This window comes from Sparus aurata, chromosome 2 (genome assembly GCF_900880675.1).
Source record: "Sparus aurata chromosome 2, fSpaAur1.1, whole genome shotgun sequence".
NCBI lineage: Eukaryota > Metazoa > Chordata > Actinopteri > Spariformes > Sparidae > Sparus > Sparus aurata.
In genome coordinates, this window is record NC_044188.1 from 11,098,393 (window position 1) to 11,242,571 (window position 144,179).

General features: G+C 41.9%; 3 protein-coding genes across 8 annotated transcripts; 1 reads left to right on the forward strand and 2 right to left on the reverse strand.

Annotated features, from left to right (window-relative positions):
• Positions 1–5,019: 5,019 nt before the first annotated feature.
• arhgap32a (Rho GTPase activating protein 32a) lies at positions 5,020–35,219 on the reverse strand. Of its 3 annotated transcripts, none has more exons than XM_030395242.1 (22): positions 35,200–35,219; positions 25,491–25,604; positions 24,539–24,644; positions 23,036–23,127; positions 22,698–22,782; positions 17,665–17,751; positions 17,434–17,571; positions 17,186–17,278; positions 16,382–16,504; positions 16,193–16,270; positions 14,523–14,604; positions 14,222–14,371; positions 13,043–13,145; positions 11,808–11,952; positions 11,335–11,417; positions 10,848–10,955; positions 10,529–10,674; positions 10,229–10,442; positions 9,492–9,643; positions 9,246–9,320; positions 8,475–9,140; positions 5,020–8,294 (listed from the first exon to the last, which is right to left on the reverse strand). In XM_030395242.1, exons 2-22 carry the CDS (start codon positions 25,577–25,579, stop codon positions 6,052–6,054), a joined length of 5,058 nt encoding a protein of 1,685 aa, XP_030251102.1. In that variant the 5' UTR covers positions 25,580–25,604; positions 35,200–35,219; the 3' UTR covers positions 5,020–6,051. The 3 variants fall into 3 exon arrangements, with proteins under 3 accessions (XP_030251102.1, XP_030251083.1, XP_030251094.1); XM_030395223.1 differs by lacking the exon at positions 35,200–35,219 and adding an exon at positions 34,321–35,138; XM_030395234.1 differs by lacking the exon at positions 35,200–35,219 and adding an exon at positions 30,034–30,272.
• Positions 35,220–41,098: 5,879 nt separating this feature from the next.
• igsf9ba (immunoglobulin superfamily, member 9Ba) lies at positions 41,099–114,398 on the reverse strand. Of its 4 annotated transcripts, none has more exons than XM_030392437.1 (21): positions 113,896–114,398; positions 95,176–95,373; positions 85,884–86,030; positions 77,380–77,531; positions 71,076–71,193; positions 66,925–67,066; positions 64,311–64,456; positions 61,866–62,008; positions 61,040–61,180; positions 60,823–60,942; positions 60,587–60,737; positions 57,649–57,772; positions 55,645–55,820; positions 52,331–52,557; positions 51,867–51,951; positions 51,600–51,761; positions 50,987–51,032; positions 50,003–50,089; positions 47,706–49,319; positions 43,540–43,670; positions 41,099–42,658 (listed from the first exon to the last, which is right to left on the reverse strand). In XM_030392437.1, the coding sequence occupies exons 1-21, from the start codon at positions 113,957–113,959 to the stop codon at positions 42,450–42,452; spliced, it is 4,383 nt and encodes a 1,460-aa protein (XP_030248297.1). In that variant the 5' UTR covers positions 113,960–114,398; the 3' UTR covers positions 41,099–42,449. The 4 variants fall into 4 exon arrangements, with proteins under 4 accessions (XP_030248297.1, XP_030248298.1, XP_030248299.1 ...); XM_030392439.1 differs by lacking the exon at positions 41,099–42,658 and adding an exon at positions 45,641–45,683 and having other exon boundaries at positions 43,538–43,670; XM_030392438.1 differs by lacking the exon at positions 50,003–50,089 and having other exon boundaries at positions 113,896–114,397.
• Positions 114,399–131,429: 17,031 nt separating this feature from the next.
• jam3a (junctional adhesion molecule 3a) lies at positions 131,430–142,489 on the forward strand. Its single transcript, XM_030407100.1, has 9 exons — positions 131,430–131,615; positions 137,591–137,662; positions 137,781–137,894; positions 138,101–138,253; positions 139,313–139,515; positions 140,080–140,179; positions 140,980–141,109; positions 141,206–141,257; positions 141,350–142,489. The coding sequence occupies exons 1-9, from the start codon at positions 131,567–131,569 to the stop codon at positions 141,383–141,385; spliced, it is 909 nt and encodes a 302-aa protein (XP_030262960.1). The 5' UTR covers positions 131,430–131,566; the 3' UTR covers positions 141,386–142,489.
• Positions 142,490–144,179: the final 1,690 nt, after the last annotated feature.

Below are 144,179 nucleotides of genomic sequence, written 5' to 3' on the forward strand. Positions count from 1 at the left end.
GCTGATTTTTTATTTTCAAAAAGCATGATGCACAAAAAAAAAAATATATTACTGCCCATAGCAACCTACCTAATTGGTACTAACAAGGTTCTTTCGGTTGCTATAATTAAATTAGAATCCATTGTCATGTTAACTAGGTAATTAAGTGAGCCGGAGATGATCTTTCTTTCTCTTATCGTTGGCAACACAAGCAGGCATTGGGAAAGGAAACAAAATCCGGAAAATACGCCGGTAACCACGGCGCAGAAGGCAGCAGCGACTTCTCCTAACTCCATAATCAGCGAGATGTCGAAAAAGATAACAGGAACGTGCCTAAAAGTAGAAACTGCCATCTACTTGTTTAGCTCTTGTGAAGCTCATCTCCTAACCGTCAACAGTGAGGACAAAGTGGCGCCGAGCCAGGAAGGCAGAGTGCGGATCAGACTTCTCCTCTGTCACAGCGACGAGGAGAAGCGACCAAAAAAAGGATGCTTTAGCTCATTATAAGCTGTGCTTCATGTGCTCGCCAAAGCCCTCTATTTTAAAGGCACAATTTCAGGCCATCACACAGTGTCATCTATATACAGTGGCAGCAGTTTAAAAGGCAATATTTATGAATACATATTCAAAAGAGGGGGGGGGGGGAATCAGCCCGTACGTAGAACGATATGAACTCCAAAATAAGCCTCGGCAGGATCTTATTAATGCTCCTGCTGCACCATATTACTATTCAAATACGCTCTGCACTTCACAGTCAAGATGCATCAAAGAAGCAACGAGGAAGTGTACATTCATAAAGTTCCAATAATGTTTTGTAATGGAACATTACACTGTAATGAACAACCAAAAATGGTTCTTTATGGAGCCTCTAAAGTGCCGTGAACCAGAGAAACACAGCTCCCGCCATAATAGATCTGCAGACTGCAGTCGAAGTCAGAGCCATTAAGGATTAAATTGTTCCCCCAGAATGTAAAGAGTCTATGATGCACAATTTTGTTCAATTCTCAAGAGTCATCTCCTCAAGTGTGCGGGGCGACTATTATCGCGCAGATCACCTGCCCCTGGAGAGGTGACGGCCCTTCACCTTGCAGCTGCTGGTGTTTGGCACCGCAAGCCTCGCACATCCCGTCTCTGCATCTGGACGCCAGCAGATGTTCTTGAATAATTTCTCACACAGGTGAAAGTTCCTTCCCTTTGCAGCTGAACCTCGACTCACGCTACATTTTCTGCCAATTCAGACACGTCGAGACATGTGCGCGCAATTTTTCTTCTCAGATTGTCTTACTTGAAAAACCGCATCAAGGGGGGGAGGCGAAAACCACACCACCAACACACACACACTCACACTTTTCTTCCCCCCCACTCATTTCATTTGCCCCCAGCTGAAAAATAAGACTTTAACCTGATCCTGAAAGGTAGCGTGTCTCGAATGCATCGCAATGTCCAAAAAGCAGATGGCTGTCTAGCAGGGCAACAATTCTCTCTCTCTGAAATGCTGAATAATACATGCATATCTTGCTGTGATCCGGCGAATTCAATAGCCTATAGAAAAGGATTGCTCTCAACGTAAACCATTTTGCTACAGGCCGGTCTCTTTCCTCAGGTCCGTTCTCCCATAAATAATTTGCCTTCAACCTTCACATGCATAAAAATTGCAACTTGTTGGTTATGAGAGAGAACAGTGAGGATGCACTTTGAATGCCAATGCGGCGATGAATAAACAATGGCTCGCTGCTCCAGGAGCAATGCAGAGCTGCCAGGAGACAGTCCGCGGGCTCTCTTAATGGTTTTTGCCACAGACCAGGCCTTTGACTGAGCCGTGAATGGGCGGCTGTTTTGATCTGAGGGGGAACACTTTAATAATTTCTAACAAAGCAACAATTCCCGAGGCATTTGGGACAACCTTGGCCCATTATCCCTCCAGCCACTCAGCTCGCTTTAAAACCGTGATTGAATGTGCTTTCTATAGCAACAAGCTTATGTTGTGTCGGGGAATAGCCTCACCCTCGTTTTTTTTTTTCAGAGCGTGTCATCTTCAGACGAGGTCACTGCCAAAGCCAACTGCAGGGATCTCAACGAGTGTTTCTCCCTTAAAAAATTCGAGGCACCTCTTCCCAAAAACACCTCCACACAGAAAACTTCAAAAGTAACACAAATAGTAATACAGGCAAAAAATCCTCTGCAACGTTTTTTTTTTTTTCTGAGCAGATATGAGGTGTCTGAGAAGCAAATCAAAGTCTGTGATCTCCCCCCAGAATGCAATCTGAAGCCTTCCCATGTCTGCAGTGTTACAGTGCCACCTGGTGGTGATGAGCAGAAGCCCCTCCAACCCTGGGGGTCAAGTCACAAGATGATTGATGAATAAATAACTATAAAATGATTTAACTGGTTATTTCCATTGACTCTTTCCCTGATTTTAGTTTTTTTTTCTATACCAGATACCGGTTTTGTCTCTCAGTGCCTCCAAATAATATTCAGATCAAACAATCTGATAAGGAGAAAAGCACTCCATTCATGAGCGCCCCTTTAGCATTCATCTGAGGTACTCAGTTTCTCCAGAAGATAATTTACTGGCAATGATTTAAGCCAGAAGGTAATTTAAAAAAAAAAAAACCTTACAATTGTTCTGAAGGTATGTCCAGACTCCCAAAAGATTCTTCAAACCATCTGGGTGAAAAATATTCCGAATGAAAAAAACAAAACAAAAACATTTTTAATAACCGCTTTTCAAAGTTGCATCTGTTTCCGAATCAAAACAAAGATGGCAACCTGCTGGAATTGTAACTTGGGGACTGGTTTAAAAATCTTTGGTACCGTGTAACAGATGGAATATTTTTCCGTCGGCAGAGTCAAAGGACATTTTGAAGGGATTCTGAAGATGCTGTGACAACTTGTTTGCTTCAGCTCATCATTCTGAAGTTAGTAGAAATTGCAAAGTGTAATGCCGGAAAATGACACCAGCAGCATTTAGATTGGTTCCCTATGAACTCTCAATATGCTATTTGGCCGTGCCCACCTTGATGGATTTTCCCACGCAACATATGAAGGCAGCATAATGGCACAAAGGCAGCGTGTCTGCCATTTTGCAACCAAAACAGGAAGAGGCATTGTCTTCCCCGGTCATTATCCCATTGATCGAAACTCATCGATGTCGTAGGCAAAGAAGGAGGAAAAGGGAGAGTTTTGATACCAAGGTAAAACAAGAGTGAACAGATGGGCATTAGCTTAATAGAGCGCGCTGGGGTGTTGTGTCAAAGTCTGTTCCCTCGCTGGTATGTGTTTCTTCTTTTTACCAAGGGGACTCAAGACGGTTCAAAACCGGCATCCTTTCAGCTGATCAGTACGTAACAAAACCTGCCTACTTAATATCATTAAAGTACTGAGTTCAGTGTTTCTAGGTAAAAAATTGTGAATGTTGTTGTATTTTCGTGCGACAGTAACCAGGCTGCTAAGTAGCCTTGATGCTAGCACTGTGTTTAAAGCAGCAACGCTAACAGTGATATCACTGGGAAAGGCTCAGAGGGGGGATACGTTGAAAAGTTCTCTAGTTCTGCTTTAAACAACCAAACACTGCCTATTAATCATCATTTACAGAAATTGATGTTTACGTCTGTGTTTTGCAAACAGGCTAGATTAATATTACTGCTAAGTGATAAAGGTTCAATGAGGCATGTTGTGGCCCCACAGGGAGATTTGTGAAGTGTAGTTTCATAAATTGTCTGACGCATGGGGGGAAAAAAAGAGGGGAATTTTCTGACCACTTGTTGTGGTTATTCTGATTTTTGGGCAATGTAGTTGCAAGGTGATAGAAAACATTCCCAAATTATCAACAGAATGGACTGTGAAGAAATAACTTTAACGCTCTAACATCTATGTATTGTGTTGCAGAGGTATCTACTGAGGTTAGCATGCTACCCTGCTGAAAAAAACAGCATAGACCAGCACGATTTCCATGCTGGCATATGCTGGTTAGTGCTGGTTTGGTGCTGGTTTAGCTGGTGGACCAGCAAGGTCCCATTAATTATGATGGCCTACCAGCATAGTCTTGCTGGTGATGTTGCTGATGAAGCTGGTCACCAGCATCCCATGCTGGTGCCGGTATGCTGCCCATGCTGGCAGGGAACACCTGTGCCTGAGTCCTGTTCAATCAGCATCTTGATTTGCCACACCTGTCAGGTGGATGGCATATCTTATTGGATTTTAACAAATGCGTGCTCAACATCTGAAAGAAGTAATTATTTGTGTACATACAAAAGAAAAACTTATACAAGATTGTTAACTTAAACTTGTGAGAGAAACGGGAGCAACAAAAGTGTTGCATTTATATTTTTTTATATTTAGTTCAGCATTTACAGTTTGTTTCGGGTGCCCTCAGATGAGCCCAAAATCTTGCAGGTTTGAAGCTTGTATTCAATAAACTTGGTGTTCTGTGACAACCTCACTGACTCTGTGTCCTGTATTGGATTTTCACAGCCAAAGTCACTCCTCCTCATACTCTGCAATATGAAATAAGTTGTTGACACATCCCATGCTGGTGACCACCAGCATACCAGCACCAAAACACAACATATGCTGGTCTATGCTGGTTTTTCCAGCAGGGTACCCAGCTAGCCACAGCCTGTGTCAGTCGAAAGCTCCTGTGCTAGCGGTGTAAAAACCCGTGCTGGAGAAAACAGCATAGACCAGCACCAAAACAAAACATATGCTGGTCTTGCTAGTGACTGGCCACCACCAAGACAGCATATGCTGTGTTTTTGCTGCTGGTTTTTCCAGCAGGGACCAACACTCTCAAAGTGCTTATAGCTCCCAGTCTGGACAGCTAGCTGCATGGCTAACTGATATAACCACCTAACAGCAGCTACAGTTAGCAGCAGTTAGCCGTTTCTTTTATTGTGCTGCCGCCTATTTGTTTTGAGGGTGAATTTAACAGGTGGCTCATTCTTACATACTGCACCTTTTAAAGCTGATTTATTACAAAACGTTTTATGTACATTTCTCTCCTCTAAAATACAGCAATGACAAATGAGTTCATCAGCTATATTCACTGATATAATATATCTTTATTTTTTTTAAGACTCTCACTAAAATAACATGTCTTAACAGAATATCCTCATCTACATGTTCGGATTTGAAATAGCATCTTTAATGAGTAAAACAACATCATAATTTATGTAAAACACCACATTGTTAAAAGTTCCCTAAAAGAGGAGAGAAATTTTCATTGTTGTGACAAAAACACAATGCAATACAAAATACACCTTTTTTTCACCTAACTGAATGCGCTGATTTGCATTGACTGTATGTCTAGCGTATTTCTCCACAGTAGCTTTGACCTTAACAGAAATCATTGTTGTTATTTTAAGATTGCGGTATACAATGTGTGATAAAGAAAACAAGCGAAAAATATTAGAAACCTTGAGGTTACAGTATCTTCCATTTTACCCCCCGAAAAGTGCCATTTTAGTATTTACGATGATTCAAAGCAAGCTGTTTTCTTACAGAAAAAAAATATATATACTGTATATCAAGAGGCTTCATGTACACCACGTTAAGACAATGTGTTTCATACACAGTTATCCTCAAAAGTGCTTGTTGAAGTCTGAGCAGACTAGAATAGAAAACAAAATGTACAGTACGTTGGCCACATGTTAGCGGTGTGTTATTTATACAAATATAATACATTTAAAACGAATGTTATTTTATACACATTCCTATACTGAAATCATATATTAAAACCAGTTACTTTAGCTTTTTCATCTCTTGCTGTTTTAGACATTAAATAAAATATATAAGCCGTCATTTTCTCAAACATGCCTCCAGAAATCTTTTAAGACAATATCTGCATATGATTCACTTGTTCCCTTTGAGCTCTCTCAAAAAAGCAAAATATGAAACTACCAGCGGTGGCGACACTATGATGCCCAGCAGCAGCCTCACTTCACACTTTTTTTAGCAGCTCCTGAAGGTTAAAACAAACACACTTTCAACACAACAGTCTGTTGGTCTGGCAGAGGATAAAGTGCTGTTCTCCTTTGGCCCCGATGTGGAATCAGATAAAACCAGTGGTCAGAATCAGTCGTAGACCCCGGCCTCTGATCTCAGTGCAGCATGATAAAATGCCTCGTGACCCAGAGCCTTGGACAGCAGTCTGTGCCCGCGGGGGGACATGCAGCCCTGGCCAGGCACATATCCGGCCCCGGCTTTACTGGATCTTGTGGGTTTAGGTCTGGGTGCTGCGTAATACCCCTCCATGTGGTCGTATTGTGTGGGCCTGATTTTAGTGCTCTGAGTCCTTCTGTTGGGCTGAGTGGAAAAGGATCCCAGATGTTCAGGATCCTGAGGGGATTTGGCTTGGTGATAATAGTGGTGGCGATTTTCTCTGGTGCTCTGCGACCTCCCCGGTCTCCTGAGGATGCCGGGCTTCACAATAGCGGAGTAGCTGTTGACAGCGTTGGTCATCATCAGTCGATCCTGGTCGTGACCACGTGTATGGCTTCTGTTATTGTGCTCCATGTTCTTGAGGTTGGGACAGCCCCGCTCTGGAAGCGAGGGGACTTTGCGAAGCGGTGGCTGCTGCTTGATCTGAATCCGCCTGGACGGTCCTGGCTCGGCACCTGACCGGTGACCGTACTGCTGTTGCTGCCTGACCTCAAGGTCGGCCTGTTGGGACTGCAGGGAAGGTGGGGATGTAGCTACCACAGCACTTTGATATTCTGTCCTGTTGCTAGAGAGGAGGCAGCCGTTTCCAGGATCTGACTTGCTTCTCGTGTGCATTATGTCCCTGCCTCTCATATCAGTTGGCGAGACAGGGCTCTCGGCAGGAGACACAGCTGGACTGGCGATGTTGCGTCTGGATTTACTCTCCTGCTTGACTGGTTGATAAACGACTCGTTCAAAAACTTCTGCGTCTCTAGCCTCGTAAACAACAGTGTCCCTGCTTTCTATGTAAAGCTCCCTGTTCACAGGTGGGACACGGCGCGGAGAGTAGTTGTAGTAATCTGACTGTCCACTTTCCCTCGTGGATCTCACGGTGTAAGACTGACTGTGGCGGATACCACTTTGCCGGGAGGGCTCTACATAATAGCGGGGGCCATCTGTTGGATTCATTTCAGAGTAGGGGCTGTAACGATAGTCGGCACATGTGTTGTCAAACTGCGGCCGAACAGGGTGGATGCCTGTCTGAATCAGCCTCTGGTAGGGCACATCCTGGCTGTCCTCGACATAAAACATGGTGTCAGGGGGCAGGACTTCTGCCTCTGCCAGCTCGTAGTGACTAATCTGAGGGGCATGGAAGGAGCGAGCCCTCCGGATGGCCGGGTGCCCAACGATTCTATCTTCTGACCTCTGCCACGGGCCTTGCTGCCTGTGGCAGCCACTGATAAGGTGCTCGTCTCTGTGATAACGTCTGTACTGAGGTGACAAAGGGTGCCTTAACCCTAAAGTGCTGTAGCGGCTTTCAGATGACTGCCTGTGCAAGCCCTTTGGCCCCACGAGGTGAGGTGGCAGAGCATCAGGCCGTGGGATTCGTCCAGTTTGAACTGGCCGATGGTGATGATGATGGTGATGATGATTACTGTAGACATCCTCAGCCAAGCCTCGAGATCTGTCCTCCTCCGGACTGTAGTAATGAGTTGAGGAAGACTGTAACTGACGTGGAAGGACCTCTTCGATAGAGGCAGGCATGGAGGCCTCTGCCAGAACAGCTCGGAAATTAAACACATTGATAGAGTCGGTGTTCACGTACACGGGAGAAGTTGATGGGCTCTGAGCAGAGCACACAGGTTGGGTAGGTGTTGAAACACCAACGCTCTGATAGGTGGGTTCAGCTTGTGCGACATCTATGAGCTCTTTTTCCTCCCTGCGCTCCCTCCTCTCAGCGCTGCCTTCGTCCAAGCTCCCTGAACCGAGCGGGCTGACATTAGGTGTAAAATTGCAAGTGCTATCCTGTCCGTCAGTGACCTGCGACGGCTCCGAGTCGAGGTGCGCAGGAAGGAAATGAACAGGATGAGGGCAGCAGTGGCTCTCCACAGGACTGTGCGCTGATGTTTGCCACTGTGAAGCAGAGCAGACATGAGGGCCGCAGTAGTCCTGTGGGTACACTTTAAGGTCAAGAACAGAAGGCCGGGGCGGTCTGTCCTGGGCGTGAGGAGCTTCCTGTCTCTGGAGAGGGTACGATGGGACGTTGTGTCTTCTCTGGGAGCCACTGCTGGCCTTCTGGGCGGATTCAGCCAGAGCCAACGCCAACTTGCGGGCAGCACTCGTCAAGGGAGGGTGAGGAGGGAGAACAGATACTGAACTCATAAGTCTATCTGTTCCTGGGGAGGGATAAGACAAACAACGCTACAGTATGACAGGACAAACAAAGCTATGGTAAGACATGATGGGACAAGACACAAAAGCTTTCATAAGAAACTACAGAATGCATTATTATTTAAATAGATACTAACTATTTACATTAAATCCTATGTGTAATGTTAGAGATGCGTGGTACTGACCTGGATCAGGCAGATTCTGCGCAGACTGGCTGAGGTCAGTCAGGGCGGACGCCTGGCTCGCTGTGCTGAGTGGGCTGCAGTGTGGGTAGGGCGCTTTTGCCACCTTTCCATCTGCCAGTTTTGCTTCACACTTCTCCACCGGGGGAGACGAAGAAGGAAGAGGAGGAGGAGTGGCGGACGCATTCTGAACATCTGCTTGCGTTTTAAAAGATTTCTTCCTGAGTTTAGGAGAGATCGGCTTAGAGGTGACCTTCTTCCCACCTTTACCGAGAACGGGACTAATATCTGGAGAGCAGCTAATGTTGTTGTTCGGAGAGATGGGCTCTGATTCACTCGAACACCCCGCGCTCTTCCTCCATTTATTTCCGTCTTTGTTGTGTTGCAGCCCAGGTGTCCCTGAGGGTGGGCTGAACTGAAAAGACATGGGGTCAAAGTCCAAACTGGAGATACCTGCAGCCGGCGGACAAAGGTCAAGTTCGTCCTCCTGGTGTGGAGGTGAGATACACGCTGCGGTGCGGACGCGCTCGGAACCATTATGAGTCTCATTCAGAGGGTGGTTTCTGTGGCCGTCTTTACTTCTGGTGTGGCGTAAGTCGTCTCTACAGGCAGCAGAAATGGCCTCACTTGTGGAACGAGGTCTCCGGGGGACGTAACTCGGAGGTTCCCCTGGGATGGAAACACACACATGCATATTTAGACTCGCGAGTTGTCAATAACCCAGATAATACAGTCTCATTTTATTCATTGATTATATAATTAATTAATAATTACCTTCCACATTGTGCAAAGAGGTGAGAGATTCCTCACTCTTGGTAGAGCGCAATGTGCCACTGTCTCCTCTTCCACCTGCCAATGTATTCAGAGCAAATTAATTTTTCACAATTAATATTTAAACAGCGAATTATGTAGATTAGCGGAAGAAATCAACACGTTCATTAAAAAAGTACAGAGATAGAATCTGGGAGGGTCACAGAGGCTTTATGTATTCCGGCTGTGTAACGGCAGCAGCTATCTGACCTGGCAGTGCGATGCTCTTTATCTCGTTAGGCTCGCTGGGGTGTCGCTTCAGTTTACGTTTGGACACAGACTGGGACTTGCCCAGGTGGAAGAAAGAGAGCCAGTTTCCCACAGGAGACTTCTTAGCTTTAGAAGGGGGCCGCTTGCTGCTGCTACAACACAGAGACAAATCATCCTCAACACTCCCTGTTCCAACAGAAGTGCCAGTTACCTCAAACACGGGGAGACAACTTAAAAACATCAGGGCTGTAACTAACAATCATTTTCATTAGTGATTAATCTATTTCCCCAATTAAATCAATTAATTACCCAGTCAATAAAATGTTAAAATGTGAAAAACTCTAAAAGTGATGTTTCCAAATTGCTTAATTTGTCCAACCAACAGTCCAAAACCCAAATGATTCTTAATCTGCTGTCATATATAACAATGAAAATTCTTTCAATCCAGTAATCGTCTGATCGACTAATCATTTCAGCTCTACCTCACTTCAGAATATTTTCTTATATTTTAGTCATTTTAATAACTATAACCAGAAAATATTTGTTTTTATGTATCCATTTTTCTCAACAAATGATTAATGATCTACCAAAACTGTTGAACTAATTTACAAACTGATTGATCGACTATTTGTTTCAGCACTACAAACGTTTAAAGCAACTCAGAAGACAAATGAAAACACGTGTGCTGATGCTCACGAAGCAGATGAATTCACACATTAAATGAAAACAAGGACTACCTCTCCATCGGGAGCTCGATGACGGTGTGGAACTTGCCGAGCAGAGCTCCGGGTCCCTCTCCGACCTCGATGTAGTCACTGTGTGTGAGGCAGGGGGTGGTGGCCGGGGAGCCCAGCTGTGCCTGAGTGCGAGCCTGGGCCTCCTCCAGTGACAGTAACTTTGTCGAAGGGGAGCAGACCAGCAGGGATTTCGGTCTGGATAAAGTGTTGTTGCCTAAAAGTGGATGTTTAGAGTGTGTTAGAGAGTGATACCACCTCGGAACAGACACCACATGTCATTTTGTTTATATCTTGATCTACCTGTGCTTTCCCGTATGATGGCATTAAGTTTAGGGCTGAAGAGGGCCTCCGTGTTGTTGAGGATGAACTCCACCACCACCGACTGGATGCGCACCTCCATGAACGCCGCTGTGCCGCTAAAACAGGCCGACTCGATCTGTCTGGACCTGAAACACAGTTACAGTACATCACAACCTATTTCACAGCCCTGGACTACAGAGACGTGCCCCAGTTCACTGTCACAGAAACACCAGATGGAAACAGGGTTTTTTGTCGCTAATGGTGCCACTTTAACAGTTTGCATGGAGCCGCACATGAAGAGCGATAGTTCAAGAGTCACCTGAGGAGGTTAGGCGCCCAGACGATAGCCAGGTTCTTAGTGTGCATGTTCGTGATGGAGCTGAAGGTGGCCAGGTGGGAGAGGTGTTTCATGAGGTACTCCAGAGTCCTGAAGAATAAAAAGGCAAATATTTAGACTGTGATAAATGTCAATCCGGGGTCAGATTATCCTCCCTATTATTCACAGTCACAGGACCGGTCCACTAACAAGCAGGATTAATGTCACTTTGCATAGACGTTATTAAAAAATGCCCATGCACAGCGAGGATATTGCGCTTCATTCGTCAGTGATGAGGCCGACATTTTTGGCACTTATTTAAAGCAGAGTTTCACATCTGAGAGCAGGATTTTCTCTGTAGTTGAGATGCAAGTAAAAAGAAAAAGGTTTTTTTATCTTCACACATCAAAATTAGCATCACAGCCTTTGACAGAAATCAAACACTTCCCCTTCAGGCCACCAGAGTGCAACATTGAGCTTTAAAGCTGACCTGTAATGTGGCGGAGGCAGCTGCTGGATGACATTGTGGATTTTGACCAGCCTCTCCTCATCTGTGGCTGCAGACACGGCCTCCTGTGTAGACAGAGGATAAGCGTCACATCACTGAGTGGGCTGATAATCACAACAGACGGAGTTGCCTTAACTTCCCTTCTCTCTTTCCCCCTTTTATATTCGGAGCAGCGTCTGTTTCAGCTCCCTTAATCTGCTGTTCGGTTTTAGCGTTCGCGATCCCCCCTGCTGTTCCTAGATAGCTCAGTGCAATACAGTGACCCCGTTTTGAGCAGCACTCAGAAATGAGCCGAAAATTTTACATTGTCTCACCAGTTCTTTGATTATCACTGAGTAACATTTGTCCTCTGCCGCCCTTTCCTCCTCACGATGCTTAAAAGCTTTGCCAGTTTCTATTCCCATATTCATTCCCAGCATAAATCCCTGCCCCAGTTCCACTGCTCGGGTCCTTACTGAAAATCTGTCGTAGAGCTGGTAGGTGAGCAGAGGGTTGGGCAGCTCTCTGAAGTACAGCTTGCAGAGGGAGCCCACTGAGTGGATGTCCTGCCTGAAGGAGTCTCTGGTCAGGTCTGGGATCTGCTCAGAGTCAAACTCGTGCCTAGACGACAGAGAGAAGAAGATATAGAAGAGCGTGGGAGTCATCCTACTGCCCATCTGTCAGTGTGAAACCACAAAAACAAGGAGGACACGAATACTTACATCTAAAATATACATATATTATATCTTCAGTTATCCTTATTTTCACATTGTTTAACTATTGGACAATCAGACATCAACAGAAAATAAGGTGCAGTGTCGAGCAAGCATATTGCGAGGTTATTTTGCAATATTATGTTATGTAATATGACGATTACACAACAGTTCCCAACAAAGTAAAGCATAGAATTTGCTCTCAAAATAAGGATTTACATGAGGTCTGTCTAACTGGAAAACAGTCAGTCATGTCAATAGACTCCTTTGTGATTAAAAACCTGGTTTACTACTCCAGCAAGTAGGCTGACCCTCAGTAACAACCGAGCACCAAGGGCGATTCCTAGGCCCTCTTGAACCATCCATCCAACTTGATCTAACATTAATGATTCCTAGAGTCCACGTAAAGAAGGAGGTCATTCAGCACCCTTAATGAGATGAAACTGAGAACCATCAACAAATGACCAGATTTGTACCATTTCCTGAAATACTGAATGTGATGTGGCAACGGTTATCAAGAAAATCCTTTCTGATTGGCTGCCAACAGTCCATCAGATTATGTGCCTCCCAGTTTATCTACTAATGGTGGTTTGTCTCATGGATTCCTCCTGGCAAGCATGAAATAGACAAGAAAATCATTACAGCCATTCAGAGCGGCACAGCTTGAATCAGATTGGATTTGATGGATTTCAGAAGCAGCTCAAAGAAACAACACTTAGAGAGCAGCATCTACGAAGCTGAAGCTCTACAGCTGATGCAATTGTATCAATGATGATTGTATCAATAACTGATTCCTAATCAGCATTGGCTCATGTGTCATGTCAGTCCATAATACCACACGGAAACAGAATTGAGTTACTTTCCAAGTAGCCTGCCATGCTAACACACATTTGCAGTCCCGAACTTGTCAGGCTCTTGTTAAACACCAAACCATCCTGTAGAAGGCATTATTTGGTGTTAAATTCATCATCAGCATGATGAATAAAATCAACACAAACCTCAGTTTCTGGATGTTGGAGGAGATCCCAGACAGTCTGTAGATTCCATCCACGACTCCATGTTTCTCTATGAAGTCTGCACAGCTCTTAACAACCTGTGGGACTGCAGGAGAGAGAAGAGAGCCATGAGAGGCTGAAACAAAAGAAACTGAAACAACCTATACGTCCTCTCTGGTATTAACTATTCTACTTAAATTACATTGTGGAAATCAATTCAGTCTACATCAGTGGTTCCAGACACCCTCAAGAGGTTGCAAGATGAATCTTAACAGCTCAATAAAACAACCTTGGCCAGGATTTTACAAAAGCGGAGGAAACCAGAAGTTATTATCTAGTACACATAAGTTAAAAACATATCATCTGGGACTGTAGGAGCGCTGTAGAAACCTATTATTTTGTGACGGCTTAAAGGTGAAGGAAAAAAAAAGGACAGATGATTGCTGAGTGTTACTGTGTGGTCATATGCTGTAGGAAACATGGCAAACGAAAGCAAATATTTGATTGACGGCAAGGAACTTTTACTGAAGTAACTGTATTGTCAAGTGATTGCATTGTTGTACTTTTGTGCTTCCTTGTTACTCATATGTTAATGTTGCCCCCATACTCCGACATGAGGCACATGAACACATCAAAGTCTGACGGAACCAGCTCGGGAGATGGTCCCATTTGAGAAGCACGTGGATCCAGCATTATTCCCAGATCATCAAATATGCACAAATACGGACCCAAAGCAAAACTACCTTTTCTGCAGAATCGCCGAGCCCTCCTTTAAAGCGGTATGAGTTAGACATAAATTAATAAATCTAAAAACGACTGGAATACGAAATATAATAGCCACATTCCAAGTTTTTTCTGTGTCCTTAATGTTAGCCAGAACTCTGCATAGACATATACAACCTCAGAAACAGCTTTTGGAAAACCTACAAGAACCTACGCAGACGAACATCCTGCCGGCAAACATAAAAACAGCCATTTACACCATTACTTCACATCAGAACCACAGCAGTGCAGCACAAATCCTCTACACAGGCAGCAGATCCACTGTGAAATCCCTTCTTGGGCAATTTACAATTTGAAAATGTGAAACATTGCAGTGTGACCTGCCGGCAGGTGAGAATTACACGTTGAAAAATGAGAGAGGAAATTAAATAAAAAGGAGCCATTGTAAGAATAATTTACCCTCATGTCCTGAGTTGTGGAGATGCTCCCCCAGGTCACAGCCGAACACTCGCTCTCTGAGGATACCACGCTGCCGCAGCTTCTGAGGTGGCGGGCGAGACTTCATAAAAGTCCTCAGGAACGTCACCAGCTTCCCATGCTTCTTACACACTTATTAAGACCATACACACACACACACACACACACACACACACACACACACACACACACAGCTATTGCAAATCAATCCGTCTCACATCACAGGCGCAAGTCCTAAATAAATCTTCGAGCAATGGGACGGACACACACTGAAAAGAAGTACCTGGCTTTGGCACCGAGCTTTGAACACTGGGGGGGATCTTGTCATTTATCAGCTCAACACAGTCGCAGGGGAAGAAACCGACCTGCAGGTGGAGACGAGAGGATGAGCGAGGCGAAGAGGGGATACAAAGATAGTGATAACACTTGTAAGTTCAAAGGAGCAGTGGGGGTGTTCAGTGATGGGTGAGGGTACAGAAATAGGTCAGCGAGCATGAGGGTGCAAGCTGCTTCAGGCTGAAAATAGCTAACCCTTATTGGCGTCTTAGGGTCTCACTTAGGGCTGGTTGATGTGGCCTAATACTGCAGTATTTTCAGGCTATTTCACATCTCACACCTCCTCAAAAGAATGCTTAAATGTCACTATCTTTTTACCAAATACCCTGATATCGATCATGTTGGGAAATGAATTCTAAATGTCCAAAAAATAACTTAATCACAGTAATTTGAATATCTGTATATACTTATTTCCATCCCTGGTCAGAAAACATGTTTTTAATACTTTTATAACAAATAGCAAATCTTTCCGCTTCATGATACATAAATGTATCCAATCAAATGTGATTTTGGCTGCTAGCTAACACTATGCATCATATCAACAACACTTGACTGTTAGCTAGTGTGGAGTAATGTCTTAGTAGGAGGTGTTTGTTCAGATTTCAGATGGCCAAAACTTTATTTACACTTCCAAAGAATGTGCCTGGGGTCTAATCAATCAACCTTTATTTATACCAGAGAAATAACTGAGGGATGACACTGAATCAAACAAAACCACAGCAGGCCAGTCATTATAAAAAAAGAGACACTGATTAACTAAAATAGTGTAAAATAACATTCAGTTACTTTTCAGCATCATCCTCCTCCTCCTGGTCTAAAAACACTGGATGATGGAAGCAAACATTCCTCCTACACGTTGTTTCTCTTTATACTGCCGCTCCACATTTATTTATTTGCCCACTTTTGAGCATTCTAAATTAAAATCTATAGGATCTAACGCACAACTGAAGCTAAATAAGCTCTGACTTCTGTTTCACTGCCACTTTAAACACCGTTACCATGGGCAGAGGAGAAAGAGTTGTTCTGTCTTTGTTCTCTTATAAACATAATACATGTTATTGACAGATCAGAGATTCCCCAAAGTCATGATGTGAACAGGGATTTCTCAGGATCTAGGTCACAGGTAATCAGTAGCTATTGGGTGCACCTGTGATGTTCTCCCTCAGCTGGCTGCAATCAGTAAGTTGGGAGACTTTATAAGGGGGCTGCAGTTCTCCTGCTCAGATGGTGCGTCTTCAGGGAGTCAACACCATCAGTTGGCTCTCTGCGTTTTCCGTTTGGGTGAAAATCTGGGACGAATGTGTTTGAGATTCATTTCTTTTGGCCAGTTTCTATACAGTCTGTTTCGCCCCTGATCTGACCTTTGGTTTTTGGGTCGTATGTTTTTTAATCATCTATCATTTTGATAGAATCAGTGGGAGGCTGTTGGTTTTATTCCCACAACCACCTTTTTAGACACGAAGGCACCAGTTTGCTTTGACCCTTTTGTGATTTGTGCAGAGCTGTGTTAGTTTCCCAACCCGCGACCCCTGTCCTTCAGGTGTTGTTTTCTGGGGAAACAGAACAAAGATTAAACATCAAGCTTGCCGTCCACCTGATACAATCACAATGACTGACCTGAAAGCCGTGTTTCCCTCTCCACCAGCCCGTGTCCTCTTTAGGCGGCATGTCTATGACTGACACAATGTCCCCCACCTGGATCACAGAGAGAGTAATGATGACAATAAAGTCTGATCTCAGATGAGCACATTAAAAAGACATTATGATGGGATCGGAAGTATGACTAATGCTTCTCTTCAGTCCTACCTCAAAGGTGAGCTCGTCTGTGGCCTGGGCTGTGTAACGCTTGGTGACGTGTGCTGCAGCGATCGCAGGGACGTTGATTGAAGCTTCCTCAGACACCAGCAGGTGGTTCCCCTTGTTGTCGATCTGGAAAAGAAAAATACTGACATTAAGGACGTGCTGACATTTGGAGAAACGGATCAACTCAGCGGAGATTCGAAGCAGCTCAATTTAACATGATAGAGGGAGACACACAATATACAATGTTACTGTAGTGTGGGTTCATTAATGCGATCAATTAGTATTTTTAGTGGTATTTACAGTAGGCTCGTCTAGCCAGTGCTGCAGCCAATCACATAATTATTGGATTTTGGATTTAGAAAATCTGTTGAAAGCAGTAATCTCGTCAAAGAGACACAAACATGTATTTAGGCCTCCTCCCACATGAGTATTTAAAAAATAAACACTAAAGCCCCTCAACGTTTAATCTTCATAATTCAAAGAGTTTGTACACCCACGCAAAGCCACCTCTGCACAGCATCTCCAGCTGCAGAGTAGGACTACAGTACATGTGCCGCAGATGCCCTGCAGTTGTTTTAAACCTCACCACTATCTCTAATTCAGAAAGTCTTGTTTTCACATTTTCACTTCTACGTGCGTTGGCGTGAGACATTTCCGACAAAAAAAAATTTGTGACTGTTCCTTTTAACTGAACTGCTCAAACATTAATGGTGAAGATTAAATATTGAATCAACATAATGGGGTCAGTTTTTGAAGAGTGAATAACTGACGGCAAGCGTGAAAAAGAAGCGGCTGACGAGAAGATACCTCCATCCATGTCAGCACCGGTCCGCAGTTGATCTTGTTGTCAGCGATGGTGGAGAAGCGGGACAGGTAGGTGGCCAACATCTTTGTTACTGTCTGAAGGGACACAAAAGATTGTCAAGATCTAGTAAAGTTTGACAAATACAGTATTGCAACATATTAAATCTTAGGTGTCACCGAAGCTTGATTTCTAATCTGTGAGTAATGTATATCACAGATCAGAGACAATGGGGTTGTGAGCTCTTTGATACCTCAACACTGTCCTTTAATATGTCGTTTCTTGGTAGCTCGGTGAGCTCTGAGTATCGGCGGTCATAAATACACAAGTGCAAGTGTTTGTCCAGCACCCGGAAGTCTTCATATGATCTCTTTACCAGCCAGTTTCGACCCTAATAAAGAGAATACAATTACAAGCAATTTTTTTTAGAGTGAGGATGTAATGATAACATATTTGAGTTATTTTAACATCTATTTTCTGTTACCTGGCACGTGATCTGGACCAGGAAGACCAGCTCTTTGGAGTCCAGACCGACCTTCGGTCCTTCGCTCTGCCCCTCCGCGAAGGCCAACTATGAGGGGGGATAAAAAACCCCGAAAAAAGAAGAGACAGAGGAGCAAATATTGAGCGGGCACGCATTGTAAATAATGGATGCGTGTGTAATACAACAACCTCTCTGTATGTGACCTGGAAGGCAAGAAGAACATCGTGTCCAACTCAATTTTTGCATTAAATAGTAAAACCACTTTAATGCTCAGCAGTGGGTCTGAGTGTAGAAACCCAACACTTGAGTGGAAAAGAGCGACGGAAAGAAATGCCTGAAAACAGATGTAGGTTGAACATTTTTAAAGAGCTTCTTTAGAAAATCTTGCTGTACAAATGTTCATCGAAAGTGATCATCTTTATGATGGAGGTCATTTGGCAAATACGTCTTGCATTTCCAGCCATTTAAAGGAATCGTGTGCACGTTTAAAAGCGGGCTGCTGTTGCTGATGGTTTGCTCTAACGCATCCCAAAGTTTTCATCCCATGGTGAAAATAAAAATTAGACGGTGTGTGTCTTGTCTTTTTCTCACTTTAATTTTATATCACAGGTTTTTTTTTTTTTTTATACCTTTGGATAAGATTACCCTCATGCAGATGGAGAGTCAAATTCCTTAATCAACAAATCATTCCTGGAGCTTCACAGCAAAACAGCATTCTCCTAAACATCTGAGGTGGATGGGATCTTAAAAAAAAACAGAAACAACTGAAACAAAACGTAAAATGGCTTCATACAGCTTATTCTGCATAATCCCAGTCTCCAGAAGCCCCAAGATCCCAAATTGATTTTAAAAAAACAGGTTGTTTACACACTTGATATGTAGTGGAGCTTCAGCTTTAGCCTAGCAGCAACAGCAAAGATTTTCGCTTTAAAAAATGTTTTAAATAACGTCTTTTCAAATCAATTTTAAATCTCGGGGCTTCGGGAGACTTGGAATACACCAGACAAACTATACTGAGCCATTTTATGTTTTCTGGGGCTATTTTTTGTTTGGTATTTGTTTAAGTCCCCACCTAGTTCCGTTGTTAAGCAGAATGCTGCAATGCTGTTTTTGCTTCGACGCTCCAGAAATGTTTTGTGGACTATGAAACTTCACCCGACTCTCCACCGGCATGAGGGTAAGCAGATAATGACTGAATTATCATTTTTTAGGTGAACATTCCAATCCATATTGCATACCAATCACTTATAAAGCAGCACAGACCTTTTTGTTTTTCTAAATGCACACAGATGCATCAATATGCAGCTGAATGAACACATACGTGATAACTTCTGATGCTGCATGGGGGTTTTATAGCACACTATGAGTCAGTCACTACAGTAGTCAAGAGCATTTGTAAGTCACTTGAACATATAAGTCATTGTAGGTCACATCTTGTTGTTCTAATGCATCAGAGAAAGTTGGGTGTTTACCAGTGGAGTCATAATTCACTATCAATGCCCCCATAACACGCTATAGATTTCCTCTGCATAGAAAGTGTTACTTCCTCCGCCACCAGCAAAGAAGTGATTCATATTCTCGCTTCACCATAAATCCTGCAGTATGAAATGTATAATACATAAGTTGATAAGACATCGGCGCTTGAAGGCGGCTTAGATGTAGCACAGATTTCTTCTTCCTCTCCTTCATCGTTCTCCTTTTTAAGACTATTACATATTCCCCAAAACTGAGAAGATCAAAGCCTCGCAGGAGTTTGGGAATACATTGACAAGACATTATTGTAGAAGAGACTTCAAAGGGCCTGGAAGCCGAGGGAAGTTCTAGTTATTTATAACTGTTAGCAACTCGTCCACATACACCGTTACACAACACGCAGCGACCCAGTTACCCCCCAACAAAAAGACAGCAAAGCAGACTGACAAGAGATGCAGGATGAGAAATTTGTTCTTGAATAAGTCATGATGGAAGAGCGCTTATGTGCTGCGAGGTTTTGTTTTGAAATAATAGCCCGAACTAAGCGTCTGAATTAAGTGCTGATGGGAGGGCCAGAAGACTAAAAGCATGATGGGAAGTCTGATCGTACAGAGAATTACACATAAAGAAACATCCTGTCAGTGACGAAACGATAAAGCTAGCATCACAAAACGGCCCAAAAAATCTGAAAGTTCCCAGTGAAGGCAGTCTTGAGCATCACACCTCTGAGGCAGCTCCCACCAAAATAAAACATGCTAATGCAGCTCACAGGTTAACCCCTTTGCACATTAACACCTACACATCTGGCGCCAGGAGCTCAAATTAGAAACGCAATCATCCGCACGTCCAGGTTACCTGCCACTAGGGCATCTCAGATGTCCATCCGCAGCTGGAGGAAGTGGCTCTTTCTTTGTGTGCAGCCGCAGTCCTGGACCTCAGTAAGATCCTCCTACAAGCCCAGTCTTGAGAGTTTAAATGCTGCTCTTCACTCGACTGTTTGCAGTCCCCCTGCCGCCTGACATGAAATACTCATTCACGTGTTTTTGGACCGCCACGCGTTCGCTGCAGAAAATATTAAAAGAGGATGCTTCCCACTGTGTTTCTTACCCCCCTTCCTGCTTGCCTCTTACCGTCTCTTCCCCCCTCCTCGCTCTCCCGTACCCTGCCTCCATCACCCTCCCCCTCTCCATCGCTCGCTCTCTCTCTCTCTCTCTCTCTCTCCCCTTTCTCCAGTGACAAAAAGGGGGTTTGGCAGTAAATGGGCTCAAACCGGCACACGCAGTCGCACAGGCTCATCCATCATACAGAGGCAGAAGCTGCACAAGATAGATAGACGAGCCTTCTTCGTTTCAAAACAATTCTCATTCATCGTGCACTCTCAAGGCGAGACTGGAGCTAATCTGGAGAGGGATCAGTCTGGCAGGCTTGCAGACGGAGGGCAGTCTGCTGTCCTTGTGCTATTCTGCGATTAGGATACATGAGACCTGATCAGTACCCTCCCTTCCTGCCGTCACAGCCTGTGAATATAGAGACGGGCAAATGCATCACGGGAGATTCAACAAGAACAAAGGCTTGGTTAATAAATGAATCAAAACTAACATGCAGACGAAAAGATGAATCGCATGTAAGTTTTGTGTATTATTTGTGCCCTGACAAGTGTGCACATGTTTCACTGTCAGGGTGGCCCAAGACTGACATTTCTCCTCCAGCTCAGCTCGGCTTCCCTTCTCCCTGTGGAGCTTTTCAAGGTCACTGAGACTGCTCCACTCTGCTGATGCCGCCGCCATCATAGTCATGGCAACCACAGCAGGAGCATTTACCCAGCAGAGAGAGTGCATCCTGGGATTTAACTCCCATCCAGCCCGCTGCACTGTAGTCCATTAACGCTGCATGTAGGGATTGAGCCCTACAGCATGCATGCACCGCTCATGCACTCTTTTGTGTCTTGCTCCATTGGCAGCATCTGTTTGAGGAGAGACGACTGCTGCACTCTGCTGGAAAGAAAACTGAACTGCACTGAGGCTCACCAGACAGTTAACAGCCACTTTCACAAGTGACTAAGCAACCTATGGTAATGTTTAATGCTCTCATTGTCACTGCTGCAAAAATATACTCTGTTCAATGTGTATTATGCAGGATTTTCCCCCAAAAAACAACACAAAAAAACAATGATGGACTTGAAAATAATCCCTTTCAATTGTTAATTATAGACTTGAAGTGTTTTGCTGTGTCTGTATCTGCTTATTATTTCGCTGTGTTGACTGGACATTTGTGGGCATATGTGACTCTAGAGGAGGTAGTTGATTGTTGGGTGAACCACTAAACCAAAGTTTAATATTTGTTGACCTAGGAACGAGAATAGGCAATTTACTAGCTAACTAACATTTCTATTTAAATGTCCGTATGTCCAAATCATTTATTGGCTGGTGAGCGTCACTAAATCCACAATAACTACAGTATGTCCATGGCGACAGGATAATAGACGTCAGATTTTTTTCTAAATTTACAAGAATTCATGAGAACACGTGCTAAAGCGTGGCTGTCCAAAGTGTTGGCCTGCCATATGGTCGATTGAAGGTCGACACCACGTTTCTCAATTTAAAAGTATATGTGGGTTTTTTTTTCAAAATGCAGATATGTAAGATCTCTAATCATTCATTTAGTAGATAGTAGAAATTTCAAGCTGAACCCGTATTGTCAGTCTAATGGTGGCGCTAAAAGAAAAGTCAGGGGATCATTAAAGTCATTAGGATTCATCCTCTGAGGCCCGGGGGAATGTCTGTACAAAATGAATCATGGGAATCTGTCCAACAGTTGTCGAGGTATTTCAGTCTGCACCAAAGTGGTGGACCAACTGACACAGAGAGAAAAGAGAGCATCGAGCTGCACGGTTACAAATCCCCCCAAAAAGTTTGGTTGTAGTTGTAAAAACAGTCTCTAAACACAGCACGGACATCCAGCTACGTCAAGCTGTTTCGATATTTTCTCACACCCTTCATTGTTTTGTCAGAACAGGTTGTCACTTTCAGAATGAGTCTTTGCCTTTAATTCCTGGATAGACTCATCTGTCTGTCCAGGAAACTACTGTTTCTCATTGACTCACTGGTTGGCATTGTGTGCTTAAGTCAAAACTAATAAAGCGGGATCACAGGTTTACCGAGCTCAGATGAGTCCGACAATAATAAAGTGTAATACTGAGGATTAACTGCTGGAATCGGATCATGTCTTTAATAAGAAAGAGACTAAATAAAATCTGTAGCAATGTTTTTTTTGTAGCATTCTGCACAAATTTATATTTTGTAGCTCCTCCTGGTGAAATGACACATTAACAAATCTAATGTGACATATCAGGAAAAAGAAGGAAAATGTAATAATGAGGATGGAACTGTTTGAAAAAGACAAACAAAGATATTGATTCTAGTGCCACACTGCATTTCAAGGCTGATGCGTTTCTGGAGCAATTCACCAAGAGAGCCACTGAACACGAGCCAAAGACAAAATTACTAAACATAGTAACTCTCTGCTGCAGAAGTCACAGCATGAGTATTTGCAGGACTCACCTGAACGTTGCCAAAGTCAACAGTCTCATAGTGGAAATGGGCACACTCTGCCAACCTGGGGAAGTGACCTCTAGGGAACGTCAGCCTAAAAAAAACACAGCACAACAGCACCTCATCAGTATTCAACACAGTGACACCATGATGGAGAGAAAAGCAAAGCAAAGCAAAAGAGGGAAAAGAAAGATATCAGGCCTGTGTGTGAGGCTTAGTGATGCAGCAGGCTGACTTGTCTGTCTGTGCCGCGCCCATCATTTTATAGGTCCTCATTTCACTGGCCTGGATAAGAGCCCTGTTTTACAGCCCATAATAGCAGCAACGCTGTCACAGGGAGCACCTACTTCTTCATGTTCTTGACCTTCATGCTAGCCGTGCTGACGCAGGAGCGCAGGAGGGGCTCGGCTGGGAGCTCTGTGATATCATCGCTCCTCACCTGCCAACAGAGAAAGCAGACATCAATAAGTGTCAGTCAGAGGCAGGAGAACTGATGGAAGGTGATTGCTGTCAAGAGTAATTATGTGGATCGCTAATAAACAGCGGTCGTGCAGCAAAAAAAGGGCAGGGTGCAAACGTAGAAGTCGGATGTAAGAAAGTAGAATGTCACACATTTGCACTAATATGTTAAATTACCCTCATAGCGTTATGCTAATGTCATGTTATGTTTTGCTATCTTAAGGTACAACATATTAAGTTATTATCTTATGCTACTGTAATGTTTGTCTATGCTTCACTTCATCTATTTCATGCTGCTGTTGTGTTATACAATAATATGACTTGCAATTAATTTATGCTAATGTCAATGATATGTAGCTAATCTTATGTTCTAAAAATTTTATTCTAATGTTATGTGTTTTTTTAAATAAAGGTGTTATGTTATGCTATCTTATGCTATCATTATTGTATGCTGTGCTTTGCTATGTTAAGTTATCTTATGCTGCTGTAATGTTATGCAATTCTAAGCTATGCTGCTGTGTTATGCTAACATTATGTTATTCTTGCTACTGTAATGTTATGTTCTGCTATGTCATAGTACAGTACGTTTTGTTATTTTATGCTACTGTAGTGTTATGGTGTGCTTTGCTGTCAATGTTAATCTAGTTTATGCTACTCTTCTGATATTCAATTCTATTTTATGCTATTGTTATATTAATCTGAGGTTGTTCTTGAGACGTGTATTTCTATGTTTTTGTCCATGAAGGGCTGTTATTAAAATGATCAAAATAAGTAACATTTGGGTTTCGTACTGTTTAGTTTGTTTTGTCCAGTTCTCAACTGGATTAGTGGTCATGTGACTGGTGTGCAGGATGATGTAGGCTATCATTTGAAAATAAACATACAGACGCACAAAGAAAACATGCAATTAATCTAAGCACAACTGAAAACATGACGTGTTGAAGTGTTATTCACTCAGGAGACTTGTATTCAAAAAGCAGGAGAGTAATTCGCCTGCAGTGGTGAGGGTGTAAAGAAAGAGCTGCTGTGGCGGCCTATTACGTAAAACTTGGGCCAACAGAAGTAAAGTGAGGGGGAGGGGCGGTGACATCGTGCGTCTGTGACAACATTAGCATAATATATTTATCTCAGCTCGAGCACATGACCTCACTCTCATTCCCAACCCGGAGGTGAGCATCAAATCCAGTTTAACACCTGTTCGCACTGTGACTACTGTCTCACACGACTGCATGTGACAGTACGTTGTGGTGACATCATGGTGTGAATCACTCAAACAACCAATGCAGTCACATGGAAGAAGGCGGACACGTATGTTAGTTTGTATTTGTGTATTTTCTTTGCATAAGTAATGAGTCAGAGTCGTGTCTGTGGGTGGGTGGGTGAGCATGTACCATGGCAGTGGATGTCTCCTGTGGCTGTCTCTCGTCTGGAGGATTATTGTTGGTGGCTTGAGGTAAGGCATCGTCTTTGTCCAGGTCAGCAGATGGTAGTACATCTCTGCAGAAACAGACGGGACACCACATACAGCAATTAAAACACAAGAAAAGAAGAAAAGGTGGCGTGACATAACATCCATGTCGTTTAGGGGGGGTTTAAAACAAGATTTGTAGTTTTCTAAAAATACACCAGAGGGAGCAAGTGAGGGGGATGAATTCAATATATGTGGCTGAAATCATGACATTGCATCGACATGGCCCAAGGAAACATGTTGTACTAGGCTTGTAGTGTTTGAATCTCTAATATTTATTCATGAAACATGAGAAAATAATCATAATTTCTGATCAGATCTAGATGGGGGGGGAATGTAGCATCTCACGGTATAGTATGGTCAACAAACAGCCGTGGTGTCTTTTGTATGCGCTCCGGAAAGCAAATCTTGTCTATTGAGAGACAGATAAAGGCAATCCACCCACGAGGGAGTGCTACACAAAACCTTTAGTTGAAATGTGACTCAGTGTGCTCGGGAGGGTGAGGTTCATTCAGCTCAACTTTTATGAGCAACAGAAAGACGAGAGAGACAGGTACTGGTCTGCCACTTTGAATCAGCGTGGTGAGATCAGGAGCACTGGCACACACTGTAATTTACATGATCCACAATGACAGTGGGATTTACACGCACACAATATAAATTCATAGGCAACACAGTGAGCTTTGCAGCTTTAACAGGAGCAGTGTCTCTCTGTCTTACTCTGAAAGCAGGGTCACATTTTCGCCTCACCATTACGCTGCATTTATTCATGTTATTCATGTGGCATCTCATTACTTCACTTGGTGCACATCTACACATGGATTTACATAATACCCATCAGTTGACATGAAGCGTAGAGAAAGGGAGTAACTCACCCCTCAAGGACGTCACTACTTCCTGGTTCACCCTGGGGTCCTGAGGCAGCGTTCTCAATCACCGCGGCAACCACACATCCAGCCTCCATGATGCTGCCTGACTGCAACAGCCCGCTGTAGAGAAACGTGAGGGGGAGGGAAAAGAGGAGAGAGAGTGAGGGCGGGTTGGTTGGTGGGTGGTTAGAGGATGGGAGGAAGAGTACGATGAAATGAAGCCGCCAGACGTCAAGCCACTTGAGGCTGCAGCACGTGCGACTCTCGAGGCTAAAATCCACAGAGCCCGGACTGTAATCTGCGATGACATCATGCCACAGCGCTGGGAGCAGCTACAGTGATAACGCACGTCAGGGGCTGAGGATTCATGCGATGGCTTTTCTTGAGAGTATCAGCTCCTGCTCAGCGGAGCACTGACAAGTTTTGGCCGCAGACAAAAACACAATCATATCTTCCTCAAGGAAATGTCAAGATTGTCATAGCAGCTTCTGTACATGTCCTTGGATGAGGCATGCAGCTTTAGGTGGACAGCTTTTAACACCCTTGGCTATACCTCTTTTGCTTCTTTATTATGTGGACAATTAAAACTTTTAAATATTCATGTGGATTTGGATATGGATTAAGTACTTTAAGAATAACTGGACAAAAAAATTAAACCACCCCCATCATGTCAGGCCAACAACTCACTAAAGTTGATATGTTCACCATGTGAAATGGTGAACACACAGTGACTGAGCACCCCGTGGCTAATTCAGTATTCCTCCCAGATTATTCGGGTTGATGCTGTCATTTTCTGACTCTTTTAACATAAGCAAAACAAGTGCTACTCCTTATACAGTACACTAAATCTATTCCTAATAGAAGCTTTTGGTTTTATGCATGTAACACGACCCCAAAAAAAGACGGGTTCACTTTGTGTCAACGGGATTTATTATCCAATTAAATACAGTTTAATATCAACTCATTTTGACTAACTAGTTTTTAATTACATCTTCTTTTGGCCCGCTCTTTCACAGGGGCCATTGGCCAAAATAAAGTCTTCAAACCGTGATTTTAAAAGTAGGTCACAAGGTGCACTTCCATTTTCTCTATACCCACTTATCCTTATCCAAGAGACTGGAGCCAATCCCAGCTCGCACTGGGCAAGAGACAGGGTGCAGCCTGGACAGATCACCGGTCTGTCACAGGGCTGGAGTATAAAGATTTCTTTTCTGTTGTATATCATATGAAATTGAATATTTGGGGCGGCTGTGCATAAAGAAGCCACAGCGGGTCGTTCACTAATTGGAAAGTTGGAAGATCCCATGATCCCCCAGCTGCAAGTACGACAAAGTATCCATGTGTGTGTGAAGGGCATAGCATAAAAATATCGTGGAAGCACTGTATCACTCCTGAGCAGTGCTGTAGTCGCCACACTAGAAAAGTATTCTATAAATCTAAGTCTGTTTACCAATTACTTTGGGTTTTGGATTGGCAAAACATTCAAATGAGACATTTTAAGCGACCACCTTGAAACTGAGATGGACAATTTTCACGTTTGTCTGAAAGTTTACAGGCCAAACGATGAATCGGTGAACTTAAAAAAATAATCAGCAGATTAATTGATAATGAAAATGATCATTAGTTGCAACCCTACACAGTGCTGACACACACACAGGGACAACTATTCACACTTACGTTCATCAACCTAACCTAGGTCATTGGACTGTGGGAGGAAATTGGAGCACTAACAAAGAACCTCCTCACTGTGAGGCAGCCGTGCTAACGACTCCATCACCTTGCCAACTATGTACAACACAGAAAAGCAGGGGCCCATGTAGCACTCCATCGCATCAAGTGCTACCTATAGTGTTTAGAGATGGTTTAGGTTGCTTTTCTCCAGTTCTTTCAAATTGCCAGATTTCTTGATATAATATTACAAAACAGGAAAAATAATGAAGAAACTACATATCCCTGGACCATAATCAGTCCATGAGAAGTCTGATAGTGGAACAGCCCCTATCAGTCTCACTTCATTATTCCTACTCCTCTCTTTATGTACTGTAAACACACAGGAGGAATGTAGGAATGTCCTGATGAAGTGAAACTAGACTCTTCCCGATGTTCCTCCTCAACCTTCCCATGACTTGCCTCCAAATGTATGTGGGCGCTTGGCGTTAAACGATGAGTTTAAGGCATGCGGGCACAAAATCGGCTCACACCTCAGAGGTGCAGCCACACAATAAAAAAAAAAAAAAAAAAAGCCTCTCCAATTTACACAAGGCAGTTTTACCTCTTCCCTAAGCAAGTTCGCTAATCAACACAACGAGTGGATTCATCATGCCCGACCGCTGCTGTAGTAGCAGTTTCCCACCAGCCCCTCTGGCCCGTAGCCTCATTGAGTTGCTGTTGACTGACTTCCACAAAACCTCATGACTCAGCAGAATGTGAGCATGCAGACAGGAATACAGGCCAGTGTGAGCTCCACTCTGAACACATCTCATACTGTATCTCCCCTCTAATGGACACCGCAACCTTGCCAGAGGAGAGCCAATGCATTACACAGACAGCAAATTAATTTACAGTAACATCGAGCGCTGATTCAAAGGGGCCATGTTGGGGAAAGGTGTTCGGAAAGTCATGTGAAAGAGCCATTTGGCACCACATTATGCAGAAGTGGAAGCACGAGGAGTACTTATAATGTAATAAGTGGAGATCTGGATCCTTAAATAGTGGTCCATCATCCACTCAAGACCAGGGCTGCTGCATGTCCATGAGTTTATTCCCACGTGCTCTTAAATAAAAAAAACATAGGACTCTGGACTGAAAATGAGTATAAATAATATGTACACTGCAATTATATCCATATACTTAAAAGAAAAAAAAAAAGCAGAAAAATGTCCCTCTTTGGCATGGACTTGGATGAATCGACGGTGAAAACCTGAATTCATCAGTTTTCAAATTATGTGTTCATTTTTGGGCCCTAGAGCCTGTTCATGCCACTGTCCTACATACATTTGTCAGCCTCTCAATGGTGATTGACGTCAGTGCAACCTTCACAAATATCAATACTTCATATTTTTCAAAATGCATGCCCCTTTCCTTTAAAACTTTCCAGAAGGACGAGGAGTTCTTCTTTCCAGGACGTATGAAATGTGGATTGGTGGACCATCACAGTAAAAACACTGCCAGCACAGCTATGTAAAATGGAGAAATAACACAAGAAAGAGAAAAGGAGAAAAAACGCGAACAAGCATAAGGCCTTGAAGCAGCCCTTGAGTCATGATCAAATAAACAAATAGGAACAATATCTCTGCTGAAACCACTTACAGCACTCGATCTGAGACTAAGACAGGGATCGACGTGAAACTAGTGCCAAAAGTGACTCCCTGCCACCACAGCTACAAAACAACTACAGATGAAACGCTGGGTGTGGTGCAACAGTACAGTTGACTACATGCAGTACAGTGCTTAACACAGGCTGTGACAACCAAAAAAGGTTTGGTCATTTGTCATGAATGAGGAGAAAGAGAGAGAAACCGGGAGACGATAATGAAAAACTGGAGGGTTGGCAAGTAGGTCCGTTAAAAGTACAACATTATCAGTTCTGAAACAACACAAATGACCATTTGAAATGGTAGAAAAATACAGTATAAAGTAATAAGGTATGACATTTTTGCAAAAAACCTAAAATTGAATAAAAATTACCAAAATTAAATTAAAAATTTAAACCGAAATCAGGATATTTTATTAAATTTTTCAATCAAGTTAAGTGCAAATGTTATTAAATCTTCAGGAAATCATCTCATTTTTGGATGCTGCAGTGTCTCTTAATATGTCTCCGACATGCAGGGCAACATAAAAAACAACGTGTGCCACACAGTCACCAGGATATAGCGACTATCTTATATATTTGGCCGTGTGGTGCCAACGGAGGGCAGAGATTCTTAGCGGCTGCATGCATTCCTTGATTGAAAACACTGCACGGCGCACAGTACAAAGCTTGACCTTGCTGATTGTAGCACATCAGACAGTGAGTCTTTTCAAGTGTAGGAACATGTTGTGCTCGTCATTGCAGAAGAGGCTGGCTAGCTTGGCTCTTTGAAAGCCGCTTAAAGCTTTTGTTTTTTGCCAAATTATGCAAGACGTCGTGGGAGAAGAGCTGCAGACAACAGAGAGCGACATACAAACGAGGGAATCTTCTTATAGCGAGCGTCGCGATACATGAAAGGTAGACTATTTTGGAGGTGGCCCAAATAGCTTGAGCTATAAATAGACAAAACTGTCACGATTGTAAAAGATAAAAGGTCAAGAATCTAGGAGGCGACCTTGCTCTGTACAGTGAGTGTCACTGTCCATGGCAGAGAAATGTGGGTGGAGACATACTGACACTGTCTGCAGCATCACAGGCGAGGAAAATAGAACAATGTCAAACCAGGTGACACAAGCTCTTCATCTGGAAGCCTTGAATCAACGTCGCCCATGCGCTCGGGCGGAGATCATCTTCCACTACTCCTCCATCAGTCGAGCAAAAATATTTAGAATGCAACAACGAAGGATCCCTCTGTACCTGTCACACGTGAAGAGGAGGGGTGTAGATGTTCTGAGGTCAGGAGACAGAAGCAGAACAGGAGGATGCCGCCCTTGTATCCGATGGCCTACATGGTGTTTTTCTAGAGAGAAATAGGGCAGCCTACACAATCTTTCCCACTGCCCATGAAGTCGGTATCAGCAAAGTGTGCTGACATGAAGAATGGCTGCCTACATGTTTGTAGCTATGCACAGCAGATGCGTGCGAGTGAGTCACAGCTACATCTTCACATGTGAGAGGACGGAGGAAGCATATCTGAGGAGGAGGAGGAGGAGGGGATATGAAAACTGTTTCTGTGTCAGGGTTTGCCAGCACACCCTCTAATGCTGATATACTGAAGCTCAAATATGGATATTTGGTAGTACTTATATGGACCCCTACAGATGAAGAAGTAATGCAATGACATCAGAAGGCCTCAAAGATAAGACAAACAACACAAAAACACTTATTCACAATAGAAGCTTCAGCTAGCTTATTAGAGCAGGTATTGTGGTAAAGTCTGATTCAAAGAGGTGAATAACAATAGGGGTTGCTATGTCATTATCTCTGTTGGATGACCTCTTTTAAAAACAAAGCTGCAAATATGCAAGAATTTTTCGAGGGAGATACTGATGTAGAATTTGGTTTCAGTAAAAGAAACCCCCGTGGGTGACTTCCAGACATTTTATGCCTCAGTTTTCTTAAAACTGACAGCATTAACTGATTTTTTTGGGCCATTTGGGGACAGCAGAAACAGGTTACAACACATCTGGCTGATATGGAGCGCTGACATATATTAAGATGGACGACATGACAGCTCCTCGGTGTAAAGCCAAAACATCTCGATCGCACCCTGGAAGCTGGCTGCGATATATATCACAAATCTCGCCCCCTCCATGTAAGCAGATTGGACATTTGCACATAAAATACTTTTTTTTTCCAAAGATAGTTTCTGTCATTTAAGGTCATTGTTATTATGCTGGCCCATGTGTTCATCTTGTGAAGTTTGACTTTAATTAGTTATGCTAGAAAAGAAAAAAGGGGCGAAACGTCATGACTGACAGCTGGGCCCTGCTAACGGAGCAGGTGGTTGTATGGGCGACAACTTGAGCCCAAAATATTTTGGCTTCATTTTTGTACAAAGGGACTTCTGATTCCATCTGATTCATGTCCATGATACAGAGCAACAGAATTATCATTTGCTCTGTATCAAATGCTGGGGAACTATAAGACTCTTAAGCTGCTTAAGAGTAGTTAATGCTCTACTACGTTCACCAGCGAGTTGCTAACTGTGTCCGTCTGCTGTTTGGTGCTGGGGGGGATAGCGGACAATCAGTTTATAGCTCTTTTTAGTACACAGCCTCCTACTGCAGCTGAAGACAATGTAGATACGAGCTGTGAGAATGACCCAAAACAGTAAAGTAACAGGCTGTAAACCCCAATAAAATAAGCCAAAAGGCGCTACAAAGCTCTGTAAAGCTAAGCTGCAGAGCCGACTTTTAACCTACACTTCAAGCGATCGCGGCTGAACGAGATGCAAAGAAAAAAGGCATATTGTGATTATTTTTGACAGGTACTGTGGTTACAATACGAGTCACAATTTTAGTGGTAACGGCAATTTTTGCATTCCATTATCACCCCAAAACTAACATGTACATGTCTCTTCAATTGATTGATCAGCCCCACGGGCAATCCCTGTCAACTACAAGTAGCAATGTGATCAAAACCAATCAATGTAAACCATAATAATTGCACCTTCAACATGTCTTGATTGCGATGCAGATAAAACCATCTCCTCCTCCAGACAGGGCATGTGACAGCACCGTGTCGTCAGCTGGGGAGGAAAGTTGGTTTCAGGCTCTCATTCAGAGCTCTGGACTGCAGTCAACACCAGCGAGAGACGTAGCGGAGAAAGACCCACGGTTGCCATGGTAACCTCTCTCCCGTCCACCGTGACTTGATGCTCCTCCAGACTGAGGATGCGGTGGCACGAGGAGGGAAACGAGGCCTGTAGAGAGACCTTTTGACCACCAGCTTTGACACATCACCACCGCCGTCGCCGCCGCCATCATCGTCATCACCATCAGTCAATCTGCCTGAAGAGATGACGTCACCGCCCATCCGCCCTGCAGGATTCAGACGTCCCCCTGTGTGCAGCTGGCTCTCTCAGTGAAGCCACAACGCACATTTCTCTTTAAAATCAGCCATCTTTTAGTGAGGCTTTGTCACTTGTTTCACTTCTTGGATGAGAATGAGGAGGAGGATGAGGAGGAGGAGGTGGGGGTCATATGATCCCATAATCTTCTTGAAATCTACCAGAGTGAGATTAACTTTATTTCATCTCACACTGAGTCGGCGTCACAGCTCAATCTTTGTCCTGCAACCTTCGGAGTTCCCAGTGATCCCCGACGAAGGGCAGAGGGCGGGATGAACAGCAGGGCGATTAAGTTGTAGACAACAAAGACCCAAATATTTAATCAACATGCCGATCTGCCACCTAAGCCTCACAGTGAAGCACAGGCCTTTCACTCCCTCTTAAATCGAGACATGATAGTAAAAACAAAGAATGGGTGGGAATTTTACCAAGTGGGACAAATATTTTAGGAACACTAAGAGTGATACCGGAGGATTCAGCCGTGCCACTATTCTATTGGCTCACTAATGCAATACGGGGTGTCACAGAGAACTCCCACACAGTCGCACAAGATCACAGTCACCTGCCTGAGCTAATGCAATCAAATACAACACCCCTGCAACAATTGCTGCCATTGTGAAGCTCATGATCCGCTGTATCAGAGATGTTGACTCAACTCGTGGCAATCATCTTTCAGGCTGTGACTGTGTTGTAATATTTGACTGTATTACATCGTTAAATACTCAACATTTGCTAATATTTAGTCCCAAGTCATTCCAATACTTACAAGTGCTGTATATTGTACGTACATGCTTCATGATATGATGTAAGGCTACGTTGTTGGCTTTGAGTGATTTTGAAATCGTCGCATGCATCTGGCTTATAATAGACCAAAGGATTCATGAACTAGAGTCCAAGATAATGTTACCAAATGACTTGTTTTGTCAGACAAACAAGCCAAAACCCAAAGATATCAAGTTTATTATTACATATGATTAAAAAAGAGCAGTGCATCCTCACAATCGATAAGATGGAACCAGTGAATTTAGGGAATTCTTGCAAAAAAACAATTTTGAACAAATTACTTGTCAATCTTTTAAACATTCCATCGGAATATAATATACCCAAAATGTATCTACCAATTTGTCCTCAAAAAAACCCCCAAAAGTTTGGTTTATTGTGTGTAAAGGCTTCACAATATGTCACGGGATGACAATTTTCCTAATCAGTCTTTCAGTAAATTATTCTCCAGAGTCGTTGATTAATGATTTAATCTTTAAAATATCAGAAGGTAGTGAAAACGCTGAACCCTACGCCCAAGATGATGTCTTGTTTTGTCCCAAATTCCAACAGAGATGTTCAAAAAAGCAGCAAATCCTCAACATGAACAAGCTGCATCTGGAGAGTGTTCGGTATTTCTACTTAAAAATTAAAAAATTCAAATAATTGTTAAATGGTTAACATAAAATACCAAATGTAGCCATACAGGAACCTTGTATCTTGTCCCCACATCTTCAAACACACATACAAACATACTGTATATTGTGGGTCCAGGCTAAGGAACTCACTGTCATTGATCAACCTGCTGATTATGTCCTTGATTAATCTCTAATCGCTCGATCGATGAAATGGCAGAAACATAATGGTATTTTTGCTGAGGAAAAATGGATCTGCAAATCAGCTTATATGATTTAAAAAGGCAAATAAATGGCTCAAAGACACACAATCATAAGATTCCGAGGCTCATACTGTACTGTAATAGATTACATTGGTGTCTCATGTTGTGCCCACCCACTGCATTACAGAGCTTCCTAGAAAAAAAACAGCACCCAAATCCCCCCGACAAGATAAACTCAGATTTGTTTTCATAACCTGCCTCTGATGCAATCAAACAGTCCACACAGTACAAACTCAACTGGGAACCAGTGGGAAAAGTTCACCATCGGTGTACTCTGACCTGTTGGGCCTGGCGGATCACCATTCTCTCCCTCACACACTCACACACACACACACACACACACACACGGTAATCTGTCAACTTCAATTACGATTGGCTGATCAATCGAGATGAAAAAAAAACCGATCAGGTGTTGAGATGAGAGCAGGTTAGTCTAGTTGTGTCAGTGCAGTACGTGTTAGTTCAGTGAGCCTACCTGTAACTGTGCACGCTGCTCCACTCTGCTGCTGCTGCTGCTGCCTCCTCTATGCTGCACAGCGCTCAGCTTCTCGACGAGCAAACATGTTGTCAGCATCGCACCGCACCAACGCTCATCTCGGACTCACACACGGGCTTCTACAGCCGACCGTCTGAGGTAGATGTTTCTCAGGATAAAAACGGTGCCGGGCTGCGACATCGCTGAGGCAGTGTGGGAGTCATCCCGGAGAGAGCCGCGGCCGTCTGACGGACTGCTGAGGATCTGCACTCGCCAGCGGGAGCGCGCACCGCTGGTGTCGTGCCCGCGCCTCGGATTTGTTTCTAGCCCCAGGGGTTCCCGGACCTTTTTCAATGTCAAGGACCCGAATATGAGGTAGGCGTGGGGGCACGCATGGAGCCCCTGTTTGATAATAATCACCACCCCCCAGGAGCCCCATCTGGCAAGTTGTGCGGTGTTAGGTAATGCTTTGTACAGAATTACATAACCGTGTAGTGTAGGTGGGGTGGTAACAGTGAGAGGAGTGAAACCTGGTGTGCAACACTTCATCCTCATATCTTATTGTCCACCGAAGGACATGATCATGCTCTTCCTCAGCAAGGATTCTTTCATTAATCTACCTCTGTTCATCCCTGTGTCTGAACTGATATTTTTTTTAGGACCCTCAATTTAAAAGATTTCGCAATTAATTAATCTCCAACTATATTTGACAATGGTTTATTTAATTAGCGAGCAAAACACGGTGGTTGCAGCTTCTTATAGCAATAGCTCGACATTTTAGGAGGCTAACTACTGGAGACGGGAAACGGCGATTTAGCATAAACACTTTAAACATTCAAAGGTTGCTAGCTCATCCCAAAAGGTAGAAAAATATCTTACCAGCACTTCTGAATCTCACTTATTAACAGCTTGTTTGTTTTTAACCGGTTTAAAAACCATCAAAACATGAACTTCCTGTACGTGTCAGATGGTTGCCTAGCAACATTGAGGCGGCTGCAGGTTTCCAGGAAGTCACTGTACGTAACCCTCCTAAAACCTCAACATGCTGTTTTTAAATGTAGTTTTAGGCGCAGATTAAAGAAATTATATATAGTATGTTAGCAGTTATCTGTGAGATTAAGAGGTGCTGTTAAGGGCATTTTGTTGCCTTTGGACAGAGCCAGGCTAGCTGTTTCCCTCCGTTTCCAGTCTGTGCTAGGCTAAGCTAACAAGGTGCTATCATAGGTGCACCACATAGGCCTGATTATGAAAGTAGAACCAATCATATTATCTCACCCAATTTATTACTTTTCAAAATCTTGCACAAATATTTTAAATGTGGGGTTTGCAGCTGTGCAATTCCATCATTTGAATATCAGCTTCTTTAAGCAGTAGTTCAACATTTTGGGTAGATACGCTATAACTCTTGCATCTGCTCGTTACCAGGCAGGAAACAGTTATCTGCACTGGTCACACATGGAAGCTAGCATGGCTCTGTCCAAAGGTTCAGAAATAGCTTACCAGCACCTCTAAAGTTCACTTATTAACACTCTGTGTGTTTAAACCCATACCCAGCAGGCAACCACAAGGTGATGACATGTCTACAGGAAGCTGGCCTACTGCCCTCACCCGAGAAGTAGTATGGCACTTAAACCTAAACATAAAAACATCATTGAGTTTTTACGGGGATTTAATGTGAATTAAACAACAATTATATGTGTGTGTGTGTGTGTGTGTGTGTGTGTGGAAAGGAGTTATTTGGTGTAGGCTATTACTCTCTTGCAATTTAACACAAATTAGTTTCCACATCTTAACATGATATCTAGTCATACCAACATCAGGCTACAGCCTCTACAAATACCAAATGTTCTTACTAGAGATGGTAGGCTTCATTAAATTGGCTAACATCAATGTTTACGTTACGTTGTGTCGGCGACACTTGGTTAGCTGGTGTTAACAACTGCTTTCGGTTCAGATGTTGAATCATTGTTGACGTGCTGTTGTGGTACACCAGTTCTGCTTTGCAGTAGACACATTGCACTTTGTTATCTTCTTTTTTAAGTGTGAAATGATCCCAAACTTTGGACATTCTCTCCCTGCTGAAAAAACAACATAGACCAGCATCAAAACCAGCACCAAAACACAAATGCTGGTCTTGCTGGTGAACAGCCACTAGCAAGGCCAGCATATGTTGTGTTTTGGTGCTGGTCTCTGCTGTTTTTTTCAGCAGGGTTGTCTTTCACGGACAGTTTCCTGGCTCTCTTTTTCGTAATCGAATTATTCAAGTTATCCAAGTAATCATTGCAGCTCTAGCTGTTTCCCACTGTTTCCAGTCCATGCTAGGCTAAGCTAACAGCTGCTAGCTCTAGCTTTACGGGCCTAGTGGATATTATGAAAGTGAAATCTGTTATCATTTCACTCTTGGCAAGAAAGCAAATAATATAGACCAAACTATTAACTGATTATTTGAAAGAGGTATTGTAAATTAACATAATCGTTAATAATGCAGCCTGAACTAAAGTCAGTAATAGGATTAAACTCATTCTTGAAAAGTCATATAATTTAATAGCCCGTCATATCTGATGACAAATATGAAACAATTCAAATGTATTTTTAAAAGAATCTGCAGATGATGTAAGCAAGCTATCATGAGAGCAGGCCGTTTAAGGGTTGTGTGTTTGACCAGTGGATTAACTGCACCTTTCTTTTTCCCCAGGTGTATGCAGATGGCTGCTCATTTGTTTGTTTCCCAGCACACCAGGGGGAATTTGAACAAAAGCACAAAGGTCACTCTGACAGACCTCATCTTCTTTCAAGTTATTTGTTTTCCTTGTTCTGGCTCAGCCGCTACACAATTCATTCCGTAACGTTTGGGCGGGGACGGCAGTGCCGGGGTCAAAATATTAATCATTGAACAAGGTGCGTGCACTTAAACGGAGCCTTTGATCCTCCTTGAATAGTTTTTTTTTCCCAAGTTAAGTTGCATTTGTCAGATCTAAGGCTTAATTTAAGGGATGACTGTGATTACTGAGGGACAAATTCTTCCTAAAACCGGCACTTTAACATGTGGCCTGCTGCCTGTGTGCCCTGGAATTAAATAACAAACAAAAAAAGCCTGACCTGATTATGCGGCTCTTATCCCCCACACTATCTTGCCCACTCTCTGCCCAACACTTACACCCTGTGTACAGCACATGAACTACACCATCTTCCTCACAGATGGGATCAGAGGAGCTCCAGATGAAACAAAACCACAGGGAAAAAATAAAGCCTCTTTTGATTTTTTTATTATATCAAAATACAAAAATTTGAGAGGAAAATTTTGTATGGGACTAAGCATTTGAAATGATATGGTGACATGAATACAACACTGCTTTCATATTCTCACAGACATGCCATAGATAGAGCATAGATCATGTAGCTAGGCCCATGTCTAAGTCATGATGAGCCACCAGGAGTGAGCCTGTGCATTTTCCCTATCAAGGCTTTTGATGGCGACTGTCACTGTATATTCAGGCCATGTTGGTAAGAGGCCAGAGTGGTTTTTCTTCTTTTTTTTTTTTTTACATCATAGTTCATTCAGGTTTCTGTTTACCCAATAAAGAAACAAGATCCATGGCAGTTGAACATGAAGAGTGAGTAAGACATGATCTCAGACGATACAGAATTCACTGGACAGCAGTGGCAAACGAGAGAAAAGTAATACAAATATTATACATAAGGCTTTGGTACAGCACCATACAGTATGAGTTAATTGCTCACAAAAAAGTTAAGTGAAGCTTAATACCTGATGTAGTGACAAAAACTGAACGACAAGTCTAAAAAACTGACCCAAAAGAAGAGAGAAAACATCAGGTTATCGTTTTTAAAACAGAGAAAAGTAAAAAATGTTTTTGCTTTGAGATATTTACATATGGACACTGTTGAAAACAGAAACATCATGGAGACAAATTATATACAAAAAGAAACAACATATAATACAGAATGTAAACATGTGATGTACAGCACAGAGTTCAGTGGATGAAAATGAAATGTAAATTTTCTTCCTTTTTAAGCACTACTTGGTTTGCTTGAGTATGAGCATTAGCTAAAACAGTCAACGATGTAGTGCTTATTGTAGCCTACAATAATAATACATTCTAGTTTCTCAGTGCTGGTACACATGAAAAAACAGAGAATATAGAAAATACTACATATTTCTATTTTCCGTCCAATAACAACCAGCTCGGATGTCCATGAATGATTGCTAAATAGGCGTTTTTTTTGTTTTTTTTGTATTGTCTCTACATGCAAGATTAATACAATAAAAAATCAAATCAGTTTCTAAGTATCATCCTACCAGCACCTAGTGATGCACTAAAAGCTGTAAGCAGAAAAATTGGAATAAAATAAAAAAAAACAAAAAAAAAGAATTGAGCTAACAGTACGTCCAAAGCAGCCCTCTTAAACACTGTACATGTTTCTGTTGAATATGCAAAAAAGAGCCCGGAAGACGACATCCATTCGTTAAAACCCATGGAGAGGATGTATGAGCTTTCCCAAGACCTTTCTACCAGGAGCAATAAATACAAACGTGGTCTGATGACTACTCATGGCTATACTGTACAGTACTAGTAGGAATTCTACCGTCAGAAACGGTGGTGAGATGACGTGAGACGGTTACGTCCCTGCAGTAGTGTGCTTGAAATACAGTGCTGTTAACCGAAGATGGTACAGGAAGTGTGTAGAAAAGATCCCCCTCATGGCCTGACGATGCTCTCAGATTTCCCTCCCATGTGTCCTGTGGCGTGTTTACTAATCTAAATCAGGTTATGTTTCTCCTTTTTAGGCTGGGTTAATATTCTCGATATCATCACAAATATACTTTAGAGAGGGTACCTTGGAAGCACAGACAGACATTTGCAAACACACTATAGAAAACAGGTCATCTTTGAGTTCATTTGAATGTCACAAGTCGCTATTATTTGAGGTTATACTACTATTTTTCCAGTATTGTCTATCACTGTCATCACACCATGATACTGTTATGATAAGGACCTATAGTGTCTACCAGAGCTAGTTTAGTTGCTCAAACACACAGGGCCGAAAGAGTCGCTCGTGGTAACGGAAAGAAACAAAAAAAAAAATCTTTAGACCTCTATTCTACAGCACCACAAAGTTAAACATAGCACCAAGTCGTAATGTTCAAAGCAACTATGCCCTAACACACTTTTTCTTTATCAAACTAATGTAAACACAATTTCCTCCACAGCACGTATTGTACATGACTATAGCATGTCTGTGACTCATAGAAAAAAGTTTCCTTCAGTTTTTATTTGCTTTGGACACCTGAAGGCGACAGATCTGGAGTGAATCTACATGTGTGCTCATGAAACGGGCAAAATACAGTATTACTTTGTTTCCAGAAATATTAGTATAGAGGGCAACACACTTCTGCTTCTAAAGCTTTTTCCAATGGGCATTCACGTACTATACATCAGAGAAAATACTACTTAACTTGTGCAGCCAGCGGGCTATGGCAATAATACATCGTACGGTACTAACATTAAGGTTTCTTTTCTTCTCAGATAAAATAACGTCTGCTAAAGTATGACAAATGAGGCACCTTAAAATGTTTTAGAAACATTATCCACTTAAAGCCGTACTGTAAGCAAATACTTTTTATATATAATCTAATTTCTTTTTCCGTGGGATCCTTCCCCGTCTTTTCATACATCCTCGTACAAGAACGTCTTCCTGTAAAACACGGTTTTGATTTATCTTTACAAATACAATACATACCATGTACAGTACATAACAAATATAGATCTTTTTTCTTCCTTGTATCTTACATGGAAACCAATTTGTTAAAGTAGAATATGCACTTTTTCTTTTCAGGCAATCATCACTTTCGCACTCGTCAAAAGAGATTTCAGTAAGCAGACATCGAGTCGATTCATTCATGTGGATATATTTGTCGGAAAACCTCGGATTTGTTGGGAGCAGGTGGAAATATATCTGATGCGTCTTTGAGTGGACTAGCGTTGGCAATAAAAGGAAACCGGTTGTTGTTGTTTGTTGTTGTTGCTGTCGTTGCCGTCAGAACGAAGGGAGCTTGGCTCAGAGCACACAGAGAAGTTAAACAATTTTGGACTTAAAGTGCCGGCTGCTCATCATCACCAATCGCAGCTGCACTATAATGGGTCATTCAATGCACTGTGACATTGGGACATTCATTTCCTGTACAGCAAAACATACATTCATTATCGGTTAGTGTCGAAAAAAATTAACAAACACACAGAGAAGTAGCTAGCAAGTAATATACAGTTGTTAAAGATAAACAGTCAGGGTGGCCATTGTTTGAATATTTTTTTTTAAAGGTGCAGTATGTAGTTTTGGGGAAGACATTTTAAAGAATTTCAACTACTTTAATGAAACAAACTCTTTGTTTTCATGACTGAATAAACAAACTGACCTTTAAAGGGCAACATGATTTCATACTGTTTTACTTTGTATGTGACGGACCCTGCCACCTTTCTAGCTTCAGACAAGGCTCTGGGGACCTTATTTACCTCAGAGAACAGCTTGTTTATTCACTTATGGAAAATAAAATAAAATATTTGAGTTTGTATTATTATATTATGAATAAAATTTTAATTAATTCTGGCTTTGAATTTCTTCTTTCTCCAAAACTACACAGTGCCCCTTTAACAAGCTTTACAAATCAGTCAACAGCTGTTGTTAAACATTAACATCCTTATTCTACTGGTTTGTTCTCTCATGTACATGCTTCTGTACTATTCCACTCAAGTTATATTCATTGATTTATTCACCTTTTTTTTTTTTTTTACCTAAACTTCATTTTTTTTTCTATTTGTACGGGTATTCTGGTTTTGTCCTATTACTTGGATATACACAGTTGGAGCAGGTACCCATTTAAAATATAAATGTAAAAAAATAAAATAAAATAAAATAAACAAGAAACAAGAGTTATGCATCACGTAGCATTTTTTTTCTCTCGTGTGTCCTTGGCAGAGAAAGTAAAAACACAGAATTTCGGAGTCCCTTACTCCCCCAGAAGAGACAAGTAAGTGAAGGCGAAGGAAAAAGGCAGTTTATGTTCGAAAAAACAAGAGAGAGAAAGGCAAAAAAAGGCACCTCTAGAGACGTGCCACGTTACACAAATGATTCCTTAATAATGAAAATACATACAGTACACTTCACAATTCATCACCCTGTTCTTCTAAGCCCTACAAGTCCGACCTCTGCTGATAAGTCCCAAATTATTTAGAGAGTTCTCGTGAAGGCTATGATCTTTAATCTTAATACGGTGCTATAGCGATGAGTGTAAACACACTGAGCCATCAAGCACTAGAGTTAAGACAGTCCTCTCACTGTTGGCATTGGATCGTAAATCAAAATAAACACAATTACGCCTGCTATTACTGATACTAAAAAACTGCTTCTAAATCAGATAAAGTTAGGCCATATTATCCATTTGAATGAGCGGTGTGTATGTGTGTGTTTGTGTGTGTGTGTGTGTGTGTTGGGATATAAACCTTTTTAACCATACATTTCATATGAAAAAAGGTCAAGTACGTACAGTATACCACAAGAATTACAGCAACTCTGCGTTTACTCTGAGGTATATTTTGTGGTAAGAACCCTGTGTTGAAATACTGACACTATTTGTATTGTAGGAAAGGTAGACTCATGTCCCTGTCCGAGGACGCACCAGGCTTCACAGTACACTGTTTCACTGAAAAACCTAAAGATATGGACCCCTCAATGACCAGTGAGTGAAAAATCTTTAACGTGTTGTGACATACTCAACCAACACGTTGTTATTACTGTAGGAGGAAGCTTAATTCCCTTGTTTTACTATTTATATACATTATATATTTTCAGAGCATTTTTCAAGTGAAACTCCTCAAGAGACAAGTAGTGGTGACAACTCAGAAAAGCCATTGTTCTTGTCTTCAAATAAGATTTCCAACCCCGGCCGGCGTGTTCAGCTGGATGTCGTCCCCACTCCCCAAACACTGATGAACTTGTAGAGATTATAAGAAATGTATTAGCTTGATACAGGGAGCAGGGAGTGCTGAGGTTGGGTTTTTTATTTCAGGGAAGGTCAGTTTAGTCGAGTCCAATGGCTTGGTGGGCACAATGGGTCAGCGTAGAGTCCCATAATTTGGGCCCTCAGAGTCTGCACTGGCCAGAATGCCTGTCTGGTCCTCCTCCGACTGCCTGCGGTGCAGGAAGGAGGTCAAATAGAGATAGGGGTTCTTCTTGTTTTGCCTTTTCCTCTTTCTGTGGAGGCTGAGATCCTTACCCTCTTGGGGTGTCTGAGATTGCTGCTGGGTCTGAGAGGAACACGCACCTGACAGGGAGGCAGAGAGAAAGCACAGGAGTAACACACCACCCACACATTTAAAGGGACAGTGCTCCTCAAAAACCATGAATACATATTTTTCCCTCTTATCTGAGTTTTGGAGATATCGGCCCTAGAGATGTCTGCCTACTCCTGAATATAATTGAACCAGATGGCACTCGGCTTGTGTTACTCAAAGCACCATAAAAAATGAATAAATACATTGAAAAAACTCTATTAATCATGATTTGGTTAATCAAGATAATCCACAGATCTTGTTTTAAGTGGATTCATGTAGGAATTATTTTCTTTCTGGGTAACCACACAGAGAAGTGTGCATCTACTCATGGAGGAATGGCTATCTGACTAAGCTAGCTAACGTAACAGCCATGAATGTACAGTGGCGTAGGGATGACATATTTACCCACCTGGAGGTTAACATCGCCCTGGTTCCATCTGCAGAAAAAAGCTTATGGGATTTTTCAATTGGATTTTGGATTATTGCAGAAAATAAGCTCTTAGGCAAACACAGATTTATGATATGTTTAGTTCAGCAAGATAATCTTCACAGATGAAGCTAAAGAGCTAACGTTAGGGTATTAAAGAACTACATCATGGTTGCAGTCACGCAAAGAAGAAAATAGTTTAGACATGAAACTGCTCACAAGAAGGTCTGTGGATTGAGTATCTGGGTCATGATTTCTGGAAAGAGATATTGCTGGTATGTTTTTTCAAATGCATCTTTTGGCGCTACAAGCACCATCGGGCCTCTGACACTCAGACATCTGATACTAAACCAATCTAGACAAGTGTATGTATTTTTGATTTTGGGGTTGAATTGTCCCTTAAAGATAAACCTCATGAATCGTCTCTGTGGTGGTCGGACAAACCTGTTCTCCTTCCGGAGGTCGTGTTGTTATTGTTGTTGGCAGCCACTCCCTTGGCTTTAGTAATACAGTGGTGTAGCAGTGCTGGTAAGCTCTCAGACCCGGCAGGATCACTAGACGCACCTAGAGGTTCCCTGAGAAGAGGAGAGACAGCACAGCACACATCGTCCGGCATTAATCCAACAAAGTCGTGTTCGGCCCCGTCTCAGATGTGAACAGACAGAACGTTTGCATTGCTATTTTTTCCAGTAGGCGCTATCGTATGATTTGGTGAGAGCTCTTGTACTTCTACTGAGAGCCCTTTTCACTAAGATGATGAATTTCAGCTTTCTATCTGCATTGATGGATGATAAAAGTTAGACACAAAGAAAGAAAGAAAGAAAGAAGGAGGGAAAGAAAGAGAAAAAGAAGGGAGAGTTGACTTAAGGTGGCAGTGGATTTGGTGAAGAATTTATTGGCTCTTCAGTTTCTTCTCAAACAATCACAACATTAAAGACCCATCCAGGAGTTTTAGGATTTATGGCAACACAGACTACATGTCTATCCGTAAAGTTTTTCAAATTGTGATAGTCAAATCTGGGACATTTTGTGGTCTTAGCAACACATTTCAGCTATAGACAATCTTATGCAATCACTGCGCCGATTCAGGTTTGGGTCTTTAAATAGTGACTGCCTCAGAAATGCGGGCAAAATTTGTCTCTTTGCTGTATAAAACTCATAAAATGAAAATAATTTCTGGGACTGTAAATTGCTGTTCCTGTAACAATAAAGTCTTATTTTAGATTCTATATTTTTTCAGTGAATGCATGAGTATTTGTGTGTGTGTGTGTGTGCGCTATCATGAAGGAAAAATGTGTTTGCATACGTGTAAAACAGAAAATAACGATCTCTCTCTGAACCCCCCGAAGAACTATTTTCATTTCATGAGTGATACATGCTACGTTTAATGAAAAATAATCAATGTTCAGTCAGAGAAAAAAACAACACAAAGATCAAGTATCTTCTCTGTCGTAACCTGTCGTAGAAGTAGTTTTACCTCGTACCGATTACTCTGGTTTTGTTGTCCATCTCTCATAGAAAGATGCAATAAGATTCAAATCAATAACCTCACAAACAGCATGTGTTAAGATCAGGTTCATGAGGCTCAGTGTTGGCTTTGCCTTTCAAGGAACTGATTGCAAACAGCTTCAAAACGTGACTTAACGATTCATTAAGTCAAGTTTGTTGTGCCAAACATGTATCGTTTTCAAAAGGCTTTAGGAACAGAAAGCTTTAGAGAGGCTGTCCATCACTTGTCACTGTGGAGAGAGAGATTGAGAGCCATTAGCAGAGAGGGGGGGAGACAAATCTGAGAATTGCAACAGTCCTGGACAGATAGAGAACATTTCCATTATCAGAGGCCACAATGTGTTAAATATTGTACATTTCCATAGACATGAACACTGTACAGCACACTTTCATAAACATGAACACTGCGTACAGAGGCTTCACCATGCTGACGGGAGGAGATGGCAGGAAGAGGAAATGGCCGTTAAAGAACAAGTCACATGACAGGAAGAGGAAATGGCCATTAAAAAACAGTCACATGACAGAAAAAACGAAAGCACTTAGGACAACAAATGTGACAAAGAATTTAGTTTGAGAATTGTTGTTATTTGTTTGGTCGTAGAGAGAAGTTTAGAGAATGCATGCATGGCATTTTGCACATGGAACAAAACTTTAAAGGGGAATACTCCAGTCTATCATTCATGTGCGTCCTCTATTGATTCAAGGCTTTTTTTTTTTTTTCTTTTTCTTTTTTTTTTTTTGGTGCAAGGAACCATGTTCAAACAATCAAAAGACAAAAAATGCTTCTCCACAGTCCAAAACCGCTCCTCCTGCTTGCTCTCAAGCGTAATTACTGCAGCCTACACGCCACAGCAGGCTTACTGTGCCTTGGAAGTGTATTGACAAATGTGTCCTGCAGTCATTATTACCATTAGTTGCACTTCACTTGAATCCAGCACAGAGGCACAACCCAAAGCGATTCCCCTTTAAAGGAGAGAGTGATTAGAGCCCTCCCCCTGCTGACCCCTCCCCTCTCAGACATGGGTCCGACCCTTACCTATTGCGGCGTAGGGGACCGGGTCACAACGCTGCCCAGATAGCTGAGATCAATCAAAAACAAATCACGTAAGACCCTTACCCTCTATAAAGCAGCAGCCCTATAAGCTACCTTCCCTTACAGGCCAGTGATGGTGCAGGAGCAAGTCTCTGCTTCATGGCTTTTAGCTACTGTATCATGTAGCTTCTAGGGTTGTGAGGTGGGTGTGAGGGGGCGCAGGAAATGTGTACAGCAAAGAAATACTACGGGGCATAATAGTATATGAGTCTCAGCTATGTTTTTATGTGGGTGTAAAAGTATGAAACTTCCTGCTTTATGTCTCACATTCTGTATACAGGGGCGCTGATCTACCAGAGAGCTGGGTGTCTGGGTGTGGGTGTCATTTGTTTGACTAAGAGTTTTATCATTAATCACTAATCATTATTCAGTAGGTACAGATTTCAATCCTTTGCTAATGGTTAATAAATCACTTATTCGTGCTATATAACACTGTTGTCAAGCTATAATAACGTCTGGGTTGCCAGGTTGTGGCTGACTTTCCTTCTTCTCCAACAGGATAACTGAGTTGTCTTCACTAATTCATGAATTCATGAATTCATTCAACAGTTTCAACTCTTCTGCAGAGCATTTCGACCAAAATGCAGCAACAGAATGTAATTAAAGAAAATGTATTCAGGTACTTAAGGTACTTGTACTTTACTTGAGTTTTTCTATTTTCTGTTACCTTATATTTTAAAGTATAAATAGCACAAGCACTTGCAAATATTGTGCTTTTTACTACATTTAAATGTAGTTACATTTAGTTACCAATTACTTTGCACATAACATGCCACAGCAGAACTAAAGTAGCACATTTTTAAATGTATTTATTGAATTAATCCTGATCATCACAAACCGGCAAGACCAATAATCGTTTGATGCCTATTATACTGTACGTACATACATACATATAAATGTATGAATAATTTACTTAAGTACATCTATAACTAGAACATTTAAGACCTTTCACTTTTACAAAAGTAACAGGATATCTTTACTTTCACTCAAATATGATTCACTGCTAAAATACATTTTTCTACCGTCTATTCCTTATTTACGACTGCAGACTCCTCTAAAAACACAAACAATTACTTATTAACATTTATAAAAATACTGCACAGATTACTTAGTTACTTTTGTTGTTGGATTATTAGTGCAAAGCAAGAAACTCCTGGTCCTTCAAGAATGATTTGTTAACATTTATACCTGCACACCTACAGATATTTTCACAATCTGGCAACCCGAAAGATGTTCTTATTCGTAAATAATAACTGTTCTATAGTAAACAATTTATTTACCATTAATAAAGTCATTATTTACAGCTTATAAATGTAATCATCATATAAATGTTGAAGTTATAGAAAGTGGTACCTATTTCTTTGTATGTAATATAGTGTTCTTCAAATTATGTCAATGTTGATCAAATATACAGTTTATAATTAAAGTTGAGCATGAAAATTACTTTTTCTAGGGATTCACACATTTAGTTTTCCTTTTCATACTTCCTTCAGTTATTGATCTGATTAGATTTAATTTATATCCAGCTGTGAAAGATTGTTTACTTCAAAGTTTCAGTCTTCAAAATGGGGGACAGATAAAAAACAGCTTTTAAAACAGTATATGTGAGTTTTTCTGTATCCTCTAGCTTAAGTGATTCATCTCACTGTCCCTATAGTTTTTTTTTTTTTTTTTAATAACTTAAATTTACATTATCATCAATATTTTGTGAGATTAAATATGTTCTATCAAAAGATAAAGACAGTAATACATTATCTTAAAATCATATTGAGCTTTCACATGCCATCCTGTTTAGGTAAATGTCATTTTTATGACACAATGTGTGCTAAATGCAATTACATGCCTTCTGCATATTCATGTACAATATGCATCTTAATTATGCCTAAATGGAGACATCAAAGTAAAACTGGTTAAATACTGAGGAAATTTGGAATAGAGAGCAGACGAGGAGACAAGTCTCCCCTTTAAATAAATATGTGACTATTCTCTACTGGAATGGATCACCTACCCTGAGGCTGATATCTGGAGCTGAGAGGGCTCTGAGGGCAGCATCTCCTCCTCTGTCCTTCTCTGGGATGGCCTCTGCCCGAAAACATCCCTGCCCTCCAGAGGGGGAGAGGGGGACTGGGAGGGGTAACTGGCTGCAGTGGAGGCATACGACATGTGGGCGTGGTAACTGGGGCTGGGTAGCCTGGCGCCCTGAGTGGGAGAGGTGGACAAGGAGGACCTCCGGGAGAAACTGACAGAGGGCTGCAGGGTGATCTCATGCATCTCCAGAGACCGAGAGGTGCGGAGGATGCTGGGCCGCGGAGGGGGCCTCACTAGAATATCGGGGGAACCTGGCTGGGTGCTAAGGGGGCTTTGGGAGAGTGGAGAGAGGCGGGAGGGCTGGAGTACTAGTGGGGGTAGGCTGGGGTCTGCCCGGCGCCCCGCCCTCGGGCTGAGCCAGGACTGAGGGCTACTACTGGGGGCTGTGCTTGGGCTCCCTGCACGGGCTGCCGGGTCAGGGTAAGGCAACACTGGTACACCCACACCGTGGGCCGTGTGTCTGAGCTGGCCGAGACTCTGGGCCTGTTGCATAGCTAAACGCCTAACCGGAGGCCCCAGGGGCCTGTCTCTGCCTGGGGGAGCCACAGGGACCTCCAGCTGCAGGAGTCCAGGACTTGTTGGATCCTTTAGTGGAGGGAGGTGCAGGCGACTGGGGGGGAGAGAGTGAGGAGGGTATGGGGGTGGGTCAGGGAGGTCCTGGGGATGATGTAAGGGATGGTGAGGTGGGTATATGAACCGTGGACCCTCTAGACCGAGGAAGGGTAACTCATGAGGCTGCCAGCTTTCAGGTGAGAGAGGAGGAGGGCTGTGTATGTGAGACAGAGAATGGCCAGAGGCAGTGTACTGATGGTGCTCCATCTCTCCACTCTCCTCGGGGATGGAGGGGTAACCAAAGGGCCCCTCGGCGGTGCCTGGGGGGGAGGACAGAGCGGAGCTACGCGGGCTGATGTCAGGCATGTAGAATGGTGGTGGAATCCCTGATTCGCCGCGGCTGCCTAGATACCCATAGAATGGGCCCTGGGGAAAGCCCCTGTAGCGGGAGGCCGGGGCCTGCCCTGAGGCGTGAAGTGCACTGCCCTCTGCAAAGCTCATACCTTCCATGGCCCTGTGTAGGCGGGGACTGTAGGTGGGGGGCTGCGTTGACTCCAGGCTGGAGGACGTTGGGGAGAGCTGGGGCCGCAGCGTGGGCATGATGGGCGGCAGAGGCCCGGGGTCAAAATCATTCTCCTCATCAGACTGCCGGAACTCAGGGTACATGTCAGACTCCTCTGCGAAGGGGAAACCCTGGATGCGGCGGGGCGGTGGGCTGGTCTCCATGACGAAGCGGCCATCGGGGCCGCGGCTTATCAGCTCAATAGGCGTGGTGACCTCTGCCTCATACTTGGACACACTGTATTTCTTGCTGGCTATGGCACGCTTGGTTTTCTTGTAGAAGGAGAGCTCTTTGTCTTTATCTCTCTGAGGGCTGGGCAGCTTCCTGACGTACAGGCCTGGACCTTGGGAACCCTCCGAAGAAAGAGAGCGGGGTCGAGATGGAGGAGAGCTCTCTGGACTTATCTTCCCCGATGATAACCTGAGGAATGATGCAGACACAGGGCACTGGTTTAATTTAACACACACAGATGAAACACAAAGGGAAAGTGCGTATTTTAAAAGAAAAGAAAAAGATGCTGCAACAGGCATGAAGGCGGTTTCATTCTTAAACTAAAGAGATGACACAATACAAAAGCCAAAGCACTCTAACAAGGCAGCCATAATGAACTGCATTATGATAATGACCAGTTTATGGCGGCGGCAGCATCCTGATAGGACAGCAGCTAATGAACCAAGCCAGAATGACGGGATGAGAGACGCAACCATGACAACCGTATCACAGATCTATTGATTCTACATCTTCTTGAGCAGACGTGAGACCAATTTCCATATGCCGCACCAAATGGCGATGTGGGGGAAGCAGATGACATCTAACCAGGCCTCATTTGCCCACACCAGGAGCAGCGCAGTCGACACTTACTGGGTCACTGAATGCATCAGGTAGACATACATTATAGAGGGTGCATATACACCGTACTGAACTGTACATGCAGCTGAGCTAATGCAATTTAATCCACGTATGGTGCGTGGAAGTCTGTGCATGCAAATAGGCCAGCTTCACTACAACATTGTCACTTGATAATTTCTATGCAATGCATTAACCATGCAGCCAAGCCAGTGCAGTGCAGCACACTCTGTATTTTGGTGCAGGCAGGCACTCACAGGGGGCTGGCGGGCGGGGGCAAGAAACTGCTCCTGGCAGGCTCGTCCCAGCAGGGCTCTACCCCTGGCAAGGGGGTGAGAGGAGGCCTGCGATGGGAGACAAATGACATATGGGCCTGGTTCATCTTTGACTATGCTACTTGCAGGAAGGACTAAATGTGAACTCCCTGATCTGCCTGGACCACTTTATAAAAACACACATCTGATACTGACGATTTCCCTCAAAAGTCTCAGGCAAACACACATTTCTTCTGGAATGGGATTCACACAAATTATTGTCACAAATGAGCTTCTCCTGAGATTGAAATGCAGTCATACATGTACACAAGATTTACACACGGACAGACAAATACACACATGTGGCGACATATATACTGTACATTAAATGTGCGGCTAAACAAAACCAAAAAAACCAGCATTATTTAACACTCAGTTTCATGCAGAAAGCAGACAGCGTTTGAGGTTAAAGAATACAGATGGATCAAAAATCAATACACATACTGCAGCCTGGGCACTCTGGGTAATGTGCTTAAAATGCTGACTCGCTGCTTTGAACTTTCCTTAATCTGCCCATGATCCGCTAGAGGATGCTACTGTACATGCTCTTCCACACCCTTCCAGCAGCTCAAATATATAATCAATGTCTTCTTTTATAATCCACCTGGGCTTCTTCTTCTTCTTTTTGTTCTTCCTCTGCATGCTCATTCATTTTGGAAGTTTAATAAATACACCATGTCTTGCCATATTACCTCTTTTAAATGCACAGGAGAAAGCACGCTGTGTCTGCTAACAAGGCTTTAAAAAGATCTATTGTTTCCAGCCGCCAGCTGCTTCAAAATAAACTTAACTGTGCATAGACTTTACTGTAATTTATCATCCGAGATTTACGCCTTGTCACAGCGTACATGGGAAGGTGCATTAGAAGATGCACAGTAGTATCCACCTCTGGCAGACTGCAGGGCCTCCGGCGTTGACTTTACTTACGGTGACTCAATGCTTTTCCTGAAGTGTGTCACCGACAACGGAGGATCTGAGAGGACAAGAACATTCAAATTTAGCATTTCCTTTGTTGAATGCTTCGAACTGAAGTCATAGACATGGGTGGATTATGAAATAATGGGACATCTGAAAGGGCAACACGTAGGAGACCTTTTTGTTTGTTTTGTGTGTCTTCTTGGTAGTTTTTGTCTCTTTGTGGTTGTTGTTTCTCTCTTTGTAGTTGTTTTGTTTCTCTGTGGTTGTTCTTTTGTCTTTTTGTAGTTTTATGCGTCTCTTTTCTTGTGTTTAATTGTTTTGTGTCTGTTAGTGTTCTTTTCTGTCTCTTTGTAGTTGTTTCATGTCTCTTTGTTGTTGTTTCATGTCTTATTGTAACAGTTCTGTCTCTTTGTGGCTGTTTTAGATCTCTTTACATTTTTTTTTGTGGCTCTTTGGCATTGTTTTGCATATATCTGCATATGTGTCTTGTGTCTCTTTGTATTCATTTCATTGACTTTTGCCCTGCTCCCTGTCTGCCCATTAGGCCCATTCAATAATCCATCCATGGTCAGAGCTCTACTATGTTTATTACATGCAAATCGAGCAGCCAAGGGAGACTGACCTGGTTTGCGTTTGAGTTTGCGACGGTGTTGCTTATTGACAAAGCAAGCTGCTAGAGTGCTGAACAGTACTGCCGCTGCCAGAAAACAGATAGTTGCCACAACACCCGCCACCACAGGCCGCGCCAGCCCCTCCTCAGGCAGCTCTGCAGGGGGGAAGGGATCTGAAGGGGCAGACAAGCAGGTAACATGGAGAGTTAGCGACAACTCTACCCCTTACCTGGGCCGAGCATTTCTGTGTGCACTGCTTTTCTTGTAAAGAAACAGACCTGTGCTCGACACTCCGACGACGTTGCTGCTCTCACTCATCAGGTCGTCCATGACAGCCATCACTCTGAACTCATACCAGGACTCCTGTCAGAGAGCCAAACACACCCTTCTTTGACCGTCACGCTGCACTGTACTCACTATGTGATCGAGTTTTTGAAAATGGTGATGATGATATACATTACAACTCAAACTTAATTATTGTGTGCATAATACGAATTATGGTTTGCCGCTGTCTTGTGTGTTTTTTAGTCATTTAAGTGCTACAAACTACCTTTTTGTGATTGTGACCCAACTATAATCTGTAGCTGAATGGTTAATAAAGGGTTAAACATTTTTGATGATAATAATCAACATTTCCTGTAAAAATGGACTGTACAGAGGTGGAATAAATGCTATCTCAAATAATGTTTTTTGGAGGCCACACCTCACCAAGTCTCTATAACGAACCGTGTGCGTCACTGACCTGAACGAGGTCTCGAGCTATGAGCTCAGTCTCAGTGGATGGGATCAGGTCATCCAGAACCTCCCACCTCTCCCCGAGGCGGAACTCCATGATGTATCGGTCGATCGGCGAGGAGTGGTTGGCTGGAGGGAGCCATGTGAGAAGAACACCGTGCTGCGTGCGATTGGCTGTGAGGCACCGTGGTGGAGTAAGAAGCACCAGTGGTTCTGGGGTACCCAGAGGAGAGCCTTTGGACCAGAAACGTTGCACAGAAAAGTTAACAAAGAGAGAACTAATTCAGACACGACCCAGATAAAAAAAGACAGATTATCATTGAGTGGTGGACAATACCATACATTAGAATCATTTACGGCTTTTGGAATCACTGATCTACATTTTTTTTCCACCATTTTCTGACATGAAATAAAATGCTCATTGCTTTGAGCTAAGTGCTAACGTCTGCATGCTAACATACTGATGCTAAACTTTACCCTGATCACCATCTGCTGATAATCGCCCTCAACATAAAGTAGAACTGAGGATGATGAGAATGTCATGAGGAAATCGAGATTTCGACCAGACGATGGCGCTGGATGAAAAGTCGAAGGATCACCAAAGTTATAACATTTCATCCTGAGGGAATCAAGTGGGTCCTAGCAATCCATCGAATAGTTGTCCAGCCATTTGAAAACCACACATGTGAGCCTCATGGTGGGCTGTAGGAAAAGTTGGAGGATCAGCAAAGTCATTAAAGTCTATTCTCTGGTCACCATGAATGTCTGTATCAAATGTTGTATCGCCTGCTTCTTGTGTTTTGTTTCCCTTTTGCTGTCAGTTTAATGCTTGGACTATATATTTTTCTGGACTTAAACTTTTTGTTAAGTTACCTGCTGGTGAAGCTACCCGGTCAACATGAATGTCTGTACAGAGTTTCATGGGAATTGAATCTACCCTTTCTGAGATATTTCAGTCTGGACGAAGTGACCTAAAGTGTACCTAAAAATTGGCTAGTACTACAAACTGATCTCAGCGTGACAAAAAATGATTTGGTTACTCCTCTGTATCACATAAACGGTGCTCTGAGTCACTCAGTTTGAAATATGTTGTATGCCCTGGGAGAGTAGAGTGGTTCCTCTCCCTGATATACAACCTCAGAAGTACTCCACCTGACCTCAGACTGAATACTAAGAGAGTTTCCTTTTAAAGCGTCTCTCTCTCTCTACAACCCAGCCGCCTAAAAGAGGCCTCACATTGCTTAATTTTTGATGACCTTCGACTGTTTTCTTTGAGGAAAAAACATACGCTTTGAGTCCTGACACAGTTTTCCTAATTGCCCACAAATAAAAATACCCCTACTTGGATAAATATAGACGCAGCGCACAGAAAAACACTCGTCTGCAGAACAATTTCACCCAAAAAGGAAATGAAATGTCGGACATGAGCAAACCAAGTGTGGTAGACACTCGAACAGTCTTATTGATGGCGTAGTAACACAGCAAATCACACTCACACGATAACAATACAGTAAAACTGTCTGGTTTTCAAGGGGGAACAATAGGAGATATTGATAATTAAGGGCTTGCACATAATTAAAAACCAGGAAAATAACCTGAAATGAAAGAACAAGGCAGAATATGAACCATACAGTATAAACCAAACCCCTCATTGTCCGTTCCCTTTCATCCGCCTGTGTGTGAACTAGGTCAGAACTATGCAAGCCTCATTTAACCTTTGTTGAATGAAGGTAAACTCTCCAACACGCTGTTTGTTGAAGCAGAATCTGAGTTTACACTGCGCGAAACAAAGCCGTCACTGTGAGGAAGCCGCCGTCGTCAAGTCTTTGAGATTACGTTTTGTCAAAACCCCCCAATTCTCAGTTTTTATAACCGAGTTCGTCACAGCTTTGGGTCTGGCTGGTAAGTAGGTCGCTTTATGATTTCCATATTTTAAGGAAATGTGATACAACCTGACATTTTTCACCCACTTGCCAGAGTTAGACTACATGGGTTGGACTTTGGGTGCGCCTTGATTTTTCAACACCTTCCTTTTTTTTGTCCTCTCCACTATACGGAGGGAAATCTAGCCGTGCGCTTCCCTCCCTCCATGCCTTTTTTTTTCTGCTGAGACATTGATTTTAAACACCGTACACCTTTTAATTCAGTTTCTGTTCAGATGGCAGTGCACAAAGCCTGAATTGGCAGCGTGCCCTTGAGGCGTGAGTTGGATTTAAACACACATGAATCGAAAAAGATGTAGATACACTTCCAAAACGTTGATTTCAGCTCAATGTACTGACAAACCACTAAATAACACTGTACATCTTTCAAACTGCAAAACGTGTTGACTAGTCAAACACAGGTGGAGCTAATATCATTAATAATGACTCAGTTATTGCGTGTGACGGTTTATTGGCACATCTGAGCAGAGCGGGGCTACGATCGATGTCATCAGTTACACCTCTGCCTCTCCTGCTATGACAATTAAAAATAATTGGAGTGAGAATTATTTATTGTATTGCTCAGTGCATTAAAGTCTCAGTCTAACAGTCTAAACAGCACTGCTAACATCTGTTCTGGGACCAGCTGAGTCTTTACATCTCTGCTGTTTTTTTACATAATGAACATTAAAAACTGTCTCTCAAGTTTAAACAGAAATGTGATGCTTCATGTTTGGCAAATTATGTGGTGATGTTTTCAGGAATGGAATATAACTCTAGATCATGAAGTATTTTGCTCCCTTACATGATAATATGTGCTTTTAAAAATATACAGTATTGGTATTGTTGTCGGTGATCCAAACCAAAAGCACATATTTGTGCACATTTTAATTGTCCCTGGACCTTCTGTTCTCATGAAGCCTAAACGTCGCTGACACATTCTTTAAACAACAGATAGAATCGTGTTTGCTTAGTCATCCGCTGGCATCATTAAAATGATGTGGTGCCTTTTGATGTTTAACATTTGGGCGTTTCCTCTCTTAAATCCTGACAGCAGACAGCCGCACAAATGGGCTTAACAAGGGAGGAGGCAGAAAGTCCTTGATTTAAGAACAGTTAATCACCAGCAGTGCAGTACGAAGGTGGAAGGAATTAAAGCTGTGTGTTGCGCAAATACAAGAAGTTGATACATGAGAGTGTGAATCTGGTCCAAATGTACTGATTTCTTGCTTTCGTGCGTGTGTATATATGAATTTAAACATCTCTAGAGGAGAGTCTCTTCTCCTGCGTCTGATGATATTCAAAAAATTATAAATATAGTTTGGCGCAGCTCAGCGGGTTGATTCTGAAGTCACATATCAGCGAACATGGACGGAGGAGCTTTTAATGAAGAACCCACCTGCAGTGTTGACTGTCACAACTTCGCTGAATGGGCCTGTGCCCAGTTTGTTTTGTGCCAACACACTGAACTGGTACTCTGTCCCAGGCTCCAGCCCTGGCACCACCAACCAGGTCTGAGCACCAGAAACTGGCATCGAATGCCAGTCATGAGGACCGAAGTCTGTTCTCTTTGACCTGAACAGCAGAAACGAGACAGAAAAACAGAAACATTATACATAATGTCCTCACTGACAGTGTAGGGAGGATCACTGCTGAAAATCTGCATCTAATCTGAGATTCAGGCCCCAGAACACTTCTCTCTGTTTCAGACAGCATCCTTTAACTCGTCTTTACGGCACTTCGTGGTCTTGCATCGACCCACTTGTCTGACGTTGATTTAAATGTATGAACCAGGACGGCCCCTCAGGTCCTCTTGAGTCTTTTAGGTCTTACAAAATGCAGAATAAAACTTCCAGACAGGCTGGTTTCATTTTTTGAGCTTGAGGCAAGTGTTTAAAAACCCCTAAGCTTGACGATTCATTCAAATGTTTTATAGTCATTATTTCTTCATCTTATCATTTATTTAATTGTATTCATGCTTTAAATGTCTCAAATCTATTCATTTGCTTTTATCTTGCATCTACTTTATTTTATTCTTAATTCGGTTGGGTTCAGTCTTCTAATTTGCATCAGTCTCAATTTGTTTTACTACAGTCGGTCACATTTAGAGCACTTTGAGTTGCACTCACCTTCACACAGGCAGACTTCATAAAAAGTTAAAGGTGCACTGTGAAACTTTTTTAGGGGGCCCATAAACAAACAAATCCAGAGCTCTTGATTTATGGAATAGCAGTTTGTAAGAGCCAACATGAGCTTTAGATGTACTTTAAATATGTTTTAAAGCAAAACAGGCTTGTGCAGTAATTTAAGTTACGGGGGAGAAGAAAAACAGCCTGGTCCCGCAGTGCAAGCATATTCAACTATATAACAACAATTTAATAAAAAAGTATAATACACAAAACAATTGTCCACACGGATCAAAATAACATCCTTTAACTGTCGACCTTTAAGTTAGATCTTCTGAGGACAGGCTGAAAAATGTTGATAAACAAAAGAAATCATGAAATAAATGCATTAAAGATGATTCAAGTCAGCTTTAATGGAACTCAATAGTCAGTCACACATATATCTCTGTATAACACAGTAGACCAAAGTCGTCATTACCCTTAAAACCAGCCTGTAAATGGTTTTACACGCACGTTTGTGTGATTTGAAAGTGGACCGATAAATGGAGACAATATGCGTCACATTTTGTTCTTACTGGTCGTGAACAGAAACCTTAATTCAACTTCAGGACTACTTGAAGGTCACTTTAGCAACAAAGTTTTAAGGTCAACTTAGCTCAATTTAAATTAGCTTACTGTAAATTATAATAAAAAAAAAAAAAACAACTTAATTTCTTTTGGCATTTTATTCATTTAGAGTTGTGACCTTCAGTCAGTTATCACTGCAGGCACGTCAACAACAAGTCACTGATATTTTACATCCACAATACTTCCCCGCTCTCCACGGGGCTTTAATCTGAAATCTATTTAACATATAATTATTTCCTAACAAGGTAATTACAGGCCTTTGATTCACAAATTTATAGTTTAAGCTACACATGAGGAAAAGTCAGAAGTGTTGTGCGTGTTTTCTTATTATTACAGTCAACAAACACAGGCTGTACCTGGTGGTACTCAAGCAGTTTATTTACTCACATGCATCCAAAAATTAAGTTGCATTACTTTCCCAACACACACCATGAATTATACACATGCGCATCTACTGAGCCCCCCCGAGAAATGTGCTGTCAAAACAAATCTGCTGTGAGCTTCTGATTGGATTTCATATTCTATCATCATCAGTGAACGAGGGTTGGGGGCTCGTGCTTGTGTGTCAAACCAGGCCGATAACCTCCAGGTAGAGTTTCCACATCTGCACACTGACGCCCATTGATCTGAAGTTAAGTAAGAGCACTTACACTGGACCGTACCACACAGAGAACGTCTGCTCGAAGCCGCCATCATAACCTGGCTCCCAGGACACATTAGCGGAGGTTGTTGAGGGCAATACATGGATATTACCAGGAGCGTGTGGGCTGGTGCCTGAGTGGTTCAGAGAGAGACACAGAGAGGGATTTTAAAAAAGCACAATTTACTTTGGATACAAAACTACTTACAATTATCTTTTGATATCACATGCAGTTCTGACACTAGAGAGATCCTCCCACATGTTGTTGGTGTTTCCGCCCCTGCATCATGTATCTGCCTGCTCTCGTTGGATACGGCGATGTTGGCTGAGGTGGGGACCAGTGTAAGGTCAAGTTCAAGAGCAGCGATGTCTGTCTGCGGTTCTGCTCGCACCACCCACATAACAGCTGTGCAGTGTGGCTGGAGGCCAGTAACTTCTCACTGTGATAAAAGAGACCTAAGCGTGGTCTGAGGCGCACAGCTGTCTCCGTTGCCCCGTGACACCTGTCAGCTGAGGGCTGGTCACACGGAGGCAGGCTGAGTGCTGCCAGCTGTGAGACAGTATCAAGTCTCCACAGACACTGGGGCAATGGGCTACTGGGGCAGACTTAGTGACCTGCTCACGACAGACAATAGAAAAACCCAGACTTAAAGGAACAGGAACTTTTGTATTCTTGACAGTGAAGCTAAAGCCATAAGTCAGTTAAAAAGTTAGCTTAAAGTGGGTTAGTTATTGTACACATTTAAAGAGACCAGTCCTGAGTTTGGGGGGATAGTTGTGATCAATACTTGTCTTGAAAAAAGGAACAAAACCAAACTTTAAGTGTTTGAAACTACTGTATGTACCGATTTTAAAAACGTTAAAATCAGTGTACATTTTTAAAATTAAAGTCTAATTCAAACATTCAAGCATTGTGAAACTTCTGTGTTGTGCTGGAAGCCAGTTGTTTTGTTATGTTAGCAGAATCCATTTCCAAGCTAACGTTAGCTTCTGTTGCTCTCTGTTTGCAGAGCAGAGAGACGACACCTACGGGCAAAAAAAAGTTGTGTACATAAGATCCTGGATACGTTGGATATGAAACAGGCAAAACCAGCTTCACTCAGTGTTTACAGCGAGGAGATAAGCCATGTACACGGCTAAATCTCCGGCGACAGGATCCTGTGGTCGACTCTGGTGAAGACAATGTAAATGTCTGAAGTTACATTTTGTTAGAGAGGTAAGAAGTGTTCTCGGGACCTTATTTTCCTCTGAGAAGAGCTTTTTTTATTCAGTTATAAAAAAGAAAAGTATTTCTGGGTTTGTATTGTTACCTCACTAACATTGTAAACATTAAAATTTGAATTCTTCTCGAAAACTACATAGTTGCCCTCTCACGGAAAACATTACACAATCCGTCAGGCTAGAAGCGATTGCTCAGCTGAAGTTAGGTTGCCGAACTGGGTTTTAATGACACTCCTGAATTTGTATGGGTCCGGATACTGAAACTGAACAAGCAATCACCACAACAAAAGTGGCAGACCGAGCTAATAGTGGCCTGACTCTGGATGCCAAAACTTTACCAACACTGATGGCATTTGGCTAGAAACACCCCAACAAAATTGCCAGAACCAGCCCATAAAATGGGCCCAATTCTGGTGCCAGTCTCTGACAGAGCTGCCTCATATGTGAACCAGTTGACAGCCTGTAGAAAGTAATGAGTAACTCATAATTCTACCAGAGCTGACTCATAATTCTACCATTATGAGCTCTGGTAGAACTCATAATTCTACCAGAGCTACCAAAATATGTCTAGTTAACTAGTGAGCTTTTGACAGAGCCAGGCTAGCTGTTTCCCCCTTTTTTAAGTGCTCATGCTAAGCTAAGCTAACCAGTAACAGTCTTTAGCTTCATATTCAGCATACAGACATGAGAGTGGTCAAGAAGTATTTACCAAATTATTTCTTAACCATTTCTTTGAACTTCTTTGAGCTTTAAGGAATTTAAAAGTCACAACTTGTGCTCTTCCTTCACAGAAATTGTCTTAATTTGCATTAATTCATCTGAAACCCATCTTTTCTCGGCTATAGGGGTTGAATATCTGTTACTCAACAGACTGGTTTTTCGGTGGAGGATTCCTTTAAAAGCCTGGACCAGAATCTGAACATGAGGAACAAATCTAATAAATGTTTCCGCAGGGGAGAGCGCTGTGAGCGTAATGAGAGTAAATAATGCCCGACAGCACAAACCAACCCCCAAAACACAAGACGTTGTGCCTCTCATTGCTATGCATTTGTGTACTCAACACATCATTCGCATCATTTCCCATAATAATCATGTGTCAATGAGGATTTTGCAAGCCAGTTTCAAAACTTTGTAAAAGGCATTTATCTACTCAAAATGGCTGCTATTAGAGCTGTACAGACATTGTCACAACTTCAACAAGCACAGGGCATAATCGGTGCTACCATCTCACTTAAGTTACAAAGGCCGTTTAATGAGGCTGAGATTAGTCCTTAAAACCTGAAACCTATAATTTGCATTATAGGCATTAAAGGAGACTTTCACAGTGTTCACTTAACTAACAACTTACCAACAATGTAATCGTTCCTTCAAAGCCCTGTTTTAAAAAATTCAAACTCTGCGTGCCTTTGTCGGTTAATTTAAGAGTAAAAAGACGTCCTTGGTGCACCGACTCAACAGACAAAAGGCTGTAGCGACGGGTTATACCACACTGTAGTCACAGATTCAGCCTTTAAATGAAGCTATTACAGATTAGATCTAATGAAATTTAAATGATGCCCAAGGGGAAATTGGGCAGAGGCAAGGTGTTTGAGGGATGACGGTCGCCTTCATGTGCCTTCAAATCGTACAGAAAAGAAGGACAGACAAGAAGGATTCAAAGCGACTCTGAAAGGTGAGTTTTTGTTGAAACAACTTGAGCTGAGAGCGGCGTGCAGATTGTTTCGTACCGATGACGAGGATACGCGTGCTGGCAGTGATGCTCGTGACCACATTGGTGGCGACACACTCCCATTCTCCGTGGTCCTCCTTGCTGAGCGACAGAAACTGTAAGCTGCCACTCGGTAGGATGTTGTGCTTACTCTTGCTTGGCTTCCCCACCTTCGATGGACACAGAAGACACGGTTAAGAAGTGCGGGAAGAAGATTCCTAACTTATTTTTGTCATGCGTTTCCGTCTGCTGCACCTTTCTCCAGGTGATGGTTGGTATATCAGGGTCTCCAGAAGCAGCACAGGGGATAACTAACTCTCTCCCAGCCTCCTGACGGTACTCCCCCCCAGGCCTCACATTAAAGTAAGGGGGATCCTGCACAGACACACACACACACACAGCAGAGCATCATGGGCACGTCAGTCTATGCTACGACATGCAGAAACTGAACCAAACGTGAGCGCCGATGTACCTTTAGCACCAACGTGGCAGGGGGGGACATGCCCATGGTACCCAGGGCGTTGTAAGGCACACAGGTGTAGGTGCCCAGGGAGTCTTCTGTGGCCTCCGCCACCCGGATACTTCCATCTGGCATCAGGCTCCAACCGGGGTACTGCGAGACAAGATGGGGAAGCATCTGAAATGCTTGATTCAGAGCTTTGCACTGATTTCTGACATTAGGCATGGCTGAGTGTGACCTTGATCATATTTTCTATTTGTTTATTTTTTCCCTTATGCTCTTCTAGGTGAGTGCACTTAATGTTTAGATGGCTGGGGCCTGGCGGTGATTATATCAGTCAAAGCATGCTCATTGTATTTCTTTCTCCCCCCCCCCCCAAATTGAATTCAAGTAGGATGAATGAGAACATTTATGCAATGCAGATCTGCGCTCGACAGCAGCGAGAAACTATGGTCTGACCTCGGGGACAGAAAGATTAGACACTAGACAAACGGAGCGACAGATAGCGGAGTGACCAGAGAGATTCTGTTTCTAGATGGCAAATGATTGAATTCTTTGCAGAGAAAGCACGATGCTGAAAGGATAACAAAGCTGTAACAGTAATCTTTGTTGGCTGGGGCATTGAAGGCTGCGAGATATTTTATTTTTCTGGAGAATTGATCAATATCTCCGCACAAGTACAGGACAGATTCAATAATGACTGTGGTTTTAATAACAGAAACAGTCACACTAACAGCAAAGGGCAGCAGTGCAGAGATAATTATGTACCAAAGCAAAAGTACCAGCACCATAAATATAACAATACTCTAGAAAATTCGAAGCCCTGAGGCAGACGAACCTTCTCCACTCTGAGCGGATAGCCGTCCTTCTCCCACTTCACTGATATCACAGGTGGGTTGGCGTCCACCGGGCAGCGGATGATGCCTGGCAGTTTCCGTGGGACGTAGATGACCGGGGGCATGTTGATCACTCGGGCAGGGTCTGCATGGAAAAGGACAGGTTCGGTATTAAGGATACTTGATGCATTATCGAGTCAAATATGCTGTTTCTGCCGTCTTACTTGATGTAACAAACCAAAGCAGGTATTCATCAGAGAGCACAGAGTAAAAGATCCCTCCAAACTGGCCAAACGGTTGCCTTTTTGGTCGTACTCTCAGGACGAGAAGTTGATTTAAACATTATTTTTTCAAGAAATCACTGAGATGTACACAACGAATGTGCTCCAGAGAAGTTCTAACTTGTCAGGAGTTTTCCCACGAGATAGTGTTCAGCCCAGACATATTCTGTCAGAGGAGAGATGTGTTGGTAACGCTTATCGAAAAGAATGTTTTATGAGGAGGACTGTGTGCAGGAGGCAAAGGAGAGTTCACAGAATCACTCCCGCGGAAACAAATAGGTTCATAACGTTACACTTTTTCTGGGATCCTGGAAAAAAAAAACAGCTGTGCAACAGTGATGATCCCGTCACGATAAAAAAAAAAGAATGAAAGCGATTTTTAATATCAAACTCTGCTTGTTTTCAGTGGGAATGGACTATATCCACCACATACTGTGATAAAGGAAATATCCACAGGTACAGCTTAGTTCAGGGTTTCATATCTGCCTTGTTTCATGTATTTTAAATGATAGGGGAGCTATAATATATAGAAGTTGTGTGTAGACATGTTCAGATTGTGCATTTCTCAAGACTTGGAGACATCACACACCAGTTGTTTGTTGCTTGTCGAACACATTAAAAGGCGGACTGGTGGACGAGACGACTAGGCTTCCGAACATCATGTCTGCATGCGCCTGTGCAGTTTGTGCAAGATGTGCTGCAGCGTCACTACAGGCTGTAAAAGGATGTGGCACGCAACATAGCTGAGTGAAATGACCTACCAGTTTGTTTTTTTTTTGTTTCTGTTTCCCTGAAGCTGTAAGCTGTGTATGTTTCTCTCTTTCCTCTTTTCTCTCTCCCTCTCCCTGGTTTTCTTCTCTCTTTTCACTCCGGCTCATCTCTGCTGGACCATTAGCGGACTCTGTCTCCCGGGTGTTGGTCCCTCACACAGATGCTGGAGCTGGATCGTCGCTCACTTATGTTACATAACCTACACATCTATCTGTATTTTTGTCGTCAAAATTAGAAAACACATAGTGGAGAGGACGTCAAATAGCCAAAGGTGCATTTTTTTCTGCTTTTTCCAAAGCTTTTTTGAAGCTCTAAGATCAGAGGGTTACATAAACCCTACTGATTGAAAAAGCCCCCTGAGACGCTGTGATTTGTGATTTTGGGCTCAATAAATAAAGCTGACTTGACTACTTATCGGCTTCATTTATCCATGAACCAGGCGAGTGCCTTTCAAATGTTTCTACCTACAGTTTTAATGCAGTTTTTTGCAAATATCAATTTTGAGTTTTAACACATTTTGTCTATATGTTTTTTTTCTGTTTTTATTCTTGGTGCTGACAGATACACATTTTGTGCACTCATCTGAAGTCTCTGCACAAACGTATTTTCTTTTCTACTTCTACTGCAGATTTGTGTTGTACACCATCGAGGAGTCGTCCTTCTCCTCGCTGAGAGAAACTGTAGGACACTTAAAAACAAGTATTTTTAGTCCTCGGTTGACTTTCTGCACAATTCCTGAGAGTGATTCTGCGAGGCTTGATAAATACAGGCCCAGAGTTTGTTTTTGCATAAAGCATCCAGGACACTGGTGTAATTATGGTCTGCTGTATTTGAGGCCAGTGATGAAATCGCTGCCTGTAGTGCTGTGAATCCCCCAGCTCTGCCTCATACTGTAGTGCAGTAATCAATGACCAGCAGCAACTTGGGAGCAAATTAGCCTCAACGTACAAGGGGCTGGCGATGACACGTCAGATGGCCAGGAGTGGCTCTTGGCTCTCGTCGGTCAGAGCCGGCGAGCAGGAAGGTCACCGTTTCATTTAGGCGGAGCCGGATTCAAAAAGAAGAGACAGGGGAGAAATGGAGTCTGAGGACGAGCCTCCCGTCTCCATCTTTGCTTTCAGGAATGAGGTTGGAGTCGGGATAGAAAAATAAGAGAATTCGCTCAGAATGTTAAAAAAAAAAAACGGTCAAATAAGCTGGGCGTGCTCCCCTCTGTCACGTCTGACCTTGAAATTCAAGAAGGTTACTTTGTGTTCCAGCGTGAGAGCAGCGCTGCCAGATACTACAGCAGCCTCCAACACAGGCAGCCTCCATACTGCTGCTGCTGTTCTCCTCCTCGCACAGCTCGCTCTGCCCGCCCCTCCCCCTCCACTTTGTTGCCACGGTAACACTCACACTGAACAGTCAGGTAGGCCGATGCCGAGGGCGAGATACCGAGGCTGTTGCTCGGACTGCAGGTGTATTTCCCGGCATCCTCCGGCTTGACCCGGAAGATGATGAGGGTGCCGTCGATGAGGATGCGCACTCGGAGCTTCAGATCACTACAAGGAGACACAGACGTTTTTGTCACACACTGAAGCAGGACAGGCCAGACATCTATTTCTTTTCTTCTATTTCTTTCTTCCTTTTTTTTTTTTTTTTTTTTTTTGGGGCTGAGCTGCATGAGGGTGCCATAAGAGAGCAGCAGAGAGTCGAACAGCAGCTCGGCTCTCTGAGAGGGATCCAAAGAACACACAGTACAGAGCAGGAGACTCAAATAAATCTGCTAATTGCAATAATCGCCAAATGGTGCAGCCTTCATGTCCCCCCCCCCACACACACCCCCCCACCCGACACCGTTTAAAATTAAACACAGTCATGATGGAGCTGCTGTCCTTGTCCACACAGAGAAATATTTTTTTTAGCATGAAAGAGAATTGACGCTCAAACAGAATATGTCTTTAGATAAAATGCTCTCCAGTACGACCCACTTTTATTAAGGGTCTCTCACTAATGTTGTTATTAAAAGGTTCGTGAATCATTTATTTAAGTGTTCAGTTGATTTGACTGAGCTACCATAACTGAAGATCTGAGATGTAGTAGATTCGTCTACTCAGAAAACAGACGCTTCATCTGCAACAGATCTTCGGTCAGAGAGTCACACAGGAACAGAGATCTCAGCTGCTTTCTAACTTCGCTGCCACGGGTGCACAGTGACATAATCTTGAACAGTCGTATATCATATTGAAAAAATACACAGCAATAAAATGATGTTATGTGACTGTGGAGAAGAAGCTGAGATCTCTGTTCCTGTTTGACTCTCTGACTGAGGAGCTATTAAAGATGAAGTATATGTTATTTGCAATTATAATTGTGTTGTTATTAGATACATGTTCCTATTAATGGATTCTAAATGATCTGAAAAGTATTAATTAATGATTTATTGACAAATGATGCGATAAAATAAGATAATGTCAGGTGCTAACTTGTAGCTTTTAGTGTGTTTTTAGTTATTCGGAATCTGCTTTGACACTTGGAAAAAAAATACTATGATAAAATGTAGTACTATGATTATTATTACAGAGACAGGCAGAAGAGGAATATAAAAGCAGACATTAAATACACTGGAAATTTACTTTAAAAGGCTCCATACCATAACATTGCTATACTTTAGTCACGGGAAATGAGAAGCGTGTAATCGTTCCTTTTGTATCAAGCTGATAAAAAGCTGCGGCATGACGCGTTTGAGTTAGACTATTCAGACTATTCAAGTGAACTCAAGCAGTGATGATGTGTGAACTATATATAATACCAGTATAGTCGGGCTCGGTATCGTTCACATTTGAACCGACAAGATGTTCCTGAAAGTTGGTACTTTACGTATTCTGTATAACTAAAATGTCATTTCAGTTGCAAACTACAGCAGTGATTTAAGCGATGAGGCCGTTGATGCCTCGCCGCTCGTGTTGGAGGGTTCAACTCTGCGGGCGTCAGCTGTGGCTGCTGTGGTCGACCTGCTTTCAAGCTCAAACACAGTGCACTCGTCAGCTTTTAGATGGATTTGATGTTTGACCAGGTGTTTCCTCTGGTTAGATCTGTTACCCTGGGCACTGCTTATATCTCGGTGCTCACGGTGTTGTGGGAATTGACTTTGGTCAATTACGGATATTAGCCTATATGTATGTAACAGATGTGAATTGCACACATTATACAGTATAGTATTAATACAATGCTATGAAATACACATAACAGAATTGGTAGAGAATACATGATGTAGCCATGAATATCACAATATAATCATATAATAATATAATTGATATGATTCATTGTAAAGTGTTACAACTCCCAGAGTTATAACTCACGACCCTTTATGAAATTTAATGCAATCATCTCCAGTGAATCTAACCCATCCTGCAAAAAAAGACAGAAGAAAGAACCGAGCCTGGCGCCACGAAGCTGTTTAAAATTAGATTGGACTCTTCAGTGCTTCTCCTCAGACACTTGTTTTCCCCGCAAGTCAAACTCCCATTCACTTGTTCTTCCTTCCCACTTGTTCTGTCTGTCACTCGCTCGCTGTAAAAACCTCTCAGGCTCTAAAGACCTGCTCTGGGGAGCCCACAGAGGTCCTGGCTACGCTTCAGATCATCGCTGCATGAGAGGCATATGATGACACAAGGCCTGAGTCATGTGATATTGTCATCAGAGCGCACTAACTCGCCTGGCAACGTCCTGACAGACCCCCGCCAGGCCTCGCTCTTACTGCCTCTAGGGCCGCAGTAGGACAGGGCACCGGCACGCACACACACACACACACACACATATAGACACACAGTCTAAATCGAGGGCTCTGAGACACACAATGTCATTCACATCACAAACGCCTCACGCTGCCTGTGCCTGGTGATTTAAATGAGCCTTTAGGCGAGGGGCCTTTAAGTCTTAACCTTAGCCGAGTGCTTAACTTAGAAGTTTCCCTGCGGAGAGTTTTACTGCAGCTACAGTACAGAAGTGAACTCGATCATAACTTTACTTCTTGAAGTAGACGTTATCCTCCTCCCAGAACCAGGTGTAGGTCAGGTTGCCAGGATACGCCTCTGCTTGGCAGGCGAAGAGTGCATTCTGGGATATGTTGACAGTGATGTTTTCTGGTGGGGAGACGATGTATGGAGGCCCTGAGGGAGACAAAGACACTCGTTTTATTTTTTTGCTCACAGAGCCGTCTACCGTTTTAACACATTAAAGCTGCAGGAGCACTGACACATCTATACATATGTTACTATGATGCATTTCCTTGCAAACAGATGGCTGATACACATCAAACACACACAGAGCAACATTAGCAGTTACTCACAGCCATGTTTATGTTCACCTGACGGATAAGTCTAAAATGAACTCTCTTTTTACTCCATTTTTGGTCTCCACCACCTCCTGACAGAAATATCTGTCTCGTCAGCTGTTAAATGCTCCACTGTGTTCACCAGCTAGTCGACAACTGTGTCTGTTTGTTGTGTGTTGGTGAGCAGGTAGAGTACACCAATTTCATGAAAGCAGTGACTGAACCAAAGCAGCGAAGCTTCGAGCTGTTAAAACCAAAACAAATAGCTAAAAGACATTAAAGAACTCCATGGAGGTCAGTGACGCCTTTCACATAACACATACTGTAGTTCAGTCCAGTGGTTGAACAAAAAAATCAGGCTGCCAACACAGTATCCTGGAAGTGCCAAAATAAAAAAGAGGATCATTATTATTGATAAATTCTTATTATAAGAAAAAAAGATAATTTAGCTTCAACAGCCTCACCTGAAGACAATGATTTTTTTAAGTGCAACTACAGAAGTTTCTCAACTGACCACACGTTGCTTTTGATTAAGAAACAAACCCTTGAAATGCACATTTACAGTCTGCACACATTTGTCTCCATAAAGGTGAAATGACTGACTTTGTCTTCACTCACATGTCAGTTTGTTTGAGGAGTGTTTGAAGCCCAGAAAATAAACACACATTTACATACATAAGCATTAAATCCCTGATGGACGAAACAACAAAAAAACTAATAGTAACAGCAACAGCACATCAATTTGACTTGCATGAAACACTTCCTTTTCACTTCACTTGGGATTCACCCTTTGAGCAGCAGTTAAAACACTTGCTAAGTGAAGTGATTAGCATGTGCAACCATTCTCATATTATCATTATTATTAGTATTCCCAAATATGAGCTGTATCACTCAGGATTTACCTCATCACTGACTAGACTTTAATTTAAAACATTTAGCAAATTGAAACAATCTCCACAATTTTACTATGGAACAGTTAGATTTAATCCTATTACTAATCAGTGACGTTTTCTGTGTCACACGTGTCTAAATCAGGTTAAGTACAACAGATTTCTCACCATCACTACTTAGAGAAGAGAATTAGAGAGACAGACTGCATTTGTTTAAATCATAAACAATCCTATTGAGCCATACGCAGGCCTACTCTGCTTCCACTTTGGGGATGTCAACATTTTTCCAGGATTAGGGTGAGACAGAGCACACACTATGCATTTATTTACAATATATCACCGCAGTCTGGTGTGAAATACAGTGAGCAGGCAGCTACTGCAGCCTTAATAGTAGTCGGCGTTGAAGCTCACGCGTGCTTCACATTGTAAACTTTTCATCCCTGATGTACTCGAGGTTTGCTCTGAACTCTCAATAAAACAGCAGAAGCCATGAAAGGTAAGCTGTCTTTTATGAGCGGGCCCAGATACAAGCCTCCTGGTTATTTTCCTCTCAGCGTGCTCGGCTTTATGCATCAGGTGGGACCACTGACGGCAGCGTGCGGGTGTCTAACATAACAATTAAAAACAGATCACTGGAGTGAGAATCATGACTCCTCAGATATCTGCCTGTTATTGCTCTGAGTCCTGATCACACCAGCTTTTTTATTTCTTGGCGCGTTTCGTGCCAATATTCAACTCAGCCGTGAACATTTTATTCATGTGGTTTTTCTCAAACTGGGCCATGGATTCACACGTTGAGGGATGTTGTACGAGGTGAACTGTGTCACTGTTTGCGTGCACGATCAGTCAGGAATGTAGCCTCCAACACAAACCTTACTGACGTCATTCTAGTATCAACATGACAGCAGTTAACATGAGATTCAGACCTCATCCCCACACATGGATGACTGCAAACCTTTTGTAATATTATCCCTCAGTGTCTCATTTTCGTGACAACTAAAGGAGGAACCCTGTTACAGGACATAATAAATATTGGTATGTCTTTATATTAACGTCCTTATAAGATGTTTTTAACATTATTATGTGTCAATATGACCAAATTAATGTTAATAATATCATCATAAACAAGTTCATTGTAAGATTATAAGAAACAGTTTATAGATGTTTAAGAATGTCAATAAAAACCTTGTGAGTCCCGCCTATTGTCGCTCTGTGCTCCAATAACAGTTGAGTGAGTTTGGTACCCAGATGAACCTCTGTCATCTTCCCCATTTCCTGTTAAACTGAAATGTGCAATGTGCGAGGTTGACTTTGAAAAGAAAAACAAGTTAAGAAGATAGTTAGAAGATGTTATTGGGGGACCTGTACCTGCAACTCAGCACCCTGACCGCATGGAAGACATTATGTTAATACTGTCCCTGACGAGATTAGCCTGATCTTCATGGACACATTACATTGTTTATAGTATCTTAGGTTAGCTATTTTCAGCAAAATGCTGCCTAACTAGCTAGCCAACTTATAACGGTTACCTAATGTTACATCAAGAAGAGTCAGACCATCAGTGTCAGCCAGGTTTGCGTCCTCTTTATTTCTGTGGTAATGTTAAAAGATTTGGAAAGGGATGGTTAGATTGTTTACTGACGTATTTTTAAGATGACGTGATTTATTGTTAGTCAGACAAGATCAGGGCTTCTCTCTTTTCGTAGAGATCGAAATAATAAACAAAAGAAATTGGACATTTCTGGAATTAAGTGGAAAGTCTAAAACATTTAATAGCTGCACAGCACATAATGAGTTTCACGCTAATGTAATGCAGTCATCCCAAATCAGTCATAATGCACGTCATTTGGTTCTCTATGCAAACTGTGACTTTACTCTTGATATTTCTCTCTCATATTATTACGTTTTTCCTGGAACAATATGATTTTCTGAGAAAAATGACATTTTCTCTCGTATTACGACTTTGATCTCTGAAATATTCGATGATTTAATCATACTTGCGCAATAAAATCGTCCTTCATATTGATTAAAAACACTGCCTACAATGATCCAAAACAGCAAGAAATACAATTAGCTGAAGCAAGATTTTAAACATTTGTTCTCAATGAAAAAAATAAACAGTTTTCACTGCAGGGCTCTTGCTTCCAACAACAGTCCACCACTGAACGACCTCTGCTGCAGTGTGCTGTGGTCGAGAGAACAGTTATCGTGGTATTAGCGGGTCCACTGGAGGCCTGCAGACTTAATGCAGTTGCATCACATGCACCAGTGGTTACGCTGCTCACTAGGTTACAACACAATGATTTTTTAATGTGTGTTTGCAGTGAGTGCGCACGTACACTTACTACACTGTAAACAAAGAGGGGAGTCATTCGTCCGCTCCGTTTGCAGCAGCAGAAGTCAGGCATTAAAAATAGACCTCACGCTAACTCTACTGTAAAGGCAGTAGGCTCAGATTCTTGTTAAATACACACTCTTAGCTCCCCTCAGCCCTGCAGTATCAGGAGACTGAGAGAACCGGAGGCTGGCATCGCAGCCATCTATCTGATCTGTGTCTAGCAGAGAGCCTAGTTAATGGACCGGAGACAGACAGTGACGTTCACACAGACAGATCCTGTTGTACACACATGGCTGTGCAGAAAGAGCACGCACACATGCACACATGGAGGCCCCAGACTGAGCTATTGACTGACTGACACAGACTCAGAAGCTGCGTTACATACATCAGCACACCAGAGAGTTGCATGCTTCGAAATGCTACTACAGTTAATGCCTTCCAGTATAAATAATGAAACTCAACTACTCTAATGATGCAAATGCAATAGTTGGCCGCAGGAAAAAAGGATTAGAAACATGTTTTTTTTTTTTTCATTTCCAAATCTGGAGCAAATACATTTGTCAACAACGCTTATTAATAAACTCGTTAAAACTGTCCTGGATTCATGGATGCAGTACCTTGAACCAGCAGACGGGTAGTGTGGAGCACCTCTCCCTGGTCACTGTAGGCTCGACATGTGTACGCCCCTCTGTCGTCTCTCGTGATGCCAAGGATGGTTAGACTGCCATCGTGTACCTGTGGTGACATGCACGACACAAAACACATCTACATAAAACACTCTACAGCCCACACGATAGTGGTGGAGGACATATTCCTCGATTGAGAGGAACAGTGATTGGCAGAAAATTAAAAATCAACAACAATGGTGATTGAAAAGTAATTGAAAGTCTCCCAGCTTGTCAAATACTGACACTAGAGGTCGGCCTGGATTCTAACCCAAAGCATCGGTATTTGATGACCTGTCAGTGAGACTCAATGATCAACAATCTTTCTCCAGATTGTCTTTCTTACATGTAAGTTTCTCATATATTAATATTTGCTAGTTTTTTGAGTCGCTTCAATCATACTAAATTGATATTTCTGATTTAAGGAGTTTGGTGCTGTTGGTGGGCTAGGAACAAGTAATCTATTAACAGACTAATCATTGATTTAGTTAAAGCCTCAACTCAGATCCTTTCCTTCAAATGGAAACTGATGACGCCACCTAATTTTCTGGATTCTGACGCAAAGACGGCTAGATAGCTTTTTGTCAGAGTAGCAACTCGCATCAACACATAACCTAAGTTCAGCACATGAGTTCATTCTATAATTTAGACGTGGCAAGAGACAGAAATGGAGCCCGGCTACCTTCAGTTATCCAGAAGATTTCGTGCCTGATGGCGGTCAAGATACCAGAACATAAGTGATGTTTACGGGGAACCAATAGAAACGCAGATGTTATTCTGTAACCACTACACTTGCGTCATTAAAACTTTGTCTGTAGCCAGTTTAAGTAAAAACACCAACACCAAACTATAAAAAAACTCGATTACAAGTAAGATCCCTAAAGAACATTCAAAATATTATCAAAATGAAATGAAAGTATCAAAAGTAAAAGTACTTATTGCAGTAAAATGTTCCCTGCGAGTGTTGTGCTATTAATAATAACACCATTAGATTATTTTCACTGATGCAATGCATCAATGTGTTTTTTTATCTAATCACATTTCATAGGTCTGCAACTAATAATAATCAGTGATAATCAGTTGATATCAGTCATGCAAAACTTAGCACTTCAGCATCGACGACGTTGGATATCCTGCTTGGCATGCAGAACTTAAAAATCAACACATTTGCCAGTGAGCACTCTTTCTGCCACTTGCTGGTTCTAATAATTATGACTTCTGCCTTCTGTGACATTGGGTTCATAGCCTCTCTTGAGCTATTCAAGTTGACAGGCGAAAACTCCTTTACTTGTTCATATCGCAATATCACAATGTGAGTTTTACCATTACAGAAAGTAGTGAGAAAGCAGCTAATCCTCACCTTTGACGAGCTAGATCCCTGAAGAGTTTGGAATTTTAGCTTGATAAACGACTGAAACCATCGATCAGTTGTTGAAGAAGCACTAATTGAGTAAACGACACAACAATTCAGCTCTAACTTTGTATGCTGTTGGGTAGTTTAATCTGATGTTGTTTTGTATGTACAATCTCAACTGCTGGAGTAAAAAGTACAAATACAAGTACCTCAAACATGTGCTTAGTAACATTCCACAGCTGGTCGAAGATATATAACACCCTCACTTCTTGAAGTCTACTCTAAAGAAAACACATCCGACACTTCAGAGTCATGAATGTGTCACGCTTTAATTAACTCCAGGTCTGATTCCTGCATGTGGTAACCTTGGAAACGTCCGACTCCGTGTTGCCGTGCGTCCCCGTGTGCAGCCACTGATGAGAACCAATAAGTGGTGAAGAAACACATTAACCAAACCTAATAGAAACACCCTCATAAATTATGCAACAGGTTTTTGAGAGAGGCTCTGTCCATTCAAGTCACACACAGCTGTAGTCTGTCCATTCATGCAGCTGAGAGGGGGAATCTGCTACGCCCGCAGAATTATTCCTATTCATCTGTCTTTCAAAATGCTCTATCGCCAAGAGATGAGACTAGTAGATCGACATTTATCAGCTGTCAGTCCGTCGCCAAACTGACTCATCACCGCCCGGATTGTCTATCACGAGGTAACACTCCGTGCATCGGCGCTGAATCATACGTCATGTGTTTCCTGATGACAGCGTAGTGTGTGAACCAAACATTGACGTGTCGCAAAGCTTCGGTTTTAAGGCTCGTGAAGCCCTTTGAACGGATTAAAAAAGTAGTAGGAAAGATATTAAAACTGATGTCTTTATTTTAATTTGATGCTCGCACCGACTGCTGTCTAGCTGAGTTGGCATGTTTCACAGCCTCCTTCACATATCAGTAACTTTTACTGAGCTGCTGTCATTTGAGGGGTTACGTTACGCCCGAAAAGTAAGAGCCTCTCCCTGAGACGTCATGTGTTTAATTACTGCTGGTGGTATTTTATGAAATTCACCTCACATTTTCACCTTACAATGAGGCAACAAGGGAAACGAACTACTGGATGCAGAATCTGAAGGGCAAGGGACAAGATTTTGGCAGCTCCTGGCTTCCATTTGTAGTTCATTTGTGATCCGTTTGTAGTCCGAGTGGTATCGACCAACCACGTTCGAGCAATCACATCGTTTGAGAGGGTTTGACCACCGGACTGTTTTTCCTCGTTGATTTCCCCCCAAAACATCAAATCTGACAGCCGTGCAGATGTTACCTGCAAGCTAGTTAACAACGTATGCACCGACTCCCTGTGTGCACATCGAGTGTTGGCATGTGTGCAGTTTTTTTGCGATGCCCTGGGTGAGCGCCACATCTAGTGCTATGTTTTTTTTTTCTACTTTGTGGGCAGTCGCGCTTCTTTTTAAATTCACCTCATGTTCTGTCTGAATACACGGCTGCTGCTTTTTTTTTTTTTTGAGGGGGGGGGGGGATTTCATGTTGCACTGAATCCATAGAAATGAAATGAAATCACTGCCGAATCGAATCATTTCACTTCGACGGTGCGAGCAGCAGCGATTGCAGCAGACTTCCAAGACAGTAACAGGATCTGATGATATGTAATGGCCGCCGGTCCATTCCAATACTTTCTGTGCCATAGCTGTACTCAATCCGAGGTGAGGGGGAGAAGATTAAAGAAAGGGAGGACGTGGAAGAGGAGGAGGAGGAGGAGGAGGAAGTCTGCAGCAGATGAGGGTAAAAAAGGGGAGAGAGAAAAGAAGAGGCAGGAGATAAGGTGAGGCATGAGATGAAGGCAGAATCTCAATTTCTGTCACTTCACTCACACATCCAGAGAGACTGATGTCGGGGCTCGGAAACAGCAGGAGGCCGCTGTTGTTCTCCTGCTCCCCTTTTTTTTTTTTTTTTTTTTGCACTTGTGATTTGAGTCCACGTTGGGGAAGACCCTTATAATCCCACGTAGGTTTCTGTCCTCGTTTTGTTCTGTATCTTTGTTTTATGGTTCCTTTTTTTTTTTTTGTCCCCGTGCAAATAAATAAAGTAATAAAGTAGAGTAAAGAGAGGAGCAGCAGGAGGAGGAGGAGGAGGAGGAGGAGGATTCCTCTTTCTTTCCAACCCTGTCCGTCACATTCTTGCCTTTCTCCATGATGTCTCCATGGATCTGAGCATGTGGGTGAGCAAATACACCCTCATGCTCGCTCAGCTCTCTTCTCGCCACAAGAAGGAGCTTTCCCACTCCGAACAAACAGCCAAATGGGTAAAGAAAGCTGATAAATGTGCTGTTTTTTTCCATCTCTCCATGTACAACACGGAAGCTAGAGAAGGCTCTCACTAGCGCTTTTTACATTTCAGAGTAACGTTCGTATTAGGACTCATGTAATATTGATGCAGAGCAGCGGCATTAATAATACATCAGAATGTTGTCTAATCATTTATGGAGGGAAGGGTGTTAAAAAGAGGCGACTGGAGGCAGAGATGGCGGAGAGCAAAAAGCAGAGGAAAACTGGAAGAGGAAGAGGATGAGGAAGAGGTGCCGCTGTCACTTCCTGTATCACACACAAGACTGCAATATCAGTGACATATGAGAGCGTGGAGGCGTGCAGAAAAAAAGAAAAGGCAGCATCCACCTTTCAAAAAAGTTCCAAAAACAATTACAAGCAGTATGAAAGCACCCTGGACTTGTTAAGCATAATGAAGCTACCTATTATGCTCAAAGCGATCCTGCACTTTCCTTTTCGTAATGAGCCGCTGTGATTTAATTTTCTGTTTACCTTGACCTCCCTCGTCTACTTCAGATTCCTACTTCTGCAGGAACGACTCCCGACAATCACCGGAGTGCAGATGTTGCGTTCGAGCACTCTCTCCGGCTCCACACGTAGGTGTAGAGAGCACTTGTGCCAGTATAGTGGAGAGCAAGAGAGCAAGAGTTTTCCCACTCGAGGAAAAAAGCGACATTTGACCCCTTCGCTCGAGATGCAACGAGACGTGGCTGCGATGCATCATCGTCTTGTCGGAGCTGCTGGTGTCTGTGAGTCATGATGGAGCAGCGTGTTAACTGTCTTTGATTCCGCGCGGCTAAACACCTTTACAAACCTGATGTTTATTGTTGACGGTTTATATAGCCGAGACATTTCTCTGCTGTCAAAACCACAGTGAGGCCGTGCCAGAAATAATCTTGTCATGACATCAGACCGTCTGTTTTTTTGGCAGTTTTAGCCACGGGAATAAAAGCAGGCAGCGACAGACAACAAAGAGGATTGTGAGGTGTGCTGCCAGGAGCTGTTTTTAAAAAATTGTAAAAGTGGTTCAAGGTGGAGCTGATTTTTACTGAAGACATTACAGAGGAGCGGGAAGAGCCTGACTGACAGTCCTGCTGCTTCAATCACTGACATCGTTAATCAATCAACAGCTATTCATTCGGTGTCAACTAAAAAAAACAAAGCGAACTTTGTTTCAGTGTTGTACCACCAGACTACTGAGCAGCTTCTTCCCTCAGACTGTGAGGAGAACTCTTAATCAATCCTCATCAAAAAAAGTTTTAATTTTGAATCTGACCTGGCTACGTTTGCTTATGTAGGTCATAAAGAGGCATCAGGATTAATCAGCTAGTTAATCAGCAAGTTGCTTCAATGAATGTATAGTTGTAGCATAATGGCGCTTTATTTGTCACTGTAAAAAACTCATTACATTGGCTGGTGCACTCATAAATCTTGCAACGATCCCTCAAATGTGTTTGAATCTTCTTCGTCTGCAATATTTTCCCTGAAGAAAGTTTGATACCAGTTATATCAAAGAATCTCTCTATTCTACGCCAACCAGGCCGTTGACTAAGAGCGGTGATGGAATGTAACTTACTGTACATTTACTCAAGTACTATACTTTCTCTTCACTACATTTTGGAGAGAAATAATGTACTATTACTATCTTCGATTTATTTGATAACTTTAGTTACTACTTGTTTTGCATATTGCTGCATCAGAGCTAAAGTAGCATATTTCTCGATTTATTTATTTTATTGGAAATCGGATTAAAAGAAAAAATTCATAACACTAAATGCTGAATGTCAGAGTCAATAATCAGCCAAGATAACAATCTTTTGACCCATAGTATACAGTATAAACAAACATGTGAATATATGTATTTACATGTACGTGTATTTTTGATATTTAAGTCAATTTATCACCCAAAGTATAACATATCGCTTAAGAGTAGAACATGCAAACTACTAGTGGAATAGTTATGACTGAAACCTCACTTTGGACGGAGGAACATGTTGTGAGTCTTAATCTAGAGTTATTTGGACACTATCAACACTTTTACATAAGAACAGACCATATTTATGAAATGTTATCAAGAGATAATGACCTGATAAGATAAGAAATAAAGCATATGAAGAGCATCATTCTTATTACAACAACTCCTTACTTACTATTAATCAGCATAATGAGGTTACTGATAAAAAGTTAGAGGCCTGGTAGTTGTAGAATATTATCATGGATGCATTGTGTTAATAGGTGCTCTATAATATTGATGCCTGTAAGCAATTAGTTAACGGTGAATATCTTTACTGTAATGTAAAGCATTTTACTCCTGTGATAAATAATCAAGTAAAGCCTCATGAATCCTGTGTTTGAGAGGTCGACTGAGGTTTTATCACCAAAAGGTTTGATTTGTCTTCTCAGCACAACAACAGAACAAACTGACATCAGCCTCAGTGAGACGCGGTCCTCCACATACTTGCAGTACAGATGGACTCCGTGGATGACACCATCTGTGCACAAGCCCTGCTTCTATATTTGAACACAATCATAAGTCAGAATTACTCCCATTATTCGTGACCGTTCTCACCGTGTATTTTGCGTTGGTGGCGAGCTCCTCCCCCTCCCTCAGCCAGCTGATCATTGGTTTTGGATTTCCCTGGGCAGAGCAGCTTAGCAGAGTGCTTCCCCCTTCCTTCGCCTCCACATACTGTGGCGGCGTCGCTGTAAATGAAGGTGGGGCTGCGGAGAAAGCGAGAACACGAATCATTACAGCATTCAGATAAACAGTCATCACTATACTGCATGAATGTCCTGTCTTGTATCGTCTTAGGACTACGTTTTGGTTTAAAGCTTTAAATAGATGTTTAGTTATGTTAGATTCTCTGAAGGATGGAAACGTCTGTCTGTCCTCCACTTTGGTCCAAACTGAAATAGCTTACATCCACTGTGTGGATTTGCAGAAAACTTCATAGACATGCTGGTGATTCCTCTGACTTTTCATCTAATGGCATCATCAACTTAACTTTGATTTATGATTTATGAAATACCTACAAAACTACAGTAAGGACATTAGCACCAGCCTCAACTGTACTTCAATTAGCAGATGTTAGCTCAACTAAGATGAACAATTAATCACATATCACATATTCTAACAAAAGTCTCTGGCCATGCATGTGTTGTTAGAACTGGATTTTAAAATGGAATCCTTTCAAATTAAAATTACTTTCATGGTTTCCATCAACCCAAAGACTCGAGGAAGGTTTGGAACTGCACAAACTGGAGATTGGAATTTTTTTTCTGTAAGGGAGATCTGGTCAAATAATAATATCACAAGCTATCTAATCGCAATCATGATCCACGAATCTAAATTGCAGAATCTTTCTTCTCAAATTTCAAACAAACTCTCTCAGCATTTTGCAGCTACTGTTTCAGCAAACCACACACACATCCAAGGTTAACATTTGGACCCAATGTGGTAATTCATGCTTGAATTATATGCTTATTAGCTGACTTTCACATTCAGGAGGTGGCGAGGATGGTGGTGGAATTATTACAGCCAACTGCAGCTCGATTCATACTACTGGATATTTTTGAGGATACTTGTCCTACCAAAACCATCTCCATCTATGTTTTTGGCGACCAAAACAGGTATTTTAAGCCAAATCGCGATGCTTTCCTCACGCTAAGTGTTTTTTTGTGCATAAACCAAACAAGAGCATAAACACAGCGCTGTGATGAGACAGAAATAGAAAAATTAAACCTGAAAAGACATGAAGTTCGAGGTTATCTGTGGTTTTGCCTAAACGAACTGGGCTAACATTTATTCTGGCCATTGCATAATTCTAGCTGTGACTCACATTATTCAGAATACATCAGCCAAGGAAGAGTCAAATTAAATAATTGGTCCAATCAGCATTACCCTCTCATCACTCCAGGTATGTTCAAATAGTGCAGATCTGTTTGTCTATGAGGTTATGTGAAGTTTACAAACAGCAGTCAGATGACATTAAATACTGTGATCTATATGATCTGATTCAAAGTGGACTGTGGATGCCTTCAAGATCAATCAGGACGTAAAACTGTTGTAGTACCGTTGTTGGCCAGCGGGACGAATCAACAGCAAGACTGACTGGCAGTATTCAGCTCTACGAACCAACAATTAAAGCCCATTCCCAGAACACAAAGCAGGATGAACAATACTCTAACACAGTTTTGGTGAGAGCTCGACACCAGCGAGCCTAAATAAACCACTTAGTGGCATCGCTGCTCTTCCACCTGATGTTTCCGAGCTGCACTAACAGCCACAGGGGAGCTCTTCGCCACCTACTGCAGGCCAATAAACTGTAGTTTCCTCCGCCAGCTGCTTCCAGTGTTTTCAACATAATATTTTGATTATAAATAGTGCCACTGTGTTTAGTTAAAGAGAAAAAAGGCACCGCTATACAAGTGGGTCACCGCTCGCCGCTGGGAGTGCTGCCATGCTTCAGACTGCACACGAGCACCTGGCATGAAGTAAACAAATCGCCCAATTAGCACATTTAGACATCTGCCTGTCCATACTGCCCTCTCACTCCCCAACACTCATTACATTATCTGATACTGTAGATTAATGGAGACTTTAATAAAATGCATGACTGGTTTGTGTGTCTCCTGCTCGCGTAGCTGACGGGTCAGCTGCTGCATTAGACGGATCGTGACGCGTCACTTAAATTATCGGGGGGGAAACCTTCGACGGTTGCTTCACTATGAGTTTGTGCTTTCATTTTAAGATATAATTAATTGATTTTAATTGGTTTTACTAATTATTCTATTAGGCGCATTGATGGAAGGTGAAGTTCCATTCACTAATCTGGTGTGTTCAAGGACAAACCGAGATACTTGTACTTTACATTATATTTACATTCTCTGCTACTTCATACTTCAATCCTGCTGACGTTAAGAAAAACAAACTACTACTACACTTTTTACTGCACTACTTTTTTTTACAGCATAAGCTACTCACTTTTAAAAAAAATATATATATATATATATATATATGTGTGTGTGTGTGTGTGTGTGTGTGTGGAAACACTGTATTCCAGGCAGTTATTAAGGCAGTAACTTAATTAAACAAGATGTAGTAGCCTTTGAATATTGGGAAAATATATGAACCACTGGATGGGAAATACATGGATACATACGGGATGTGCATCATACTCATTATCTATTCATTTTTATGACAATTGTTGGCATGCAGTTATTGACATGTACTGTACTTTAAATGGCTGTCTGGACTGTGATGACATTTATGATGGCTGCTACAGATAATTTTCAGCTTTATGTTCTGTGTTGTACCACAAATTGCCTCTCAGAGGAAGCTAAAGTTTGTCTATGTTCACATGTGCACTTACTATTATGTTTTATCTTTATACTTAAAACACTATATCTTCTTTTAATATCACCAGCTATAAGCTAATGTTTGGAAGGATGTTGTATTGTGACACACAAAGAACCTTCGACCGAGTCCAACCTCTGGATAAAACCACGGGATCACAATTTTACTGCCTCGGTTTCTCGTTGTGGCTACTTGTCAAGATGTCTATGAGTTGTTAGCAGTTCCACCAGTCTCTAAACTTCTCAGGTATTTTCATTTAAATCCATTTTTGCGAGCCAGAAAGATACAAATATTGAATAACTCAGAAAAACCAGAGCGGACAAGAGTCTGAAATATAAAACAACATTTTTTTCTTCTTTTCTCACCAATACATGTTCTCCCAATCTCTCAGAATTAGCTTGTAGCTCTTCTGGAAACCACTGGACTAAAATGTATATAAAGTCATTAAAACTAGCTCCAGTTTGAGCAGCTCAAACAGCAAATTGCTGCTGAGTTTTGTAGTTAGTAAAAGTATCCGGTAATATTTAGTTCAGTTTTAAGCACAAGACTTCCATTGTGTACTTTTTATGTAAATTACTGTTTTGGTACTTTTACTTAACTACAGGATCTGAATCCGCTAATGTAAAAGTGAAGACATGAATTCTAATCCTAATTCAGATTTCCCTCCAGGGACTAAGCATCAGATGACAGGAAATAGGTGGCACACATGGTGGCGACAACAGCAGGTGCTTTGGTCAACCTGGGAGTTGTTCCACGCCATCAGGTACGGCTCGTCACGCAGGAAGTGTCATCGGGCTGGGAAACCTGGGAGTTGCTCCACAAAAAAAAGTGAGCTGAGCCTCACATTTTCGCCCCACTTACTGCAGCTCTTCATCAATTATATACATTAAAAGATTGCTTGAAGATCCAGCACTCCCACTGTTCGTCTTTGTACACCACACAGCGCATCGGCAGATGGCCTGGATGCTCAGACGCCGGGTTCGGACCCGTTCTTTGAAGGCTTACATCCGCTCTTATTTGCTCACTAACTCGTGAGTGCGTCTGCATTGTTTTATTCCCTCGCCCGGTCTTACTTTTCGTGTCTCTGATCCTCGGAGAGTACAACGGCTACATAGACTACACATTTTTCATTGATTTCACATCATGAGCCTCGAACGTGTGTTTCAGTGTAAACGGTTGCAGAGAAGAAAGAGGCACTCGAGGAGACTTTGAGTGGCTCTGGATCTGGATTATAATCATTTATAACTTACTGCCTCTCTCTCTGACACACTAGCGTCCTACTTCCCTCTTCAAACTACACAAACTGGTAGTGATTTGAGACGGTCACTGTGTCACATCAGGCAATCACAGAGTCAGAAATTCTTGCTGACACAAATGGGGGACTTCACACTGGATGTTGGTCGATCATCTTATGATCTAACTTCATGGTTTTTCACATGTTCAAGCATGCCAATCTTCCCTCGGCGGACTGAACCACCATCTTTAGATAACAAGAAGCGTCCATATGTGTTTTGTTTTCTGATACTTTCTCCAAATCGGATATATTACTTATCAGAGTTGATATAAACACTATTGTGAAAGCTACTAGTTAACTAAACTGAATAGAAGTAGAGCACATACCAACACCAAGGCCCAACAGTCCCCTTTAATTCAGCCAAGACTGATCCAATGTCAAACTGGATCCATAACTGCTTAACCATAATTAATGGTCATCAGATGTAGGATCCACAGCATAGATACCAGTCACCTGAACACATCTTAGTTTTTCATTAAATGAGTTATTCCCTGAGAAATTAATTAAAATATATATTTTTTTTTAATTTAAATGCCCTATCCCACAGAGAAAAATGCTGGATCTGAGCTTTTATCCAGATCTGCACCAAAAGTTAGTGAGGTCTATTCTGGGCTGAGACCCATTCTCCATCCAAGATTAGTCAGAATCTGTTCGGTAGTTTTTCTGTAATCCTGCTGACAAACAAAAATAACCCACTGGATTCAGATTGAAGAGTTCTTTCATTTGTCCGAGTGGACGACATGTGTCTCTACCGGGCTGATATTTCGGCCCGTGTGAGCAATTACTACCTGTTATCTAAATCTGCCTGATGATGATCGCTCACAGGGGCTCCACTCTGCAGCCACAGTGGGCCTGTTATGGTGACTGACAAGGGCAGACACACATGGAGGATATATGGGGCTGGTGGACAAACAAGTTGGCATTTGGGCCCCGGCTGGGTCACCCAAATGGGCCCTAAATGCCAGCCCATCAGTAACCCAGTGGCACAGTGGCAGGGTCTGTTGTTTTTTTTCCATGTTTCAGTGTAGACGGTTAAGTTAAAATCATGTCAAAATGCTGGTGCGAAGGCGTATTTTGGACCTCTGAAAGGCCTGCCAAGGCTTGAGGAGTGAAGAGAAGGGGAGGACAGTGGAGACGAGACGGGAGAGGAGAGGATGAGGAGGAGGGAGGGCAGAGAAAGAGAGAGTGGCCTTAGTGTCTTTTTCGGGCACAAGGCCTTGCCATCTGACACCTGCCACTGAGTGGGCACGAATTCCCTGTCCGCTTGGCAGGAAGTTAAGGCCAGCAAACAGGAACTCAAAGGAGGAGTGTATGCAAATACCAACAGCCAAAGGAAATGGGTGCCCTTATAGTGTCTGTGCGGAGGCCAGACGAACATGGCACCTGCTTCCCTCACAGACACCCATTTAGAGGACGACAGTAGCATAAAGTCTTCATATGAATTCCCTCTTTGGAGCTCTAGACTCTGCGACAACTGCTTTTTATATCCCCGTGAATATCTGTCTTTGAATTGCAAAGAAAAACAAATACTTGCTCCAGTTTAAACACGTCCAACCCGAGCGCAAACAACCGGCTTACTGCATCATTATCGCGCGACACATTACATGCATGAGGTCATGTAAAATGCCGTTGCTTAATACGCCGAATGCACATGACATTCAGGGATATTATTAGTTCTGCTACAGCCCAAAGAGCTCCGTTTCTGTTGAAAGGCCTGACAGGAGTGGAGGGCAGAAGAGGGAGGGAGGGAGCCGTTGAAGTTAAGAGTGAATACTGATGAGGCAAGCTACACAGATGCAGTATGCCTACACAACAAAACATTGATGCACACACACACACACACACACACACACACACACACACAAAAACACACGTGCACGCCCACAGACGTTTTTTCACGAGGAGTGTGCAGGTGACAGCAGAGTTACGACCTATTCACTCTTCAGCCGCAGACTTCAAGCCTCAGACAGAGATCTCATTTAGCCGCATACAAGCGCACACAATGAGACGCTCTCATGTCAGTGTTGATGTAAGGCGCTCCACGCGGAACACGGCAACGGGGAGTAATTGGCAGTGTGTGGTGCAAAAAATAAATAAATAAAACGAACCACACCAGCATGCAGCAAAGAAAAACATCATGTTGTGCATTGATAATAAGCATTTATACCGATCAGCATTTCTCATTCCACGGTGATTATGCCGCGCGATGGACTTTATAAATGGCTCTTTACACAGTGTTTCGCATACGGAGCGTTGTAGTCATTATTCAAACGCGAGAGAGTTGCATCCATTGTGAAACGTATGCACGATGGAATCGAATATGCATGAGGTTCGCGCGGCACTCATAAGCGCCAAAAATATACATGTGAATGAGCTTGACAGGACTTTGCTCGCAAAACTCTCCCTCTCTCTCTCTCTCTCCCTCCAACAACACAGACGATTACAGCTTTCTGAAGTCGGAGACCTGTGAAGCTTTAACACGGGAAAATCACCGCTTTTGGCTCCAACGTCTCATTTCATAGGCGCGAGTCACACACTCATGTCAACCGGTTACATGAAAGCGGAGACAGAAACGCTGGGAATGCAATTAGATTTCCAGCAACAACAACAAAAAAAAAAAAAACTATCTTGCCATCTACAGAAAGGGAGAAACATCCTTTCAGCCAGATCTGCACCAAAAAGGTGACGGGGTCTAATCCAGGGCCGAGACAGATCCTCCGTCCAAGTTTTCTGAAAATCCGTTCAGTACTTTTTGTGTAATCCTGCTCACAAACCAGCAGCAGACTGTGCGCTTAATAAATGAGCCACTATTTACTACACAGTTCTCTAAATTTGCTGCCCAGCGTTTTATGCGACTGTCTGAATCCCGAGTGCTAAATATGTGCTTTCTAAAGTTGCCACCATGGAGCAAAGAAGTAGCATCCGTAGCCGCGAAGCGACCTGTGAAGCTTTAACGCGAGAAAATCATCACGGTTGTCTTGAACCTCTCTTTTCACACGCCTGTTAAGGATAAATCCACACACTCACATTAACCCTAACGTGAAAAGCAAACTTAGAAATGCAGAGAACGCGATAACACAAGACTCCCCTGCATTTGCTTTTTGCTGCATCATGCGTCTGCGACCCAGCCGTTTAATAATCAATGGCTTGCCAAACATTTGAAGCAGCTTAATATAATATCTGTCTGAAAAGCATTTTCCTCACATGAAACAGAAAACCACGTTAAAACACAAAAAAGGCTTCATTGTCTCTGTAGTCTCGGGTGTGCGCCGCAACAATGTGAAGGCACACTTCACATAGGATTCTCTGAGCCACTGGGGCATTCCTGGGAAATGCAAAGGTGCAGATTTTTTTTCCGCCTGGTCATCAGTTTGATAGCTCTCAGACTATCACAGACGATCCCTGCCGGAACCGCCTTAAACAGGACACAATCAATTCTCTGCTAGCCAGCCTCTCATCCCTTCTTACCCCAGCCCCCTTTTTTTTTTGAAAAGGAGCTGCAGGAATGATCTAAAAAAACAAAAGAAAAAACAGCGTCTGACTATCTAACTACCACTCTATCAGATTGGAAACAGAGACGATTATAAACTAGGGGCTGCGTCATCAGGATGTGGTGAAAAAAGAAAAATCAGATTGCAGTGATTTTGACAGATATATGATTGCAATGTGATCCTCGATTAGTGGGAACGATCATTTTTTGTGAAAAACTATTAAAATCACGACACTGTTGGGATCCGTGCCAAAGAAACTGAGAACAAGATTTGTTGGCACGAGCTTCTCTGCAGCACCGTAGTTCTTCATTATAATGCTGTTTTACCTTTACATAAAAAAAATTACAACTTCTGCACTTGGCTGTATTGCAATTTTGGTAATGTCCTGATTGATGGTGCAGCCCTCTTATAAACTGTTACTAACAGCACCGGAAAGTCAACTCTTAACCTCTGGGTCCAGTGAGAACGAAAGGGCTGTTTGTAGGTCTGCAATGTGTGATAAGTTTCTTTAATTTTCCTTTATTTCTTTGAGGACAAAAAGAATAAAGGACACTGTGCTCAACCAAAGACATAGGGCATGAATCAGGGTGTTTGACACAGTAGTAAAAGCCCAGAGATTACAAGAAGACTTTGTACACCGCAATCAATCAGAAGATCAAAACTTTCAAGACCTTCCTTCCCTAACACAGACTCGATGTACAGACTACTGATTAGTTATTGTGATTGGTAAATAACATCGAAACTCCTCACGTCAACAAAACTGCTTGTGCTTTCAACCTTAAGAGAACCCACGGTGTGTTGTTCAAAATGTCCCCTAGAAAATGCAAGTATATGACAGATGAAGCTTCAGTGTGTGACGCACATTTCCCCTCACAGCCACTAACACATGTGTTCCCAGGTCAGGGAACAGGCGCCGAGGGCGGGTGACTCACCATTGACTGTGAGGTGCACCCAGCTGCCGTTGTGGAAGGTGTCGTACTGCTGCTCCAGCATCAGGACCCTGCACTCGTACCAGCCCTGGTCCTCGGAGCGCACTGGGTCAATCTGTAGGGAGGCCTTCCCGTGAAGAGAGGCTCTACCTGCAGACAAGGGGGATGAAAAACCACAGAATTTACCACCGTGCATTTGTCTTTTTCTGCTTTTCCAGCGTTGGTCTGAGTCTTTATCTAAACCCACGCCTAGCAGCTCTGGTCGCCACAGAGATGGACCGTGTCATAGCAGTCGAGGGCGAAGTGTTTTACTTCAACCTTTTCTTCTCGCAGCATCAAAGAGATTTCCTTCTGTAGAGTCGCGGTGTAACATTTTTCATCAGGCACCAGATTAAAAATAGTGCCTCTGTTTGTCTTTAAAGAGATTCAAAAGACAAATAAAAGATATTCTTCCAGCGAGTACTGTAGGTTATTAGGATTAAAGTGCAACATTATACAAATCTTTGCCTCTCCCATTTTTCCTTTTCTCCACAAGGGCTCCATCAGCTCGCACTTTGAGCCACCAGTTATTAAAATAAGCACCAGCCTGTTCTCCTTTTTTTCACTTGCTACTTCCTATTCAGGGAGTGCGGCAGTCTGGAGCCTTTCCAAGCGCTGGATGGAAGGCAGGAAAACACCCTGGACAGGTTGCCTGTCTCTCACAGAGTTAACAGAGACAGACAATCCCTAATACTTACTGTACAGTCATACCTACAGGCAATTTAGAGGCCTTCAATCAGGCTGACGTCCAAGTGTTTGGACTGTTGGAGGAAATACAGACGATACAAAGAGCGTGTCGACTCTAGACACCCAAACCAAAATGACTGTTAGCAAAAGAATTCAGTTTGTAGATTCAGAAAAATCTACTTTAACATCTTGGGAGTTACGCTTGACCACTTGACAATGGTTAGATGAGATAATCGATACCACTCTCACGCCTTTAAAGCAGACTTTAAGCAAGAGACAGGAGGTTGTTAGCTTAGGGGGAAGCGGGAAAGAGGGAGGAACTGCTAGCATAGCTCTGTTGAAAGATAAAATAATTTGCCCAACACCTTTAAAGCTCAACACAATATATCTTGCTATGTAGTAATGAGATACAAAATTGCTGAGTTTAAGTTGTTTTGTTAACTTTGGAGAGAGCTGGGCTAGCTTGCTTTCCCTAGCGCTCAGCTCCAGGCTATGCTAACTCCGAGATGTAACTTCACGTCTAACTGAGAGACATGTTAGTGATATCAATCTTATTCTCACCAAGACATCAGATATTCTTCAAAATGTTGAACTACCCCTGTAACCGTGTTTCACAGCTTGTTTGTTAATTTTGTAACAGTCAGAAGGAGCTTCCAGTCTTTATGACAAGCCAACGTTGAGCTAACCGTATCCGGTGTGTACCAGTCAATCCTGAAAATATTCAATAATTCTATATACCGATTAAACGTCACAATATTTCACCATAAATGTGGCTTCAAAGAGAAACCAGCTACCGTGCAGTACTGAGATAAGTGCATAAAACTACCTAATACTTGTACAGTTTTGGTATTTTTAAGGTATCAGCTAGTCAGCTCAGTTTCATTAAAACATCTGGAATGTTTTCATATAGATTGATGCAGGGATGATGTATTTTTGCAGGCTAACCTGGAAGTTAGCTTCCCCTTGGTTCCCTGCACAAAAATCCTGTGGAATTAGTTAATTGGATTATGGATTACTGAAGAAAATAAGATCCAAACACAATTTGTGCTATTTTAGATGTTTGTTCAGCCAGATCATCTTCAAAATGAACACCACTTCTATTACTTTTGAAGTGTAAATGGAATCGCCAGAGGTAAAAAGCTTATGGCTATAATCAGACTACATTGTGGTTGCATGATGCAACCACAATGTAGCATGATGCATGATGCGTGATGTTCTCATCCAACTTTAAGCAAGAAAGCAATAAAAAAAGTTAAAACTTTTCCTTTATACATCCCAATATTTAACCAAAAACTCTGTCTTGAAAGCGAAGCAGTTACCTCCCAGGATTGGGATTTAGACATAAAAGTACCTCGGAGCCAGACCTTCAGATGGATTAAAATAAAGTATTTGGTGTCTCTGTGGAAAAAAGACCAGCCTTCCACCTCACAGGAAATCATCTATTTCTTATTCAACTTCTCCATCCCCACTTCCCTTTTTTCTTCAAGGCTGAGGATAAATTGGAATTCTAAAAGGAGGATATCACAAGGGATGAGAGGAGTTCAGGAAACCAGGCATGGTGAAATCTTCAGCTGCTAAGCTGTCTGTCTTCAAGCCGGCAGCCCCGCTGCTCACATGGCTGCGTCTGACAGCCCAGCAGACTAAAACATTCGCTTCTGCTCCGTCTGACGAGTGTTCTCCGACAGAGCATTTTTACAAACTTTGATGTGTAGATGTACTGTAAGCACTGTTTCCTGTTACCTCAGGATGACTGTCAGGCAAATGTATTGACGTTGAGGGCGGGCCGAATTGCTCCTCCAGCACTGTATATAAATGCAATAGATTGGGAGGGGATCGCTGCCATAGCTGGGGTAGAAAACTGATGTTTTTTTTTTTCTTTTTTGTTAGCAGAAAATCAATACGGCAAAGAGGAAGAGAGAGGAGTGGGGACTGCAGTCTTGCAGTAAAAAGGTAGCTTGTCTTTAAAAAGTCAGGTCTATTTTTTGCTGGGGCATTTAAGTGCTGAGTGGGGCGGGTGGCGGCGTGAAGGGTAGGGATCAACCTCGGCTCCCATTTGTCAAAGAGTGAGAGGGTGCTGCTGTAAACAGAGTTAACAGCACTGTATCCACGTCAGGACCAGCCCCCGGGGCATACACCACTTGCACAGTACAGGGTTCTGTCTACTGTGAAAACAGACGAGCTAACACCTCGTTCAGATCACATCACGAGCTCTGTCAGACAGAAGAGGAAACGCTAAAGACGACAGAGTGACAGACTTGGTGAGGCACGCAGAAAGACAACTTCAAGTCCTAAAGAGAGGCAATTAGGTTACCTCAAAGTGCTCAGCTGTTGGTTTCAGGTGAAATAAAATAAAAAAAGCAGACGCCCAATATAATGCACTTCATGTCATTGTTAGACTGTAATCCCCCCCGAGTGCAAAATAACACAAACGCTCGAGTCAATCCTACTTATTTTAATTCAAAGATCTTAGGGATGTCTGACAGCTATGATGTCACCAACCTGCTGACAAGAGCTACAGAAGTGTGAACAAACAACTAAGCCACCAATCACTGACAATTACATTACAACAAAATCCAATTTGAACACTCACACAATCTATTTAGCTTGTTTTTTAAAAGAAAATGTGTTGTTTCTAACTGGTTTCACATGTTAACAAACCTCTCCGAACGCGTAAGGAGATAATTAAATAGCGTGACCTAAGTCAGGATCACATGAGGCTCTGCAGCTCTGTTCATCCTGCCAACACTGCAATGAATCCAGCAATATAGTAATACCATAGTTATTATATTAATTAGCAATCAGTTACATTTGTCTTTGAATTTGCTTGTCTTAGCTAAATAAGAGCAGGAAAATCTCCCATTATTCTTACTTTTCATTATTCTCGTATAGCAGATGCATAGCTAGCCTCTTAGTCAAACCAAACAGAAAGACTATATAAGCTTATTGCATTTTAGTGCTTTGTTAATGAAGTAAAGCTTCTTTTCAAATTTGCAAAATCGCATTAATTAGGGTTTATATTGTACTCTGTTAAGATAGTGACGGAGTGATCGACTTTCAGCCATTTTTCCACCACTTTGTTGTTCTGTTGTTTGTTGCTCCGTGGAAGATACTGTATCGGTCAGAACACAACACAAACACAAATAATGAACACAATAAAATGTTTTTTCTTACTTCTGAGTGCTTTGTCGTAGGTAACTGGACTTTCACCTCTCATCCAAGAGGCTTTCTTCAGTTCTAAGTAGCTGGAGGGGAGCTGCAGGCTTTAAAACTTGGGTGGGTGAGTCATTAAGGTCACGTGTGAGTTGTTGACCCAACAAGGGTTCATGTGGGTCGTTAGGGGCTCTGTGGGTCCTGGTGTGACCTCGTTAGTTGCCTACGATATCGCACTTTATCATTACCACGACCTGGGTCACTGTGAAGCTTCATCAACGGCATTTGTCTCACCATGGCACGTTAAGATGAAAATGTCTTTGCACCAGTGATGCCACTGCTAATATGCTACTTTGAAGGCAACCTTATCCTGAATTCAATCAGAATGACGAGTTGCTGCTCCTGAGCTGTGGCGTTACATAACAGCCAGAACATTTTTGCATAATATTATTATGTCACAGCGGGGTTGACTTTGACCTTTCATTAACAAAACGTCCTCACTTCATCATTTATTCCGACGAGATATTTGTGTAGAATTTTGTCACAACTCTGATATGAAATGTTGAATCACCTAATAAATTCATCCTTAAGCCCGTGTGGAGTTCAGTTTGAAGACGTCCCCTCCATGCGTTCATGAGATATGGCATGCAGTGACAGTGACCTTGACTTTGAACGCCAAATTCTGCTCAGTTTATCCTTGAGTCCTTGCAGACTTTTGTACAAAATTTGAAGAAAATGTTCACAAGAGTAACGTATGGACAACCCGATAAACATAACCCTCTGACCTCAGCTACGGCCAGCGCAGAGGCACAAAAAGCAAATTACAAAGTCGCAAAAAACCCTTTTAACATTGTATCCTGTACGTTCACATACTAATTAACTCCCTTGTTCTCTTAATAGTAAAAAAAAAAGACTTTTACATTAATATCCTGTAGCCTGTAGCCGGAAAAACTCCGGAGAGAAATATGCATTATAATTTTACACACATATTATTCATGTGCGTGCTCCAGCTGAAGTTGTTGCTGAGAGCGATGTTCAGTTTTACAGTAGCGTTGTCCCAAAGCGTTACGATCTGACACTTAAAATTTCACAAGCTGAACATCTGAATTATTGATTGTGTCATTGGGCACAAAAAAAATAGATGTTTTTAAATGCTTGTAATTTGAATATAGCTGCGGGACAAACGGGCTAAATGATCTGGTGTAGATTTGCAAGGGGATCTGCACAACTTCTAACTCAAGACGGGGGGAGGGGGGGAACACCAGAGTTTCAATGCGGATTTTCTATTTCTGGGAATCTTGAATCACAGATTAAAATGAATATACTGCAGGTCTCTGAACAATTAGCAAGACTGGAAACTGAACAATGGTAATGCTCACTGATCCGGACAAAATGACCCTCAGATGGATTTACTGTCACTAAAAATCTGCAATCTGCGCTTCTGTGCTTGGTGCAAAAAAAAAAAAAATAAATTGGATTAGTCCATATTGTAAGTGAAGTATTCATGGATAATCTGTTTTTGGTAGCAGCTGTGTGATGGAATATTATCACATTTAGTCTTTTCCACCAACTTTACTCATATTGAGAGATAACAATTGATGGAAAAAGGCCAAAATGAGCTCTGAGGCTGCACGACACCCAAACCGCTTGAACATGCAATTCCCCCAGAACAAACTTTAATCTATGTAATGACACTGCCCATATTCATGCTGCATCTGTTCGCTGGTAATTCCTCAAACAGTGGACTTGACGCCACATGGCTACCAGAGCTCGCTGCTGTTCGCTCGTACCCTGCTGCTCGTCACGAGGTTACAGTACACAATGAAACGCTCCGGCGGCAGCTACAGTAGCCACTGTGAAACACAAAAAATGAAGGATTCCCCAGACGGTGAGTCACTGCCATTAGTCTTATTTGCGGTGATGACCCTGCTTGAAAAGCCCACAGGGGGGAATTTCAATGAATTCAGTATTATTTACACCATTTTCACTTTATTTGTATTAATAGAAAAATCTGTCCTCACAAGGGAGATGAGTCCTCCAGCTTCCAGACAAGCCGTGCTCTGCCTTTATTTCACAGCACATTACCAGGTCAAGCGGGAGGTCTCGTACTGGTAAAGAGGTGGGAACAGGAAGGGAGAATTCTGACCCCGTTCTGACAGCTCGCCATCTTGCCACAGAAGTAACATCAGAAGAGACAATTTCCTGCTGCAAGGAGTCTGTGTGAAGGCAGCGGCAAACAGATCGTCTAAGCCAGGAGAGGAAGACTTCACTGTTGTGTGACACATATATTTAGTGTTATCCCCATTTTAAAACTGCTATAATGAAGTTTTTATGTTGAGAATGAATCAGTGGTGGTCAATGGTCAACAAAGAATTATCATTCGTCTTTGGAGATCTTTGAATTCACTGTTATGTTGTCATGTTGCTGGAATTTCTAACTTTTATACAAAACCAGACTGACAGTACATTACCTGCATAACATTTTAGATATTTATGAAAATATAACCATATAACCTACAACTTTTCTTCTCTTGCAGCAGAAACACTGTAGTAAACATTAGACACATTTGTTTCTCTTTAGATGAAGTGATTCAGAAAAAAGTGTTGGAAAGAAGACAGAATTGAAACTGTTTCAAATATTCGTAATTATTTGTATCCATTCAAAGATGTTTTTGACTGTACTTGTTCATTGTTGTTTTTTCGTTCAGTCAAGCGGCAGCTGCTTAAGTGAAAAGGCTGAAAAAAACTCACTGTGCTACCTGGTCCAGCACTGAACATAGTGGAGCATTTAGCAGCTAAAGAGTCGGGAGGTGGTGGAGACCAAAAACAGAGCTTAAAGAGAGTTAGTATAATAGACGTAAATTAAAGGAGGAATGAAACTTGTGATTATTTTTCACTGTTGGTTTTCTCAATTAATCAATTAATGTTTGGTCTATCAAATGTCAGAAAATGGTGAAAATGTTTATCAATGTTTGGCTCAAGCACAAAGTGATTAAGTGTGTTGTTCTGTCCACAACCCCAAGATACTCAGTTTACAGTAAAGAAACCACAATTATTTAAAATGACTAGATTGATTAGTATTTTAGTTGACAGCTAAACTTTAATCATGGGGCTTCTAAGGATACACAAAGTTTTAAGTTCATTGGGTTCATCTAGCTAAAAACTAAAACTAAATCCTGTTTACAAGACGGTTATGATGTTTGTTTTTTGTTGAAACTGTTTCAGAGAGGATGTTACAACGATGTGTTTAGATCATTTTGTCCACCCCATTTAAATCAACGAGGGTGGGATGAGGAATATAAATAAATTAATGCAGGTTTAATAAATAAGGACAGTCATTTTTCCATTAAACGCCATTCATTTGCTGGTTATGGGTACTTTCTGGTGACCACTGCTTCTACATTTACAGCATGTGGGGTTGTTTTAATACACTGTGTTGACTCTATACTGTCCGCGCTCTGTGTTGCATTGTCACCAGAGTGTGTAGGAAAGAATGTATGTACAATGCAGTCATAAATTGCTGAGACACAGTTATTTCCCTATATGCACACACAGGCAGCAGATGCCCCTACGCAGCCCTCGAACGCCATGTTAGAACAGAAAGAAGTACAGTTAAAGAACTAGAACGGTTTGCAAAAAGACAGCCAAGTCTCTCTCTTAAGACTTACAGGCTTCAGTGTACTGTGCCATGTGTTAGACCTAAAGCCTCGACAGCTGAAGTGTCATTCTGAGGGGAATGAAGGAAATGACGTGGATCAGGCTGAAATTGCAGGTCAATCTTCTCAGTGAAATAGGATTGGGAGGTATGCGTACGAAGCAGTATGGCTCCGGTCCCAGCCAGAGGCTCATAATTAGGTCAGGAAGAGGGAAATCTATATCCTGTATAATAACAGAAATGTTTACAGAGCGATTTAAGCTATTCAAGACTCTCTGAAGGGGAACTATTGGTCAAGATACACAATGCAACTGCTGATGAAAAATTATAAACTCTGCAATCTTTCCTATACTTTAAAGGAACAGTTCAACATTCTGTGCGATTAATATCAGAAGATCGACACCAGCTCTCATGTTCCGTATCATAAATATGAAGCCACAGCCTGTTAACGGTTTAGCTTAGCATGAAGACTGGAAAACAGCTAGCCCAGCTCTGGTCAAACGTAACAAAATCCACCTACCAGCACCTCTTAAGCTCACTAATTAACACGGATTAAACAAGCGAGTAATGATGTGTTAATTAGTGAGCTTTAGAGGTGCAGGTGGGCAGCTAGTTGTGTCTCTTTGTTTCTCATCTTAATCCCACACTGAGCTAACCAGCTGCTGACTGTAGCTTCATATATACCGTACATTTTACAATTTGGAAGCGCATTAGTGTATCTACCCCAAAAAGTTGCATCAGCTTTAATTCTGTAAGTAATCTGTAGGCCACCGTCTTTCACATAGACTGTCCTGAACAATTACTACACTACACATTACTACTAGTCTTAATACGCTAATAATAAGAATGTTAAGAGTACAACAGGAATCCTTTAGTTTTTTTTGCATCTCTGCAAGTTTTCTTCCTGAAATGTTTTGTGTTCAGTTTCCGTAGACACACTGGGTGTATTCCTTAAAAAATAATAATTCAAAAAAATAAATAAAAAGATTTTCTGATAACATTTTGCTTGTTTTCAGTGCTCACTCGGACATTTATCGTGTTCTGTCCCACTCATCACCTCACCAATATCTAATGAAACAATGCACCATGAGTCTGACTTCCACAGTAACATGTCTGCATGTGGTCAATCAATCAATGTGTCGTCAAGGCTGTTGCTAGCCTATGAGTCATGGCGGATGACGCTTGCGGCTCTCTCTGACACAACCTGTCAGAGCACTAATGGTTAGCTGTCATGCTGGAAGAGAAAGTCAGTCTTTTTTTCTGAAGAGCTCCAGGATTCTTACTCCTTTGAATGTACCTGGCAACGGAATACTTATCACACATTCAGATGAAAACATCCGTGGTGCATGCTCAGTAATGTAACGATTATCCTGTCGAACGGAACTGCGATTTGTGATATCATCCGTTCTTAAAACTCTAAAACATACTGTGATCACTTTATTTGTGCGTTATAGATAGGAAATCATCATTATTTACTCCTCCTTTTGTTCTGATATGATGACGTCCTTCACTCTTTTATCATCATGTACAGTGAAAGTCTGTTGTCAACTTTGTATCTGCAGCAGTGTGAACCAAACAAAGTCCGGCGGATTTACTGTACTTGGCAACTAAAGAAGCTCTTGATCCTGATTCTTGCCAGGATACAAACGCGCGTTCATTAAAAAGCGGGAAACTCTGAATCTGTTTCAGGTAAAACAATGTCTCTGTATTCCGGTCAGAGTTGGATTACTTTGCTGCGTCTTTGCCACATCTACAGACATCATACCTGTGTACTCTGGATCCACATGAGGAGGGTAGAAGCGGAAGTTGATGAAGAAGGGAATAGGCACTCCAAACTTGAACCACTCCACCACATAGGGAGGCTGCTGGCCGTCCAGGGGAGGGGACACGTCGCACCCCAGGATCACGCTCTCTCCGGCGCGCGCCGTCACAAACCGGGGCTCCTCTCTCACTCCGTGGGCACCTGCAAGCAAGAAGGAGGAGACGTTTACTACGAAAGAGGGGTGTTTTCTCATAGTCATCCGAGACTGATTTACAAACAATAATTGGTTGGAAGTTAAGGGCAATCGATTAATCACAAGACGGCCTACATATACATGGCTGTCCATGGGTAGACCCTCTCTTGTTCCTCATCTCCCCACAGAAGAGCCCATCGTCATCTGTCACCTGCATCTGTTGGTGAAGTGTTCTGTGGTTGTGCCATACTGTACTATAAACGAGCTGCCAAGGGGTTCCATTGATCATCGCTGGCTGCTGCTCAGATAAGCTTTACTATGAGCACCACCAGGCCTGGCGTTCAGCCACGAATGTCCAGGCACGCTGCCGAGCGTTGACCTATCAGATGACTGAAAGGTCGGCATACCTGCCTCTGCAGAACGCTCACTCTGGGAATGGATTTTCTCCAGCTGCCACCCCCGCTTTCATTGAACCGGCTGTATCTCCACCGTCAGAGCGAGCCTGACTACCCGCCCTCGTCCTGGGGGGAAATCACTTCAGGGATCAACAGACATGCTGACGTATCACTCCGGAGAAACACCAGCTGCATAACTTAACGCTCTTATTAGCAGCATCATTTGCATTAGCAGGGCTGATTTTTTTTAGAAGAAGAACAAATAACATCAGGACTTTGGGGCTCGAGCAGCACGAGTGTTACTATCTCTGCTCCGTGTCCCACTATCGGCACTGCCAACGCGTTGCCTTTTCACCTCTGCACTCAGGAATTTAAAACCCAAAATATTTTCCCCCCATTCTTCTGTCTGAAAAATAAACCTCCATCCCTACAGGCCCATATGCATCACTTAGTGATTGTGGTTACCAGTTTAATCTGCATCATCCTGTGACAGAGTTAATCCACTTTATTCGTTTCAGCCGGCACAGATTCTGGACTGAAACAGAGCAGATTTAATCAAATTACACTTTTTAAAAGTGGAGATGTGGTCTGCCAGTTACGAGCCTCAGTCCTGGAATCTGCTTTTGCTAATGTGCCTCTTTGTTAGGAAGGGAGAAACAGCTACTCCTTGCTGCATATCAAACGCATGTGCATGACTCAATGACCCGCACATGACCAGCACGAGAATGCAAAAAGCTGCACGAGTGTGCGCGCTGACCTAAAACAGGGTTAATACCCGACAAACAGGCCCCTGAACGTTACAAGCAGTGGAGCTGATTGACAACTATAAGCCAAAGAGGCTGTACATCAAAGAAAAGAACAAAACTACAAGCACTAATTTGATTTGATTAATCTAAATCATGCTGGTAATAAAGCAGCATTTTTCATTAAAATGAAACTGAGGGGGAGTCATGTTTGATCAGGAACAGCTCAGCGCGTCAAAATGCATCCAGCTGAGTCTGAACAGGACGAGAGAAAATTGTTTCAGAGAGCTTTTTTTTTGCAGACCCGACGCTCTGACCTGCAACCTGTACAAGCCACAACCTTTAAATGCGCTTCTGAGGAAACCTGTCCCATCCAGTTATGAGCACAACAAAATCAGAAATCTGCTAAACTAATCCTTTCAAGCTTGCAACAAGCCTGAAATTCACACCTGAACACGCTCCATTGCCGCCTCATTTATAACACCTTTAAAAAAGATTATAATAACTCCTTTCGGCGCCCTGTGCAGGGGTTTGTGTTCAGGCATATGCTCTGAATTTTTCTTGTTAAATGCTCTTTTGAATAGTCCACTCAGTTTGTATTGCAGATTAACACTGTTGCCGCCCATCAGTGAAACATAAGGCTACAGCAGCCATTTAGCCTAGCATAGCATAAATAGCAGCAGGGGGGGAAACAGCTAGCTTGCCTCATTTCTATCAAATTCTGACTTTTTGGTTTGATGGATTTGAACAAATGTAAAAAAGTACATGTGTGGGATAAATAAGAAGCTACAGCTAGCAGTCTGTTAGCTTGCCTGACCTAAAGGCTGGCAACAGACAACAGAAGTCAAAGGAAAAGTCATTAAATCCCTGTAAAACTGCAACTTGTTGAGTTGTATTATGTCAAATGAGTGCGCTTTAGAGGTCATTTCGATGCCTTTGGACAGCGCCAAGCTAGCTCTCTTCCCATTTTCACTCTTTCGGCTAAAATAAACTAATCTAGTATACGTTTTCTGGCTGTCGCTTCATAATTAGCGTCCCTCTCCACTTTTTTACTGTATATTTACATTTTTAATTACATCTCACTGCTTAAAAAATGACATTAACGGCATTTTTATAAGCACTAGACCCAGGCCCGCCAATAGTCCTGCTTGTGCCTAAGACATGATGACATCCAAAGGCCATTCAAAACAGATACGGTGCTTTCTCTTGGCCCTCCCATGACACAGGGCCCGGGACAACTGACCCGGTGTTCCCCTCCTGTCGGCAGCCCTGGCAAAACCGATAAATTAGCCACTGAATATACATCAGCAGAAAAACAGAATGACTGCATCAGGGAACACTTAATATCTGCTTATGTGAACTATTGTGTGCTGTATATTTGTATGTTTTGTAAAGTTTTGTCACTCTAACTCAAGCTCAAATATCCTATGATGCATCTCAGCACTCAGCAGTCTGAGAGAAGGTGAGTCCAGGACCAACTAACTGTTGTAGATGTTGAGGAAACACTCGCGTACCTGACCAGATGTGTTGGATGACAGAGACGTCAAGTGTCTTCTGTCTTTGCTTATGGGTCCAGCACTTGCGCTGTATGGCTTTCAGAAGAAAACAGAGAACAGGCTCCCATCCATAATGAAACACACTGGACACATTGTTTGGTTTGAGTAAGTAGAGTCACTTGACATGAAGCACAGGCTCAAAACCTGCCGCTGAATGCTGCTGAAATCCATTGTTTTCTCTGCAGACAGTTCAGGTTGCAGAAGTTTTCCTGGCTCGGGTTTCAGGCTGGCTTTTTATTTTTGGATCGCGGTGGCGTTGGGAGCGTGTCTTAGAGAAAAGACTTTAAAGACTTGCGATAATATATTGAAGGGCTAATAATTCTCCGATTCCTTTATGGGATCCTCATGAGGGGACAATCAGCATAGGCTTGGTCACTGCCTGTGCCTTTTTCATTTCCTTAATGGAGACACAGTGACCCAGTAGGGTTTATGGGGGCTTATTCAGGGAAAATATTTATGCTCTCAACAAGACATAAATGTTATACAAGAGTCCATGCTCAAGATCTTCCAAATAGAAAGAACTGTAGCGATAAAGGGATCGATATAGTTAAGAGATGATTGCTTGGGCACCGTAAATGTCAACCGAAGTCGCACAGGTAGAAAATCTGTCGAGTCAGATCTGCATAAATCAGACAGCTAATAAATCCAGAAGACCAATATGTTTTATATATCCTCCCTCGGCATATGGTGGATTTACTGCCATGATCATGAATTCCTGAAGGGTAACAATTCAGTCACCTGTCAGATAAATCATCTATACGGCAGGCACTTCATGTACAAAAGCAAAATACAGGAGGGGTAATTCCTCATTGCTTGGCAGAGGTTAAACAGGTGGTGGCAACAGTGAGTTGGTCAGTTATTTATTGTTGATTAATCTGCTGATTAATCATTTGGCCCACAACATGTCAGAAAAAAAGTGAAATATACAATTTAATAAACATATTTAAGACTACAGTATCTAAGACTAAGATAATGGGATTCATTTCTAACTTTTCCCAAATCAAACAGCTCACACAGTTGCTTTTCCTCCTGAATATTTCAAATCGACCAACATCAACGTCCAGAGGATACTGACTCTCAGCTGTGCAACTGAACATCTTCTTCCATCTTTAATAAAAAGCAGAATAACAACAAAATGACTTCCTGTGGATATACAACATGTTCACACTCTTCAAGTAAGGCTCTTTTGCCCAAGGAGAGCTTCTTATTTATTCAAGCTCCTGCCATTTTGAGATGTGGAATCGAATGGTGTCTAAAAATTCAGATTCCTGAAGCCTAATTCAGTACAGGAGACACACATGCATTGTAAAGTTAGGTATACGTATTTATAATGTTCAGTTTGTTAATTACTGATCCTGGAGCTCGACCAGCAGAGTCAACAACAGACCCAATTCTAACCTTGTAGGTCATACATTTATCAAGACAAAAACTTAAGGATTTATGTCTGCTAGCATACATTCCTGAACATACCACCCATATCTGTGTCCAGTTGTAACGCCACAAACTAACCACATTTAACATCTTATGTTGGCCAGATTTCGACTGAATTATAACATTACATCATCTGCATATAATGAAACACACAATTTGATGTCACCCGAGCATATACTGTCTATCTGAAGAGATATGCATGAGTTATTGCAAAAGGAAAAATGCAAACCAGTCACTGAACACATCAAAATCTCCCACCTGGGTTAAAGGGAAGCAGATCTCTATTGAGCCGGTCAAAAGCCTTTTGAAAGTCGCCAAAAGATGCAAGAGCTGATTTGTTATGGTCACTTCAACTTTTGTTCAGTCAACATCTGTAATAGTAACTTCTTTTGTAAAGTGTTTCATTAAGCTCAGTTGATGTTAAATGCTCACCAGCAGTATCGGAGGACGCTTTATGTTTGACGTTACGGTACTTCTAATGAGCAGGACTGTGCTCGTATCCGGTTTGTAATTGTTTGACATGTATGGGGATGTACTGTATTTGTCACTTCACTCTCATAATATCAATATACTAATGCTCTTTGTAATGTTTGTCAGACCATGCAGGCTGGGCAACTTTTGGTATATGACATTAATTGATTATTAAGCACATGCGAACAGAGAAAGCAAGAAGTGAGTGAAACAGCCAAAGGAAAATGTTAACTGATGTGATGAAACAATACCAGGAACCAATAAAAACATCTGTTGATGGTCAATAAACAGCTGCAGTCCGGGGCATGAATCATCGGGGGAGTGCAGGGTTTAAATCTGCAGAAGAATTTTAACTTGGAGTGTTTTTTTTGAGTGGCTGTGGCTGAAAATGGCTCCTGCATGAAAAGCACACCACACTGTACTTTCCGTAATGATCTCAGATTCGTACAGTACTGGAGGCAATTTTGGGGCAATAATCACGCAGAGCAGAGCCGGCGAAATGTTTTGACAGTAATGACGTCCGATAACGCGCTGAACAAAATTGTGGACAAATACCAAAACTGATGGAGTTCAGTGAGACACAGTTTTAGATGAGCAGTGCTCAGATGTTCCGGTGCGGGCCAACAGCAGCGCAATATTTCACCCAGTAAAACTAAAATCTAATATTTACCCCGTGCTCAGATTTGATTCAGCGAATGAGCGAGGAGGACCATTGCTCACTGCAGTTAGAGATTTTGTAAAGGATACATCAAAGTGTGTGTGCGCCTCGCAGCGAGGAGGATATGAGCGCTGCTTTATGCCGGACAGAGCTCCCGATGTGGAGGATGTAATGGAATATAGACTGGACGGAGGCTGGAGAGAGGAGCTCAAGGACGTGCAGCCACTGGGCTGGATGGGCCACTGACAGGGCGGTAATTGAATGCCAGCCTGCATGTGCTGAAGGTCACATCAGAGAATGGCCTGAGTGTGTGTGTGTGTGTGTGTGTGTGTGTGGTGGGGACATGCCTGTGTGTATCAGTATATATATCTGTGTTAATCTTGGTCTGTAAAATCAAATGTGCAGAACTGAAAGTACAACAGAATATACAGTCAGACAGTGAAAATGGCCATTAAATGTATATGAGCTGACTCTCATGTCAGGGGGTGGAGAAGATGGTGGTTGCATAACCGCTGGACAAGAGAGAAACCACGGTCCTAGGCAGCGTTTCAACAATTATAAGCTTGAAACCACCCGATCTTTTTAAGGCCATGTCGGGACATTTGCCAGATATTTTAAGGCAAAACAGGATCTCTTCCCAACCCTAACCTGGTGGGTGTTGTGCCTCAACCTAACCAGAGCAGAAGAACAGCGCGCTTATAAAAATAACATGGAAAACTAAAGAATCGTACAGTTGCTGGTGGATTGTGTTGAAAGAGTACAATTGGCATTTAGTCAAACGTTTATCGGCTTATGTATCAGCCAACACGATCGCTTGAAGTTAAAAGTTAAAACTGAATGTGTCTTTATGTTGCAGCTCAATTTTCTGTTTCTCTCTTGTTTCAATGATGTGCAACCAGTTGGTTAGGGTTAGGAACACATCATGGTTTGACTTAAAAAACCTGTTTCGATTGCCATGATCACGGTTGAAGACGGTCCAACTTCTCCTTTGAAAAATAGTTGGTTTAGGTAGCAACAAAAACAGCGGGAAAAGTTTGCAGGTGTCCTTACAAATACCCAACAGTGTGACTCGACTCGACTCTGACTTATTGTAATAACATCACCACACCCTCCATCTACTGATGTGAAAAGAGGCTAAAAGCATATAATGTGAACGTGATGTGCCACATTTGGTACATACTGGATGCTACTGTGGTTTGCAGAAACGTTAATAATATCCTGGCAACTGGGCTGACAACTCTTGTAATGCTGCAGTTCCAGAATTTGGCACGTAAGTAGTGTTCGATACGTCTCTGTTGAAGCACCACTTGAACATCCCGCATTCAGCATTGAGTTTAAAGAGAAAATAAAGCAAAAGCTATAAAAAAAAAACGCCTCCATGCTGCTTTTCTACTGTTCCCTGTTTTCTGGGGGGGGGGGGCATCATGAAAACCAGAAAACACCAGAAACAGAAAGGCAAACGTTCGCAATCGGCGAGGAGTAGGTTCACCCACGTTTAATAACCTGCATACACATGCTAATTTCTGTATAACTGGGTATAATTGCATCAGCCCGGCAGATTTCGGATGATGCCGGTTCGGTTTCCCACTGCATTTACCACCCGGCTAGATTTGGCTTCTGTATCTGATCACCAGTAATGAAAAACAAAAGCAATAACTCGAGTTACAGAGTCAGAAATTAGAAACCTAGATGATGGATGATCGCGGTGGCTTATTTGTGAGGATGCATTTTTTGTTGTTGTTGTTATTGGTGCAGAGGGAGAGTACGGTACACAAACACAGACAAAGGACGAGACATGAAATACATAGAAACAGACAGAGGACAGGGGTTTAGAAGCAACCTAAACCATAATGTGTACATGAATGAATAATAAAATACATTAACTCTTCTTCTCTGTCACTTTCCATCGCTGTCAAACTCCAAACATTCACAGACCTGATCAGCAATCTTTCACTCATCCACCATTTGGACCACCTGTTCAACTGGCAGCCCAATGCTGCCCTGAAACAACCTCAGTCCGGCCATTTGATAACTTTGTTAGTAGGCTAATTAGCTCATTCATTAGTTTCTTCTTCTGCTGGTCACAAAAATGCTTAATTCAAAAGTTTTTACCCGGGCTGCTTAAGTCAAACTGAGAGCCTACTCCTTCTTCTTCTGAAGTAGCTGAATAGGCCGGGTTCAGTCTTTGAGGGATCCTGTCTACTATCTCTTCAGGTAACTGTTGACTTGCAATTAAAAGTCCCTTTACTTTTCCACCGTTTTTGCAGATGTAACATTCTGTAGACCAAAGGGTATCATCCAGTCCAGCCTATAGGTTTCTGTCCACATAAGGTGTAATTCAGCAGACAAGACAACGACCTCAGTGTCTCTACTTTTTACTTCTGTACAGGAACAATCCAAGATAGATTCGGTCTCTTCATTATTTAGCCCTCTTTAATGGCAAAGTTCCCTCCTCAGACAAGCAATGCTCAGTCAGGGATGCAATGGATGTGCTGACACCTGCTCGAACACACAGCAAGGAGAGCGAGAGAGGGAGGTGTGTGCGTGTGTGTGTGTGTGTGTGCTTGTGTGTGTGCGTGTGAAACAGGCTCGGCTTGCCAAAGGCACAAAGGGCGAACCAACATTGCCGGGCACTGCGCTGCCAGAGGTGCATCACTTTATAGGACATCTTTGGCAGGAGCGGTTCAGTCACAGACATTGCCGGCCACAATTCAGTATAAGTTATAAATGCTTCAGTCGAGGTGTTTTAAATTAATTACACAAAGAGGCATATTGCTGCTAACAGCTCTTATTAGTGCTTTCGTGTGGCTTGTCTAATTACAGCTGCTGTTTATTTAGCATCAATAAATCATAAGCAACAGTGTGAGAGGATCAGAGCTCCTGTATCGCATGTGAGCCGCTCAGGCGTCCACAGAGCGACGCCGGGCTCCACATATCTTCCAATCAACGTATCCGCTTCCACATAATTCCCATTCACTCACTTCCTCTTTCTGCTGTATGGCGGTCTCGTATATAAACACTCAAGCTGCAGTTCAGACGACATGAGTGAGCTCTGCGTGGGTTCAACACTTCTCTCTGGAAACAAAGAACTTCTTAGACTGGTGCATGAATGTTTCCCCAAAACAGAGGAGAGTCACAACATATTCAGTGAAACGTCCCTTTCAGACGCACAGAATGTGTTTTTGATCGAGATGGAGTCAGTCTGTGCTTTATAGTATTTTGAAGAAAGACAAAAATAGTCAATTAAAATTATTATGCATATTGAGATGGCTTTTTTGCATCACTTCGTGGCCTATATAGTTAACTGCATACATGTTTTAAAATGTCTATTATTACCATGGTAATTCTGTCTTAGCTCATTAGCACTATGAGCATCATTGCCTTTGTGTCTTAGCCTAAACCCCTAATCCTAAACACTGTAAGCTACTTTTTCAGTATCAATTCTAAAAGAAACTTTTTTTAACTAATAACAATTCTACAAAATAATACTCAAACAAACAGCGTTTTTTCCATTTGGAAATCAATCAAAAGCAGAATTAGATGCTGCTAAATGGGTCGACAGAGTTATTATTTCATTACCATGTTGCGTTTACATTTTCATCCATGGCTGACTACAGTGTGCATAGTAGTAGTTTTCATTCCTACCTTCGACTTCGATCTTTTACAGATTTAGACTTAACAGCTCAACGGTGATGGGGTACTTTTCACACTTTTCTGGCATTTATATAGACAAAACTATTCACTATTCGAGCAGATGGATTGACGATGAAAATAATTACTAGCTGCAGTCCTACTTGGGCTTATGGCTGCAAGTAAAACACAAGAGAAAGATAAATAAATAGCCACTATTTTGCAGTTTCTTGGACTTATAACTTGTATTGTCAAGATGCGAAATGGTACTAAGATCCCAAATTCCCTCGATTGGCACGCTTCAACATAATGTTCTGAAAGTGTGACTGACGCTTCACTGAAGAAGGATATCAATATCAGAAAAAGCTAAATTTCCCAAGTAAAATTCTCTGTGGGAGTCTCAGACATGCCATGAAGCCAAAACTTTAACAGAAAACTTCCCAGTCTGAATCAGTACTGACTTCAGTAAATTGCATTATACAGAATAAGCTGAATCCCGTTATCGTGCAGGACTGACTATTGTTTTCTCTCTCAGTTTAAATCATCGGAATCCTCCTTTAATCATCAAGTTAATTTATCGCTCGGCTGCCTGATCAATCGCAGCTCTACACGTATTCCTCTCAGCTGTGTGATGAGACGGATGGATTTCAGTGTACAGATCCTATAACTGGACCTGCGGTGAGTGTAACATCAACACGGTCTCATATTTCACTTCTATTATTACAAGCAGCGCCGCACGCTTTCAGAGAGATGATGATGATCTAGTGGCTGGGAGAGCAGCTCTGTCCAACCAGAACCACATGATCTGAAAAAACTGGCTTTCCCAGAATGCTCCAGGCTTTGTTTGAAAGGGAAACTCCGCTGGGACCGGACCGGCTGAGGGTAGGAGGAGAGGTGAGAGGAGGCGGTGGGGGGAGAGAGGAAGGGGGGGGCATCACCACCAGAAAAGAGCTGGCACATGCCCAGTACTGAGAGTCTGCCATCCACAGCTTGAGCACAGGCCCGCTCCTAAGCTCATTACCAAGCTTTACTCTTATGATTGTGAGCGAGGAAGTACGGCAGCAAGAAATATGAATAAGAGAGATGAAGTTGTTCTGTTTGTCGGCCAGGGAAAAATGATGAACCGGCCGGACCGGATCATTTCAGAGCGGCTTGGCGGGCGAGTTGTAGCGTCAGTCAACCAAATATGTTAAATACACGTACTTACAGTGCAGGTGAGAAGGGAAATGACAGACCGCTGCTAAAAAATGAAGATTAATAATGACAACTGAGAGTTTAAAGTGTAAAAAGGGGTCTGAATTGGGGTTTTATTAAATGTAGTTACTGAGCTGCATGAATGCTTTGTGCTGCATCATCGTGGTGGTTCAGCTCTCGACCTTGTGTTTTTGTATTTTACAATTACTGAGGTGCTTGTACTTGTTGTGAATACTCTGCTTTATACGGCTACTATAACGTTTTAGTTAACTTACATTTATATCACTGCTATAGATACTGGTACATCTTTGATTAAACATTTCATCACCAATCTAAATGTGATACTTTCCATCATTGTAATACAAAGTAGCATATAAAATAGCTCCACCTTGACAGATTGAAACAAAAATGGGGCTCATGTGTTAAAGCATCAGTAATATTTCACAAACAAAGTACTTACCTTTGGCTCTTTTGATACTATAGACACCTTTTGCTGCCAATACAACACTGATTTAGTTTAGTTACGTTTACTTACTAGTTTCTTTGCAGATTCAGCTTATTCAGCAATTATAGGCTGTTTAGTTGTGATAATCAGATATTACTGTGGGCAGGGCATTGTGTGAGAGGATGTTAAATCAGTAGCACATTTTTAAATTAGGTCATTTCATCTGCAATCTGACAGAAAAATCAAAGATGCCCATAATCAGAAAATGCTGAGAATCACCCAGGGTCAATAATTGGTTCTCCCCTACTTCATACTATACTGATGCTTTCTCAATTAAGGATTTCAACTTTAAGTGTTTGTACATTGTGGTATTACTTGTATTTAAATGTATGTGTTCTCTCAATCAAAATAATGAAAGCAAACTACGTAGTTTATTGACGTCGTGACGTAGCGTGGGATCATGGGAGTTGTTGTATTCATTGTTGAACAACCATCAATGCAGATGAGAATCTATCTGATTAAGTTCGCGGACAAGGTAATGTAGTAAAGTTTGATTCACTTTACGATTAGTGATGTTCACCGACTGGGGTTTCACCCGGAAGTTATAGCGACAGGCGAGCAAATGAAACGCACTATTACTTTAAATAGATTTCTCTGGGTTGGAAACATTTATGTATTGACGTAATAATTACACAACTTAGCATTCAATGTAACAATCAGGACAGGAAACATGTTGTACATCATGCACAGAGCAGCATGTACTCATAGTGAGTAGTCTAACAGCGTAGCAACACAAGGTACTCAGCAGAGAACAAATCCAGGGCAGTGGCAGTTTATGACTTCTGCTTCATGTTTCCCTGACTGCTCTGTGCACCTGATTCACTTCAAAACCGTTACTGTTTTATAATTCTGGCATTTAATCTGCTCTTCATTATGCATTTATAAAAAAAAAACAAAGATGCACAACTTTTCAGCTGTTTCTCCTTCATCAGGAGCTCGTTCCAGCACGAGGAGCTGGAGAAGAGTCACGTGACGTGTTTTAATTTTGATGGCACATAAAAATATTCACAAGGAAGAAAGAAGAAACATTTGCAGGGCATTAATGGCCATATGACTACAATCATTGAAAAATACAAGAATACAAAGTTTCGGCACGTCAGATCCATAAACACCTCGGGCCAGGAATTCAATCAAAACCAACTTCATTCTTTAAGTTCTCTTTTTTCATATTGGCAGTACTGAAGGCAACGTGTCCAGGGGATCCATCATTTCTGTGCACTGCAGCTGTGCAATGCATCCTGGCAGCGATGCAATGCTTTTCAAGAGACAGGGCATCACGTTGCCCGCTCCATTCCCACAAAATGAAGCGCTGCCGATCTAAAATGAAGACAGGTTTAGCAACTGCGAGCGGCCATGTTGATCCAGTTTGACTGCCCGGAGCAGACAGCCCACGGTGGACACTGCTTTTAAATCAGACTGTCTCAACTAGAGTTGACCAATTACCCGGCCTGGACAATTATCAGCGCTGATATTCAGCATGTTTCCTGGTTATCGCTGTTTTCTTGTCGGATTGTCGATAATATAAACACCTTTAAAACTGTGCTACTTTGGCTCTGATGCAACATCCTCTCACACTATGTCCCGCCCACAACAATTTCTGATTGGTAACACTTCACAATTAAACAGCCTATAAACACTGAATAAGCTGAATCTGCAAAGTAACTAGTAACGAAATGTATCGAATAAATGTAGAGGAGAGGAAGTGTAAAGTAGCAGAAAATGGAAATAATAAGGAAAAGTACCAGGAAATTGTATTTATGTTGAGAATTTGAGAAAACTTTATTGGTTCATCATAGGTTGTTCAACATTTCTAGTCTCATTGATTTCTAATAATCTGGATCAGTATCTGCCCTGAAAAACTCATATCAGTCGACTCTTAGCCCCATCCTCCTGTGGCACTATATCATTTAGTGCCCATCATCAGGCTGTAAACACTGAAATACTGCCAGTGCCTCTTAGGGGTCATGAGGGTTTTGACTGTATCGATGTTGAGGGCCAAACAACTTCAGTCAAATTGACAAATGTGATATATCAACATCAATCATATTTAAGAAGAAATTCAACCAAAATTGACTTATGATTGTTCCTCAGAAAAGAGTAGATCCTTGACGACAACTAAACTGTATATTCTGGCGCTGTCTGAGGATTGTATTATCATATTTAACAAAAAACAGAAAAGCAGTCACAACATAAAGCATCACTAGATTGCCTTAAGGCAGACAAACTCATCCCCTTACTCATATCATTAAAACTTTTGAGAACGCAGCAGAGTTTGTCAAATTAACACACTGCTGTCAAAACATTTCCTCCACCATCTCATGGAAATCAGCCTCACACAATGTCCCAGACAGCTCCAACATCCAGACAAAAACTGAAGACAGCCCAGTCTCTCTGAACTGCAGTCTGAAGACAGACTCCAGACACAGTGGGAGGGCTTTCAGACGCTGCCTCGGCACTACTGGGAGGCCTCAGATATGTGACTGGCAGCTCTGACACCTTCACAAAATACTGTCTGCCACTATATATCTCCGTCTTTGAAGGAGCGCGCCTTCAGAAGGAACCCAGCGACGAGAACAGGCGTGCCAAGCCCACGGTTCACGAGGGATCTCCAGATCCGTGTGGAACATCAAGGAGGAAGCGCACAGGAAGGGAATGACAGACGAATGCCATCTGGCCTCGAGCCAGTTCAACAAACGCTTAAAAAACACCAAGTCCCAGCACAGGACCTGAGAGGAGAGCCATCAGTGACTCAGGCTGAAAATAGTCCTTCAAATATACCACTCCCCGACACTTGCCAATGACATTTAATTACTTCTGTATTGCCATCAGCGTCCCTCTCGCGTCACCTTGATCAGTTGCCAAGTCACCGTTGACTTTGTTGAACTAACCTCGAGTCTCCCCGTCCATATGTTGCCTCCCCAATGGGCACTTGGCACAAGGAAACTTCTCTGACCGTCCATTTAATGTGACTGATGGCTCCTACCTGAGCTATTCTGTGAAAAAACACTGACTTAGAGGTAACTGGGTGGAGAAAAGGGTCCAGAAGTATGAAGTAAACTCATCTAATTACATCTTCTGAAGGCTTTTTGTAATCAAGTTTATTTTTCTTTACTCATTTTGTGATTCATTTTTTTCTGATTAGATATTCACTCTAGAAACTTTCATCTTGCTTTTATCCCCAAGTTGAATTCATTTTTTTTTAATGAAACAACCAATCCACAGGCTAACACAACAGCTCGCTGCAGAAAAAAAAACGAGCACTTACAGCGCTCGCCAAACGAATAAGAGGACTGCCAAATTCGTGAGATTGTTGACAAGGTGCAGGCGAACTTATCGGGGGCAGAGAACAAGGCTGTTCACCACACGTTCAGAGTGGAAACAGCCTTGTGTTTAAAAAACGCAATGAGGTGCGTTGGTGGGGGCGTATTGTTTTAGAAATCAGATCCAGAAGGCTGGTTTGAGTCATAGATCCATGAGTTTGACACACAAAAAACACAGCAGAGCGGGTTTATGATAGAGCGAGGAAGGGTCTGACTTTAAGAACTTTTTATGGGTAGTCCTCCAGGAGTGTTTGACTAATGTATGAATTTATGATGATTATCAAATGTTCCGTCCCACCAGCACCAAAGCAGTGGATTCATTTGGAGGCTGCCTCTCTGCCTGTTATTAAAATAGCACTGTTGTCTGTCTGACGATGGTCTCACAAGTAGAGACAAACAATTAAATTTTTCCATTACAAAAAGGTTTTTATAGGCTGTCTATTATAGTAATTAGAAAGAAAGGGACAGGCCAAAATTGGAATCAAAAATCAGAATCAGTCATGAAAATCTCAATCTTCTGAAAAAGAAGTGTGTCAAAAATGTGTCAGTCACAGATGCATTCTTATTCCATTTTTTTTATGGACACACAAGCGCAACCCAACGCATATTTTAATGATTCAGGTCAATTTTCTCCTGTTTTACAAGTGTCCTAACAATGACTTCCTTTTGGGCTCTGCCAAAATGCAAGTGACCTACACTTAATTATGTGCCTGAACACATCGTCAGACACTGAATCTGCTGCTCTGCCAACATGACGCTCATACTTGGCCACGTAGACGCAAATTCTTGATTCATAGATGGAGGCGGTTATGAGAACAACAACATACCAATCACCATGTAAACATTTCAACATGTCAAAAGACTTGATGTTCGACCCCTTTATAAATCAAAAGTCGACATGGTTGACATCCTGTTGACAAAAATGTTGACACCCATCAGATTTTGTGTCTGGATGCTGTCGAGCGACTTCACCTTCCACTTTCAGCACCATCCTGCCAGCCACAAATAATCCCAGCTAAACTTGACCCATTTAGGTTTTTCAATTTCCCCTAAAGATGAAAACATTTCATGCATCTGGGACTCGGCTTGTCAGACAGACTCTCTATGAACACAGCTCAGCATGCAAGTGCGCAGCTATGACGCTCACGAGCAATTATTTTTTCCACTTTTTTCCCTTTAATCATCGGATAGTTCCTGCAGACAGTTACAGTCCACACACTAGATCGCTATGAATCCTAATGACATCTTACAGCACTAACGTCAAAACTGATGTTAAATTAGATTTTCTTTTGCCATCAAACACAGATCCGTTACCGTAGACTATATTAGAGAACTGGATGCAGACTGAAGCTAATGCTAAAGTGCCTTAATGCTGCATTCATTCTAAAGGCAAGCAGGGGGTGACTCCACTCCTGGTTGCAAAAAGAGGTACAATTTTATGTAGGCTTATGATAAAATAAGCCTACTTCTTACTTGATTTATTACTTCAGTAAACAGTTCCCCAACAGTCTTCATCAAAACAGCATGATGTAGATTTTGAACGTTTTGGTCCAAATTACAGTAAAATAGACGACAAACCAGGATATGCTTTAGGAAGTGGCTACCTTGTGACGCTCCAACATATCCTCATACCTGAACGACCTGAACAGATCGACTGCCAGTGATTCCCAAAACGGGGTGACTGTTGCATCGTACCAGTCAAAGTCCAGTGTTTGTTTGACTAGACCATCCACCTAAACCTGCTCCTTATGCAGACTTTGACACTCTTTATATTCCATCACCTGACTTCCTCCAAATTAACAATAAACGCAAATATAGGTTGTAGTAAGTGGGATTGAAAGTCAACCTGTATAGTCGTTTTTCTGCTAAGGACGAGCTGGATTGACTCAAAAAAACAAGATGGCAACCCCTGTAATGCAAAACTCAAAGCTTCAACATGTTAGTCTACAAACTAAGAGCGACATCACGGTTGCTGAGTCCACTTTTCTCATAAAGTCTTCAGCTGTTACTAATAAAAGTTCGCCATATACACAACGAGGTGCAGACCACTGTGAGTTCAACGAGTTTGTCCACAGTTCAACACATCAACTCTTCTCCTAACAACAACTCATGTCCAAGATACTGTAGAGTATTATCTGATTGTGTTTGGTAATTCAGTATTGTGATGTTTTATTTCAGACTTTCTTTGTAACTGTAAACTGTTTTTCTGCCACCTGCATCCAAATCCTAACATCTCCTTAATGTGGAATTCTGTTTTTACTCAATGCATGTTGATGTATTATTAATCAATCTACAAGGACATGTTAAAGCATCCTGCCCGTGTCTTACTGCAAACTCGTCTCTCCTGAATGTTTTGGAGACAGTTATATTTAAACCATCTTTTTTGATGGATGTTCATCCGTACATTTGTAATCTGATTAGTATCTTTCATGCATGAGGCCCTGAAAAAAATAATTAAACCACTTTATCAGTGTTCTTACCTTCAGGTGTGACAACGGAAAACCCATCAAATTTTCTTCATATAGTGTTTTTTCTAATTGGCAGATCAGGGTGTGGACCACCATTTTAATGGTTTGATATCGAATACAGCAGGATGGGATCATAGCAGCTCTGACGAAGGAGTGACACACAGCTGACATGTATAGCTTTTGTGATTTCAGCTTACTTAAATACCCATTACTTTAGGTTGGACATTTTGGGAGATACACTCCCTCATTTTCTTGCTGAAAGCACAAAGACTGGAAAACAAGGGGTGACAGCTAGCCTACTACTCTAAAGCTCACCAATTACCATGTTTAATCTGCAAAAAAAGCTAACATTTTGTGACCCAGGACGAGTGACTTCATGGAGACTCTGCTGGTTGCCAGGCGACGACAAGACTCCAGGAAGTCACTGCTCCCCGCCGAGAAATAGTCCCACAAGTAACATCCCTTCAAACCACAAACCAGTCGTTTTCACACTATGGATTCAACGAACGTGTTAATACTAAACAGACATGCTGCTCGGTTGACATTTGTACAGGGCCGGGCTAGCTGTTTCCCCTCGTTTACAGTCTTTATGCTAAGCTACGCTAACCGGCTCGTTGTGGCTTCAGATTGAACGGGCGGATGTGAGAGTGGCATCAATCTTCCCATCTAATTCTCGGGAGGAAACCAAACCAGCTGATTCATCAATGTTTCTCTTTTTAAAAAATACTTATTTTCTAGCGCATATTTCTTAATTGGTACCTTGCACGTGTCTTTCCTCAGATTGTCGATGGACTATGCTACAATTTATACATGAAAATAACAATTTAAGACATTGAAACTGCATGATTGGTGCCAAAAAACATTCAAGTCTAACAGGAGGTTAGTGTGCTGTCTTGAAAGATGAGTTGACATGATTTTCAGAGATTCTCTGTGGCACCAGACTGGGTTCAGACACCATATTCCGGGACACAGTAGCTCTCATTTGTAATCACAAGCAGACTGCGTTGTGATTTGTGACTCTCTGGTTGCAGCCTGTAAAGCCTATTCAAAAGTAAATCACATCCAGCGCGGTGCCGACGCCAGACAACACCTCTGAGTCGATATTATTAAGCCTCGTCTATGCCTTCATGAAATGGAGAATTTCTGCTTTTTTCCAAACAATCAAACGTGATGAAGTTCCCACATTAGTGCTTAGCTCGGACCTGGCTGTCATCAGCAGCAGACCAGTTTTGACTGGGTATGCGGGGGTCATTGGGATCAGTTACCAGGCGACAGCTTGGCACATGTCTCCCTCATCTGGACACCGGTGGAAAAGCAAGGTTAAGTAAGTACATGGGTCAATACTGAGAGTGCTGAGGAAAAAAAAAAAATCAGAACAAAAGGGATATTGTGCAGTTTGTTGCTCCGGGAATGACTACAGTTCATGAAATACTGGGAGCAAGCATCAAGGCGAGCCCTTGCAAAGCCCTGTGTGTGTGTGTGTGTGTGTGTGTGTGTGACCGGTGCATCACACACAGCAGTGTGAGCGTGTCCATGTGCAGTGTGAAATTCGCCATATGATTCCCATGCATGCAGGGAGAAAAGGGCTCCATCCATTCATGAGTGCATTTTATCTGACGCGCAATGCATTATTTAGTTACTTTTCCATCTTGAGGGCTGAGACGGTCACACCCCTCTCTGGAGAACTCAAATGGGACTGCTTGGCTATGATACAATGCACACATCTCCCCTCCTCTACAGGCTGCAGGGACCTTATCTCCAATTTGCTCGTTGTTTTATCACCCACAACGAGAAACACTGTACTGTGGATATATCACAGCACGGGGCCTAAACCCACACCACACACAGACACCACACACACACATACACAGCCACATCAATCAAGCCATCTTTGTCATGGGCCAATCACCACATGTGAATTTATCACATATGATGCAGGGCCATTTCAGGACTGAACTTTCACGTGACAGATGATGGTGTTCAGCCATTTGTTAAGAATGAAGGCAGCCAACCACACTTCTTTCATGTGAAGATAATGCAATTAAAAATTTAAATAAAAATGCAATGCGATGAGGGGGAAAAAGGCACCAGCAGGCGCACACACAGGCAGACAGCAGAAATAATATGTGCGGCACAAGATATATTGCACTTCAACTCACCTTGAGCGGCCGTTCCTCTGGTGCTGAATACACTTGCTATCAGAGTGGCCACATACCAAATCATAGTACTATTGCCGACCAGCTATTACCACGCAAAGTGCCCCGTTCAACCAATCTCTCATATTCGACCTTGCACCTCACGGTCTCTTTAGCAAAAGCCCCGTTCTCATATCCTATTCTCTTTCCTCGTGGCGTTTCCCTTCATCCCTTCCCTCCCCCGTCCTTCCATCCGCATCCTCTCCCGAAGAGACAGAGCACCTGCACCGCCGCGTTTGTAGTAGACGGAGCCGTTTTACGAGCGCATAGTGAAACCAAGTGTGAGAATGCAGCCACAGGTCCGCCTCTACTGTCATCGGATTGGCTGCTGATTGAGGCTTTGGGGCGTGTATTGGTTCTCCGTACGGCCCCGCACCCGAATGACAGGAGAGCGGCCGTGCGCCGATTCAAGGTGAGTTGGAGCGTGCCATAGTAGTGGAGCCGCAGTATCATGCGCATTGACGGAGAGACGTGTCCACATCTTTAAATACCTCTCCTTAAAGCTTGTTCCCCCCACCCCACCAACACCACCCACCCACCCCCACGTGTGCCATCACCGCCCCATCATCCATTCATCCCGTCATCGTATCAATATCGGCACCATGCAGATGTTTACTGTATGTGCCATGAAAAAAAACGAGGGGAGGGAGGGGGCGCGGAAGGATGGATGGATGGATGGATGCATGTGGTGGTGGTGGTGGATGTGTGTGACTCATCTGTCGCTCACCCCGTAGCCCTCGGCTGTTGTCATGTCACTGTCACCGACATTAAACCGCTCTCACTGTCTGGCTGTATATGATGGGTGTGGCGACAGATACAATACAGTTAGCCTGCTTTTTTCTTTCTTTCTTTCTTTCTTTCTTTCTTTCTTTCCCCCCCTTTTTTTTCCTCGACGGCCGGGAGAGAGGGTGAGGATGAGGACGAGGATGCAGCTCCATCACGCTGCCCACTGCGCACACATGGTTACCGCTGATAAGGCTGCCTCACACTCACTCCCCCTGTTTTTTCCTACATGCATGACCACAGGAGGATTCATAACGCCTGTGTGCCTCTGGCTGCTCGACATCAGCTCGGATCTGCGCTCGACGCCGGCCGCTGCGTGCGGCTGGGGGAGATAAACATATAGGTGATCTATCACGGCTGTAGCCTCGGAGCCATATTCAGCAAATCCTCAGCAGAATTTGTCACATTTTCGTCTCGACATTTGTCTGTCTGTCTCTCTCCCCCACCCCTCCTGTCTGTGTTTTTTTTTTTTTTTTTTTTTTGGAGACTGTCATGTTCCTGTCTGAAATCAGAGGAAATCTATAAAGGCGTCTAGAAATCAAAGATACTCTCCACTTTTTGTCCTGCAGACCTTTTAGTTTTGCTGAGTAATGTTTCCACAAAACGTCTGAACATTTTTATCGCTATTTTGCAACCAGTTCAGGGTACATGTTGACCTGGATTTGGGCAGCTCTTGGCAATATAATCTATGAAAAGCCTAACAACCTGCAACTTTGCTTGTGTATGTACTCATATTAACACATCTCATGTCCTGGCATTTGTGTCTGTCCCTCCCCTCCCGTCTGTTTTAAGGCGACTGTCACGTTTCTGTTTGAAATCAGAAGAAATCTATAAAGGCGGCTTGAAATCAAAGATATTCTCCACTTTTTGTCCTGCAGACCTTTTAGTTCTGCTGAGTAATGTTTCCACAAAACGTCTGAACATTTTTATCGCTATTTTGCAACCAGTTCAGGGTACATGTTGACCTGGATTTGGGCAGCTCTTGGCAATATAATCTATGAAAAGCCAAACAACCTGCAACTTTGCTTGTGTATGTTCTCATATTAACACATCTCATGTCCCGGCATTTGTGTCTGTCCCTCCCCTCCCGTCTGTTTTAAGGAGACTGTTACATTTCTGTGTGAAATCAGAGGAAATCTATAAAGGCGGCTAGAAATCAAAGATATTCTCCACTTTTTGTCCTGCAGACCTTTTAGTTCTGCTGAGTAATGTTTCCACAACACGCCTGAACATTTTTATCGCTATTTTGCAGCAAGTTCGGGGTACATTTGGACCTAGATTTTGCTAGCTCTTGGCAATATAATCTATGACAAAGCCTAACAACTTGCAATATTGCTTGTGTATGTTCTCATGTGTGTCTATCTCTCCCCTCCCATCTGTTTTTTTTGGGGGGGGGGGGAGACTGTCATGTTTCTGTCTGAAATCAGACGAAATCTATAAAGGTGACTAAAAATCTAAGATATTTTCCACTTTTTGTCCTGCAGACCTTTTAGTTCTGCTGAGTAATATTTCCACAACACGTGAACATTTTTATCACTATTTTAAAACCTAAATAACATTTAGTGTCTCGATTGAGCAACCATGAGCTGCCAGAACAGCTCAGTGCCCCTTGTCGTGTGATCTACAGTAGGATTATACCATTCTTCCAATGATCTATGATATGAGAAGAAGGCTATAGACCATATTTTGCAGTTCTCCAGCAGAGTTTGTCACATTTTCGTCATGACATTTGCCTGTCTCTCCCCTCCCTTCTGTCGTATTCATGTCAGAAATCAAAGAAAATCTAAAAAGGTGATTAAAAATCAAAGATATTCAGCATTTTATCTGCAGACTTTTTCAATTCCTGCAGTAGAATCCTGCTGAGTAATATTCAGCATCACAGTCTGGTCTTACAGCTCTTTAGCAACTAAACCAACCATTATAATCTTTACAAACTTTCACAACTTGCAATGTTTCTTGCCCATGTCCTCATATAAATAATCACATCAAATACAGATGGAGTGACAAATCAATGTAAAACAACAACTAGATGTAAAACCCTTTACCTTCGCCAAGGCCAAGCAGTCCCCTTTAATTCAATCAAGCCTATACAGAGCTGAATTAAATGTACTCATTTAAAGATACTAGCCAGCTGAATACATACGAGTTTCATCAGGATCTATACATTATTCCCTGATATTGCTATTGCATGTGAGCAAGATATTGTCCTCAACATGACGTGTGAGAAGAAAGTCACAAAAAAAGAATAAATTAAAAGTTCCTAGACACAAATTAAAGAACAGACGTGTAAAAACATTCATGTAAAAACATTTATGTGTAATAAAAACAGTAAGCTGTGATAAATACCAAAGTGTGACCAATAGTAAAGTGCAATTAAAATGAACAGTCATCAATTATCAGTCAGTTCATATCGGTTCAGTGATGTGGAGGGATGGGGACAGGATTCTGTGACTATTAGGGGATCTGATGGCTTGAGGAAAGAAGTTATTGCGTAGTCTGGTGGTTCTGATGCTCTGGTACCTCTTCCCAGAAGTCATTACTGCAAAAAGATGATGGGAGGGGTCATCTTTACTGCTGGAGGCCTTCCGGACACACTGAGCTCGGTGGATGTCAGCTATGGCAGGAAGCGAGACACCAATGATCCTCTCCGCCTCTCTTTTTACTATTTCTGCCTTTTCTCTTATCTTTGGCTCTTAATGTGAAATCAGGATAGGTTTACAGCTTTAACTCAATCATGAAAATTGACACTTCTTCTCGTGAGACGCACATATGTCATTTCTGCTACTAGGGGTCTCTCAGTCAGAACAAAACAAAAGACTGAAGTAGTGTGGGATCATGGGAGTTGTTGTTCTTCACTGCTGATAAAAATCTATCTATGTGACTCAGGCAGAACTGTTCCCAGATGAGGTAATTAAAGGTATTTAAGTTTTCATTGACGTTACGTTAAGCCACGTTTTCTGAGAGGTAGCCAAATGAAACGCACCGTTAACTTGAGCACAATTACAGATGTCATTGTTGGTCGGCATTTTGATTCAGAAATGTTCCGTATTATATCTTCAAAGGGACGGGGACTTCGCTAAACAAAGGCAGCTTCCTACACAATAGAGCAATGATCAGATAAGGATGAGGTAACATCTGAGTGATGCTGCTCAGCTGAGCTCCTCCCTCCCAGCTGCACCTCGTACTGTACATGTTTCACTGTAAGCAGGCAGAGACGGGAGATCCAGTGTGAGAGAGCAGCTGGAGACTCAGTGGCGTCTACATCCGAAGCTATGAGTCATACGTTATGGATCCTAATTATCAATAGCTGTGTGGCAGGGAGTTATTGTGTAGTCATCCAGATGAGAGCTGCATGGAGGAACTGTTAAGTCATCTTTGAAGGTGGAGCATCCATCAGATTCTCCCAATTACTGTCAGGGGAGGTGTGACTGCTGTATGGCAAAACAAGGTCACATCATGTACGCACACCTCCCCTCCTACCCTCACCTGAAGTTACAGAAGTGCTGACACAACACCTGAACATGCTGTAGACCTTCACCTGCAGTAGCACGAGCGTTGGTCGGTATAAACTCTGTTCCCACGGCGACACACACATGACATAATGGCATTTGGTTCATAGAATGGAATTTTTTATTTTTTTCATTTCCCTGATAGAATTTGATTTCCTTCCAGCAGAGGAAAGATAAGAACGGTTAAGATAATCTCTTATGCAACCAAACTATTAGTTCTGCGGCTCTGTTAGGGGAGACTGAGGTTGGCTCTGTGACCAAAGGCCAGGGAGGGAACGTGGATGTTGCTACATTTTGAATGCAGCGGGGGACAATCATATTCTTTGTGACATGCATAATTCATCAGACATTACTGACTTTCATGTGCATGTTTGAACTTGCAGCCTCTCAGTGATCAGAAAAAGGATTTATCCCATTAACGATCAGTGTGTAGAGCTGATTTTTCCATCTAATTTGATTCATTGTGATCTTAATTGGTTTTGTTTTTAACGTTGTTATTTTACTCAGGATCTGATATGTACAGTACGCCATAAAGGTTAAGGCTAAACATCAGCCTACAACATGGGCAGGAGAACTATAATTGATCATTACATCATAGATGTGATCAGAGTATACCATCAGAAAGAACATTACATGGGGTGATTAGCCTGCTAGCTACCTAGAATAGCCAAAAGTTTGCTAACATATAAAGATTGTGTCTCATTTTCTGGTACATAATATGATAGTGACTTACAGTACAGTGCTTGTGTGGCGTCTGGGCTTCAATCTGTGAATTAATTTTGTGGAATTGTAGAAAAGACTGAATGACTCACCGAGCAAAACTTCTGCACGCCTGTGGCTCGACAGGTGCGTAGGAGACCGAGACCAACGGTCGGCAGAATGACTCCTGCACATTGTTCGGTTCATTTGAGATCAGGAGTGAATTTTAATAACACCATTTCATGTCAAAGACCTTCATCATCATATTATTCAACAAAAATGAGTGAGGGGAGCAGAGTGCGTGTTTTCCTTCTTCTAAAAGAATGAATGAAAAATCTAATCCATGATTTGAGTTTTTTTCTTTTATTAGTATGGACAAATGAAAAAGTAATAATCTCATGTCTGTTCCATTTGAATCAATGGTTTCACATATTGATACTTAATATTACACTTACAATGAGTTGTGATTGGCTAGTGTACTCATGCAGCATCAAAACAACATGAAAATCACAGATGTTGACCACTGTCCCCAACACTATTTAGCACAAAGTGACTATTCAGTTATTACATATAAAGTAAAGGGGAACTGTTTTTCAAGTGTTTGTGAGCTGACCTTCCCCTCTTTACTTTGCTATACAGTAGAATGAAAAATACAGTTTTATTCTTCCTTTAAGCAGCTTTCGATTTCAATTAATAAATCAGCATTTTTCTTGGCTCACAGGTGCTACAACAAGGTAAGATTATAATCTCTGTATCTGCTGTCTGTCTGGTGCATGACCAAAAGAAAAAAAAAATGGAATAAAAAATTAATGGATATTTGTCTGCACACTGCAGCACATTGGTTTATTTTTAGGGTCATCGTCCTGTGGGATCGTCTCAGTCTGTCACTCTGTGAGTAGGCACCAAAAGCAGAAGAGTAGATTAAAAAAAGCATTCTTAATCCATTATGTTCAACTAAAATCCGAGCAAATTCTTGCACTGTTTCTTTATTCCCGTGTCGTGTGTCCTTACATCGGTGTGACTAAGCATGGCCCCCGAACACTCCCACAGACCGGGATGCTTTAGTGACAGAGACATATGGATGTGTACGCTGAGAGCCTCGTCCGCCATCGGTCCTTCAGCCTGCAGCTGACTAACCTGCCTGCACCAAACAAGATGTCATGCACGCCAGCTGCTGAACAGATGTTCTGTTGCATGTCTGTTTATGGTGCTTTACACGCTGTGTATGTCCTTACAGCCTCCAACTGCCTCACAAGTATAATTCATGCTTTCGACCAGTAGTGGTCAGCAGTGTTTTACACAAGAGACAGAACACTTTTCAGCTGCTTTATTTGTGGGTTGACTGAAGTGTTGCCCAGAGGAATGCGATGTTAGAATCAGTCGGTGATGTGATTTGGACCACTTGAATAATCAAGATGTCTGTCTTGTAAAAAATGCCTCAATTTACTGTAATCAACAGAAACTACAATGTGTACTGTTCTGCACTGTAATACACCTTTGGATGAATCACTTTATTATACGTTAACTGCTGTGGCTGGAGTGACAGGAAATGAATGGGCAACTATTTTTCAGTTCAGTTCACTTTATTCTGTTTTGGTCATCATCATTATAATTCTCTATAATGTATGCACATAGAAATAAATAAATAACAAAAAAAGGGCTGAAGTTTTAGGTCATGTTACCTACATCTTTTTACATATCCTATGAGCAGCTCATATTTTATAAGGCTTAAAATAATACACAATATGAAAGAAACAATAGTAAAAGTTTTTTGTCATCTTTGTTAATAAACTGAATATCTTTGGGTTTTATGGGGTGTTGGTTGAGTAAAACGGGAAACTGAAGACACCAGCAGGACATGTTTTACTACTGTCTAACCTTATAAAGACAAAATGATCCATTATGAAAATAATCTAATAAGCAGATCAATTAATGATGAAAACAATTGTCAGATTCAGTCCTCATTGCTTTTTTAGTCCACCTTTATTCCTCAATAAGAGCAGTAACGCTCTATTTCATGTTCATATATAGGACAATAAAGGTAAAGATACATAAAAAAAAACATGTGTAGCAAAACATACATTGTATATATAAAACATATGATACATTACATGTAATAAATACCTATAGAAATACATGTAATAAAAGGAAAGAGGACTGAAAATCTGTAAGGTTGAGTACAGTTACATTACTCAAATACCATTTACCATCGATGTTTTATGCATTATCAATACCATGCTTCAATCAAAGTGGTCTCTGGTCACCTCTCAAAACCTGCGTCAGGGTTTCCATTGGCTTGTTTGTGATCAAATAGCATTATTGGCTACAAAAATGCAGATGGAGGTTTTAAATATTGATTGAGTACTTGGTGTAAAAGTACAAGTATTCCAAAAATAAATTGCTGTAATGTGCGTAGATAAAATTACTTACGTCCGAATCTGGAAACCACACATGATCAGCCAATGAAAAACACACACACTGCCCAGCTCAGAGGTTCTTAAGCCGTTTGATAATAAACACATTGATTATATTAGATTCTACTCTCAAGTATTGATACAGAAAAGTACAGTTTAGCATCTAACTGGAAATTCAAATGCAGTTGCAGAAGAATGTACATATATAGAGAGGGATAGATAGAATAAACAGTTCAGTAGGACAACAGAAATAGTGGAGGCAAAATGTAATGCATATGTGAGTCTATGCTGTCAGCAGGAATTGATAAATTGCAGGTAACATGAGTCATGCAGTCTTTATGAAAAGAACAATTGATGACAGTTTAATCTCAGCGTCAACAGAACATCACAGCTTTTGAAGTGAGGTGCAAAGACCTTGAGAGATCTGGTGAAAATCTGACGCCAAACTTTAACAAAAGGGTTTGTGGTTCAATCTGTGTGTAATAGTGACGGTGCAATATGAAAGGACCAACACGTGTTTTGTCCCACTGGTCGGCTGTCCTTGCACAGTATATGAGTGCCTCTCATATGAGAGGCACATTTTATTTCTCCCGCACACATCTCACTTTTACAAAGCAATCGACAACTGAACTGAGTCAAAGCAAGATGTTGGAAGCTTTCACGACCTGAGTGTGTGTGAAGTCTGACGCATAGTAAAGACTCTTTTAATCCCAAAAGGCACTCAAACGAAACCTTTAAAGAGTTGAAAAATGAAGTTACTGTGTTTACTTGTCACCTTTTTGGCCCGCCATGTTGTCTGGATTTGCACTTGGGTGCTGATGGAGACAGATCTGCATTATGTTATGATAAAAATGTGATTTGAGCTCAACTTCACTGACTTCACTTTCTCCGTCTATTGAATGACACATGCATCTGGGCCTCAAAGTCACTGTCATTCTCTGCACTTTCCCCTCAGACGAGAATCACTTGTCATGTTGGCTGGTCATCAGCGAAGCCTGTGAACAACCTACCTAAAGGGCGTATCTGTGGGGGGAACGTGGGAGTGAAGCGCCATCCTTTGTCTTTTTGGCACCCAGAGCTTCAGCGGTATTTGCACGCCGATTCACCTCAGCAGAAGTTAGATTCTGCCTATTCATTATGTCTTTGCTTTTTGACTATTTCCACACAGTAGCTGCATTCTCCTTAAAGGAACAGTTCACCAAAAAAACTCAAATGAATTAAAATGAAGACATTATCTACAAGTTTCGTCGTCCACAAAATATTTTTCAGGGCTTCACAGTAAAACAGTGTTGCAGCCTTTTTGTAAACACCTGAAGTAGATGGGGACTTGTTTTAAAAGTGAAAAATATAGAGCTCGTCTGGTGTAAGTGAATGAATCCATGATATTTAAAACTGATTTTAAAAGATGATATTTACGACCTAGCCGAATACGCTAAAGCTTAAAACGTTCAAAAGTAACCAAAAAACAAACAACAGGAAGAGCAAATATACTGGCCTTTTTAAAAACATGAATCCATACAGCTCATCTGGTGTAATCCAACTCTCCAGAAGCCCTGAGATCCCACAATGATTTGAAAAGATGTCATTTTTCTAAAGCCTAATCTTCTCTGTAGCTGAAAAGCTAACAGCGTTAGCACCCGTCTGAAGTGTTTGCATGAGCTTGACTATGCACTGAGGGCATAGACAGGATCTTATCAAATCAATTCCAGCTTCCAGAGAGTTGGATTACACTGTACGAGCTTTACGGAGACATCTTCTGTTTATTTTCAGTTGTTCATTTGACCATTTAAAACAAGTCCCCATCTACTTCAGCATTCTCCAAAAATGCTGCAATGCTGTTTTTCTCCAGATATGTTTTTAAACTTCCTTTATTGCTGCACTTAGCGCTCAGTACCACATCTACACTCATTAAAACACAACGTTAAGCTCTAGTTTATAGCTAACACGTATGGTCGCTATGGTTTCATGGACATAGCGCCCCTAATTAGTTGAATACACCCAGTTATTATTATTCCAAGCAGCAGCACAGTTACACAATATGAAAATTAAGCAAAAAAAAACCCTTAATTTAAAGCTGCCTGCTCGCCTTTATCACGCTGAAATCATCAAGTTTCTCCTGCGCGTCATGCCGTCTTCCAGCTCGCTTGTGAAAATCTATTAATACGCGCGGTGTTAATTGAGCAGTAGATGCAACGCCTGCTAATTTTCTGAGTCTCATGATAAGTTCCGTATAGTCGCTTAGCCTCGCTGACACTCCGTCGACAGCTTCTCCTCGGCGAGAAAGGAGAAGAAGTTTAATTTTCTGCGGCCTTGGGGTGAAACTGCACACGTGTCAGAGAGGGCACACTTAGCCCGTTATTGTTTTTCCACTTGTGATAACTTTTCGGAGAGTTAAGCCCATTGTAACCAATATAGAAACTTTCTGCAGCGCTCGGCAAATGGATTCAGCCTGCCAGCCAGCTGATCAGTACAGTCCATCTCCCCAGTGATTGATACTACTGTAGCTATTGAGGTTAGGCTGTTTCTTGGAGAGAGTTATCATCATTACAGCAGAATTCAATCTGTCACTAATTACCCGCGGACAGTCGTACTCATGTGATTATATTTGGCTCTTGTAATCACATTTAAATGTCTTATTACTCGTATTCTAATTTTAAAATACAAAGAGAGAAGTTGAGGAGGTGCGTTAGTGTTGTTACCCCTAAATGATTCACACTAATACGACATGTTTAAGCATATTAATCCGTTATTATACACAGAGTATGTTCACGCTTGATATATATCGAGTGGATGATTTACAAGGCAACAGCTCACATAGAGAACTGAACCTGTACACAAGAGCTGCACTTAAGTACAAATTAGAGGTACTTGTACTGTCACATTTTACATTTGATCCAACTTTATACTAAAATATTAAACTGTGCTTTTCACCCATTTGCCTGGCAAAAGATTAAAGACGCTTATGCGCTTCTTGTGCAAAGAATACCTCCAGCTTTAGTGATTTTTGAATTATAATAGCCTGAAGTGATGGATGGGGTTTTAAATTATGGGTTGAGAGAATTCTCCCAGCTCTCTCAACCCGAACTAAACTATTTAAAAGCTTTCTTGGATTGGCTGGAAAATTTATGTTGCAAGGCTGAAAAGAGGGCCGTTACCCTGAGCTCATGAAAAATTGAGTTTCTTTTACTTTTGTGGAAAACTAAACACGGCTGGAATCATCTTTTTAAAGCTAATCTGACTGACTTTTATTCAATCCTATTAATAAGTGTGTCTTGTAACTAAGTAATCCCATTACCCTGGATATAATGCATTGGAGTAGATTAAACTACCCAACCGAATATGAAGTAGTTAAAGGGGCACTATTCGGTTTTGGAGAGGAAATTCAAACTCAGGATTTAAGTATTTACGATATCATATAACTATTCATTTATTTTTTGGTTTATATTTTCCATAACTGAATCAACAAGCTGTTGTCAGAAGAAAATAATGTCAGCAGGTGGCAGGGTCCGCCACACATAAAATAGTAAAAAGTAAAAACAGCATGAAATCGTCCTTTCGTACAAAATGTCTTCCCCAGAACTACATAGTGCACCTTTAAAATTAGTTCCACATCCACTAAATATAATAAACCTAATTTCTGACATGTTCAGTTTAGCAAAACCACTTTTGCTCTGATACTTGTACATGTTGTTGCAAAATGACGTGTACTTTTACTTTGAACAAAGTACTTTCTCTTTTAATGCAGTATTTTCACAGAGTGGCATTAGTACTTTTACTTAAGTAAAGGATCTGAATACGTTGTCCACCGCTGAGTGCTGGTCATGACACGTTGCATAATTCAGCTCTCATGTTCTCTGAGATATCGACACTTGGAGGCCTCTGCAGCGCCGCCTCACACTGAGAATAATCCAACACAGAGTTAAATTAAATACCGACAGCAGATTATAAATAGATAAGGGACTGTTTCGGTGGATAATTAATTATCATGTTCAAGTGTTTGGCAGCTTGGCTCTCTCTGAACATTCATCTATTTATTCAAAGGGGTTCAAAAGCATATAAAATGAGGATATTACAGGGTTATACTTAATTTGAAAACCTTGTAATGAATGTGCCAAATAAAAGAGAGGTAATCTCTGCAGGATGATTTGGACTACATTTTGTTTTTAAAGGAGTGTACCTAGGTGTGACTATTGTAGTAAGTAAAATGATTTGTGCTGTAAATGCAGCCCTCCCTACCTCCCTCCCTCAGTCCCCACAATGTGAAACTCTGTCCTCTCCTGCTCTGTCCGTCAGCCGTTTCCCTGATCGTCGTGTCAGGGAATTTCAGAGCCACCTCCCTATCTGAACCTCAGGCGGCAGCTTCTTAACGTCCTGCTCTGAGCTCTACGATTCCTGGCTGCAGCTTTTAAAGTGAAAGCTGTAGCCGGAATGTGTGTCAGCTGCAATCTCCAGTCTGTGAAATAAAACTCTGAAGAGCACACGCCAAAAATAGCATCCCGAGGAATCCTCTGGGTTTTACATTTGGATGCGGACTACGGCTTTGAGGGAAGAATTAGATTACTGCGTGAGAGGGGAAAGAACAATAAGTAGCAGAAATATTAGCGGGGAAGGAAACGGTCTTTATGTGCACAGTAGTAATACCTGCAGGAAAGGGGGTGGAGGAGGAGGGGGAGGGAGCTTCAGAGAGGTTTTCTGATGCTCACAGAAGGTTACTTAGAGATAAGAATATCCATCAGAGAAACTGTGACAGTTATGACCAATACACAGCTATATACAGTGTGCATTAGCATTTCTTTGAATCACTTAAAGACATGGAGTGCTGTTATCAATCCCACACATGTATCATATCCTGGAGCGCAGAGATTGTGTATTACAACAGCTCGCATAACACTTTGAACCTGGGTAGTAATTATTTATGATGATTAGTTTCCACAATGTGTGTTCTTTAAAGGAAAAGTTCACCCAAAAAAATGAAGAATTCCCTCTCTTATCTCCTCCCCCCCATGCTGATGGAGAGTCGGATGAGGTTTCGTTGTCCACAAAACATTTCCGGAGCCTTGCAGCACAACAGTGTCGCAGCGTTCTCCTAAGCAACCATAAAATGGTTCCACACAGGTTGTCCTGCATCATCAAAGTCTCCTGGAGCCACGAGGTCCCATAATGATTTGAGAAGATGTTATCTACCCTCTTTCTCAGGTCCAAATCTGCATAGTAGCTGCTAAGCTAAAAGTGTCAGCTGCTCGTACCCTGCACCCGCGTTAGCAAGTTCCATGAGGGTGGAGATAAGGTCTTTTCAAAAACATTTTGGATCTCGGTGGTTCTGGAGTCTTGGGTCACGCTGGATGAGCTGTACTGAGTGATTTTATGTGTGTTTTTTTATTGGGTTGTTTTTCATGCTTTAAAACAAGTCTGCAGCTTAGGTTAAAAGCATTGGTGAGTGCATGAGCTCGACCGCACGCTGAGGGTGTAAATATTGTCTTTTCAAATCAAGTTGGGATCTCAGGTGTTTCTGGAAAGTCAGATTACTCCACACAAGCCTCATGAAACCATTTTATGTTTTTTTCATTATGTTTTTTGAACAAGTCCCCATCTACTTCAGTTGTTTAGGGGAGCGCTGCAACGTTGCTTTGCTGTGAAGCTGCAGAGATGTTTTGTGGACTACGAAACTTCTGCATACTTTCCATCGGCAAGAGGGTTAATAAAGAATTGCTGAAATTTCATTTTTCCTTCAGTGGACTATTCCTTTAACATCTCCCATAATGTTTGAACTAAGAGAAACAAAAAACATTTTATTATGGGTTACAACTCTTTGCAAGACAAATTGACACAGACAGCTTTTTTAGACGACTTTCTTTGTACTCTGCTGTAATTCCGAGAGTCTCACAGCTTGCAGATGGAAGGCTGCAGGAGGAAAATGTGACTGAAGTCTGGGCTGAGAGAAGAAAATGTGCTTGAGCCTTAGAGGAACTACCTTTTTATTTACAGCATTTACATGAGGGGGAAAATGTCTTTCATTTAACTGCATTCAATGAATAAAATTGGCAGAGCATCCACATGTAAAATAGAACACGTGTAATGTTTCCTATAAATTCCCACTTGTTTATGAGCCGTTTGACATTTTGCATTAACAAACCAGAGGCAATCTCTGTATCATGTTCCCTGATATACTGCAGTTGTCGACGCTTATTGAAAAGAATACAAACTTCTTTCATTTATTCAACCTGCTGCAGCACCTCAGTGTCATAATCTCCGTCTACGCAAAAGAAATTTGCAGTTTCATTCCACTGTATATTTTTGCATAGTAATAATAATAATAGTAGCTGATGCGCGTTTCATATCCTGTGCGTATTTCAAGAAGGTGCACAACTGAAATGGCTTGCTGGTGTTAAATCCGTCTGTCAACCTTTACAAGAAGCAGGGCTCATGGGTTTGAGGCTGGATAGACAAGTGGATATTAAATCTGAAAGCCAACAGCGGGCCTTCATATGGTGGAAGATATACATTCGCAGAGCTAATGATGCAAACAAACAGTCGCCAGGTCGTTCGACATCAACAGAGCACGAGAAATGTGTAATATCACCCATTGTTTTGCAGAAAAGGTGCCACTAATGAGATTCAACCTGATTTTCTGCACAGATTTTTTTCCCCCCGTGATCACATGTAGTTGTCATGCAAATTACAAGAAGAAAAAACAACAACAGTTCGAAGCAGAATAACTCCTCCCGGTGTCACTGCATGCGTGAAACAATGAATTGTGCTGTTTTTCAATGCGATGTAACAAAGGGCATCCAGAAGTGGCCCTGCAACAGAGGGATGATTGCCTAGCAACATATACTACCAACACTGCGAAAGAGGACGCCAGCAGGATGTTGTGATGGAGCAGGCGGATATATATATATTTTTGCATGTATTTCTTTACATTTTAGCCTTTGCATCAGAGAGAGCACACACTCCTGTCTGTGAATGTTTTCCGTCCGCAACACAGTTTTTCATTTCGGTTTGAATAAGCATGGGACATTATTTACAATATTTATATTTGCAATGATAATACAGTAATATATCACAAAATCCACCGTATGTCTCTTGAAAATCATGATGTTTACATAAGATGCTGTTGTTTGGCTGTGTCTCATGAACTGACAGCTGCAGTCATGATGTCTGGTTGAACACTGCCACCTGCTGTTCACGTGTAGAACAACCAAGCAGCTGCTGTGCAATATGTGAGCAGTGAATATAAAAACCAAAGTAAATGACATTAATTGAATCTCAGAGGGGTCCCCTTTGATGTCAGCGAGCAAAGACTTACTTGGATGCAGCTATCTGTGTGCAAAATTGAAATATTGCAAAAATATAAATCTGCCTAATCCTTTCAGTGCTGTTTTCATTTTGCACAGTCGGTGAATTTCTCTGATGGATTTATTTGTTTTGGTGACGGATTGAGGACTGAGCACCAGCACAGAGGAGAGGCGTATGCTGTCTTCAGAGATCAATGCCTGACAATATGATGCACAAGCATTTCCTGTCCGTGCAGGGTCCATCTTCCGCCCTGATGCCCTTGTAGTGATTTTTAAGGTTACGTAAGCCCTCAGTGTTGTCTTACAGGAAGCAACGTTCTTGCCATTGTTGAATCAGGACACAGAGCTGGGATTTTTTTGTGTGAAAGCAGCTTGTGTATTTGCACAGCTGTCATCATGTGTATCCTGAAAATTCACTTATGTCATACATATGGTCCTGTACGTGTCGAACAAACACCAACACAAGATGAACACTTCATTAATGGTGTCTACAATTTCTGTCAGATGTTTGCAGGGATACAGAAGAATGGTAAGACTTTGTTGGAGTCTCCAAGACACAATGTGAAACAATATTAAAGGTTTCTCTTAATCATCTCTCTGACTGCCCTTGACTCAACTTGTTTAAAGACGGGCTGATTAAATGACCATTAAACAATTTTCTCACGGATTCAATCGCTGCCCTTCAACAGCCAAAACATCTGTTTTTAAAAGGCTACGTCACACAGTCCGGTAACATTTTATACATTTGTTGCTGTGGTGTATGTTTCGTTATCTCACCTACATTTTTAGAAAACAGAAATACATTATCTCCTGCCTTTGAAATGACTGAACCTCTTCCTTACCACACTAGTGTTTTTGTAAGTTTGTAATGTAGAGCCTGTTCTGTTAGTGTCGAGAGATCAATGGAAAGCAAAAAAGATGCCTGTAATTTGCTAAATGGTTAGCTGTGATGTAAAGGTAATGTGATCTGGTGTGTGATCAGTGAATGGGCAAAATCCCTAATATGGTCCTTTAAACTTCCACAGAAATAAGTCGACACTTTTCCACAACAACACATATAACCTTGTGTTGGTTTTGGACTGTCATAGAATATAACTAAGTACTTTTCTTTTATTTATTGGATGTCTTTTCGCGCACAAAACATGAAAATGTGTGAATAATCTGCAACCTTTTGATCATTTAGTCATTTTTCATGTCGAGACATTTCGTGGTTCCAACTTCTCATGTTATATTTCATATTTCATTTGCTGCTTTTTCTTTGATTTGTTACACAAACCAAATGAATGACAAACGATTCCATTATGAAAAACAATCACTAGTTGAAAACACATCTGAGAAGCTGGAAGCAGGGAACAATTTATCAATAATCATAATAACTGCTGCATCGACTAAGCAATTAACTGACTAATCGCTGCAGCTCCAGTTTAGACTTAGTGAAATATTAAGACCCTACATAATTAATATCTTGAAAAATCTCCAGGTTACATGTACCGGCGCTGCAATCATTGGTTCCCGAAGTCGGAGGCGCAACACCCAGGAGGGTCCCTGAAGTTCTAACAGATGGGGCACAGTGAGGCTGAACGAACGAGGCATGGTTCTGCACCACTAGCCAAGCATGGACAAGTTTGTGACAGGACTCCCAGGTACAGGTAAAGCTCGATGAATCCACACCAAACGTGACAACTGCTTAAACAAAGACGAGTAAACATGACGAGGAATATCTCGTCCCTGGCTTCACCGATACAGCGGCGCAGTGTGTTTCCTTTTTGAGGGAAAATGTTCAGGTTTTTGTTTGTTTCCAAGGAGATGCTGTTTTTTTGTGCAGAGATTTTTTAGGGAGACATTTTGAAAGCAGTGATGTCTGACTGTTAAACAGTAAAAGAGCTGTAGAAGAGCTGCATGCTGCACTTTCAATGCTCCAGTTATCAAGGTGACTGTTCCTCATATAGTTTTGTACATAAGATGTCACACTGATGTTGATTTATGTATTAATTAGCGTGTGTAAGTGTTTTCATTGCATATTATCATATACTTTCAAATGATGTGTTTTTACTGGTAAAGGTTATTGAAGGGGACCAATCTCTCTTTTTACCTAGAAAGGGAGGCCTTTAAACCAACTTGACCTGCAACCTGTATTATCGACATTTCCATTTTATTCCTAAAATGTATTTTAACTTTTTTCTTGACATTGAGACTTTTTTCTCGACATTTCAAGTTTTTTCTTGATGTGCAAATTGGAAAAAAAACTTCCTCCTCTCACTTTTTCTCACCCCTGTCCCTAATACACTTCTGTATCAGTTAGCACACGTTTCCATTGCATATTATTATCTCCCTTCAAATATGTTTTCACTGGTAAAGGTTATTGAAGAATTGAAGAAAGTGGGGTCCGAACCAACCTGCCCCATGGATGAGGGGCATAAAGATATTATAATATATATATCATATCATATCTAAAGATGGATCTCCCTTCCATTGAAAAAGTATGCTGCATTATATCTCCTATCCTACAGTTTAGAGGAAACACAGTCCACATGTCCCTTTCTTACATTTCCCCTGCATATGCTTATGACAACGTGACTGCCTCATAATCTACTGGAGTGATTAGTATGAGACAATAGCGGACTTTCACTGGTAATTGTGTATTTTTGTTGTTGTGTGTGGTAAGCTTTTCTGTACTTATCTAAAATCTTCCTCCTGTAATGGTTTTGGGAGAGGAGGAGGAGGAGGAGGGAGAGGGGGAGGCGCCTAGAGCAGTGGCCCCGCCCCCTCGCCTGTCAGCCCGCTCTCAGGGCTCCCCCTCCCATCGCCGCTTGTAGCTATGGAAACTCGTCGATGGCAACATCCACCAGTCTGCTCTGCCTCCATCCTTACAACGCCACCTCTCTGAGGTGCTGCTGACTCTGCTGCTGTGAGCCCGTAAATTAGACGCTGCAAGATGGCGATTGTGCGACTCGTGGCTTGTTTTGTTCTTTACGCCAGCTTAGGTAAGTTCTTTTCCCTCTTTCCCTCCTCCTCTCACCGCGCTTTCACATCGGCGCCCGGGCACTTAACGAAGTAGCGTTAGTGAAGATGACAACCTGCGAGCGAGCTGCTGTCAGTGCTAACGTTACAGCAGATGTTAGCTTGACATAAACAGGTTTCGGGACGGTCAGGAGAGCCGTGTCGCTGTGTGTTGTGCCGTTTTATTGTTGTCGTCTTCCTCAATAGTAACGTCACGTCGAGGTTGTGCGAGTCTGTATGCTAACGCTGAGAACAGCATATTGAAGAGATTTAATGTTAATACTCGCTGTATTTCTCTGTAGTAGGAACATTTAACCGAGCATCGACATCAGCTCGTGTGCGTTTGTGTCACAGGCTAGTAATTATGAGGACATTTACTGCGTTAAAAAGCAAAGCGAACGCCACTCAGGAGGACATATGACTATCTACAAGCATATGAAACAACATGCATCTGTTAAACCACACGGCCAGTGAGTTCAAAATGCCTCGCTTGAACACCGTCCAAGTACTGGATTTGATAAGTGTGTGTAATGACCTTTAGTGGTCATGTGATGATTGATGGCAGTGGGGGCAGACAATCAGGAGTCAGTCAGGGCATCCTTCATCATCCCCTCTCCAGAAAACAGCTGGAGCTTTCTGATCAGATCAATACAGCTGGTTTTTACTGGTGACATGTTGCATCCGCCCTGGTGTGCACTTAGTGGGAGGTCACCCTGCTGCTGGGTGCAAAACTGGCAGTGGACTGGGTCATTTTCCAAATGGCAGACTGCATCAGTTAAGTGTTGAACTTTTTACCGAGGTCCTCCCTGCAAGTGTGAATTGAATGAGTAAGCGACCGACGGGCAAAAGCTTCGTCTATTATTCAGTGTGTTTTGGCTCTGAAACTCAGCGCTGACATTACAGTGGATGCAGCGAGTGGATGTGGCTCACCACCACAGTTGCAGGAGCACTGAGTTAAATTAAGTTTTTTAGGTTAATGTTAATAGTTAATCATGCCCTCAAGTTTTAGACAGCCTTTAGGTGTAAAGTAATGCATATTAATCAGTTTTACACATTGTTTAATCCATGCATTGTATAACGTGGATGAACTGGTGCTTAAATTTAAATGATTTTGTTTAAATAAAGAACTTGCCATCCTCTGATTCTGATTTGTGTGTGGCTTCAAGGCTGAAAAATATATATATAGTATATACTTAATTGTTTTGTCAGTGATTGTCAATTTATTTAGTGAATCATTTTGTCTATAAAATGTCAGAAAATATTGAAAAATGTAGGGCTGCAACTAACGATGAGTAGTTGATTATTTTCTTTGTCATTCGATTCGTTGTTTGGTCTAATAAATGTCAAGAGGATGTCAATCAGTGTTTCTCGAAGCCAAAGATGACATCCTCAAACCAAAGGATTGATTTAATTGTTGACAACTAGTTAATCAAAGGTCCTATTGTAAAAAAGTCTTTTGATTCTCATTCTCAACTCAACCATCAAAAAATTGCGCTTTGGGATGGCAGCCGACCCGTCCTACAATCCCAAAGTGTCAGTTTTCTTACTGGTAAGTAACAGGTCCTTTAATTGATTCATTGTTGCATCTCCAGAAAAATGGCTGCGAGAAAATGTGTACAAATTATTTGTTTTATTTAACCAAAACAGAAGGATTGAAGACATTAGGGCAGTCATATGCTGCAAAGAAAAGCAGCAAATCTTCCCATTTAAGGAGCTGAGACCAGCTTTAGTGTATGCTGAGTGATATATTCAAACCTTAGAAAGGCTCCACCTTTCCATCAAATTGCTTTTTCTTTTATTTTTAATCTTTGAGAATTTGTCCTACAAAATTCAGCCTGACATATTTTGTATGTTAGAAAACGTGTAATCCAGATTAAACCTACTGCAGCTACATTATGTCTGGGTCTTCAATCTATAGGGGGTCCTCAGAGTTACAGCAGCAGGGCCAGGTCATGTTTACTCGTGTCTGTTGTTGGTTGGTTCCTTGACAGGATTAGACAAAAACTGCTGAACGAGTTTCCACAAAACTTGGCTGGAGGATGGGTGACATTGCAAAAAAGTCAGTGTTAAAATCTGGATCCTAAATCTGATTAGTTTAGATTTTGGTAAAACAGAAAAAATAAGTGTTTGGCCTTGGCGGAGGTATGTGCTCTACTGCGTGCCATTCTACTTTGATAATATGTACTCATGCAGTTAAATATCACAGAAAATACACGTCAACATGAATTCAATATATTATTAGTAAATTTGTTTAAAAAAACAAACATTTATTCTACACAACATTGTTGATAGTCTACTCATGGTTCTTTCCGCAATCATTGTAAGCTAGCTAAGATAACCGTATGCTAAATACCCGCACAGCACTTATCCACGGCACAAACTAGTCAGCTGATCATATATGATGGATTATCCCAAGTATACAGGCATTGTTGTGAGCCAAAATAGATCTTTTAGAGATTCTGACATACCTACCATCTCAGAAACCAATGGAGACTTTTCAGAGGGTGAGGCTAACTCGTCTAACATTAGCCATTTTACAATCGCTGCCAACTTGGTTACACCACTCTACAGGTTATCGTAGGCCCAGTTTAAAATGTAACTGAATTTTATACAGTGTAGGTAGTAGGGGATCCATCAGCGGTCCTTGTTTGGAAAAACACTGAAGACCCTTGTCAGAGACTTTTTCTTCACCAGCGTCATTCATGTGGCCTTCGAAACAAAAGGGGAAAATCTAGTTCATGGGTCCCTTTCTTACATTTCCCTCATGTGCTTATGACAACACGACCGTGTCATTCTGATCTACTGGAGTGATTAGTTGTTATTACACAGTCACTCCAGTATGCTTTAAATCCCAGCGGTCCTCGGGTCTCTCCACGTGGCTTTCAGCAAACTCTGCCTTCAGCATATTTACAGCGACTGCATTGGAATGTCTGGGAAAGAAGCTTTTTATAGATACACTGGTTCAACATTTTTGTTTGTCGCAGGGATGGGGTGCTTGTCTTCATATTTAGCGCATAAGAGGATTGGAGAATGTGACTATTAAAGAGCACGTTGCTCTCAGAGCAGACTATAGACCTACTTTGTCTATGCATTACAATAACACAGGGATTAAAAATGAGCCTCTGTTTGCTTTCCAGCAAGTGCTGAGATTATTTTCCATAATTCAGAGATATTGTCTTCTCACGAGCCTACATTGTGTCACCAGGAGCCCATCCATTGTTGTGTGGATGCTTTTATTCTAAGTCCGTATTAGTAATTAGGTACACATTGTCCTGTTAATTGTTTGTGGTTATTCTTTCCCACGGCCTACTTTTCCTTTTTTAAGAATCATGTCAACACATGCAATCACTGCACTCTTTTTCTGATTTAAGGGTCAGTGTGCACACCACTTGCAAGCATAGTATCTGTTATTACGCATGCAGCCTTTTTTAATCTGTTATTTGGAAATGTTTGGCCAAAGACCGAAGAGGGGGAGGGTGAAATGCAACAAAGGTCACTCCCCCTCCAAGGACCTTTTATCAGTGTGACAGAGTGCTTTACAAAAACAAATGGACTTCAGCAAGGCTTAATTAAATTAATCATTTCCTGTAAACTTTGAATAACACACTACACAGTGTTATGTTGTAACCCCTGAAATGATGTAGCAGATTCTAGCCATTTCTATAAATTAGTCCCGTTTACTGCACTTGCAGCATGAAGAAAGCTTCACGATTGAGCCCTAAACTCTCTGCTCCACCACGTACGAAGCACTTCAAAGAGTAGTTTTAGGGCTCGGTAGCCAGTACGTGCATATGCCGAGGGAGCGTTTGTTGGTCGAGCTTGTGTCTCTCAGGATGTCCAGTCACAGGCGCAGCTAAAAATAGCTCTTGATGTACAGGGTGGGAAAGTCAGCAACAGAGACGGAAGCTGAGACCTGGGAGTCAGATCCCATCAGTGTCCGCAGCTGTGCTCGTATGACCGGATGCTTTGGCAGGACCCATGTTTTTATCACTGTCAGGGCCGATCGTCAGCTACGTGCTACCTACTGTACCTCTCAGGGTCACTCGTGCGGTAACGAGGCTGCTTTGAATAAATACTTCAGAGTTAGTCAGAGAGCACAGCGCCCGGGGCAAACGGGAGAGGATGTCTCGCAGTATTCAAGGCCCGCTCAGATAATTGTTATCATTCCATTCAGCCTTCATTTGAAAACCTTCTTACAGCGAGCAGGAATGCCTTCATTACTCAGCATGGGTGCTGTTAGTCGCATGTGTACCCAGCAATTATTGAATTTGCACGTCTCGCAGACATTATAGATTGAGTGTAGGGTACCAGAGGAAGCTGGAAGCATCCTTATTTATCTTCAGCATCTAAATTCAGCCACAGCGCAGAACAACACGTTCATCAGAAATTGTAATTTTCACATTTCCTAATTTGTGCTTGCACACCCCTTGCTCTGTACACGCTCATTTTCCACATAAATTGGCATTCTGCTTGCAGAATTTGGCAAAAATTTGTGAATTATGCCTCTTGCCATTAAAATGTGACATTTATAAAATAACACTGATTGCTTAAAGGAGTGCACTCAAGCAGGGAGCTCAAAATAAGTACATCTCATGTGTTGTTTGTGCCAGGGGGAAACCGAGGCGGATGATTAAATGTGCTCCGAATTTAAACACATTCCCACTGTTTAGTTATTTTTGTGCTCCTGATTTGTTTTGTTGGGGGATCTTGATGAATTATTTATTCTGCAAACCTCAGCGCAAATTAGTGTCACAATTTTGCTTGGGAGCTCTTTCACAAAAACAATGGAGGCAACTGGAAGGATCAAACAAAACTGATGTAATGTTTGAGACGATAGGAGAGTTTGTTATTTGTTAGAGAAATGGCAGCTCTTTGCTCTAATGAGTGACACATCATCATCGACCAAATCAAGCTATCGCTGAGAGGCACTTTGTCACCCAAACACACTTGCGCGATGCAGATGCTCATATTGTAACGTCAGACTTGTTTTTGACAGAAATCAGACAGACACATCCACTTGGTGTCTGAAAAGATTGTCTCTATTTTTACTTCTTTTTCCAGTTTTCCTTCTCAGAATAAGAGCCAATGGTTAAAGAAACGTATACGTCTCGACACCAAGCAATGCTGAGCTAAAGTAACTAATATGAAGTCAAATAAAATCAATACGATTAATTTGAAAGTGTTTATAAATGGCTGTACTGCAGTCTTGACTTGTTTCCAAGCTTTTTGCCTTGCCTGTCTTCAGTAAGTGACACAAATTCTCACTTGGATTGGGCTCGGGTGATTGACTCAGGCCCTTAAAAAACTGCTTGGCTGCCTTTTTTATATGCTTATGATATTGTCCTGCTGCACTGTCCTAAAACTGGATGGACCAGACATAAAAGTCCTCCTACACTGTCTCTCCAGGGTGTGTCAACACCCTCACACGAAAAAGCTGAAAGTCAGCACTTTGTCAGTCAGGGTTTCACTTAAAATGCAGTGCAGTGGATTAAAGCTCTAACCCCAGTAAAAATGTCTCACTGTCCGGATATTTACGGGCACTCCTATAATGTTTTTATTGCAGCAACTTAACATTTAGAACTTGCCCTCTTTCAGCCAAATTATTATCCAATCAACCGCCATAAATTACATGAATCAAATATTAAAGTCCTCTCAGGAGTCATTGTAGCTAAAAGCAGTACATGCCACACATTAGATATGCATGTAAAAAACTTACACATTGGCCTCAGGTGTTAATCTTCTCAAATGTGAAGTATAGTAATTAATTAAATATGTTGTCCCTAATTCAGTTCCCAAATGCTCTCACCCTCTCTGAGAGGTTCTATATTTATCACTCTGCTAATCCGCTGTTTATTAGGCAACATGCCCAGTTGATAATGTCTGCTAATGAAATGTTTGTGTGTACCATCAGGGTTACTCAGCATTTAGTGCCCTTTGTTTTTTCCCTCTCTCTCCGCAGGTCACATCCCATCATCTCTTGGAGTAATCCTCCGAACCACAGACAAGATTGTGTGGGCAAATGAGTTTGAGCGTAAGTTGCTGCAAAATCACTCTAACCTCACTCTAACCTATTTAGCCAAAGTAGCTTTTCTTTTCCTGATTTGGGATGCTTGCTCCTGGTCTCACGCAGCGCTCTGTTTTCTTCACAGCCATCGAGCTGACCTGTTTAATAGAGTCCATCTCAACAAACAACCCAAGGATTGAGTGGAAAAAGATTAAGAACGGTGTTCCCAGCTATGTGTACTTTCAAAATAGGATATCAGGTAAAACACTTTCTGTTTGAAAACCCCCTCAACCAGTTAGACCACAGCATTTCAAAGCAATGTGTCAGCCCTCAAAGCTTAGCTGAATGAATAGTACCTTGAAAGAACTTGGCATGGAATCCTGTTTTTCTCAACTGTGAAGTCACACTGTGTATGTGAATGAGCAATTGTAAAGTGTTTTTTTTCTCTTCTCTCTCTCTCAAAAGGGGACTTGGAGCACAGAGCTCAGCTCAGAGAGCCGGCCAACATCCTGATCTTCAACACCACCCGATCAGACACTGCAGAGTACCGCTGCGAGGTGGCCGCCATCGATGATCAAAGGGACTTTGATGAAATACTTATTAGTCTTGCAGTAAGAGGTACTGTATAGTGAAGGGGTACCCTGCATGGATCAGTGGTCAAGGATTGACTGTGATTTACAGAACATGAACAATTACAATATTGTTGATTAAATCAATAATAATGTTAGAAATCTAATTTTCAGTTGCCTTTTCTTTGTCTTTATATTGTTATAGATGGAATATTTCAGAATTTCTGGTTTGTTAAGATGAATATATTCTTGGTTGTTTCTTGTTCTTGATTATTTTTATGGCATCTTTGCCTTTATTGTGCAGTGAAGAAGGCAGACAGGAAATGTGGGGGAGAGGGGCAGTTACTTGCAACAAAGGTCGCGAGCTGGAATTGAACTGATGACGTTGCGATTATTTGGCATGGGCTTTAACTGCCTTCCTGGTCCTGGTTATAATATTTTAAAGGAATAGTTTGACATTTTGGGAGCACTGTTATTTGCATCTTTGCAAAGTAAGAAGAGAGATTTTAGCAGGAGTTCTGTGCCAGATTATTTCGTGTCCGAGTAAAGTGACTTCCTCAAGTCTCGTTGTCATGGTGAGGGTGGTGACAACCTCAGCTTGTTTCCAGAGTTTAAAATGCAATATAAAATCTTGGTTATTTCCTATCAGGCTCAATATAATGAAGCTCCTGACTACATTTCTGTATTGATGTGTCAATACAGTTATTTCTATTAGTCTCTCGTGATTACTAACTAATATCTACTGGATGTTATTTCTGTTTTGTAATTTCTGTTTTGTTTTTGAAAAGTGCTATATCAGTTCATCTTAACTTACTTGAAGTGTTTCCAGTCTTTATGCTACACAATGCTTCTGGCTGTAGCTTCATAGGTACTGAAGAGATATGAGAGAGGTATCAACCTTCTCTTTTAACTGTTGGCAAGAAAAAAAAAAGTATATCCTAAAATATATCCTATTTCTTCATGGCATTACTTCAGGTGCTGCTAACTTGTCATGAATATTTGCTAAATTAGACAATTTTACACGTCAAGTTAATCATCAAATGAATGAAAAAAATATAAAAAAGTTAAACCAATAACAAAGACTGATTTGGACTCTATCTTTGTGCAGTGAAGCCTGTGGTACCAAGGTGCAGCGTGCCAGAGGCCGTCACAGTTGGAACATCAACGGAAATGCGATGTCTGGAGAACGAGGGCTTCCCTGCTCCCCAGTACCGCTGGTTCCACAACAACGAGGAGCTTCCTCAGGACCCCAAAATCAGCCCGAAGCTGGTCAACTCCTCTTACAGCATCAACCCCGACACTGGAGGACTGGTAAGGAACACAGGAACATAACTTTGCCTGTATTTTTACATTAAATACTGAGTATACAGTTTATTATATAAAAGTTTTCATCATTTCAGAAACGCAGTCGAAGCATAGAAACTAGCAATAGTAATATTACATTATTGCTACATTGTTATTAGAAATCAGAATTTCCTCTGACATAGTTGGCTGGACTCTTTAGCATCAAGGTTACTCAATTACCGCTTATCAGATGTAAATGTGAGCAGCTTAATCTGAATAAAACCTTAACCGTCGTATGACTAATACCGGGATTAATCCAAGCGTATGAAGATGGCAAGTGAGGACGCCAATCTATAATCTGGCGTTAGAGGAGGATAATGTTGCATTCAAAGCCAATGTGATGTGTTTTAACAAGATAACTGTTTAAAAAGCCGTACACGTAGAAGACATTCAACAATGTTGTCCAATACATTTCAAGTCTATACCGTAAAATGTCACAAGACAAAAATGTACAAAATGTATTCACAGCCAGGCATCCCTTTAGCATTTTGTTGACAATGCAGTGTGTCACTTCTAAATATATCTCCTCAGAAATTTCGAAGAGTGAGGAAGGAGGACGCAGGGGAGTACTACTGCCAGGCAAAGAACGATGCGGGACACGCGCAGTGTCCCCCGCAAATGATGGAAGTCTGTGAGTGTCTGAACAGCTGAGTCAGTGTTTTGACAGGCCGCTTCTGAAACTTTTTTTTAAGAGAGGAACAAAGTTTATGTTGGTGTCTGTACTGTGTGTGGAGAAATGCTACCAAAACGAGATTCAAAAGGGTGGAGCAGGCACGAAAAAGAGCAAACTTTACTTCAGAGTCTGGCAGGTACATCTGGCCAACAAGTGCAGGCAGGTTGGGCAGGTCATCGCTGTACTGGAACAATTAATGACAAATGGGAAACAGCTGGGTAATGAGCTCAGGCGATCTGTTGGGAGTAGGAAAACTGACAAGACAGGTGGACAGGTGAGCAATGACCATAGATCCTTCAATTTTTCTATACAGATGTGTTCACTGGGTTCATAACGAGAATTGTAGTTGACAGAAAGTAAAAGACAGAAGAGAGCAGAGATAAGAATGAAGCAGCTGTCCCCACTCTTTCATGTTATCTGTTGAGCTGCAGCCAACATAAGATTCAATTTAATAAGAATAAATATTTGCAGGAAACTGAATATGTGCTGCAAAAGTATTTTATAATCAGAAATTCCTGCAAATGTTGTGTTAGCTTTGGTTTTAACACAGTCTAATAGAACTAAGACTGCAGATATACGCTGTTTGCACTCTCGATTATTGACTCAAATTCATCTGATGATCAGCTCCATCATTAATCAAGCGATGATTTCAGTGCCATGTAAAATAAATGGGAGCAAAATATGCAAGAACGTAAGACACAGTGCCTGTTATCTGTCACATAAGTCTGTTAAGATATCGTCTCTGTGTATTGTTGCAGATGACGTGGACATTCTTGGGATTTTCCTCAAGTCTTTTGGCGCTGTGATTGTTTTCTTCTGTTTGGCTGCTACCATTTGTCATTCCCTGAGACGTGGCTGCTTCTCCAAAAAAGGTCACAATGAAAATAAGTGAGTATGAACTACACCTCTCAAGCAAGAAATAGACAGTACTTCAAACTGATTTTAATATTACCGTGTTATTACGCATGTCTTTGTTTGTTTCAGTTACAACTGGCCAGCACAGACTGATGGTGTTGAATATGGTGATGCAGATGAGGTAAACAAAATTTGCCAAACATACACATGAACAGAGGAAGCTATCACAGGAGGGGTTCTGCGTGCTAATTCTGTTATTCCCATCTTTTACAGGGCCATTTTCGCCACAAGTCTTCATTCATCATTTGACAGCTGAGACAAACAAAAAGCAAAAAAAAAAACTGTTGAGGTTAACTTGCTACAACGATCCTCCAGACGGTAAAGTTTGAGGTGTAACATGGCACATTCTTCTCTGATGCACATAAAAATCAAATCAACCAACTTGCCAAAGTAATTTTAATATCATTTTGTGGCACTGTTTCATGTTTTTTATAACGTAAGAGTGTTTTTTTATTTTGGTCTCTGTCAGTATAAGTTTCCGGGTAAAACATTGTTTTGATTTTTACTCGTTACTTGGTTCATTTTTGTTTATGTCACGTTTATAACACAACATAACCATTTCAAAGTTGTGGAATTTGATATTTGGTCCATGGTGTCATCGCAAAGGACGCTGGAAGCCACATTCCTTCACGATTTTTTGGACAATATCCTCTTTTGTAACTCTGAAACTTTTTACTGAGTACACTGAAATTGTTTTACAAAGGTACTTTAACATTGTCTTTGTTCATAAGATAAACATGTTCTTTATTTTGTTTTATGTGGGGAAGAGTTGAAACTTGTTTTTGTATATACTGTAGTTATACAGGCAATAAGCAGCAGACTGTAAGAGGCTGCTGAGCTCAGATTCATAAGGCACAATTTATCAGCCTTTGTTATATTTACAGATGATAACAAGTATGTATGAGTAACCTGTGAATTTGAACAACATATATCCCACTATGCTGCAAAGTCAATATGTACTATAAAGGTGGTGAAGTATGATTTTTAGAGTGCTGTTTCTGTGTCTAAGTGACCTTCTGTGCTTTACTAATTATTTTGAGTATTGGACATATTGTCCAGTTTTGACTCAGTATTTAATGTACATAAATACATACATTTTTTGATCTTTTGATTTTCATACATTGCACACCCATACCTTATTGTAAATATGCAATAAAACTGTTGTTGGAAATAAATTTACAGTATTTACCGTTGTGTGTGTTTCTGCAGTGTTGAGCCTGTCATTTCAAACATGAGTGTCAATGATTTGTGTAACAACTCAGGAACTGTTGTAAAATGTCCACTGTTCATTTGATATTACTGTTATATGTTCATGTTATTTTGTTACTATTAAAATACATTTGAACTGTTAAAGTTGTGGAGACTCAAATGTTTGGTGTAGTTTAGGATCGGAGTGTATTGTCAGATTTGATCTATGTAACATGATTCTGAGAAAAGTACATGAAAATAATCGAACAGTGGCAAGTGGATATTATAAGAAAAGTAATAATGTATGTAATAATCCTAAAAAAAAAAAAAACTAGGTGCTACAGATGTCTGAGAAGTAATGGTCTAAAAATACAATATTTCCATCTTAAATGTAGAGAAGATTGAGAAGTAAAAGAAAACGTACTCAAAAAGTACAGTTTTAAAGTAATTAGCTATGTCCACGTTATACTCCTTAAGGAAACTAATGAACACTACATTATTGACAACTGTAGTTTCTTCTTACTTCACATATTTCATGCAAAAACCTGCTCAATGTCAGCCTGCCAAAGCTGCTTATATATGTACACATAATCACTAATTATGACCTAATATTATAATATATGCAAAAAAGGGGGCCGTTCTTGCATAATGAACACAGAATGCTGGACTTTTACTTGTAATTAGGGGTGTTGCAATATGCTGGTATTGACGATTATTTTAATATTTTGGAATAAAATGCAGATATCATGTTAGTAATACACATGATAATATTGTATGAATCATCCAGCAGATGTTAGGTCTTGTAAATCTTTTGTTTGTGCGCTTTTCTGCTTCACTATTGCCTTTTATTCTACGCATTCCTCTTTTTCAAAACATGTTGCCTACATGACCCACAATGCAACTTAGCTATTGGGTGACATCACTGGAGGTAATTTATCAGCTCATGTTTAACATCATTTGACCAAAGGATGACCTCAGTGGGAAATGTTCGTCTATTACATTTAGAAACAATAATCAGAATACGCTCATTATTTCAAAAAGAACTACTACTCCTTCTGTTGTATCTTCCTGATCTGGATTTGCTGTAAAGTTGAATTGGGGGAAACATTTAGAATCTTCCATGCAAACATCCCCTTACAAATAAATTAAAATGATTATTATATGTTATATTATACCTAATAGCCACTATCTTCTTAAGTTTACCATCGACTGTGTGAAATGAATCCAGAAACAATGCTGCACCTGTTCTGGAAATTACCCTACACAAGCAAAATTCTGGACAGATTAATTAATAATATTGACCCTGAATTCTTGTTATGTTGGAAAAATGTTTTATTTGGTTTCCACAGCGACAATGGTAATTAATGGAAAGCTGCAAAGATTATTCTTATTTGTGCTTCTTGTTTAATGTATTTATTGGAGAACATCCTGTGGCTCTGTTATTAACTTGTCTTTTTATATATTAATGACAATGTTTGTTTTGCTTTAGTTAGTAAATAATGAAAAATGATTAAATAAATGAATAAACAAATACATAAAAAAATTAAAACTGCAAGCAGTGATGAACGGGCCCTCGCAGTCCACGTGCGTCGGGGCGTGCTGCCGTCGATGCATGCTGCCGTCGGGGCTTGCTGCCGTCGGGGCATGCTCGAGCAACACCTTCCGCCGAGGAAGTCGTTGCTTCATAATTCGATGGACTGCTATTGCCGGTTTGAAATAATGTCTGCTGAAGTCAGAAAAACTGTGTCAACTGCTGCATGATTCTCCGGACAAAGACTGAGTCGATGGTCCGCCTCTGGAGCTGGCTGAAGAGAATGTGCACACTAGGCATGATGCAATGAAATAGTTTCAGGAA

Bases quoted from the DNA above. Each gene is read 5' to 3' on its own strand.
- igsf9ba (XM_030392437.1), bottom strand. From the start codon at position 113,959: ATGATTTGGTATGTGGCCACTCTGATAGCAAGTGTATTCAGCACCAGA. The intron at 60,738-60,822 runs GTGCAGCAGACG...TGTCCATCGAAG, and splicing joins CAACCATCACCTGGAGAAAG to GTGGGGAAGCCAAGCAAGAG. The intron at 51,762-51,866 runs GTCTGTTTCTTT...CTGCCCCTTCAG, and splicing joins CGTCGGAGTGTCGAGCACAG to ATCCCTTCCCCCCTGCAGAG.
- arhgap32a (XM_030395242.1), bottom strand. From the start codon at position 25,579: ATGGAGGCTGGATGTGTGGTTGCCGCGGTGATTGAGAACGCTGCCTCA. The intron at 16,271-16,381 runs GTAGGACTGAAG...TCTGTGATCCAG, and splicing joins CAGACGAGCTCACCTTTGAG to GTGGGGGACATTGTGTCAGT. The intron at 10,675-10,847 runs GTGACTCTTGAA...ACTGTGTTTCAG, and splicing joins TGGGCGCCTAACCTCCTCAG to GTCCAGACAGATCGAGTCGG.
- jam3a (XM_030407100.1), top strand. From the start codon at position 131,567: ATGGCGATTGTGCGACTCGTGGCTTGTTTTGTTCTTTACGCCAGCTTA. The intron at 137,895-138,100 runs GTAAAACACTTT...CTCTCTCAAAAG, and splicing joins CTTTCAAAATAGGATATCAG to GGGACTTGGAGCACAGAGCT. The intron at 140,180-140,979 runs GTGAGTGTCTGA...GTATTGTTGCAG, and splicing joins CCCGCAAATGATGGAAGTCT to ATGACGTGGACATTCTTGGG.